Source organism: Salvia miltiorrhiza, chromosome 3, assembly GCF_028751815.1.
Source record: "Salvia miltiorrhiza cultivar Shanhuang (shh) chromosome 3, IMPLAD_Smil_shh, whole genome shotgun sequence".
NCBI classification, from domain to species: Eukaryota; Viridiplantae; Streptophyta; class Magnoliopsida; order Lamiales; family Lamiaceae; genus Salvia; species Salvia miltiorrhiza.
The window spans coordinates 10,736,937-10,879,360 of record NC_080389.1 but is presented as its reverse complement, the minus strand read 5'-3'; the positions used below and the strand labels follow the sequence as shown (position 1 = coordinate 10,879,360).

Genomic DNA, 142,424 nt, shown 5'->3' with positions numbered 1-142,424 from the left:
CAAAAACGTGATGTAAATTTTTTTTTATTGATCTCTTTCTGAGGTGATCTTACATCGGTACTCAAAGCAATCTTATAATCTCACGAACGTACAATTGTGCTAACTTATCTGGTCCATACGCGATTAGGATCAGTATGAAATGTGCAGATTTTGTTAGTCGATCTACAATCACCCAAATTGCTGTATTTCCTATTTGACTTTTCAGTAAAGCTATCACAAATTCCATCGCTATGTGATCTCATTTCCACTCGGGAATCTCCAACAGTTTTAACTTCCCATAGGGTCGTTGGTGTAATGCTTTCACTTGCTGACAAACTAAGCATCGCTCTACAAACGAAGCTATGTCTCGTTTCATTCCGTCCCACAAAAATCTCTTTTTCACAACCTAATAAATCTTTGTGCCTCCTGGGTGGGCGGTGTAAGGCGTATCATGAGTCTCACTCATGATCGTATTCTTAAGTTCATCATCGCGGGGAATGCATATTCTCCCCTCAAATAAGATAGCATTGTCTGATGCTTTTTGGTAACTCTTGAGATCTCCTGCTGTTATCCTTTCTCGTAACTTGTTCATTGTCTCATCTTTCCTTGTGCTTCAATCATCATTTTCCTCAAACTAGGCATCGTCGCAACAATACTCGCTATCGTCTCTGGTGGTTTTATCATCTCTATCATCATCTTGTCAAAGTCCTTTATAAGCTCATCCTCTCTCGTGAGAAGACATCCTAACTTTGACGAGACCTTTCGGCTCAATGCATCGACTACTACATTGGCCTTGCCAGGGTGATAATTAATGTCGCAGTTAACATCCTTTACTAATTCGAGCCATCTCCTTTGCCTCATGTTAATATCCTTATGCTCGAAAAAGTATTTCAAAGTTTTGTGGTTCGTGAAAATCTCACATCTAACTCCGTAGAGATGATGTCTCCAAATTTTCAGGGCATGCACAACGGCTGCAAGCTCTAAATCATGCGTTGGATAATTTATCTCGTGGGGTCTAAGTTATCGTGATGCATAGACTATAACTCTTTCTTCTTGCATCAAAACACATCCTAGCCCATTCTCTAACGCATCTGCGTAGATGGTATACTCTTTATCCATTTCTAGGACTATCAGCACTGGTGCTGTATTCAATTTCCTTTAAGCTCTTAAAAACTCTTTTCACACTCCTCTTTCCAATTGTATTTAGCTTATTTTCTAAGTAATTGTGTCATCGGTCTTGCTATCGTGGAAAATCCTTCAATAAACCTCTGATAGTATCCTGCTAAGCCTAAAAAGCTGCGAATCTCGTTAGGTGTAGTTGGTGATCTCCACTCATGTACAGCTTGTACCTTGGCGGGGTCAACTTTAATTCCTTCAGATGATATAACATGTCCTAGTAAAGTTACTTCGTTCAACTAAAACACGCACTTGGTGAATTTGGAAAAAAAGCTTCTCAACTCTTAGTGTTTCCAACATCGTTTTCAAATGTTTTGGAGCTCCTGCTCATTCTTCGAATAGATGAGAATATCATCTATGAAAACTAGGACAAATTTATCCAGTTATTGATGAAAACTCGATTCATGTGATCCATGAAAACTACTGGTGCCTTCGTCAAATCGAATGGCATAACTATGAACTCATAGTGCTCATACCTCATTTGAAAAGCTGTCTTAGGTATATCCTTCTGTCAAAATTTGAACTGGTGGTAATATGATCTCAAGTCAACTTTCAAGAAAAAGCTCGCTCCTCGTAATTGATCAAACAAGTCATCTATCATTGGTAAAGGATATTTGTTCTTGAGTGTCAATTTATTCAGCTCTCGATAATCTATGCACATTCTCAACGTGCCATCCTTCTTTTTGACAAAAAGGACTGGTGCTCCCTACAGGGATACACTAGGTCTAATAAAACCTAACTCAAGCAATTCTTGTAGCTGAATCTTCAGCTCTTGTAGCTCCTTAGGCGCCATTTTATAGGGTGCCTTCGACACTAGTGCTGATCCAGGTTCTAGGTCGATAGTGAACTCCAACTGTCTTGTTGGTGGCAATCCTGGTAAGACCTCGGGAAATACATCTCTATATTCTCTTACCACTGCTACATCCTCAAAGTTTTTTTTTTTACTTGATTCTCCTTCATCATTCAAGTAAACTAGGTAAGCTTGTGCTCCTTTCTTCTTTACCAATTTCGACGCCTGAAGTGCCGAAACGATTGGAACTCTATTCTTTCTATCAATGCCGTGAAAACATGTCTGTTCCTTCCCAGGTGGTTGGAAAGTTATCTGTCTTTTCTTACAATCAATCGGGGCAAAGTTCTCTGCTAACCAGTCCATCCTTAGAATAATGTCTACGTTCCACATAGGCATTAAGTGCAAGGTTCTTGTTTTCATCTTTAGTGATCCTAACTCAAGCTCTAAGTTAGAAATCATGTGAGAAACTGTAGTAGCTCTTCCTACAGGAGTGATTACTCTCAACTAGGGACTAGCTTGTTTTGGTTCGAGTTTGAAGGTAACATGCTTCAACCAATTAAAGAATGCGAAGCTCCTGTATTAAACAGGATTCTAACTGGTGCATCCAATAACTTGCCCATACTACCTTAAAGTCCTGCCTTAAACCAGCACTTAAAACTCAGACATCTCTTCATCAGTATCCATCTTCTGATGAGCGAACGTGATAGCTCACAGAATTCTCAATTATACTCTACAACCGATTTCTTTCCTTGCATCAAACTTCGATAATCAGCCTCTCTCTGCTTACTGTACTCCTTGGTACATACTTCTCAAGAGTAGTCTTCAATTGTTCTCAAGTATAGTTTACCAGTTGCTCAGGTGTTAAAGTCCTCTGACGTGCCTCTCACTAGTCTTATACATTAAAAGAATCTACTAGGATAACTCAAAAGTTGTAAGGGTTCAACCATAGAACGACATCAAAACAAATTGTTCAAGAGACTCAAATGAATGACCAGAGGGTAGAATGAAGTAACTACCAGGTCGAACAAAATGACCTAGAGTAAGAACCCATCTGGCTTTTCAACCGAAAGTTGAAACATATGGGTTTATAAACCCAAAACACGTCTACTGAGATTTGGATCATGCGGACTGGCCAGGTCCAACATAATCACTCCCCAGTCACACGGGATATATTATCCCGAACTTGGAAATTCTGTGTCTTCTAAACCCTCAACATACTATACATAACAAAACTTAAGTTCACACCAGCAAGCTAAAAGCTTAAACTCAGGGTCCTATGTTCTAGACTCTTGTTTCGAAAGTTCAATATTTTTCGACTCTCCTCTCATGTTGCGGTGGTGGTGGCGGAGTATTATCCCGCCTATCCTTGACATCACACTCTTGATGACATCTTTGAGGCATTTTTGAAATCACAAAAGGAAAACTCAACTCAACCAACGCTCTAAGCATCCTCGAAACTCAAGTTCAATTTACTAACTCAACTTTAAGGAAACCCTCACGGTCACCTTAACATTCATCTGTAAGGCAATAAGCACTCACGAAATGCTAACAAAAAGACCACTCTGGTCAACCTAATATATCCATCAGTAGAATGCCTCTTTTTAGAGGGCTTACATAAAGGGGTTATTTAAACCCTACAAAAACCATAGTATCTATCGTAATGTCCCTTCTAAACCAACACCATTAATAGTACTATGTCTCGGTCTGAACCTCCTACGGTAATTGCTACCAGTTAACTCATCTAGTTGCTACTTTAGCACACTAGGAACATCCATCTATTTAACATCAGTAGGGTACTATATTCGCATGCTTATCTATCATCATGTCAAAATCTCAAGTACCAGTATCTCCTAAGTAAGTTATATACATCGCAATGTAATTGCAACTAATCAAAAACGAGGGTGTACCGCGCATACTCTCAAGATCATCCTTAGCTCTAGCCTACATCGACTTCTCTTCTCATCCTCATCAACTCTAGCCCTCCTCGGCTACTTCTCGTCCTCATTATCGTTTATCATTTTATCATCTTTGGTAACTGATACTCAAGGATCGACTCGATATCTACTACACTCTTCTAGAGTCCCTGGTAGAAAACAGGCATCCGGTCAGTAGATCCGCATAGAAAATCTGGGTATCTGTAACAAATCCCATCTCCTGTGGGTCCAATGCTCAAGACGACATGTCCCATCATATTGAGTGGCTTTCTTCCTTGCTCAATCCTACCACTCGATTGGTAGCACGGGGACTAGGTGCACGATGCCATCCAGTCTAGTAACAACCATAAGGCTTTTATCCTTTCATAGTCTATGAACATGTGTTTGAAAATCTGCTAGGGTATCTCTGTACCACATACTGTACGCCTCGTCCTCGTATCCGATCTTTCCTGAGTTCGATCTCACAACAGTCCACTTTCGTGCAGTGCCAACAGTCCTGGCCAACCTATAAGGAGAACTTAAAGGTGACTCTAGAAACTAACTCTACTTGGCTCCAGCAACAGAAATAAACAAAACATAACTTAGCAAAACTCCTATTAAGTAGTACTGTTATCTTAAAACTCAAGCTCAAAACATCTAAATTCTCATCTCGTCCCATCTTTACTCAGTAGAGAATCTCTCTAAACAATGATATTAGATCCCTTAATCTAAATCATCGTGACTCAGTAAGTCAACTCAACAATTCTCTCTCAAAGCCATCTCCAAAGACTATGGCTCATGATACCTCCTCAAGTACCATTAAGGTTGCGTTAGCAAAACTCGCGTCACAAAACAACTCAACATATCGTACAATATCTCATTGCAGCATGCTAATAACTCATCATTAATCATGCTATTATACTCAAGCTCATAACTCAAACTCATAACTCAAACCAACAAGTACTTAAAGCAATTGCTAATTCTCTCAAGCTTTAGCTCTAAGTTCTCATTTCATCCTTCTACTTAGTAAAAAAAATCTCTCTTAACAATGACATTAGATTCCTTCATCTAAATCATCGTGACTTATCACAACTGCTCAAACAATTCTCATCACAAAACATCTCAAATACATCACATCATAACTCATAATTATGCATCCTCAATCATATAACATCATATGATATAAACGCTCTCATGATTCACCATGTAACATCAACATATGCTCTTACAACATAATAACTCATTATTAATCATGTTGTCATCCTCAAACTCAAACTATGCACCTTTAAAGTGTAACATCATAACTCATCATATAACCTCAACATCATGCTCTTCAAAATTTAACGTCAAATAAACTTTGAAATTTTACATACCTCGTTGAGCCTGGTGTGATGGTGCGCTGAGCTCACGGTTGTTAATAACTATTAGTCTAGTGACTCATTCTAGACTAAACTCAAGACTTCTAATTCAGAGCTTTCCTTCGCTCTGATACCACTCTGTCACAGCCCGCCTTAACTAAGGATAGTTAAGCCGAGTGATCTACGACTAGGGATGGGGTTAAAGAATAAGGGAAAGAAAGGGGCGTCATTTGAAACCGTAAATCTTACTCAACCTAAGAAAAATCGTCGTATTTACTCATTAATACTCTTTTGAACAGTCTATGAAAGACAACATAAAACTTAATTAATATCATTAATCAAGTTATACATCATATGAAACCATTCTCTTAAGACTCAAAGTATGACATAACATACTATAACATCAACAACATCTTGCAGCGGAAAGTAGCTAGACATATGTATGAAGACATATTCTAGACAGGTTAACTATTTATTAACAACCCTGGAGACTCCACTCATTGCAGCACCATCATCACATCAGCTCAACCTGCACATTTAGAAAACATATGCAGGGCTGAGTACAAAAGCACTCAGTGGGCACGTATGCCTAGGTATAAAAATACATGCTTCAAAACTGTAAATTGTCATGCCATCATAATCAGTACAGCAAGGGAGTTTTTCGCTAAAAAGGCCCAAGCTTACTAAGTTCATTTGTGATTCTTAAAGTTCGTCTGATCAGACTAAGTTCTTTTGTAATCTATCATATCTGAAACTGTGTGCCGGAGAGGTGGCCACCTCTCACGGTCACTTGACCGGCCAACCCGCTAGATGACTCACGGTCACTGGTGTACACTAGCCCTGGCAGGATAGCTATCAACTGCTCAGGACCCGAATTCGATTGCATCATTGGCAAAGCCAAAGCAGATAGATATCATACTAAAATTTAAACATTTTATGGCAAGACAATACTTGAAATAACTTTAACTCAAATATTTTGTAACGAAATAACTTGCTCAAATGTAACATTAAACTCATTTGATAGATATATATAAAACTGAAATTAACAGTTAAATCATCTCATGCATTCATTCGTATAAGAGGCCTACGACACGCAGGGGATCTCTATATACGTATAGTAAAAGTAATGCCCACCTCGTTGTGTCTCTGTATCAATGAGTAACGTCACTCTCTCCCTCAAGTCGTTACTTCCCAAAAGGACCTTCATCGTTATGAAGAATTGGTGAGAAGTTATAAAAGAAACCTCGATTAATAATCTAATCTCTTTTATGAAACATTAGTATCTCTAATGTTCATCTCTCTTGATTGTTAATCAATATAACAATTATTATCTCTCGTCATTACTCATTAATTATAACATCCTTATGTTATAATTAGCAGCGCTTCAATTAAAAGAAATATTTAACACATCGAAAAGTCCACTTTCTTAGCAGATCTATTCGCTCTCATCTCGTCTAATTAACCAATTAGAAAGTTAAACTTTCCATTAGGTATGTATTTGAGTCACAGGTCAACAAGAATTGACTATGCTCAAATTCTAATTTCACTAAAAATTTCGACATGACCTATTCATATATAATGTCAGCCACGAGATTCCAACGCGTGAATCTCACTACGTGAACTCGTCTCTCGACTCAAAACTTAACATCTTGACATCTTTTCAACGCAAACCAAACAATTCAAAATCATCAAAACTCTTTATCAGTAAACTATCATTTATACTCGACACCAATTGTTCGAGTGTCAGATACCAACATTTATGTGCGTTAATCATAACTCTCACAACTCACACCATTTAGTCATATCGTATCATCCATCAAAACAAATATAATCAAGTTGTTTTCTAGAAAGTTTTGCTGTTTTTGTGTCATCTTTAAAAATTCATAACAACCAACTCAATCATCATAAACTATCATACCAATTGATCTCAAAAACTTCATGAAGTGTAGTTCACTCTAAAAATGGTAGTTAACCAAAAAGGTTAAAGGTTTTTGGAGATATTGCTCTTTTAGTGCAGGCTGTCAAAGATTGACAGTTTCTGCCAATTTTGTTTAGGCCATTAGAAACCAAGGCAAACCTTAATAAAATTCCATCAAATTTAATCAGCCAAAACTAAAGGTATCCTTGAAGATTTGGTTAAAATTTCACAAGAGAAAACGTTCATATGATCTGCCAAATAAACAATGAAACTCATACACTTTTACTGTTGGAAAAATATGACAGCAGAACAGGGCATTTTTGAAATAATAAACTGCTCTGTTTCAGAGGTCATAAAAATCGAAATCTTATGTTTTTAGAAAAGTATTGAAGTCTAGTTTCGTTTAAAAAAAACGGTGATGCAAAATCCTTCATGGATTAATAGATATAAACGTTTTTGTGAAGTCTACCAACAGTTGACAGATTCTGTCAAGGATTTTTCAAAATATCTTTAAAATAGCAAACCTCATCCAAAAGACATGAAATTTTGCAGCGACGAAATACACATATCATAGATAAACATACTAAAATTTCAGAGCCATCAAGCAATGAAAACTCATCGAAACATAAGCTTGAAACTGCTGTAAAATTTTGACAGAATTCCAATTTTAATTTCGTTCAACAATTATCATCCATAAATTGTAAATCAATTAGCATGCTCATGTGATATCGTAGAACACATATACGCAATAATATTCATTATGCAACATCCCAAACTTCACGAATTTAAATAATCATACTCTAAAAACTTATACAATTTTCGTGCTTGAAAAAATACGAATTTAATATATATCGATTCTAGCATACCCCTAAGCACAAATATCAAGTCAAAACGATCAAACAAAAATCGAAAGACAAGCTAATGTGTGAAAAACGGGGCTGCCCTCATGAGTTTCATAGCTACGGTTCATTCCGTTCTTACTCTCTTCATTAAACATGCTCGACATCTACCCAAGAACAACATACTAAAATTTCACGACGATCCGACGTCGTTTCAAAATAAAGTCGAGAATCGACATTTTTCGACGTCGACGAAAATCGAAAAGAAAACCATGAAATCGTAGGTAGAGATGTTACCTACGTAAAAACGTGATCAAAAAGATGATCGGCGCTCGTCTCGGTGCTCAAATCGGAGCTCAAAAGCTTGAAGAAGCTTTAATGGAGGGAGTGTGTGTTCTTGGTGTTTGTGTGTGAGAGAGAAAAGATGATTGGAGTGTATTGGCTGAATTCAGCGTGAGTGAGGTAGATAAAGGGGTGTTGGGCGGTTTGGGGGGGTGGTTTTGGTGGGGTAGCCTTAGATATTTAAGATATTAACCCGTTAGTCGTTAAATATCCCGTTTCGTCTCGTTTTAACGACTAATTACCCACATTCTTCGTTACTCACACTCTTAACTCCTACTCACTTTCATTGCACTCGTAATTCTATATAAATATAGAAAACGCAAGCTCGTTCTCAAAATTCTGATAAACGAGCTCGGATTCGTTTATCGAGAAATCCCGATTTACTATTCACTCGTCGTCCAAAAATAAAAACTTTCATTATTGGACTTGTATCGAAAAACTAAGAATATTTCTCGACGACGTGCACGTAAGATTTTGAAAGTCGACAAAAAGACGAAATAGCAGTATTTTACTATTCATCGTCAAAAAGTCAAAATTTTCAAAAACGTCTTAACGGACTCAGATCTCACTTCCGAGTTCATCGTTCTCATTCAAATAATTATCTCGAATTATTCAAATACTCAAACTCAAATACGGATATAAAATCCCACATCATTCTCACATCATCGAAAGAACATCTCAACATCTTAAAAAAATAACAAGAAAACTTCATATAACTCCTCATCTATTTACAAAGTAAATCAAACAAGGGATCTAAACCCTAATTACTCAAACTCAAGCAATTAAACACGTCATCAAAAGCCCGGGTATTACATACCCTCCCCCTTAAAATAAATTTCGTCCCGAAATTTGTACCTCTTGTAAATGTTTCAGGTACTTCTCTCACATCTTATCCTCAAGCTCTCTTTCCACTTCTTTCTAACTATCATATCTCCATTGGACCTTATCCAATGCAATCGACTTATTACTCAATTGCCGAATTTTATGATCTAGCATCATCTGAGGTCTCTCTTCATAACTCAAGTCTGGTTCTAAGATCATTTCTTCTTAGTAAACCACATGGTTTGGGTCGAAAATATATATCCTCTCAATTGTGACACGTGAAACACGTTATGCACATTTCCAAAGCTAGGTGGCAAAGCCAACCTATACGCTATTGGACCTATCTTTTGCAATATCTCGTAAGGACTTATAACTCTGGGTCTAAGCTGTCCTTTAACTCCAAATCTATTCATCCCCTTTGAGGGTGAAACCTTCAAGAAAACTTTGTCTCCTATCTCGAAACTTTGTCTCACATCTTATAGGCAAACTCAATTAGTGGCAACACATTCTCCCGATGTACTCCTCTATCAAGGATAGTAGTTCTTATCATATCTTCTATCGTCTGCTATGCTAAAATTCATCCTTGTACCCAACTCTTTCTGTAACTCATCCAAAAACGTGATGTAAATTTTTTTTTATTGATCTCTTTCTGAGGTGATCTTACATCGGTACTCAAAGCAATCTTATAATCTCACGAACGTACAATTGTGCTAACTTATCTGGTCCATACGCGATTAGGATCAGTATGAAATGTGCAGATTTTGTTAGTCGATCTACAATCACCCAAATTGCTGTATTTCCTATTTGACTTTTCAGGTAAAGCTATCACAAATTCCATCGCTATGTGATCTCATTTCCACTCGGGAATCTCCAACAGTTTTAACTTCCCATAGGGTCGTTGGTGTAATGCTTTCACTTGCTGACAAACTAAGCATCGCTCTACAAACGAAGCTATGTCTCGTTTCATTCCGTCCCACAAAAATCTCTTTTTCACAACCTAATAAATCTTTGTGCCTCCTGGGTGGGCGGTGTAAGGCGTATCATGAGTCTCACTCATGATCGTATTCTTAAGTTCATCATCGCGGGGAATGCATATTCTCCCCTCAAATAAGATAGCATTGTCTGATGCTTTTTGGTAACTCTTGAGATCTCCTGCTGTTATCCTTTCTCGTAACTTGTTCATTGTCTCATCTTTCCTTGTGCTTCAATCATCATTTTCCTCAAACTAGGCATCGTCGCAACAATACTCGCTATCGTCTCTGGTGGTTTTATCATCTCTATCATCATCTTGTCAAAGTCCTTTATAAGCTCATCCTCTCTCGTGAGAAGACATCCTAACTTTGACGAGACCTTTCGGCTCAATGCATCGACTACTACATTGGCCTTGCCAGGGTGATAATTAATGTCGCAGTTAACATCCTTTACTAATTCGAGCCATCTCCTTTGCCTCATGTTAATATCCTTATGCTCGAAAAAGTATTTCAAAGTTTTGTGGTTCGTGAAAATCTCACATCTAACTCCGTAGAGATGATGTCTCCAAATTTTCAGGGCATGCACAACGGCTGCAAGCTCTAAATCATGCGTTGGATAATTTATCTCGTGGGGTCTAAGTTATCGTGATGCATAGACTATAACTCTTTCTTCTTGCATCAAAACACATCCTAGCCCATTCTCTAACGCATCTGCGTAGATGGTATACTCTTTATCCATTTCTAGGACTATCAGCACTGGTGCTGTAGTCAATTTCCTTTAAGCTCTTAAAAACTCTTTTCACACTCCTCTTTCCAATTGTATTTAGCTTATTTTCTAAGTAATTGTGTCATCGGTCTTGCTATCGTGGAAAATCCTTCAATAAACCTCTGATAGTATCCTGCTAAGCCTAAAAAGCTGCGAATCTCGTTAGGTGTAGTTGGTGATCTCCACTCATGTACAGCTTGTACCTTGGCGGGGTCAACTTTAATTCCTTCAGATGATATAACATGTCCTAGTAAAGTTACTTCGTTCAACTAAAACTCGCACTTGGTGAATTTGGAAAAAAAGCTTCTCAACTCTTAGTGTTTCCAACATCGTTTTCAAATGTTTTGGAGCTCCTGCTCATTCTTCGAATAGATGAGAATATCATCTATGAAAACTAGGACAAATTTATCCAGTTATTGATGAAAACTCGATTCATGTGATCCATGAAAACTACTGGTGCCTTCGTCAAATCGAATGGCATAACTATGAACTCATAGTGCTCATACCTCATTTGAAAAGCTGTCTTAGGTATATCCTTCTGTCAAAATTTGAACTGGTGGTAATATGATCTCAAGTCAACTTTCAAGAAAAAGCTCGCTCCTCGTAATTGATCAAACAAGTCATCTATCATTGGTAAAGGATATTTGTTCTTGAGTGTCAATTTATTCAGCTCTCGATAATCTATGCACATTCTCAACGTGCCATCCTTCTTTTTGACAAAAAGGACTGGTGCTCCCCACAGGGATACACTAGGTCTAATAAAACCTAACTCAAGCAATTCTTGTAGCTGAATCTTCAGCTCTTGTAGCTCCTTAGGCGCCATTTTATAGGGTGCCTTCGACACTAGTGCTGATCCAGGTTCTAGGTCGATAGTGAACTCCAACTGTCTTGTTGGTGGCAATCCTGGTAAGACCTCGGGAAATACATCTCTATATTCTCTTACCACTGCTACATCCTCAAAGTTTTTTTTTTTACTTGATTCTCCTTCATCATTCAAGTAAACTAGGTAAGCTTGTGCTCCTTTCTTCTTTACCAATTTCGACGCCTGAAGTGCCGAAACGATTGGAACTCTATTCTTTCTATCAATGCCGTGAAAACATGTCTGTTCCTTCCCAGGTGGTTGGAAAGTTATCTGTCTTTTCTTACAATCAATCGGGGCAAAGTTCTCTGCTAACCAGTCCATCCTTAGAATAATGTCTACGTTCCACATAGGCATTAAGTGCAAGGTTCTTGTTTTCATCTTTAGTGATCCTAACTCAAGCTCTAAGTTAGAAATCATGTGAGAAACTGTAGTAGCTCTTCCTACAGGAGTGATTACTCTCAACTAGGGACTAGCTTGTTTTGGTTCGAGTTTGAAGGTAACATGCTTCAACCAATTAAAGAATGCGAAGCTCCTGTATTAAACAGGATTCTAACTGGTGCATCCAATAACTTGCCCATACTACCTTAAAGTCCTGCCTTAAACCAACACTTAAAACTTAGACATCTCTTCATCAGTATCCATCTTCTGATGAGCGAACGTGATAGCTCACAGAATTCTCAATTATACTCTACAACCGATTTCTTTCCTTGCATCAAACTTCGATAATCAGCCTCTCTCTGCTTACTGTACTCCTTGGTACATACTTCTCAAGAGTAGTCTTCAATTGTTCTCAAGTATAGTTTACCAGTTGCTCAGGTGTTAAAGTCCTCTGACGTGCCTCTCACTAGTCTTATACATTAAAAGAATCTACTAGGATAACTCAAAAGTTGTAAGGGTTCAACCATAGAACGACATCAAAACAAATTGTTCAAGAGACTCAAATGAATGACCAGAGGGTAGAATGAAGTAACTACCAGGTCGAACAAAATGACCTAGAGTAAGAACCCATCTGGCTTTTCAACCGAAAGTTGAAACATATGGGTTTATAAACCCAAAACACGTCTACTGAGATTTGGATCATGCGGACTGGCCAGGTCCAACATAATCACTCCCCAGTCACACGGGATATATTATCCCGAACTTGGAAATTCTGTGTCTTCTAAACCCTCAACATACTATACATAACAAAACTTAAGTTCACACCAGCAAGCTAAAAGCTTAAACTCAGGGTCCTATGTTCTAGACTCTTGTTTCGAAAGTTCAATATTTTTCGACTCTCCTCTCATGTTGCGGTGGTGGTGGCGGAGTATTATCCCGCCTATCCTTGACATCACACTCTTGATGACATCTTTGAGGCATTTTTGAAATCACAAAAGGAAAACTCAACTCAACCAACGCTCTAAGCATCCTCGAAACTCAAGTTCAATTTACTAACTCAACTTTAAGGAAACCCTCACGGTCACCTTAACATTCATCTGTAAGGCAATAAGCACTCACGAAATGCTAACAAAAAGACCACTCTGGTCAACCTAATATATCCATCAGTAGAATGCCTCTTTTTAGAGGGCTTACATAAAGGGGTTATTTAAACCCTACAAAAACTATAGTATCTATCGTAATGTCCCTTCTAAACCAACACCATTAATAGTACTATGTCTCGGTCTGAACCTCCTACGGTAATTGCTACCAGTTAACTCATCTAGTTGCTACTTTAGCACACTAGGAACATCCATCTATTTAACATCAGTAGGGTACTATATTCGCATGCTTATCTATCATCATGTCAAAATCTCAAGTACCAGTATCTCCTAAGTAAGTTATATACATCGCAATGTAATTGCAACTAATCAAAAACGAGGGTGTACCGCGCATACTCTCAAGATCATCCTTAGCTCTAGCCTACATCGACTTCTCTTCTCATCCTCATCAACTCTAGCCCTCCTCGGCTACTTCTCGTCCTCATTATCGTTTATCATTTTATCATCTTTGGTAACTGATACTCAAGGATCGACTCGATATCTACTACACTCTTCTAGAGTCCCTGGTAGAAAACAGGCATCCGGTCAGTAGATCCGCATAGAAAATCTGGGTATCTGTAACAAATCCCATCTCCTGTGGGTCCAATGCTCAAGACGACATGTCCCATCATATTGAGTGGCTTTCTTCCTTGCTCAATCCTACCACTCGATTGGTAGCACGGGGACTAGGTGCACGATGCCATCCAGTCTAGTAACAACCATAAGGCTTTTATCCTTTCATAGTCTATGAACATGTGTTTGAAAATCTGCTAGGGTATCTCTGTACCACATACTGTACGCCTCGTCCTCGTATCCGATCTTTCCTGAGTTCGATCTCACAACAGTCCACTTTCGTGCAGTGCCAACAGTCCTGGCCAACCTATAAGGAGAACTTAAAGGTGACTCTAGAAACTAACTCTACTTGGCTCCAGCAACAGAAATAAACAAAACATAACTTAGCAAAACTCCTATTAAGTAGTACTGTTATCTTAAAACTCAAGCTCAAAACATCTAAATTCTCATCTCGTCCCATCTTTACTCAGTAGAGAATCTCTCTAAACAATGATATTAGATCCCTTAATCTAAATCATCGTGACTCAGTAAGTCAACTCAACAATTCTCTCTCAAAGCCATCTCCAAAGACTATGGCTCATGATACCTCCTCAAGTACCATTAAGGTTGCGTTAGCAAAACTCGCGTCACAAAACAACTCAACATATCGTACAATATCTCATTGCAGCATGCTAATAACTCATCATTAATCATGCTATTATACTCAAGCTCATAACTTAAACTCATAACTCAAACCAACAAGTACTTAAAGCAATTGCTAATTCTCTCAAGCTTTAGCTCTAAGTTCTCATTTCATCCTTCTACTTAGTAAAAAAAATCTCTCTTAACAATGACATTAGATTCCTTCATCTAAATCATCATGACTTATCACAACTGCTCAAACAATTCTCATCACAAAACATCTCAAATACATCACATCATAACTCATAATTATGCATCCTCAATCATATAACATCATATGATATAAACGCTCTCATGATTCACCATGTAACATCAACATATGCTCTTACAACATAATAACTCATTATTAATCATGTTGTCATCCTCAAACTCAAACTATGCACCTTTAAAGTGTAACATCATAACTCATCATATAACCTCAACATCATGCTCTTCAAAATTTAACGTCAAATAAACTTTGAAATTTTACATACCTCGTTGAGCCTGGTGTGATGGTGCGCTGAGCTCACGGTTGTTAATAACTATTAGTCTAGTGACTCATTCTAGACTAAACTCAAGACTTCTAATTCAGAGCTTTCCTTCGCTCTGATACCACTCTGTCACAGCCCGCCTTAACTAAGGATAGTTAAGCCGAGTGATCTACGACTAGGGATGGGGTTAAAGAATAAGGGAAAGAAAGGGGCGTCATTTGAAACCGTAAATCTTACTCAACCTAAGAAAAATCGTCGTATTTACTCATTAATACTCTTTTGAACAGTCTATGAAAGACAACATAAAACTTAATTAATATCATTAATCAAGTTATACATCATATGAAACCATTCTCTTAAGACTCAAAGTATGACATAACATACTATAACATCAACAACATCTTGCAACGGAAAGTAGCTAGACATATGTATGAAGACATATTCTAGACAGGTTAACTATTTATTAACAACCCTGGAGACTCCACTCATTGCAGCACCATCATCACATCAGCTCAACCTGCACATTTAGAAAACATATGCAGGGCTGAGTACAAAAGCACTCAGTGGGCACGTATGCCTAGGTATAAAAATACATGCTTCAAAACTGTAAATTGTCATGCCATCATAATCAGTACAACAAGGGAGTTTTTCGCTAAAAAGGCCCAAGCTTACTAAGTTCATTTGTGATTCTTAAAGTTCGTCTGATCAGACTAAGTTCTTTTGTAATCTATCATATCTGAAACTGTGTGCCGGAGAGGTGGCCACCTCTCACGGTCACTTGACCGGCCAACCCGCTAGATGACTCACGGTCACTGGTGTACACTAGCCCTGGCAGGATAGCTATCAACTGCTCAGGACCCAAATTCGATTGCATCATTGGCAAAGCCAAAGCAGATAGATATCATACTAAAATTTAAACATTTTATGGCAAGACAATACTTGAAATAACTTTAACTCAAATATTTTGTAACGAAATAACTTGCTCAAATGTAACATTAAACTCATTTGATAGATATATATAAAACTGAAATTAACAGTTAAATCATCTCATGCATTCATTCGTATAAGAGGCCTACGACACGCAGGGGATCTCTATATACGTATAGTAAAAGTAATGCCCACCTCGTTGTGTCTCTGTATCAATGAGTAACGTCACTCTCTCCCTCAAGTCGTTACTTCCCAAAAGGACCTTCATCGTTATGAAGAATTGGTGAGAAGTTATAAAAGAAACCTCGATTAATAATCTAATCTCTTTTATGAAACATTAGTATCTCTAATGTTCATCTCTCTTGATTGTTAATCAATATAACAATTATTATCTCTCGTCATTACTCATTAATTATAACATCCTTATGTTATAATTAGCAGCGCTTCAATTAAAAGAAATATTTAACACATCGAAAAGTCCACTTTCTTAGCAGATCTATTCGCTCTCATCTCGTCTAATTAACCAATTAGAAAGTTAAACTTTCCATTAGGTATGTATTTGAGTCACAGGTCAACAAGAATTGACTATGCTCAAATTCTAATTTCACTAAAAATTTCGACATGACCTATTCATATATAATGTCAGCCACGAGATTCCAACGCGTGAATCTCACTACGTGAACTCGTCTCTCGACTCAAAACTTAACATCTTGACATCTTTTCAACGCAAACCAAACAATTCAAAATCATCAAAACTCTTTATCAGTAAACTATCATTTATACTCGACACCAATTGTTCGAGTGTCAGATACCAACATTTATGTGCGTTAATCATAACTCTCACAACTCACACCATTTAGTCATATCGTATCATCCATCAAAACAAATATAATCAAGTTGTTTTCTAGAAAGTTTTGCTGTTTTTGTGTCATCTTTAAAAATTCATAACAACCAACTCAATCATCATAAACTATCATACCAATTGATCTCAAAAACTTCATGAAGTGTAGTTCACTCTAAAAATGGTAGTTAACCAAAAAGGTTAAAGGTTTTTGGAGATATTGCTCTTTTAGTGCAGGCTGTCAAAGATTGACAGTTTCTGCCAATTTTGTTTAGGCCATTAGAAACCAAGGCAAACCTTAATAAAATTCCATCAAATTTAATCAGCCAAAACTAAAGGTATCCTTGAAGATTTGGTTAAAATTTCACAAGAGAAAACGTTCATATGATCTGCCAAATAAACAATGAAACTCATACACTTTTACTGTTGGAAAAATATGACAGCAGAACAGGGCATTTTTGAAATAATAAACTGCTCTGTTTCAGAGGTCATAAAAATCGAAATCTTATGTTTTTAGAAAAGTATTGAAGTCTAGTTTCGTTTAAAAAAAACGGTGATGCAAAATCCTTCATGGATTAATAGATATAAACGTTTTTGTGAAGTCTACCAACAGTTGACAGATTCTGTCAAGGATTTTTCAAAATATCTTTAAAATAGCAAACCTCATCCAAAAGACATGAAATTTTGCAGCGACGAAATACACATATCATAGATAAACATACTAAAATTTCAGAGCCATCAAGCAATGAAAACTCATCGAAACATAAGCTTGAAACTGCTGTAAAATTTTGACAGAATTCCAATTTTAATTTCGTTCAACAATTATCATCCATAAATTGTAAATCAATTAGCATGCTCATGTGATATCGTAGAACACATATACGCAATAATATTCATTATGCAACATCCCAAACTTCACGAATTTAAATAATCATACTCTAAAAACTTATACAATTTTCGTGCTTGAAAAAATACGAATTTAATATATATCGATTCTAGCATACCCCTAAGCACAAATATCAAGTCAAAACGATCAAACAAAAATCGAAAGACAAGCTAATGTGTGAAAAACGGGGCTGCCCTCATGAGTTTCATAGCTACGGTTCATTCCGTTCTTACTCTCTTCATTAAACATGCTCGACATCTACCCAAGAACAACATACTAAAATTTCACGACGATCCGACGTCGTTTCAAAATAAAGTCGAGAATCGACATTTTTCGACGTCGACGAAAATCGAAAAGAAAACCATGAAATCGTAGGTAGAGATGTTACCTACGTAAAAACGTGATCAAAAAGATGATCGGCGCTCGTCTCGGTGCTCAAATCGGAGCTCAAAAGCTTGAAGAAGCTTTAATGGAGGGAGTGTGTGTTCTTGGTGTTTGTGTGTGAGAGAGAAAAGATGATTGGAGTGTATTGGCTGAATTCAGCGTGAGTGAGGTAGATAAAGGGGTGTTGGGCGGTTTGGGGGGGTGGTTTTGGTGGGGTAGCCTTAGATATTTAAGATATTAACCCGTTAGTCGTTAAATATCCCGTTTCGTCTCGTTTTAACGACTAATTACCCACATTCTTCGTTACTCACACTCTTAACTCCTACTCACTTTCATTGCACTCGTAATTCTATATAAATATAGAAAACGCAAGCTCGTTCTCAAAATTCTGATAAACGAGCTCGGTTCGTTTATCGAGAAATCCCGATTTACTATTCACTCGTCGTCCAAAAATAAAAACTTTCATTATTGGACTTGTATCGAAAAACTAAGAATATTTCTCGACGACGTGCACGTAAGATTTTGAAAGTCGACAAAAAGACGAAATAGCAGTATTTTACTATTCATCATCAAAAAGTCAAAATTTTCAAAAACGTCTTAACGGACTCAGATCTCACTTCCGAGTTCATCGTTCTCATTCAAATAATTATCTCGAATTATTCAAATACTCAAACTCAAATACGGATATAAAATCCCACATCATTCTCACATCATCGAAAGAACATCTCAACATCTTAAAAAAAATAACAAGAAAACTTCATATAACTCCTCATCTATTTACAAAGTAAATCAAACAAGGGATCTAAACCCTAATTACTCAAACTCAAGCAATTAAACACGTCATCAAAAGCCCGGGTATTACATAATGTTTGGGTTTATCATTTTTTTTTGTAAGAATTTGGGTTTATTATTTAGCTGTTAGATTATACATATAAACCCTTTAGAGTATGTTTACTTTGATGAAAAAAGGAGAAAAAATATATTTTCACAATTTTTTTATCATTTTCACATGTTTACTATGTTAAAAAAAATTATCTGGGCACGATGGAATAGTTTCTCGGACACAGGTCACTTTTTTTCTATCCAATGTTGGATAATATTATTTTCTAGGATAGGTGTGTGAAAATATTTTCCAACATTTTCTCATCTTTTAATCTCTAGTAAACATATGATTGAAAAAAAGAGAAAAAAATATTTTTTTTTATTAAATATGAGTCAATTCAAAAGAAAGCAATTGATTATATTAAATATGAAATCCAATCTTTTCTTCATTTTTCTCATTTTCGCCCAAACAATAGATGCAGTTTCAGAGGATGGAGTGAAGGATAAGATGGTGGTGGCGAAGAGGGTGCTGCAAGGGTCGGTGCCACCGAGCTGCGTGGGGCGGTGCGGCGGATGTACGCCGTGCGAGAGGGTTGCTGAGGAAGCGGCGCCGGGGGATTTCATCTGGAAGTGCGTATGCAAGAGGCTTAAGTGAGTTTCATCAACCATGCATCAATAAATGTCTTATATGTTTTGTTTTGGGGTATTGGCCTATAAATACCCGAACTTTGTGTATTTTCTGGTTTTGCATCTCAACTTTAAAATTTGCCTATAAATACCAGAACTTTGTATTCTTTCTTATTCTGCACCCAACGAATTTTTACCCCCAAATCGTTAATGAGATGTCAGCCAAATTAAGAGGGTAGTTTGAAGTTCATAATGAAGAATATAAGTTTGTTGTCAATGTGATATTTAAAACATATAATTGTAGATTTTGGATGCCAATCCGGCTGCCATGTTAGCAACGATTTAGGGATAAAAATTCGCTGGGTGCAAAATCAGAAAGAATACAAAGTTAGGGTATTTATAGGCAGATTTTAAAGTTGAGGTGCAAAATCAGAAAATGCACAAAGTTCGGATATTTATAAGCCAATACCCCTTTTGTTTTTATACTGCCAAGTCATATTTGTTCTTTTGACCTTTGCTTGTCCCAATTTATTATGGATTAATGAATCGTGTTAAGGAGTTTTTATGAGTTGCTGTGATTTATTTTAGATTTTTTCAGTTTGATTGAGAAGACCCCTTGGTTATGCTTTCATTGATTTTGATTCGTTGCTTGTATCAGAATTGAATCTTGCAGTGCTTGAAAGAGGTAAATGTGAGCAAATTGTATAGTTGATTTTTTTTTTTTTAGTTTACAGAATTATGATATGGAAATTGATGTTCTTGTCTTTTTTGACTTGAATCTCTGGCCACTAATTAAGGAAGCCTTGGAGAAAGTAGACATCACTCAAGTCACCAAGCAAGAATTTGGTTTTCTCTAGGGCGAATAGCATTACGGAGAAAAAGAAAAACACGCCTCAATAGAATTAAGATAAAGTGTTGGATTTGTATATCATTTGTGTTTGTTCAAAAAATTTGTATTATTATTCGACATCTTATAGTGACATATTCATTTAATACTAGTGGATTGCTTTAAATTATTGTTGATTTGTATAACATTTGTTTTTATTTAGAAGATTTGTATTGTCATTCGACATCTTATAATGACATATTCATTAAATATGACTGTGTATTAGCTTACAGATTGGAAACTAATAATTCATATCTTATTCATTGAATTATTGACTCTGTTCGTTAATGTTGTATATTTTATCCGGATATCAAATCATATTTTAAAATTATATACATAATAATCCAGTGATCAAATGAGCCTATTCATTGAATTATTGACTTTGTTCATTATTATTGTATATTTTGTTCGGGGATCAAAATCATGTTTCAAAAATATACATAACAATTTAGTAATTAAAATGAACTAAATAATCAATTTACAATGGAGCATTGAGTAAAATACAATCATTAATATACTAAAAAACTAAACAATAACAATTTGATTTTAATTATTTCGATTTTTTGTTTTTTTTATATGTAATATCAGTTTTTTTTAAATTGTATTATTTATGTTTTGATTTGTTTCCTCTAATTTAGGGATTCTCCTAAAAATAATTCTAGATTTGTTTTCACACATATTATTTTTTCCGAAAATTCTACTATTATTTATATTTTTCGGTTATATTTTTTTTCTTTTGTTTACACATATTTAAGGATTCTCCTAAAAATAATCGTAGATTTGTTTCCACATGTATTATTTTTTCTTGAAAATTATATTTTTATTTTTTTCAAAAATTATGTTTATTTTTCTATTTTTTTCCACTAATAATTAAGTAAGATTAATACTTGTAAATAATTAAATAATATTTTTATTTTTTACTTAAATTTAAAATTATTAAGTAAGTTTATTAAATTAAATAGCTTGAATGCACGCCAATTGTTTTTCATTCAAGTATTTGTTAAATAGTTTTGCGAGCGAAATCCAATCGTATGAATTATTCTACTTTATTTTTTTCCCCTCAAATTCACTAATTTACTTCAATTAATTAATAAATCCTTATTTTATAACTAATAATTATATCGACTTCGTCATATACACTATAGCAGTTCATTGTCTTATCGGCATATCGCGTTTAATACTTTACTATAATACATTATTTTTCATTCAAGTATTTGTTAAATAGTTTTGCGAGCGAAATCCAATCGCATGAATCATACTTTATTTTTTTTTCTCAAATTCACTAATTTACTTCAATTAATTAATACTTTATTATAAGAGTTGAAATAAAGTATATGTTATTTAGATTTTTCGAACGATGTCCAATCACATGAATCATTTTATTTTGAATTCTAACAAAAAATTAATGCGGTTGTCACTATCGGACAAGGTGACAAAGTATCAATCACATATTATTGATGTCTCAGGTTCAAATTCCCCAAGCACCTTTTTCCTGTATTTCGATTTTTTTTTAAAACCATCTTCTAAATGTTTTTTTTACATAAAATTCGAAAAAAAAATAATTATCAAAAAATAAAATATATGTTGAAACAAATCTAGGATTATTTTTAGGAGAATTAAAATCTCTAATTTAGTGAAAACAAATCTATGATTATTTTTATGAGAATTAGAATCTCTAAATTAGTGGAACGAATTTAGGATTACTTTAAGAAGAATTAAAATCTCTAAATTAGTGGAAACAAATCTAGAATTATTTTTAGGAGAATTAGAATCTCAAAATTAGTGGAAACAAATCTAGGATTATTTTAGAAGAATATCCAAATTAGGGGAAACAAATAAAAATAACAAAATTTTCGAAACAAATAAAAAAATAAATCACAAATAACATAAATTTCAAAAAAAAAGTTAATTTAAAAAAAATATTTTCGAAACAAGAAAAAAAATAATATCTGCAAACAAATCTAGAATTATTTTTACAACAATATTCATAAATTAGTGGAAAAAAATAAAAATAATAAAATTTCGGAAACAAATAAATCGAAAACAATTTAAAAAAAACATAGTATAATTTTCGGAAAACAAATATTTTCGAAAAAATCGGAAAATTAGGAAGAAAAAAACGGAAATAAAACAGAAATAGGATTAGATTTAAATTGGTTGAGTATTTTAAGGAAATGATATTTTAGTCAATACACTAGTTATAAAAAAATCGACTCATTGATTTTTAAGCTAAAAACTACTATCTCCGTCCGCCAAGATTATGTCACAATTACTATATCGGGCGTCCGTCAAGATTATGTCACTTTCATTTTAAGGCAATGGTCCCACCATTCTCTTTAATATTTTATCCTTACTAAGAGCATCTGCAACGCTCCTACTCGAGCGCCTACTCGAGTAGAGTGTTGCACTCGAGTAGGGCGTTGCAGGGGAGGCTTACTCGAGTGTTACTCGAGCCTTCGAGTATGCACGAGAGTTTCTCTTTTTTTTTTCTTTAAAATTAGATATTTTAATGTTAGTTTTAAATATATTTTTTAGGATTTAAATAATTTTTAATGTATGTCTTTAGGTGTTTTTTAATGTAATTTTTAGGATCTTTATTTTAATGTAATTTTAATTATTAGTAAATTATTTTATTTAAATTTGAGCAATTAAATTTAAATGAAAAACATAAAAATCAAAACTAATAATATCAAGTAGGCTATCAAGTAACCCCAATGCAGCACTACTTACTCAATAACACAACCACTATCAAGTAGGCTATCAAGTAAGCCCATTGCGGATGCTCTAACACTCTTTATTTACAAAAAACCCACCCAAAATTCAATCTCAATCACACATCTCATAAAGTGTTGGGACCATTTCTCCACTACATCAAAATCATCACCAATTTTTTTAAATCCCGTGCCTAAACAATTTGACATAATCTTGGCGGATGGAGGGAGTAGTTTTTTAGGTGGCCAAAAATCTTTTCCCATATATTTAATCGTTTAATATAGAAGATTTATATTAACAGTAGGATATGCATAATCTGGTGGATGTGATTCATTCTCTATTCTTAAAATATATGTGATTTTTCATGGATCTATTCTATAGGGTTAGGATCAATGGAGAATTCTCTATTGCTCATTCTGAATAAAGCCAATAACTCTACCGAATAAATTAAGAGACCGCCTGAATAGACATATATTCATAAAAAAATGTCACCTTGAGGATTTGAACCCTAGGCGGAATGTCTGTTCAGTAAGATTGTTGGCGTATTCAGTAAAATTATTGACTTATTCAGACCGCCTTTCTCTTTCCCTCTACATTTAGCATTCTCTATATATAGGCTAAAGTTCAATTGAGAAGCTCAAATGTGTTGAGAAGTGAGAAGGAATTTACAAGTTAGTACATTTTGATGAACTTTACTGTAAATTCTTATGAACTTGCGGTTGATCTGGGGTTCAATTCTTGGCTGTAGCATCTTTTTTAACAAATTAAATAGATTTGTGGGTTCGTCAGTTATATTGAAAAGTTCAAAGAATTTATTAAAAAGTTTATTAATCTCATTTACAGCTTCTCACTAGAATTGAACCCTATATATATATATATATATATATATATATATATATATATATATAGTTCGAGGGTTTTTTAGGACAGTAACTTAGGTTGATTTGGAAAATAGGACAAAAATTTTTGGACTTGTAAAAATAGGACACTAATTTTTTTTAGAGTAAAATAGGACACTAATTAATAAGCATCCTAAAAATAGGACATTTTCTCGGACGAGAAATGTCCTGCTGGTGCAACACTTATTAATTAGTGCCATATTTTACTCAAAAAAAAAAAAATAGTGTCCTATTTTTACAAGTTCGAAAGTTTTTGTCCTAATTTCCAAATCAACATAACTATCCTAAAAAATCCTCTGACTCTATGTATAAAGGGTGCGGTTATAATGAGAACCGCAATTATCGTGAGAATATAAGAACCATTAAAATTACTGCATCTGCTATACAAATTAATGTATTCGTTATTAAATCTAATGCATCCGAAAAAAAATAAAATTTTTGCTCCATTAAGGATTCGAACCCAGGTTCTGTATTCATCCATCAAGATGATGTATCCACCGTAGATTTTGATGATCGAATGACTTAAAATGATTTTCCGTTTTTATTTATTTAGTGATTCTTATTTGAACATCTTCCTATATTTAACAATCTTAATAAGAGAGAACTTTGCTACTATTGGGAGGAATAGTACTATTCAAAAAATAGTGCCCAGGGTATTTTGGTAATTTTGGCTTCATTTGTGGGTTTTAAAAAAAAAACAGAATTGTGCTTTATCTTTATCTCCATAGATTTTTCTTTTTCACTTTCTACTACCTGCGTTTACAGCTCCACAGCAAAAAAACAAGAGATTTCCTGTCAGTATTTTCCGGTGAAAGTGCGAAATCTGATCATAATCCAACAAAAAATCATATTAGACAAATCCATTACACCAACAAAACAAGGAGGTGAGCTTTGATTTCTGCACCCTGCTTTTATCATTTTCTTTTTTATAACCCTAGAATTTTTACATGAAACTGAGCTCAGAATAACGCAATCGAATTAGTCTTGGGGCTGGGTTTCTTGCTTTGTTGTTTGCTTTGAGGGTGCCAATCGGGAACATCGAGTCTTGGTTGAGTTTGAGCTAAGTTGTGGCTCAGCTTCTTGTGTCTTTGTCTGCGTTGAGCTAAGTAGTTTCTTGCTTTCTTAGCTGCTGATAGTCCGGCTGAGGTGAGGAGAGTGGGTCGACGATCGGGAACAACAGTGAGGTCTACGTGAACAAACTATTTTCTGGTTATTCATTGGAAATTAAGAAAAAAGGGGAATTAAGAAGAAGAAGAAGAAGGATTTGGGGTTGAGTTTTACTCTTTATTGCAAATATGAAACGTATAAAGAGATATGAAGGTGTGAGAGGGGGTGGGTAGAGAGAGAAAGAGAGTTCCAAGGTAGAGAGAGGAAATTGTGGGTGCAAGTGTGCAGAAAAGAAACGCATATGGAGTATATTGTGTGGATTTTGAATATGACTCTATATTTAATTGATAATAATAATGTATGGTTGAGCTTGATCATGGGTTTTGCTTTCTTATGATCTCCTACATTTTTTTTTCTTTCTAATTTTGTGCTTTTTTTTCCTTTAGTATTTCTACTACAAGAAAGCTATTACGCCTATCCAAATTTAACGGTGCGCTTGGTTTTTGTTCTATTTTTATTTGTGTTGTGATCTATGTCTTAATGTGTTTTTGCACTCTTTTATTATATTTTAAAGTCATGTCGCAATATTGTTTCTTCATTATAGTTATTGTTTTGAAGTTTAGAGAATGGGGTTCTATTCTAGGACTAGGAGCAGATTGGGTTATTGCCGTTAGCCTGTAGGTTTTTTAAGGATTCGTTACTTTGTGTTATACGAGATTATTATTTTCGATTTCTGGTTTTCGACGGGCGCCCTGAGGGTCCACTTGTCTTTGCTCCGATCAAATTTGTTTGCTGGAAAACTTTCATCCATTTATTGCAACTTCGGTAAGTCGCTGCCCTGCTTTGATCTCATAATAGTATTTTTTGAGTTTCATTTTCTTTTCATATTTCATTATATCACCAGTTAAATTACTGACTTCTCATGTGTCAGGACTTTGATGCATTTTTTAGATGTATTATTATGGCAAAAAGAAGATGTGTACTTTCAACGGAAGGTTACTTACTGTTGAGCTTTCTGTGTGTTTTTATTTTATTTTATTGTAACTCATTTGTATCACTTGCACACTTACCTTTATTTATTTTGTGTTTTTGTATGGGAATTTAAATTATTATATAATGCATGTTGCCAGCTGTGTAGTCACACCTACTATTTACTTTCCAATTCTTTGTTGCTATTTAATTTCCAATTCTTTGTTGCTTTTATCTGTTTTGATGCAAATTTAATATTATTTTTGTGTTCAAATGGCTCAGACGGCCCTGTAACAACTTGAAGACGTTTATGTTTTAGTTTACCTCCCCCGTCTGCAAATGATATGGCTATGCCAATTATCTTTGGCCATGAGTGTTCACATGCTCTAACTACTCAGTCGAGAAGTTTGCAAGGTGCATAATATTTGTTGAATTGTGTCTAGATTTGCACAATCTAATTTAATATTATGTGGGATTGCTTAGCAAGTGATGTTGCTATTACTTTTTTATTGACATGATTTATAATTTCAGATAAGACTTCGAAAAAAAGAAAGAGGCATGTTCTCGTTGTTGACACTGGTGGGAGTGTTCCAATCTCACAAGTAATAGGTTATGATTTCTCTTGTATTTGTTTTAAATTTCTTTAGAGCGTTTAATAATTTAGCATATATTTGAAAAACTGTAATACCCCGTTTCCCTGAGTTAAATTTAGAATTTATTTTTGAACTTAGATATTAAGTTGATTCACGCCGGATAAAAGAAAATGAATTTATTTTAATTCCAACAAAAATGATTTACAAAAATATTTGTAAATTAGTTATTGAATTTATATGCATTGCATATTTATTTAATTTAGCATTCAAGTATTTTTCACGAAATATTTATTTAGCAAACCTTGAAGTATTTATTACAGTCCCGATATATTATCTATGTTCCTAATAGCCACCCTATATCATGATTATTTTTAGCATACATGTAATTATGCAGACTATTAAATCATCTCATATCTAATCAATTTCTTTTGCTTTAGCCATCCACTTTCATTTGCTTCCACTTTCTTTTGCTTTAGTTGTCCACTCTCTTTTGTTTCCATTTATTTTTGTTTTTATGCAGTCAAATCCCACTTAGCAAATCAGCCAAGTTTTCCACTACACCTAACAAATCAGCCAAATCTTTCACACAAGCCGTGGAGCTTTTCCCTTCTTCAATTCTTTAGAACAACAAGCTCATCATTTTTCTTCTTTCACAAGCAGACACAACCCACACATAACAACTCTAAAATTTTCAGCAGCTCTCAACTCTTTCCTAAGCGTTATGATAACTACACATGTAAGTTTGAGGTTTTGAACTTGGCAATTCTCCATTTCTTTCATGTTTCATCATCTGTTCTTTTAAACATGATATATATTTCAGTGAATCTCTTCCACTAAAGACAAGAGAAGCAAGACTTGAATATTAAACCAAGAGAAAAACCAGCAAGCACAGATCATTTCACAAGGTTTCATCTCTCAACCGAGCTAAGACAGAGAAACATTCTCATAAATTCACCCCATCATTTACAGAAATACATACATGATACATATATATATATATATATATATATATAATGGCAGATCATAAAGTTCATATTTTTTTTTTTTAAACGAACTATTGCGATTTCAACCAAAAACAAACTTGGTGTGATGTGTGTGTGCGTGAGTCTTGGGGTGGACGGCGGCGACCAGCTGCTGGTCGTGGCAGCCGGAGTTCAGTGAGGGAGAACGGCGAGGCGGCTTACCGCTGCTGCAGTCGCCGGAAGGTCGAGAGAGAGAGACCGAGGGAGGCAGCGGCGTTCCGTCGTTGCCAAGGAGGAGAGAGAACAGGGGGTACAGAGGGAGATGAGGTGGGTGGTCCTTCGTTGGTGGCCGAGCCGCGGCGGCGGAGAGAGGCTGGGATGGCAGCCGGCGATGGAGAAGATGTACAGCAACAGCAGCGCCGGCTCTGGGATGGTGGCAGGCGGTCCGACCAACCGCTGCTCTCTGTCTCGGGGCAGCGAGGGCGGCCACGCTGTCGGCTGAAGAAGGAGAAGGTGATGGTGGTGTCGGGTAGGAACAGGCGGCGTAGCTGCGGCGGCGGGAGTGACAGGAGACGAGGGAGAAGTTCCGGGCGGCGCTCGTCGCCGGGCAAGATGGAGCAGTCGAGGGCAAGATGGAGCAGTTGAGGGAGAGGAAGATCAAGGGTGGCGGCGTATTCGGCGGTGGCTGCCGTTGTCCGCCGGAGGAGATTCGGGGGAGAGAAGGGGCGGGTTTGGCGTGAAGAGGGAGAGAAGAGAGTGGCAAGAGAGGCGTGTGTGTGTGAGCGGCTGAAGGGGGGGGAAGAAAAGGGGGATAAGTGTGGATTAGGGCTTGGTTAGAGTTTGGGCCGATTTTTAATGGGCTGGGTTTTTGATTTAATTTTCAGTGGGCTTGTGAATTGGGTTGATTTTAATTGAGAGTTGGGCCGATTTTCTTTGCTTGAAATTTCGAATTGGGCTGAGTATTTGGGCCGAGAATTTTATTTATTTTTGTTTCAGCTGGGCTTTTAATTATTAAATCTGTTGGGCCTTTACTAATTTATTTAATTGGGCTGTGCAGTTTCTTTATTTTAAAATGGACTACACTATTTAATTAATTAGACTTATTAAGTTTGATTAATTATTTTAAATTTTTATAATAATATTAAATTATTATTATGTGCATATTTTAAGTAATTACTTATTATATGCTAAGCATGACATGATTTGCATTATATTTTGCAATAAGAATATTTATGATTTAATTGGTTTTATTATAATTCCAATTATTAAAGAAAGATGAGTAAGAATATTGTTGGTGTTCTTAACTCAAGAGAAATGTTTTCAATTATTTATTCATTAAATTTTGAAAACCCGGCTAAGTGAATCATAGAATATTAAGCACTACACCATGACTTAAGATTAGAATTCAAGGAGACCTATTGAGAATAGATTTCTTGTAGGCTTTGAGCATCAGGAGGATTAGCACTGCTATTCCGATTCAGAAATAAAGTTAAACGACAGGCTTTGCCTAGACAGGTGGGCTTATTTTTCAAATGTATGATTTAGCTATTGAGCTTAAATATTCGTGTAATATAAACTGTTTATCCAATAAAATATTTTTGTGCACTCTATCATGTTTAATGCTCGTACAGTTAATCAATTGAGGTTCTCTTATGACCTAACACGTTGTTTGAGAATTGTGTACACTTGTTAGCTGACTCGGTGGGTTGATCTCCATCGGGCACTAACCAGAGGCGTTATAAGGGTGCTCGACGGGATGTGTTCCGGAGCATAGTAATGATAGGCCTGTCTGGATTAATTTCCGAGGTTTATTATACTTGGCTGGGTTACGACCTCAGTTCAAGTCAGCGGGAGACAGAGATCCGTCGGTGGCTAGAGGTCCGGGATCATAGCGAGTAACAGAATGGAGTGTGCAAACGCGCGCAAAAATAATTAAGTATATATATATGAAAATGTTTTAACATGCATAGAAGTTATTTCTCTTTAAAACCTTCTATGTCATGTCAGTAAGATTGGATAAACTGTTCTTCAGATTATGAAATGCTTTAAAAGTTGCAGCCCACTAAGTACATTAGTACTTAGCCCAAAATTACTTTCAAATGTTTTCAGGTTAATGGCTGGTGATGACGGGGCAGAGCTGAGGCTAGGGTTCAACTCCGTATTTTGTCTTCCGCTATTGCACTAGCTTTTATTTGTCTGTTATTTCTCCAACTTAAGACTTTTATGTTAAATTCTGAATTATGTTTTTATCGAGCTTAAACTCTCAACTTCTAGCTCTATGTTATTTAACGTTGGTTATCGGAAGCATGACACTAAACTTGTGATCCAGAAATTGTTATATTTGTTGATTGATTTGTATCACTTAAATACCTATCTTTCTTCATCCAAATGGGCTAAGCCCGTTCGTTATTCCTTTTATTCGGATTTCACAAGGATTTTCCCTTGTTCATTTATATGATTTTAGTCGTACCCCAGTTATAGTTTATTCCTTCAAGAATTGGGGTGTGACAAAAACTGATTTCTTTTATATTAACAATTGTTTTGTTTTCATTTTCTAGGCTCTTCTTCTAAAAATGGCCAAGTTTTCCTTGGCCCAACAAATGCAATTTTGTTCCATATTGTCAAAAGGTATTATTATAATTAATTTTGTTTAGTGTTATTGTTTATTTACTTATCTTGACTTTGTAACTATTCTTGCATTTTGATGGTTTCGCAGGCTGCTTTTCCGGTTGGGTTTCGATGTGACTCAACTGCCTTTGTCTAATAATGTTAATGTTTCACGGTCTAAATGTTTATCTAAAACTTCTTGTGGACAGAGGCACTCAAAAGGTATATGTTTATGTCTGTTGATTACCTTATTAATTTATTAACAGATGTTTATAAAGAATAACAGTTGTCTAATAAGGACTTATCCATTACTCTATGCAGATTTGTTGAGGAATTTCAAAACTCCTTCATGTGTTGCTATGAGAGAATATTATTGCTATCTGTTCCAAATACGCACCGACGATATAACAAATATCCTTAGAACTGGTCGAGTAATTCAGCAGTTTCAGATTGATACTTATGTTAAGATCGAGACACAAAGACTAGAGTTTTTTTTGCCATAATTAATCAAAGTTTGAAATGAGGGCGAATCGTATCAAGGGATAGTTGAGAGTATAACATCTAATGGTGTCATTAGCGCAAAATCTATTGGTAAGCGTTTTCTTCTTCCTAAGACCTTTACAGGTGGCCAACGTGATCTATGTTTTCGTTACATGAATGCGATGACACTTGTTATGGCAACCAATTAATATTTGTTGTAATTAAATATGAACATTTTAGTTAAATTAAGTTAAAATTTATTTTGATTTTTTGTAATGATGATTACTACAATTAATATAGATATTGATAAAGACATACTAGCAAAGATTGCTGCCAAAGCTAAAGGCAATGGGAAAATGTACAAGGAAAGCCATGTTGAGCATATCAAAGGTGAATGATTATGATGTGCTACTCTTGCTTGAAAGGATAATATTATAATTTTGCAACTACAGATACAATTGGAAGCTCATTTGAAGATAGTCTTTCTTCCGATGATGATAAACCAATATCAGGTATAACATCCACTATTATAAATAGATACTTGATATTGCAAATTCATTTAATAAAACTAAATTGCTTCTCCATCACAGAAATCTTCAGGGGTAAAAAGAAAAATTGCTCTATTGATCTATCTGAAGATTCAATAAATGATAGTCTGAATTGTGTAGTTGTCACGACCGGCCTTAATTAAGGATAATTAATCCGGGAAAACCATGACTGGGGAAGGGAAATTAAGAAGCGGGTTTAGAAAGGGGTGCATAAAAGAATACTCAAAGAGCTTGAATACACGTGAAATATTCCTTAAAAAGGAAAAAGACATTTTTAGGGGCTTGGCTAAAACATTATCAGAGTTTGCAACGGAAGGCGTAACTGAAATAATCAGTGTTTACAGCGGAAAGCATAACTGTGATACATGTATGAAGACATGTATCCTTTCTGAGCCTACTTTAAGTTCGACAAAAGCTCCACTCAACAACAACACTTCATCGCCCATCACAGCTCAACCTGCACAATCATAAACATACGAAGGGCTGAGTACAAGAGTACTCAGTGGGCAGTGCCAAACTAAAGCATAACTTAACATCAATAACAACATACAACATCGCATAAGAGACATGAGTTTTCTTTCAAATCCTTTGCTCACTAACATTTCCAAAATCATAAACAGCATAAGCGTATTCTTCATCATTAACAATCATAAACACGCATCGTGTCGTGGAGAAGGCCTTCCCCAACGAACACGGGCATCGCACCGTGAAGGGGGCCTCCCTCAGCGGTCACGGCATCGTACTATTGAGGGAGGCCTCCCCCAATAGACGCTGTAACACTGGCATACTGGCATACTGGCATACTGGCATCCTGGCATCGCGCCGCTAGGGAGGCCTCCCTTAGCGGACACGGGCATCGCGCCGTGAGGAAGGCCCTCCTCAACGGACACGGCATCGTACTGTTGAGGGAGGCCTCCCCCAACAGACGCAAGCATCAAACATAAGCATAAACTTATCAGTGTAAAGCATTCAAGCGTAAATAAGCGTAATAAAGCATACCACACTTGAAGATCCAATTTACATTTTAAAGCATAACACTTGCATAGCATTTTATTTACGCGTAAGAAATTGCCCACCTGATAGCAAAGTTTTGCTAAGGTATTGTGACTCCTTGAATAGTTTTTACTCTCGCGCTTGACCTTAATCACGAGAATATAAAATAAGACATTGCCTCGAGGAAAATTCTTAATTAATGAGAAAGCGTAATTAACTATGCATGAATCTTGTATGCATGAACTAATCTTCTGAGCGATAATCGGGAATTCTACTATTAATCCTCGTTAATAGATTTAGCTAATTCTCGTCTAGCACGGTCGAATAAAACTGTGATTCTTCTTTCCTCATCGGAATATTCTAGTCGTGAAATAAACCTCGCATTTGTAATTGATTGAAAAAGGACTAACTCGGCTTTAAACGAGGTGTGACCTTGTAAAAATTATCGGGCTTTTCGATAGAAACATCATTACTAGTGTAACCTCAAATAATTAATAGGCTCAAAAGAGAGTAGCCAATTAATTAAATAAACCAGTGGCTTTAATGAAATAAACCATGATAGCTTGCTTTAAAATCTGAAGTCCAAAACAATAATTAATAAACTGGGCGGCTCATTTACTGAATACGAATCGGCTCACCCACTGATAAATAATTGGGCTCCATCAAAATTTGATACTGCTAGGCTTAGCCAAAGGAGTAACTTCAGCTCAAGCTTTAAAAGAATTAAAGCCCAACTTAAAAAGTCTTCGACCCAAAATAATTAAAATAGGGGTCCAAATAATAATTAATGTGGATTGAAAAGAATTAATCTTAGCCCAAAAAGGCAATTTAATCGGCCAAAATGATGAATTAAATTGGCCCAACGAAATATAAATGGGACTAGAATAATAGCCCATCATAAAATATGCATCAGCCCAACTCCTTAATTAAATCGAGCCCAATAGGATTAATAAGAAGGACCAATTAAATAAAAGACTGGCCCAGTTCGAATTTAAATGAAAGCCCAATCTTTTATTAAAAATCGGCCCAAGACTCGGCCCAACATAAAGAAATAACACGGCCCAGATGATTTAATTCGGCCCAGTTCGAAATTATTATATGGAAGCCCAAAACCATTAAAACAATTCTCAGCCCAAAAATTTTAAAAAGGAATAAGCCCAAATTCTTTAAACAATTAGAGCCCATCAGCAAAATAAAGAATAAGGCCCAAGCTTAAAAGAATTCGGCCCAAAAGAAAAGAATTGCAGCCCAAACTCTCTCTCTTTAGACTCTCGGTCCTTCTCTCTCTCCCATCTCTCCTTTACCTCAATCACAGCCGACACTCCCCTCTCTCAAACCAGCCGCACGCCTCTTCTCCCTCTCACTCTCGACTCGCCTTCACACGAGGCGTCCGCCGCCGAGACTCCAGCCGTCATCTGCTTCGGTTGGCTTCGACCGGCGACGTCATCTCTCTTCCTCAATCTGCACGCAGAGTTCAAAATCAAGCCCTAACTTCTCCTGGTAAATCGCAGCTGCCGCACCTCCGTATGGAATCCGGCGAGCGGTCGGCGCCGGTCGTGGCCGTCTCTCTCTCCCCTTCTGAAATCCGACGGCTGCTGTCTTCTGGAGCCATCGCCGACTAGAGTTGCTGCTGCTCGGGCTCGGTACCGGTCGAACAGAGCGGTTGCGTCTCGTTCGTGGCTGCGTCGGCTGTTCTTCTCAACCCAATGAAGGGGCAGCAGAAGCCCTAATTTCCTCTCCGATTTTGAACCGCCTCTCCCTCTCTCCCCGCTCAGCGCCGCGGCGTTTTGTAAATCCGGCGATAGCAGCCCCAGCCACCACCGCTCCTTCCGTCGTTGGGCCCTAGTTCTCAGAAAAAGGGAAAAACGCAACTGTCGAGCGACCGCTGCTGCTGCGCACGAGTCTCAGCTCGTCGCCGGGCAGCTGCTGTTCGGGGCTCTGATGAGGTTGGACGAGTTCGCCCTGTCCCGACCGTCGTCGTCGTCCCCGTCCCCGTCGGGCAGTCAGCCCTTCTACAGCTAAGTTCAATACTTAAGTCTATGTGGAGTCTTGGTTTTTGCTACTGATTTATGAGAGTTTTCTCATTGCCTTTATCTTAAGTGAAGAAAATATATACTGATTTCTGTATTATGCAAGAGATAAAACTAAGTTCGTGGTTTACTAATGTATCAAGAATTTTCCTTGCTTGCCTCGTGTGATAAGAAAATATAGCATAAACTGATTTCGATTGCTAAGTCCCTGTGTGCATATATATACACACCTGTATACTATGTATTTCCTTTTTAAACATATGCTTGATGATATGATGTATGAACTGGAGCTGAGCTAAGTATATACCTGCTATGCTTGGTGTTGGTGGCTGTTTGTTGCTATTGAATTCAATGGGGAAGGAACTGAAATTGCAAATATTGTTTTCTCAACAAATGCAGAAAGAACCAAGTATGGAATGAAGAAAACTTAGGCCAAGACTCACCTCTCGATACTTGGCAGTTGGCAGCAGCTTAATGAATTTTCCTCGCTTTGGTGGTTGAAGGAACTAGTAGCCTTAAAGAACTTAAAGAATTGAAGATGGTGGGGAGCAAAGTGGAAAAATGTAGTGGAGGAAAGCAAAAGGTGGTGGCGTGGAGTGGAGTTATTGGGAAGTTTGGTGGTCGGCTCTTTCATATACATTCCCTACTTTTGAATTTTCTCTCTTATTGACTAATGTGCCTACACTTGAGTGAAGGCATTAAGTAAGCCTCGTAGAGTCCAATCCTTTGTAATATACTAAACGATTTTTCCCAAGCTGGGAACTAGCCTGTAATCTATAAACTGTAAATAAATACTGGCTTCGATTTTAAATCATCGCATTTTTGTATCTGCTTGATATTTTTTTCCTTGCCTGCTAACTTGATAAACTGTAATATAACTTTAATTAAATCCGTAGATTTAATCTGCGTTGCAATCGGAATAATTCCTCGACTTCTAGTAAATAATAGAAATAATATTTCTATCGCATATAAATTAATAACTTGACTTTGCTAAGTCAGTTATTAAACTGGATAATAAATTATTGAATGACTGAATAATCCTCATCGCGTTTTTCTCATACGTAAAAAAAAATATAAAGCTAAAATAATAACTCCGTTTCTGATATAAAAAAAAAATCAGGACCATAAACTGGATTCATTTATAAAAATTTGCATTTACTAGTTTTAATCATAATTAAAAGAGCGGGCTACTACATACTACTCCTCTTAACAAAAATTTCGTCCCGAAATTTGCATATCTCTGCTAAAACAATTCGGGTACTTCTTTTTCATTTTGTCTTCAAACTTTCATGTAACTTTTTCTTGTCTGCGGTATCTCCATAAGATTTTCACTGGTGTGATTGAGGCTGATTTCGCAAGTGTCCACGTATTGCTGGCAAGGAGGTGCGAGTGTTCCCAATTGCTGAACCTCTTTGTCTGTTGGGCATTGCGTGGAGTAGTGACCTTTTTGGCCACAATTGTAACAACCGTTAGTCCCAACTCGACAAACACCCCTATGCATCTTACCACAATTTGGGCAAGGTAAAACTCCTTTCTGACCTCGGTTACCCCCAGTTGGCTTGAGGTTAGTCTGTGCCTCGTACCTTGGTTGAATAAACTGTTCGGCCCGTTCCTTTTCTTGCCACACTTTCTTACTAGTCTGATTGATATTGTCTTCATTGTTGTCCCACTTGCGCTTCCCTTTGAGAGTATGTGAGGCTACTGGTGGATCATTTGGCATTGAGATCAACAATGGGGCTGACTTGTCCGACGGCATTGCAGCTTCAACGTCAAGTGCCCTGTTCAGAGACTCCGTGTATGAGAGTTCTCTGTGGCTTGCTAGAGCCATTCTAATTTCGTGTCGCAGACCAGCACAAAATTTCTCTGCCATCTTCTCATCTGTGTCCACTTGTTGTGGAGCAAACCTAGACAGGTTGCAGAATTCCTTGTCGTATTCAACCACAGATTTCTTTCCTTGCTTTAACTCGTAGAACTCAGCTTCTTTCTTCTTCCTATAGCTTTTCGGAATATATTTATCATATAATCATGTCTTAAAATCTTCCCAAGTATAACTTGCCCATTGTTCAGGTGTCAGAATTTTTCGACGTGCTTCCCACCAGAAGTCAGCTGATCCTGTTAGCTGGAATGAGACGCAAGATAGGCGCTCCTCATCAGTACAACGTAGAAAGTTGAAAATGCGTTCCATTGCACGCACCCAAATCTCAGCTTCAGCCGGTTCACTCGTTCCGTCAAACGTATGTGGGTTCTGCCTTAAAAAGAGTTCTTCGACTCTCCTAGTCGGGGGCGGAGGGAATGGGTTATGTCCTTGAGCATCTTGTGGTTTTTCGGGTACAGCGTTATGGTTTCTGCGATTGTTATTGTTTCTCACATGGCGTCCTCTCTTAGGCGGCATTCTAGTAGCAAAGATGTGCCAATTAGTACACTCTAGCATAATCTAATACAAGCCTCAAAAGAATTCTTGTACATGTTAACTTATTCTAACTTGTAAACAAGTCATAACTCCAATGTCAACATTGATGTAGTAAGCTTTAAGGGTCCTTAGCATCTCAAATCCATAAGTCATATCAATTCTTAAGCATGTAATATCTCATCATCTAAATTGGATACTTAAGCATAAGTCATGGAGATTCATAGCGGCTATAAAATCATGAGCTTAAAAATTATTCTATACGCATCGCTTATCTTGTTGCCTTCACTATAGCCACCAAAAGATACAATCTAATTTCTTCTATGTTATGTCGTAGTGGTGATCTCATATCTTAATAGCTGTATGTTCATAGGGATTCATTCCATAGGCATATTTAATCGTGCTTGAGTAAATCATTTCATTCAATAACAACATAACATAGCTATTAACAGTTACTCACTTTGCTAGTACGATAATTTGCACTTTTCGTAAACATTCACTCAAAACTTGGAAGAGTTTACCATTCTGCTTCGTTGAGTGTGATGCGATGAAGTGCTGAGCTTTGTCGATTGAACTCTAGACACTTTAGTAATTCATTCTAAGTTTGGCTTAAATAAACTCTTAGGCTCAGAGCAAACGAACTGCTCTGATACCACTCTGTCACGACCGGCCTTAATTAAGGATAATTAATCCGGGAAAACCATGACTGGGGAAGGGAAATTAAGAAGCGGGTTTAGAAAGGGGTGCATAAAAGAATACTCAAAGAGCTTGAATACACGTGAAATATTCCTTAAAAAGGAAAAAGACATTTTTAGGGGCTTGGCTAAAACATTATCAGAGTTTGCAACGGAAGGCGTAACTGAAATAATCAGTGTTTACAGCGGAAAGCATAACTGTGATACATGTATGAAGACATGTATCCTTTCTGAGCCTACTTTAAGTTCGACAAAAGCTCCACTCAACAACAACACTTCATCGCCCATCACAGCTCAACCTGCACAATCATAAACATACGAAGGGCTGAGTACAAGAGTACTCAGTGGGCAGTGCCAAACTAAAGCATAACTTAACATCAATAACAACATACAACATCGCATAAGAGACATGAGTTTTCTTTCAAATCCTTTGCTCACTAACATTTCCAAAATCATAAACAGCATAAGCGTATTCTTCATCATTAACAATCATAAACACGCATCGTGTCGTGGAGAAGGCCTTCCCCAACGAACACGGGCATCGCACCGTGAAGGGGGCCTCCCTCAGCGGTCACGGCATCGTACTATTGAGGGAGGCCTCCCCCAATAGACGCTGTAACACTGGCATACTGGCATACTGGCATACTGGCATCCTGGCATCGCGCCGCTAGGGAGGCCTCCCTTAGCGGACACGGGCATCGCGCCGTGAGGAAGGCCCTCCTCAACGGACACGGCATCGTACTGTTGAGGGAGGCCTCCCCCAACAGACGCAAGCATCAAACATAAGCATAAACTTATCAGTGTAAAGCATTCAAGCGTAAATAAGCGTAATAAAGCATACCACACTTGAAGATCCAATTTACATTTTAAAGCATAACACTTGCATAGCATTTTATTTACGCGTAAGAAATTGCCCACCTGATAGCAAAGTTTTGCTAAGGTATTGTGACTCCTTGAATAGTTTTTACTCTCGCGCTTGACCTTAATCACGAGAATATAAAATAAGACATTGCCTCGAGGAAAATTCTTAATTAATGAGAAAGCGTAATTAACTATGCATGAATCTTGTATGCATGAACTAATCTTCTGAGCGATAATCGGGAATTCTACTATTAATCCTCGTTAATAGATTTAGCTAATTCTCGTCTAGCACGGTCGAATAAAACTGTGATTCTTCTTTCCTCATCGGAATATTCTAGTCGTGAAATAAACCTCGCATTTGTAATTGATTGAAAAAGGACTAACTCGGCTTTAAACGAGGTGTGACCTTGTAAAAATTATCGGGCTTTTCGATAGAAACATCATTACTAGTGTAACCTCAAATAATTAATAGGCTCAAAAGAGAGTAGCCAATTAATTAAATAAACCAGTGGCTTTAATGAAATAAACCATGATAGCTTGCTTTAAAATCTGAAGTCCAAAACAATAATTAATAAACTGGGCGGCTCATTTACTGAATACGAATCGGCTCACCCACTGATAAATAATTGGGCTCCATCAAAATTTGATACTGCTAGGCTTAGCCAAAGGAGTAACTTCAGCTCAAGCTTTAAAAGAATTAAAGCCCAACTTAAAAAGTCTTCGACCCAAAATAATTAAAATAGGGGTCCAAATAATAATTAATGTGGATTGAAAAGAATTAATCTTAGCCCAAAAAGGCAATTTAATCGGCCAAAATGATGAATTAAATTGGCCCAACGAAATATAAATGGGACTAGAATAATAGCCCATCATAAAATATGCATCAGCCCAACTCCTTAATTAAATCGAGCCCAATAGGATTAATAAGAAGGACCAATTAAATAAAAGACTGGCCCAGTTCGAATTTAAATGAAAGCCCAATCTTTTATTAAAAATCGGCCCAAGACTCGGCCCAACATAAAGAAATAACACGGCCCAGATGATTTAATTCGGCCCAGTTCGAAATTATTATATGGAAGCCCAAAACCATTAAAACAATTCTCAGCCCAAAAATTTTAAAAAGGAATAAGCCCAAATTCTTTAAACAATTAGAGCCCATCAGCAAAATAAAGAATAAGGCCCAAGCTTAAAAGAATTCGGCCCAAAAGAAAAGAATTGCAGCCCAAACTCTCTCTCTTTAGACTCTCGGTCCTTCTCTCTCTCCCATCTCTCCTTTACCTCAATCACAGCCGACACTCCCCTCTCTCAAACCAGCCGCACGCCTCTTCTCCCTCTCACTCTCGACTCGCCTTCACACGAGGCGTCCGCCGCCGAGACTCCAGCCGTCATCTGCTTCGGTTGGCTTCGACCGGCGACGTCATCTCTCTTCCTCAATCTGCACGCAGAGTTCAAAATCAAGCCCTAACTTCTCCTGGTAAATCGCAGCTGCCGCACCTCCGTATGGAATCCGGCGAGCGGTCGGCGCCGGTCGTGGCCGTCTCTCTCTCCCCTTCTGAAATCCGACGGCTGCTGTCTTCTGGAGCCATCGCCGACTAGAGTTGCTGCTGCTCGGGCTCGGTACCGGTCGAACAGAGCGGTTGCGTCTCGTTCGTGGCTGCGTCGGCTGTTCTTCTCAACCCAATGAAGGGGCAGCAGAAGCCCTAATTTCCTCTCCGATTTTGAACCGCCTCTCCCTCTCTCCCCGCTCAGCGCCGCGGCGTTTTGTAAATCCGGCGATAGCAGCCCCAGCCACCACCGCTCCTTCCGTCGTTGGGCCCTAGTTCTCAGAAAAAGGGAAAAACGCAACTGTCGATCGACCGCTGCTGCTGCGCACGAGTCTCAGCTCGTCGCCGGGCAGCTGCTGTTCGGGGCTCTGATGAGGTTGGACGAGTTCGCCCTGTCCCGACCGTCGTCGTCGTCCCCGTCCCCGTCGGGCAGTCAGCCCTTCTACAGCTAAGTTCAATACTTAAGTCTATGTGGAGTCTTGGTTTTTGCTACTGATTTATGAGAGTTTTCTCATTGCCTTTATCTTAAGTGAAGAAAATATATACTGATTTCTGTATTATGCAAGAGATAAAACTAAGTTCGTGGTTTACTAATGTATCAAGAATTTTCCTTGCTTGCCTCGTGTGATAAGAAAATATAGCATAAACTGATTTCGATTGCTAAGTCCCTGTGTGCATATATATACACACCTGTATACTATGTATTTCCTTTTTAAACATATGCTTGATGATATGATGTATGAACTGGAGCTGAGCTAAGTATATACCTGCTATGCTTGGTGTTGGTGGCTGTTTGTTGCTATTGAATTCAATGGGGAAGGAACTGAAATTGCAAATATTGTTTTCTCAACAAATGCAGAAAGAACCAAGTATGGAATGAAGAAAACTTAGGCCAAGACTCACCTCTCGATACTTGGCAGTTGGCAGCAGCTTAATGAATTTTCCTCGCTTTGGTGGTTGAAGGAACTAGTAGCCTTAAAGAACTTAAAGAATTGAAGATGGTGGGGAGCAAAGTGGAAAAATGTAGTGGAGGAAAGCAAAAGGTGGTGGCGTGGAGTGGAGTTATTGGGAAGTTTGGTGGTCGGCTCTTTCATATACATTCCCTACTTTTGAATTTTCTCTCTTATTGACTAATGTGCCTACACTTGAGTGAAGGCATTAAGTAAGCCTCGTAGAGTCCAATCCTTTGTAATATACTAAACGATTTTTCCCAAGCTGGGAACTAGCCTGTAATCTATAAACTGTAAATAAATACTGGCTTCGATTTTAAATCATCGCATTTTTGTATCTGCTTGATATTTTTTTCCTTGCCTGCTAACTTGATAAACTGTAATATAACTTTAATTAAATCCGTAGATTTAATCTGCGTTGCAATCGGAATAATTCCTCGACTTCTAGTAAATAATAGAAATAATATTTCTATCGCATATAAATTAATAACTTGACTTTGCTAAGTCAGTTATTAAACTGGATAATAAATTATTGAATGACTGAATAATCCTCATCGCGTTTTTCTCATACGTAAAAAAAAATATAAAGCTAAAATAATAACTCCGTTTCTGATATAAAAAAAAAAATCAGGACCATAAACTGGATTCATTTATAAAAATTTGCATTTACTAGTTTTAATCATAATTAAAAGAGCGGGCTACTACAGTAGTGGAATCGGCTGAAAGAGGTGTGTCACCAAAATTTAGAAATTTATTTTCAAATAATCTAGGTTAGACATGTGTATTTTAGTTTTTACATATATAATAACAAACGTTTATGTGATGAAAAAATGCACGTACCCAATAAGAAATTTCCTAGATTTAATTTTCATATTTTATTCATCTAAGAAATCGAGTTCAATTCTTATACTGTATCAGGTAACATTGGGAAAATCAAAAGAAGATTTGTTATCAAAAGAAAAAAAGTTGTGCATGTAGATCTTTGTGAAGATTCGGGTATTCAATTATTATTACAAGATTTAGTGCATTTCGCTAAAGATTTTCATGATATGTTTTCCACCAGAAAATGATAATCATGGTTTAGTGAAAATGAGGATTCTTTTGATCACTTTGAACATATGTTGGTGAAACTTTTAATATTCTTTTCCATGAGTAGTGAGTTTGTGACTTTTTTATTGCAATGGAGAAATTGTATAACTAATATAAGAATAATGATTGATCTAACAGTATTTATATTGGTTTTGTAATGTTAGATGATGTTGATACACCTGAGAATTTTTTTTTTTTGATGAAATTACATTATAAATAATACAAACCACACACACCCCACCTAGTGGTTATTGTGGCCGAGAGTACTCGAACCTGTGACCTCTTGGACAACAGGCAACCACCCTAACCACTAGGCCATCCCAAGGGGACACACCTGAGAATTTTGATGATGCACATTTTGGATATGCCTCTATCAGGTAATAGTTAGACATGATAGATAGTATTTTAAATCTTCTAGAATTTATTAATCGAGCAAATGATGAAATATTGTTATGTCATTAATTGTTAGAAATTTCAAAAATAAAAAAGAAAGCTAAAAACATTAGCATGAGGTCATAAAGTCAGGTGAACATGAAGATCAAAGATCCTCAAGCATCTGTATCTAATCATTCTAATTTTAAATTGATATCGCCTATGTTAATCTGTATATTCATGTTTTGAACTACCACTTGTTACTATTGTGTAATTACCATGAAATCTAAACCAGTACACATGTGTACCAGTTACTTGCTTAGCTCCAACAACTTATAAAACGTATACAAATATAATTAAGCTACTTTATTTGTAGATGAATTTGTGGAGAGAGCAAGTGATTGCAAACTTCTTGAAGATTCTCATATAGAGTCATGTCTACCTTTGGCATGTAAAATTATTCAACCAATTAGATAAATTTTCTCAATCATTTAGGCACACTATACCAGGAGGAGAAACAGGACCTTGTGGTAAAATCATCAAAGAAGACTAAAATAACTCAAGCTAAGGACAAACAAGTAGCTAAGGGTACAAAACTAAAAAACTAGAGACAAACTAACTATTGTCATTATATGGACACTTAATCTTTGAAGTGTGTTCTTGTATGATTGATGGGAGTTTCTATGCAACATTATCAACAACGAAGGCGAAGAAAATTGTAATACCCCGTTCCTTTTTGCTAAGTTTAGAATAATTTTTGAACTTAGATATTAAGTTGATTCACGCCGGATAAAAGAAAATGAATTTATTTTAATTCCAACAAAGACGATTTACAAAAATATATTTGTAAATTTAGTTATTAAATTTATATGCATTGCATATTTATTTAATTTAGCATTCAAGTATTTTTCACGTGATATTTATTTAGCGAACCCTGAAGTATTTATTACAGTCCCGATATGTTATCCTGAGGGATTTTTAGTCCAATCAACACCCACACTTTACACTCTATCCACCTTTCCACTCACACTTTACACTAAAGCTTGTCTTCCACCCACGACACTTTCCCTGCAACTTTAATTCATTCACACCAACCCTACACTCCACTTTACACCCATGGCCACCTCATTCCTCCAATCAAGCCCAAAATTCAGGCTTTATGTCACGCTTGGCAGAGGCAATCAAATGCCCCAAATTTCTCTGCCAATTCAACTTCTCCCAATTCAATCAAGACTTTTCCTTCACCACTCATTTCGTGAAGGAAAACTGAAACAGAGAGCAACCATTCCCCTCACCAATCCAGCAACAACACACCTTAAATTTCAGCAAACTCAAATCAAAAACTCTTGAAGATCACACAAAGCTTTCAGCTTGAGGACTTTCCCCACTAAACATTCAAAGGTTTCATCTTTTAATTCTTGCTTATTTTCATTTCACAGTTTGATTAAGAAACCCACTTCATTTTGTATAAAGATCTTCACTGCAAGCAAGAATCACACACATACTTTCATCTCATCATTTCGGTGCATATTCATACACTGTCATATATATTTACATTCAAAACATGTATAGAAAAGAAGAAAAGAGAAAAGTCGGAGTCTTGAACTTGTTTGTGCTTGAGTCGTTGTCGTGTGTCGGGTCTGAAAGGGATCGAGGGAGGCGGCGGCGACTTCGCCGCTGCCAAGGGAGGAGACGGCACAAAGGGGGGGCGTCTGTGTGTGGGCGTGTGCTGTGAGGGTCTGAGCGGAGAACAGTGGAGCGGCAGCTTATCGCTGCTACTCGCCGGAGTCGGGGAAGAGAGCGGCTTCCGCTGCTCGTTGGCGGAAGTCAGAGAGGATGGAGGCACGGCACGGCAGCGGCGCTGCTGTCGCCCGGCCACGGTGAGAGAGAGGGCAGACCGACGGTGGTTGAATTCAGCTGCTATGGCCGCTAGGGTCTGTAGATAGGGGGAAGGGTGAGGGAGATGACCGACCTCGGCACTTCGGCGGAGGGAGGCAGAGCTCGGCGGCCATGGCTGCTGTTGCTCGGCCACGGACGGAGGAAGAGAGAGGGAGTCGACGGCACTCGTCGTCGCTTCCCTGAGTCGCCGGAGATCGAGACTAGGGTGGAGGTTGAAGGAGATATAGGTTGAAGGAGATATAGGTTGAGGGAGATGGAGGCCGGTCGCCGGTTGTCTCGCCGGAAGGAGCCGCGGCCGTGGGATATGGCTGAGAGAGAGAGGTCGAGAGAGAGATGACAGATTTAGTTGTATGCGTGTGTGTGTTATGCGGCTGGGAAGAAGAAGAAGGGGGGAGGGAGTGTGGGCTTTAGGTTTGGGTTTTGGGAATTGGGTTTGATTTTTGGGCTTTGAATGTTGGGCCTTTGTTTTAAATTTTCAATGGGCCGATTTTTATGAGTTTTTGGGCCGAGTCAGTTGGGCCGATATTCTTTTATTTAGCTGGGCTCGATTTATTTTATTCAGTTTGGGCCATGTGTTTTAAATGAGTAGAGTTATTTTTGTCAGTGGGCCTCTAATTATTTTAAATCATGGGCTGCCCAATTATTTAATTTAATTGGATTTATGCAGATTTTTATTTAAAGGAGATACACTATTTTAATTAATTAGACTTATTAAGTTTGATTAATTATTTTTAATTTGCATAATAATATTATATTATTATTATGTGCATATTTTAAGTAAATTACTTAATAAATGCTAAGCATGACAAGAAATTGCATTTATTTTGCAATAAAAGTATTTAATTGGTTTTAATTATAATTCCAATTATTAAAGAAAAATGAGTAAGAATATTGTTGGTGTTCTTAACTCAAGAGAAATGTTTTCAATTTTTTATTCATTAAATTTTGAAAACCCGGCTAAGTGAATCATAGAATATTAAGCACTACACCATGACTTAAGATTAGAATTCAAGAAGACCTATTGAGAATAGATTTCTTGTAGGCTTTGTGATGACCAGGAGGATTAGCGCTACTTTTCCAAGACAGGTTTATATGTGTATGATCTTCAGGCTTTGCCGATCCAGGTGAGCATTACTTTCCAAATGTACAAAGTATGATTGAGTTATTAAGCTCTAAATGTTTCAATGAAATGCAAATTGTTTATTTAATGTAATGAAAACTGTTTATCCAATAAAATGTTTATGTGCACTCTGCTCTGTTTAAGGCTCGCAATTCATGGATCGATCGAGGTTCTCTTATGGCCTAACACGTTATTTGAGAATTGTGTACACTTGTTAGTTGTTTCGGTGGGTTGATCTCCATCGGGCACTAATTCATGTAAGAGGCGTTATAAGGGTGCTTGGCTGGATGTGTTCCGGAGCATGTATCATGTAAGGCCTGCCTGGGTAGCGTCCCGAGGTCAATTCAACTTGTCTGAGTTACGTCCTCAGGGCAAGTGCAATGGGAGAAATGGATCTGTCGGTGGCTAGAGGTCCGGGATCACAGCGAGTAACGGAAAGAGAGTGTGACATGTGCGCACAAATGAAAGAAAATGTTTTAACATGCATAGAAGTACTTCTTTAAATTTAAAACCTTCTAAGTCATGTCAAGTATGATTGGATAAACTGTCTTTATTAAAATATAAAATGTTTCAGAAAATGCATGCCCACTAAGTACATTAGTACTTAGCCCAAAAATACTTTCAAATGTTTTCAGGTTGGCTGGCCGGTGCTGACGGGACGGAGCTGAGGCTAGCGATAAATTCCTATGTTAGACTTCCGCTGTAGCAATTACTCATATCAGTCTTTTGTTTTCTCAACTTAAGATCTTCATGTTAAATTTCAAATGATATACCTGACCGAGCTTAGACTCTTCACTACTAAATTTATGCTAATGAATGTCGGTTATCAGAAGCATGAAACAAAACTTGTGATCCAAAGGGGCATAGCCCGACTCTCTATCTTATTATTCGGGTTTTAACAAGGTTGTTCCTTGTTTATTTCTATGAATTAGTTGCACCTCGATTATATTTATTCATTCAAGAATTAGGGTGTGACAAAAATGAAGTCTAATATCTTAAAAGACAAGATGCAAAGCATATCTGATTCATCCCACCAACTTACTGCACTGGTTGTCGAGCATAATAAAGGTTAGTATTCTACATGAGACAACGATGTTAATAGTTCTAAATCAAATTATCAACAATATAGGATATTATGCAAATACATTATGTTTGTCATTAACTAATTTTATTAATATTATCATCAACTTTTAGGCAAAAGAGTCCCACAAACACCAACACTCAAGTCAAGGAGTGGCAGAACAATCAAGCAAATAATATTGGACTAGTGAAGTGAAAGATTCTATGAGACTTTGAAGCAACTTTTGTATGTACTTTGTACAATATTCTAGCTATGACTTTTGGCTCTATTACACCGTGTCAGTGACATTCTACTAGCATTTTGAGGTTACCTTTTGTATGTACATTGTATATGCCTCGATGCAGTTTTTAGTTTAATTAATGCTATATGTATATATAACGCGTAACGTGTGAAAGGATACTTAAATAGTTTATATATAAATTGTATTGTGTAGATTGTTGCTTCTAGCTGTACAAATTAAATACTCCTAAATGTATTACAATTGTGACCTACAAGTCATAGTATAATATGTCGACACTTAAAAATGATTCGACCACGTTGTTATTGGTCCCATAATTCACAGAGCAATTATGGAAACACCGCGTCCTACGCGGTGCAAAATTTCTAGTATATATATATATATGAAATAGGTATGTGTGTAAATTATTGAATTCGTGGATTCTCTAATAATGGAACGTCTCATATATTGGTGATGTGTACGTATTTGTAGATTATGTTTGATTCTCAAATAATTGAACGTCTCATATAATTGAACGCCTTCGACAAGAGAAACTTCAACATGCCGAAAGAGACAAATCATATATGCAAATTCGTATGTGGATATCGCGGAAGCAAAATTGAATTTGAAAAGGTACACAAAAAAAAATATTATTTTATTAAAAAATAAAGCTTGATACCGTCATCGGTAATTATTTGGACAACATTTCAACTTCAAGAGACTATTTTCAAATAAGTAGAGATTTCGACCCAGAGCTTCAATGGAGACTCCAATGGTCATTTTGGAATCTTGGTGTTACAAGTTTTAATCTCCACTTTGAATAAACTAAATTGGAGTTCAAACGAAGAAGTATGGCTTTCAAAGATGGGCTCTTGTTAAGAAAAATTCATGAAAATCCAAGTTTTTCAGAATTGGGCCCGTTTGATGGGCTGCATTCAAAAATTCATATCTCCTGATCCTAAGGTCCTTTGGGGATCAAAAGGGTCAACCCAAAAAATATGAGAGTGTAGAACACATATCTCCCCCGATCCTAAGAGCGCGCGTGAATTATTAAAAAAAATTGAAAAAAGTTTGAATCTTAGATTTGAATATTTGGTCTCGTTTTAGTCCAATTGAGCCGTAAAAAATTAGTGTATTTTTATTTTAAATTATTGTATTTTATTTTAAGTATTTGATTTTATTTTAATTAGGGATATTTACTGTAAAATACACGAACTTTCAGCAAATTCTGATTTTAGGGCTATTGACTTAGATTTTTTGATACTTAAGTGTGAAGGATTTTCAATTCACAGATACATCGACTTTATTATGCCACCTTTATTATCCGTTGCATGTAGGTATAAAAAATATAAGTCAAAAGACCTAAAATCAGCTTCTATTTGGGGTATTTCATACCCGTGGGAAAAATCAGAAAAAATGGAAAGGTAGTGTATTTTTTTTAAAATTTTAAAGGACATGGGAAAAACCAGAATTTATTAAAAGTTCATGTATTTTACGGCAAATATCCCTTTTAATTAATGTACTGTTGAATTTTTAAATAGAAGAATAAAAATTGGATTAAATGGAAATGAAAATTATATATAGCTCGACTTATAGTGCCAATGCACTAGAGAGGGGTGACGCTAAGGTGGGGACCACCAATTAGCGCCACTTCCGAGTGTCATGCATTGGAGATGCTCTAACTGAAGCCAAAAAACATTAATTTTGGGCATGAATCTTTGCCTCCAAATCCTTTACAAAGCGGTCGAAGTTTCTTTCGGAAAAGCCATCAATTTCCACCGCATTCTGCATCACCTGCCTCACTCTACCTGCATTCTTGCCCGAAACACCTTCATTCATAAAGCTCTTAATCTTGTGGGCCACTTGTTCCCTATCAAGAGATCCATAATCCTCACTAAGATTGACCCCAATCTCCCAATCATCAACCACTAGTTTCCTATTACATGGTTGATCATATTCAAAGGGATAGCAAATCATGGGAACGCCACTCCACATGCTCTCCAGAGTCGAGTTCCATCCACAGTGCGTCAAGAAGCCCCCAACGGCGGGATTGGACAGAACCTTAATCTGATCGCACCATGCAAGGATCAGCCCTCTCTCTCGAACGGCATCCTGGAAGCCGGTGGGCAATAGACTGGTTTCCCCATCGCCGAGAATACCTCGTCGAATCACCCATACAAAATCCACTTCACTAAGAATGAGCCCGTACGCCAATTCCTCGAGCACTTGCTTATTGGTGTGCACGAAGCTCCCGAATGAGACGTACAGCACCGAAGCAGGAGGTTTGGATTCGAGCCAATCGGTGCAGTCTGACTCCGACCAAAGACTCGTGGTGACGGTGTTTGTTGGAAGGTTTTTGGAGAAGTTAAGGGGGCCGATGGCGTAGTTTGGTAGGTATTTGTGGAGAGCTGATAGCGTTTGAGGTTCAAGCTCTTCCACAGTGTTTTGCAGCACAAAATCAGCCATCTTCGCTTGCTCAAAGACCGAGCGCATCATTCTGGTAGCTACACTTCCAAATTGGGATTCTTTTAGGTAGTGCATTAAATCCTTGGTATTTATCGACTCAACTCCTGGAATGTACTTGATTTCCTCCTCCACATCATCTGTTGCTCCAAAATTAAATTAATTAGTTTTATAATAATTTGTCGTTCACCAAATCACACAGTTTTAACTACAATCCTATTGTAATTAAATTGTTTTGAAAAAGAAATACTCCCTCCGTCCCCCAAGCATCTCCCTAAGGGACGTCCAAAATAGAAAGAGTATCAGGTACAGTGGGACGGAGGGAGTAATTACTTAGAATAATTCATAATTTTTGACCAGTCCTGACTGCCAGAACAACGGAGAGACGGAGCGAAGGGCACGTACAATAGTGTACTTATTTTGGTCAACTAATTATTATTGTAACAAAAAGTAATTATATATATATATATAAAGGTAATGTTTAAAAATATTACTCCCTCTGTCCGCCAAGATTATGACAATTTGCTTGGGCACGAGATTTAATAAAATTGGTGATGATTTTGATGTAGTGGAGAAAGGGTCCCACCACTTTATGAGATGAGTGGTTGAGATTGAATTTTGAGTGGTTTTTTTGTAAATAAAGAGTGTTAGTAAGGATAAAATATTAAAGAGGATGGTGGGACCATTGCCATAAAAGGAAAGTGACATAATCTTGGCGGACGCCCAATATAGTAATTGTGACATAATCTTGGCAGACGGAGGGAGTACTTTTCTTCATGTTGATTGTTACTTTTCATCGCAACAATAATTACATTAAATTATTCGGTTCAAACTTGTGCCCAGACCTGACCCGACCCGTCTCACTTATACATGCGGTCTGACCGGAGAATTCATGAAATTTAAAAGATTGCTGCCCAATTTATGTCAAGGCTGGTCAATTAAAATAATTCAAATCATGAATATCCTCGAATTCTAAAGATCATGTCTACTTGAAATCTAGAAAATGGCATGATTTTGTGTGTAAGTAAGATACCTTTGCATGGAAAATGGCCGTTTTGTTCGAGGAGATCCCAGTGATATGCCAAACAGTAGACCAAAGCCGGTTGCGTCCACAGAGAAACGTTGACAAGGTTGTATTTGCGCGCGACGGCGGCTGGCCAGTTGTAGATGGTGTCAGCCACCAAGAAATGGATCATGTCCGGCTCAGAACTCACAACGTTGCCCACAAATTCATCGGCAAGAGCTGGGAAATCCCGCGCCATCGTTTCCCAATACTCGGGGAAGTTGGCATCTCTGTCGAATTCCAGAGGAAAACAATCGGCCATGGTGGTGAAACGGATGTCGAGGCCTAGCTCTCGAGCTCCAGAAAAGAAATCGACGTCAGTTTCGTTGGCGTGGTGGGCGTCGCGTAGCTTGCGGTAAAGGAATTCGAGATGCACGAAGGTGATGGCGAAGCCCTTAGAGGCAAGCTTGAGAGCTACACTCACAAATGGGTTGAGATGCCCTTGGAAGGGAAGGCATATCATGATGCCATGGACCTTTCTCTGCCTTTCTCCCATGCTTATATATATCTCTCAAATATTCTGATTTTTGGGAAGGATGTTTATCTTATACAAGAGAGCACACACATATATATAGAGCGCAAAGTTTTTTTAGGACAGTAAATTTGACTGTTTCGCAAATGTAGGACAGATTTTCAAAAATTCGGAATAAGTAGAATCAATTAAGCCTAAAAATTTGTCCTGCATTTGCAAGACGGCCAAAGTTATGGGTCTAAAAAAACTTTTCGCTCTCAAATTTGATTTAATTCACAATATATTATTTTCTTATCCAATATATTATGTTCACGTTTTAAAGTTCTTTATCTCCCTTAAATATATTTCCTACTATTTTATATAAATATGACAGAAAAAAGGAAAAAATCAATTCGAAGTAGTTTGTCTAAAATGTAAATTTAAAAAAGAAACTATACTTTTTGGCATGTGGTGCATGGTAGCATCTGAACTAGCAATTTGTCTAAAATATACATTACTTTTATTATTAAGAGTCAATTACTTATATATGTATATGCAATTACTCATAGTGCAGAATTAACAAATTTTTAAATAACCCTTAAATCTCAAATGGTGACAAAGTTAAATAGATAAAATACTTTGTTCAAGTTCTTGGCTCCACATGCACAAAAAAAAATAGGGGAACAAAAAATATTAATATATATATAGATAAATGCATGTTACATATACATTGAGTCGAGGTCAAAGTACCCACTTAGATAAAATTTTATACTATATTAAAAGGCAAGATTTCAATTGGAAAATTAACTCAAATTGATTTCAAAATTGAGTGACGATTTTGTAGTTATAATAATATTAAAGCATTATTTATAAACTATATTTTTTCATTTATTTCCTTTTTCATCTTTTTAGTTTTTATTTTTTTTTTCTTTTTAAAATTGTGAAATTTGACTAATTATAAAATATTTAATATGCATATCAAATTTAAGATCACAAAAAATGTGATCTTTGATACTATATTTTATGTAAATATTTGATTTGAAATGTAAAAGTTATATTTATTTAAAGATAAAATTTTAAAAAAATTCTCTCTCATCTCTCATCTTTTTTAGGCCCATAACTTTGACCGTTTTGCAAATGTAGAACAAATTTATTCGGACTTGCAATTGTAGGACAAATTATTTTTTCGGGCTTAATTTGTCCTACTTATATCGAATTTTTAAAAATTTATCCTACATTTACACAATAGCCAAAGTTATTGTCCTAAAAAAAACTTGAGGGTATATATATATATATATATATACTAGAAATTTTGCACCGCGTAGGACGCGGTGTTTCCATAATTGCTCCGTGAATTATGGGACCAATAACGGCGCTGGTCGAATCATTTTTAAGTGTAGACATATTATACTTGACTTATAGGTCACGATTGTAATACATTTAGGAGTATTTAATTTGTACAGCTAGGAGCAACAATCTACATAATACAATTTATATATAAACTATTTAAGTATCCTTTCAGACATTATGCGTTATATATACATAGCACATTAAACCAAAAACTGCATCGAGGCATATACAATGTACATACAAAAGGTAACCTCAAAATGCTAGTAGAATGTCACCAACACGGTGTAATAGAGCCAAAAGTCATAGCTAGAGAATCGTACAAAGTACATACAAAAGTTGCTTCAAAGTCTCATAAAATCTTTCACTTCATCAGTCCAATATTCTTCGCTTGATTGTTCTGCCACTCCTTGACTTGAGTGTTGGTGTTTGTGGAACTCTTTTGCCTAAAAGTTGATGATAATATTAACAAAATCAGTTAATGACAAACATAATGTATTTGCATATATAATATCCTATATCATTGATGATTTGATTTAGAACTATTCACACTGTTGTCTCATGTAGAATTCTAACCTTTATTATGCTCAATAACCACTTCGCTAAGTTGGTGGGATGAATCAGATATGCTTTGTATCTTGTCTTTTAAGATATTAGACTTCATTTTCTTCGCCTTCTTTGCTGATAATGTTGCACAGAAACTCTCATCAATCATACGAGAACACACATTAAAGATTAAGTGTTTATATAATGACAATAGTTTTGTACCCTTAGCTACTTGTTTGTCCTTAGCTTGAGTTATTTTAGTCTTCTTTGATGTTTTTGCCACAAGGTCCTGTTTCTCCTCATGGTATAGTGTGCCTAAATGATTGAGTTAATATTGTTAACAACGAAGAATATTGGAAACGAAAATTTATCTAATTGGTTGAATAATTACCTGCCAAAGGTAGACATGACTCCATATGAGAATCTTCAACAAGTTTGCAATCAGTTGCTCTCCCCACTAATTCATCTACAAATAAAGTTGCTTAATTATATTTGTATATGTTTTATAAATTGTTGGAGCTAAGCAAGTAGTTGGTACACATGTGTACTGGTTCAGATTTCATAGTAATTACACACAATGGTACCAAGTGGTAGTTCAAAACATGATAGATTAACATAGGCGATATCAATTTAAAATTAGAATGTTTAGATGTGCATGCTTGAGGATCTTTGATCTTCATGTTCACGTGACTTTATGACCTCATGCTAATGTTTTTAGCTTTCTTTTTATTTTTGAAATTTCTAACAATGGCACAATAATATTTCAACATTTGCTCGATTAATAAATTCTAGAAGATTTAAAATACTATCTATCATGTCTAACTATTACCTGATAGAGACATATCCAAATGTGCATCATCAAAATTCTCAGGTGTATCAACATCATCTAACATTACAAAACCAATATAAATATTGTTAGATCAATCATTATTCTTATATTGGTTATACAATTTCTCCATTGCAATAAAAAAGTCAAAAACTCACTACTCATGGAAAAGAAAATAAAAAGTTTCACCAACATTTGTTCAAAGTGATCAAAAGAATCCTCATTTTCACTAAGCCATGATTATCATTTTCTGATGGAAAACATATCATCAAAATCTTTAGCAAAATGCACTAAATCTTGTAATAATAATTGAATACCTGAATCTTCAGAAAGATCTAAGTGCACAACTTTTTTCCTTTTGCTAACAAATCTTCTTTTGATTTTCCCAATGTTACCTGATATAGTATATGAATTGAACCCGATTTCTTAGATGAATAAAATATTAAAATTAAATTTAGAAAATTTCTTATTGGGTGTGTGCATTTTTTCATCACATATACTTTTGTTATTATATATGTAAAAAATCAAATACACGTGTAACCTAGTGTCACGACCGGCCCTAATTAAGGATAATTAAGCCGGGGAAACAGTGACTAATGGAGGGAGATTAGAAGCGGGGTAGAAAGGGGATAATCAAACAAGGAAGGATCGCATTTCATCATTTAACAAAAGGAATATTTATAATATAACAGAGGTTTAGTCGTATAGACTCAAATAACTAGTAAGTTCAGATATCTCTGACTTAGCCAAAATAACATAAATCTTCTGAGTACGCAGCGGAATAAGGTTCTGATTACATGTATGAAGACATGTAACCCTAGAGTTTTTCATAGCATATAATATTGCGACAAAAGAGGATTCCACTCGTCACTTCATCACCATCGGCAGCTACTCAACCTGCACATTTAGAAATATATGCAGGGCTGAGTACAAAAGTACTCAGTGGGCACGTATGCCTAAGTATAAAAATACATGCTTCAAAACTGTAAATTGTCATGCCATCATAAACAGTACAGCAAGGGAGTTTTTCGCTAAAAAGGCCCAAGCTTACTAAGTTCATTTGTGATTCTTAAAGTTCGACTGCAGTCTAAGTTCTCTTGTAATCTATCATATCTGGAACTGTGTGCCGGAGAGGTGGCCACCTCTCACGGTCACTTGACCGGCCAACCCGCTAGATGACTCACGGTCACTGGTGTACACTAGCCCTGGCAGGATAGCTATCAACTGCTCAGGACCCGAATTCGATTGCATAATAACTGGCAAAGCCACATCAGATAGATATCATACTGAAATTTAACATTTTATGGCAAGACAATATTTGAAATAACTTCAATTAATTTAGTCATGAAATAATTTGCTTGAACGTAACATTTAAACTCATTTGATATATATATAAAACCGAAATTAACAGTTAAATCATCTCATGCATTCATTCGTATAAGAGGCCTACGACACGCAGGGGATCTCTATATACGTATAGTAAAAGTAATGCCCACCTGATAAGCAAAGCTTTGCTACAGTTCAGTAACTCCTTGACTAACTCTTACTCTTGCGTTTTACCTTTAATGCAAGAACATAAGGTCAAACCTTAGCTCGATGGAAATTCTTAAATTAATGAGAATACGTAAAATAAATATGCATGACTCATTTTCCTTTAATTATTATTCTAATTCGAGAATTTCAAATAACAATCCAAACTATAGGATTAAGCTCGTCTTATGAAATCGGATAAATTAATCTTAATTAATCCGCTCGTCTTAGGGTATACTACACCCCCTTACTAATTAATAACCTCGTTCTAAATTAATACAATTAATCGATTTATCCAAACTAATCCTTTAATCGGACTTAAAAATAATAAGGCAATCCAATTATTAAATGGGAATAAAAATAGGGCAGCCCAAACAAATAAATAAATGAGTCTAGAAACCACTTAATCAAATGGTTAACTCTACTTTAATAAAACTTGGGCTCAATTGATACAAAAGAAATCGGCCCACTCAAAAATTGAAGCAGATCGGCCCATCTCCATTTAATAACACTTTACGCTGAATTCATCTCTCCCTCTCTCGTATTTCCTTTCATCAACTCGGACCGACTCCTCCTCTCAGCAGAGTTCGCCGCCGCCGTCGAAGGACAGGCGAGTGGTCGCGCCCCTGAATCTGGGTGATTCGAGAATCGGCGATGCCGACGCCCTCGTCTCTGATGTTGTCCCCCATCCTCCAATTTCGATGGAGCACAAAATCGAGCCCTAGTTTCATCTCTGGATTCGCCGCCCCTGGAATCTCCGGCGAGGCTGGCGTCGCCGCCTTTGAAATTGATGAGGTTGACGCCGTTCTTCCCCTATCTCGATCTTCTCAAGTACAGCTTCGCGGTCGGCCCTGTCTTCCTCTCGATTGAGCGAAACCGCCGCCGCTGCTGTTGAAGAAATCCCCAAACTCAGCGAGGGTCGCCGTTCAACCTCGCCTCCTCTTCCTGAAGACTCGCCGTCATCCTGTGTCGTCGTCAGAGCTCCTTTATCTCGACGAACAGGGCAGCCGCTCTGAGTCTTCAGAAGCACCGATGGTCTGTCGCCCCTGGTTCGACGCCATCGCGCTTGCCTTGGCCGGTATCATTGCCTGCCGTCGGAGGAAGGCTCTTCCGCCTCAACAAACAAGCAGTCAGCCTCCGGCTGATTCCGAATTCTCATCGACGAAGGTTCGGTTCCATCTCTTGGTATAAAAGCAAAAGTAGCAAGCTATGTTTTTTTTTTCTTTCTAGTTCGGTTAACTGTGATTCTCTTGATTCCTATTTATCGATTATGCAATAGATTGAAGCTAGGCATCCTGGTTTTGCTACGAACTGATTTCTATGCTTGTGACTTTGCTAAATCCATAACATATATACTCATTATATACTTAGTATCCTTTAATCGATCATGCTTGTTGGATGAAAAATGAATGGATTGAATGAGCTGAGCCTAGTGTTTACCTTATCTATTTGTGCTTGGTTGGCTGATGTGTTTTCTTTTCGAGTTATGTGGGGATAACTGAAAGTCTCTTCGAAGCTCGGTAGCCACCAGACCAACTTCCTCCCTTTTGATTGTTGATGCGTGAATGAAGAACTAGGGGAATTTTGTTGGCTGACCAAATATAAGGGAGAAGGAGTTGTTGAGTTCTATATCTCCTATGACATGCGTGAAAGAGGGCAGCAGGTGTAGGGTGGCTGACTTGACAGCTTGCTTGTCCCTACTCGCATGCTTTTCCTTTTTCTTTTCTGATTGACAACTTGCTGCCGTAATAATAGAAATGTAGGGAGTAGACTAGGAATTGAGTGATGTTTGTAATAGATAGTGTAGAGTTGCGGCTGATTGTAAAGTTTGAAAAGTTGTGGTGTGACTAATAAAATCCTTCAGTATCTTGATAAAGCGGTATCTCATATTAATCCCGTGTCTTACTAATATAGCGTATCTGTAATACTAATCCCGGGTTTTGTTAATAATACTAAATATTCTAATAATTTTCGTATTTCAATAGCTGACTTTTCGTCTATTAATATCGTGACTCGTAAAATCAATCTAAATTAAATCCGTAGATTTAATTCACTTCACAATTCGGAGTAAACTCACGACTCAAGTAATAAAGTTAAATAAATAGAAATAATATTTCCATTGCAAATAAAATAATAACTTGACTTCGCTAAGTCAATTATCATTCTGAAATAAATCATTAACTACTCAATAATTCAATCGTGGTCATCTCAGGTAATGGCATCTAATTCAGAACTCTGAGCTGAATTAACTGAATATTAATCACTGGATTAAATCAACTGAAAGATGTAAAAATAAATATTGCATTTATTGCTCTTAATCATAAAATAAAATAGCGGGCTACTACATACTACCCCTCTTAACAAAAATTTCGTCCCGAAATTTGCATATCATTGCAAAAAAATTCTGGGTACTCTCTCATCTTGATTTCTGTCAGACTATTTCAATAATCTCATTCACCGTGTCTGGTCCTAAAATTCTCCTTTCACCTACTTTATCTCAGTAAAGTGGTGATCTGTATTTTCTTCCATGCATTACCTCATAAGGCGCCATATTGATTGTTGCCTGATAACTATTATTGTAGGCAAACTCAATCGATGACATCACTGTTCATCACTTTCACCTTTGCCTTGTACTACTTTTAACGTGTCTTCGAGAGTCTGAATTATACTCTCAACCATCTATTTGTTTGTAGCAAAAGGTGGTACTGAAATTTAATCTTGTGCCTAATTTCTTCTACAAGTTCATACATAATCTGGGTGTAAAATTCGAATCTCAGTCCAAAGTGATTGACACGAGCATACCGTGGAACGCACAATTTCTCAAACATATAATTGAGCTAGCTTGTCTGACCCGTGTGTGATCGGTATTGGTATAAAATGAGCGCACTTCGTGAGTCGATCCACTATTACCTAAATGGCAGTGTTTCCTTTCCTTGTCTTGGGCAAACTGGTCACAAAATCCATTGCTATGTGCTCCCACTTCCACTCTGGAATTTCTAAAGGTTGCAACTTTCCATATGGCCTTTGGTGTAAAGCCTTCACTTGCTGGCATGCTAGGCATCTCTCTACAAATGATGATATGTCTCGTTTCATGCCCTCCCACCAAAAATACTTCTTCAGATCTTGGTACATCTTAGTGCTGCCTGGGTGGGCAGTATAAGGGGTATCGTGAGCTTCACTCATGATTTTATCTTTAAGCTCCTCGTCGTGGGGAATACATATTCTTTCCTCGAAGAAAATAGCGTTATCCGATGTTTCTTGATAATTCTTGACGCCTCATTTCCTTACCGCTTCTCGTAGTTTTTCCATCTTCTCGTCTTTTCTTTGTGCTTCTACGATCATCTTCCTCAAGTTAGGTACCGTTGCAACAACGCTTGATATCGTTCCTGGTGGTTTGACCACTTCTATGCTCATTTTTCCAAACTCCTTGATGAGCTCATTCTTTTGGGTGACGAGATATCCCAACCTAGATTGAGTCTTACGGCTCAATGCATCAGCTACTACATTGGCCTTACCCGGGTGGTATTAATACCGCAGTCATAATCCTTCACTAGTTCGAGCCACCTCCTTTGTCTCATGTTAAGGTCCTTTTGCTCGAAAAAGTATTTTAGGCTTTTGTGGTCCGTGAATATCTCGCACCTAACTCCATATAGATGATGTCTCCAAATCTTTAGTGCGTGCACCACCGCAGCCAACTCTAGATCATGGGTCGGGTAGTTTAGTTCATGTGGCTTAAGCTATCGCGATGCGTATGCTATCACTCTTCGTTCCTACATTAATGCGCAACCAAGTCCACTTTTGGACACGTCTGTGTAGATCACGTATTCCTTGTCAGCTATTGGGACTGCTAACACTGGTGCAGTAGTCAACTTCTCCTTAAGTTCTTGGAAATTCTTCTCGCACTCTTATGTCCAAGAGAATTTTATTCCCTTCCTGAGTAGTTGCATTATTGGCCTTGCAATTTTGGAAAATCCTTCTATAAACCTCCGATAGTAACCTGTCAATCCTAAGAAACTTCTTATCTCATTAGGGTTAGTAGGCGATCTCCATTCGCGCACCGCTTGCACTTTCTCAGGGTCCACTTTAATCCCTTCTGATGACACAATATGTCCTAAAAACGTGACTTCGCTGAGCCAAAACTCGCACTTGCTGAATTTGGCATAAAGGCGCTCCGTCCTCAACGTTTCTAGGAAGATTTTCAAATGTTCCTCATGGTCTTTCTCGTTCTTCGAGTAGATCAAGATGTCATCTATAAACACCAAGACAAATTTGTCTAAGTACGGATGGAACACTCGATTCATGAGGTCCATGAACACGGCTGGCGCATTGGTTAGCCCGAATGGCACAACTTCAAATTCGTAGTGGCCATACTTAGTTCGAAACGCCGTCTTAGGTACGTCTTCTGATCGAATCTTCAGCTGGTGATAACCAGACTACAAATCAATCTTCGAGAACACGCTGGCTCCCTTGAGTTGGTCGAAGAGGTCATCTATCCTTGGTAAAGGATATTTGTTCTTGAGTGTCACTTTGTTCAGTTCTTTATAGTCTATGCACATTCGCAATGTGCCCCTTTTTTTTTTTTTTTTTACGAAAAGTACGGGTGCACCCCAAGGTGATACACTTGGCCTAATGAATCCAAGATCCAAAAGTTCTTGCAGTTGTATCTTGAGTTCTTCTCTTTAGGAGTCATTCGGTACGGTGCCTTTGAAATGGGAGCTGCCCCGGGCTCCAAATCAATGGTAAACTCAATTGGTCTGTCTGGTGGTGGCCCTGGTAGAATCTCTGGAAATACATCTGAAAAGTCCCGTACAATTGCTACATCTTCTATGTTCCTTTCGGTTCCAAGTTCTCCGTGTAAATACACGAGGTAGGCTGGGTGTCCTTTCTTCATCATTCTCGTTGCTTGCAGAGCGGAGATGATCATCTTTCTTCTCCCCATGCTAATTCCGTGGAAATGTGAAGGCTCTCTTCCTGGGGATCAGAATGATATCCGTCTTTCATTACATAGGATGGTGGCGTAATTCTCAGCCAGCCAGTCCATTCCTAGAATTATGTCCACGTCTCCCATCGGTATAACATATGAGTTGTGCACCACCATCTTGAGTGATCCTATGTTCAATTCTAAGTTCAAGCACACATGTTTGACTATCGTCATCCCTCCTATAGGTGATGATATACTCAACTCCTGGTCAGCTCTTTCCATTTTAAGTTTTAAGGTGTCGACACATGTACTTGAAATGAAAGTATGCGATGCGCCCGTATCAAATAGAAGTACAACAGGAGTATTGAGTAGCATGCCCATACCTGCCAGGTTTCCCTGGTTGTTCTCGGGCTGTTTCTGTCTCATAGCATAGGCTCTAGCATGACGAGGCTTTTCATGTTGTTTCTGTTGTCGCTGCTGTTGTTGGCGGGCCTGTTGCTAATACGGTTGTTGAGGTTGTGGTTGGTACGGTAGCTGTTGGTGCTGCTGTGGCTGCTGATACTGTGGTTGCTGCCTTGGGTATGGTTGGGGCAGAGCTTGGATTGCTCGTAGATGTGGAGCCTGGATAGGTGGGTTCGGCCTTGAACCCGTCCCGTTTTGCTTATTCGGGCACCGGTTTGCATAGTGCCCCTTCTGGTTGCATATATAGCAACTATCACTGCCGGCCTTACAGATTCCCACATGACTTTTGTTACATTTGGGGCAATGTGGGGCCCTCTGTTGGTTATTTCCCATCTGTTTCGGTGCGCCCTGGCTTCCTTAGCCCTGTGACTGGAAGACCTGTCCCTGCCATGGGCTCTTCTTGCCTTGGTTCGGGTTACTGTTGTCCCATCTCCTCTTTCCTTTGAAATTCTGATTATGATTTTGATCATGTGGAGGTGCTGGCGTAGGTACAGTTGCAGGTCTTTCTCCTAGCATGGCTGCCTCAATGTCCAACGCTCGGCTGAGCGACTCAATGTAGGACAATCCTCTGTGGCTTGCCAAAGCCATCCTAATCTCGTGCCTCAGACCGGCACAAAACTTTTCAGCCATCTTCTCATCTGTGTCAACTTGTTCCGGCGCATATCTAGACATATCGCAGAACATCCTGTCGTATTGAGTTACCGACATCTTCCCTTGCTTCAGATTGTAAAATTCAGCTTCCTTCTTCTTGCGGTAGCTCTTGGGTATATACTTGTCATATATACCGGCTTTAAATTGTTCCCAAGTCAGGTTTTCTAACTGCTCTGCTGTCATCGTTTTCATCCTTGCTTCCCACCAGAAATCAGCTGACCCAGTCAACTGAAAAGGGCACGCAAGTTAGGCGCTCTTGGTCAGTGCAGCGAAAAAGTTGAAAATGCGCTCCATCTTTCGTACATATGTCTCAGCTTGGCCGGATCTCTTATCCCACTGAAGACAAGTGGATTTTGTCATAGGAATAGTTCTTCTATTCTATGTTCTAGTTATATGGGTGGTGAGGCCATGTTTTGTTCTAGCCCTGGTACTGGGCCTCTTCCATCATCTCAGGGAATTCTTTCCCCTTCTCTCGGACGCCTTTGCTTTGTTGGCATTCCGATGAGTCGACATATGTTCACCAATGTAATACACATATGCATATCGTCGATTCTGTAAATCATTTTCTTGATTCTCAAATCTCGCTCATACTCTATCTCATGAAAGTATATAAATAACATATCAGAAGTGACTTGCCGCAAAAGACTGATAGGGTCGCTACATAGACATGGGAAATTAGTATTAATGAGGACTATTTCATCAACATTTGAATATAGATATGGTAATCTATCCAAGCATTATACATGATGAACTGGCTATCTTGCAAGGTCATCATGAGAGGCTCAGTTCTGAAATGCCCTATGAACCAGCGTTTCCGTACTAATACTAGTCAAAATAACTAAGCCAACATAGGGGCATACAAAAGTATCGAAATGATCGTCGTTTTCGAAATACACAAATAACGTCCTACTAAATGCACAAGAGATTGTCTGTATGCATTACGTGCTTGACCCTTGGGTTGAAGCATACGTGTTTGACTGATTTAATCTGATGAGTATCTGTTTATCCTTGGGTCACAGAAAATCTACCAACAGCTAGTAGATCGCAATGATTCAAATCACAAATGGCAATTAGGCAAAGTGTTTCAATAATTTGCCAAACAATTGAAAATGAATAACCATAGGGTAGAAATGAATTGACTGAAAGGTCGAAACGAAATGACCTAATAGTCTGAACCCGTTTGGCTTTTCAGATGAAGGTTTAAAATATATAGGTTTAAAGACCCATATATGACGACTACTGAGATTTTGGCCATGTGGACTGGCCAGGTCCGACATAACTACTTCTCAGTCACTCGGAAATACTTTTCCGAACTTGGCAACTCTTATTCCTTGGCTGCAAAAGGTATATTTGGTCTAAAATCACCACTTTCTTCTTAACATCTTGAACATGTCCTTGACAATATTCTAGAGCTTCTCAAACTTAGAGTCTGCCTCCTAGTTTAATGCAATCCTTAAACATCTTCCATAGGCGAAATAAGGTAGGCTCGACCTTACTCAACAATGTTCCTCTACATGATCTTAATGTAGTACTTCTAGTACTTAGAGTTCCTTCACATAGCGCTTGAAATGCAACCATATAATTTGAAGCACTCTTCCGTGTTATTGCAAAAGACCTTCTGAATCATCACGCATTCAATAAGGAAATAGCTTTTGCTCATCTGAGCACCTTTATAGGGTATGTGTATCCATGTGTAATGCTAAGTCATGGAATGACCTTAGTCAATGCTCTCATTGCGGCTACCAGACTAAATGCATAATCCAAGACGTTTTAACTGAGGCGTTGTCCTCGATAGGTTAAGGTATATATACTTATCTTGAGTATATCCTTAGGGTCTCATTAGAATCTTAATTCATTTGTTTCAGCATTGATCCCCTGTCGGCGCTTCTAGCTATTATTAAACTCTAAACCATCTTCGAGAACTTCTCTCGTCTTACACACTTGCGTAAACTTTTATGATCAATCATAATGGTTGGTAACTGCTAGTACCCATATCACATCTCGTCTTTCCAATTCGTAGTAGGTGATCGTAATCAATAGGGATTCTCAGTCATGTCCTCATCTAATACGATAGGTACTGTAAGCAGAATGATTCCGAATATCTGAAACTATAAGCTGATAGCTTTAATCGTAATATTATAACATCATATACAAAGCATTTTGACCCCTCGTAAGTCTAACTCTGAAGTTCATTGATGAATCATGAAAGTTATCCTCAAGCCATAGCTAGTGATAATCGAGGCTAGAAGTGAGTCTCAACTTATTAGGGATTAGCTAACTGATTACATCAGTCGCACTCATCACTTATAAGCAATATTGTACTTAAACTATCATCGAAGGCAATAGTCGATTAGGTGCTCCGTCTCGCGTGAACAACCTGAATGAAGAACTATGCCTGCTTCAGTGATTCGTGCGTGGCACTCTGCTTGCACTGCTTTCATTGGATTCTCTTCCTCTTTCTTAGCTCTTCACCATGGCTATAGTGAAATATAACTGAGTTTCTAGCTTCTATTGTTCTTCTCGTAACAGTGATCATGCATTCTTAACGCATCTAAGTTCATTGAAATATCTAATCAATCAATAATGCATAAACTTGAATGTAAGCATCAGTACATTCATATAAAACGTGAACTTCTCAATGTTTTAAAATCATTACCACCTTCTTTCTTGCTGAGCATGACGATGTGATGAAGTGCTGAGCCTTTGTCGACTGACTCTTTCATACTAGTGATCATACTAGAAAAATTGGTTAACTCTAGGGTTCAGAGCAAATGAACTGCTCTGATACCACTCTGTCACGACCGGCCCTAATTAAGGATAATTAAGCCGGGGAAACCGTGACTAATGGAGGGAGATTAGAAGCGGGGTAGAAAGGGGATAATCAAACAAGGAAGGATCGCATTTCATCATTTAACAAAAGGAATATTTATAATATAACAGAGGTTTAGTCGTATAGACTCAAATAACTAGTAAGTTCAGATATCTCTGACTTAGCCTAAATAACATAAATCTTCTGAGTACGCAGCGGAATAAGGTTCTGATTACATGTATGAAGACATGTAACCCTAGAGTTTTTCATAGCATATAATATTGCGACAAAAGAGGATTCCACTCGTCACTTCATCACCATCGGCAGCTACTCAACCTGCACATTTAGAAATATATGCAGGGCTGAGTACAAAAGTACTCAGTGGGCACGTATGCCTAAGTATAAAAATACATGCTTCAAAACTGTAAATTGTCATGCCATCATAAACAGTACAGCAAGGGAGTTTTTCGCTAAAAAGGCCCAAGCTTACTAAGTTCATTTGTGATTCTTAAAGTTCGACTGCAGTCTAAGTTCTCTTGTAATCTATCATATCTGGAACTGTGTGCCGGAGAGGTGGCCACCTCTCACGGTCACTTGACCGGCCAACCCGCTAGATGACTCACGGTCACTGGTGTACACTAGCCCTGGCAGGATAGCTATCAACTGCTCAGGACCCGAATTCGATTGCATAATAACTGGCAAAGCCACATCAGATAGATATCATACTGAAATTTAACATTTTATGGCAAGACAATATTTGAAATAACTTCAATTAATTTAGTCATGAAATAATTTGCTTGAACGTAACATTTAAACTCATTTGATATATATATAAAACCGAAATTAACAGTTAAATCATCTCATGCATTCATTCGTATAAGAGGCCTACGACACGCAGGGGATCTCTATATACGTATAGTAAAAGTAATGCCCACCTGATAAGCAAAGCTTTGCTACAGTTCAGTAACTCCTTGACTAACTCTTACTCTTGCGTTTTACCTTTAATGCAAGAACATAAGGTCAAACCTTAGCTCGATGGAAATTCTTAAATTAATGAGAATACGTAAAATAAATATGCATGACTCATTTTCCTTTAATTATTATTCTAATTCGAGAATTTCAAATAACAATCCAAACTATAGGATTAAGCTCGTCTTATGAAATCGGATAAATTAATCTTAATTAATCCGCTCGTCTTAGGGTATACTACACCCCCTTACTAATTAATAACCTCGTTCTAAATTAATACAATTAATCGATTTATCCAAACTAATCCTTTAATCGGACTTAAAAATAATAAGGCAATCCAATTATTAAATGGGAATAAAAATAGGGCAGCCCAAACAAATAAATAAATGAGTCTAGAAACCACTTAATCAAATGGTTAACTCTACTTTAATAAAACTTGGGCTCAATTGATACAAAAGAAATCGGCCCACTCAAAAATTGAAGCAGATCGGCCCATCTCCATTTAATAACACTTTACGCTGAATTCATCTCTCCCTCTCTCGTATTTCCTTTCATCAACTCGGACCGACTCCTCCTCTCAGCAGAGTTCGCCGCCGCCGTCGAAGGACAGGCGAGTGGTCGCGCCCCTGAATCTGGGTGATTCGAGAATCGGCGATGCCGACGCCCTCGTCTCTGATGTTGTCCCCCATCCTCCAATTTCGATGGAGCACAAAATCGAGCCCTAGTTTCATCTCTGGATTCGCCGCCCCTGGAATCTCCGGCGAGGCTGGCGTCGCCGCCTTTGAAATTGATGAGGTTGACGCCGTTCTTCCCCTATCTCGATCTTCTCAAGTACAGCTTCGCGGTCGGCCCTGTCTTCCTCTCGATTGAGCGAAACCGCCGCCGCTGCTGTTGAAGAAATCCCCAAACTCAGCGAGGGTCGCCGTTCAACCTCGCCTCCTCTTCCTGAAGACTCGCCGTCATCCTGTGTCGTCGTCAGAGCTCCTTTATCTCGACGAACAGGGCAGCCGCTCTGAGTCTTCAGAAGCACCGATGGTCTGTCGCCCCTGGTTCGACGCCATCGCGCTTGCCTTGGCCGGTATCATTGCCTGCCGTCGGAGGAAGGCTCTTCCGCCTCAACAAACAAGCAGTCAGCCTCCGGCTGATTCCGAATTCTCATCGACGAAGGTTCGGTTCCATCTCTTGGTATAAAAGCAAAAGTAGCAAGCTATGTTTTTTTTTTCTTTCTAGTTCGGTTAACTGTGATTCTCTTGATTCCTATTTATCGATTATGCAATAGATTGAAGCTAGGCATCCTGGTTTTGCTACGAACTGATTTCTATGCTTGTGACTTTGCTAAATCCATAACATATATACTCATTATATACTTAGTATCCTTTAATCGATCATGCTTGTTGGATGAAAAATGAATGGATTGAATGAGCTGAGCCTAGTGTTTACCTTATCTATTTGTGCTTGGTTGGCTGATGTGTTTTCTTTTCGAGTTATGTGGGGATTTACTGAAAGTCTCTTCGAAGCTCGGTAGCCACCAGACCAACTTCCTCCCTTTTGATTGTTGATGCGTGAATGAAGAACTAGGGGAATTTTGTTGGCTGACCAAATATAAGGGAGAAGGAGTTGTTGAGTTCTATATCTCCTATGACATGCGTGAAAGAGGGCAGCAGGTGTAGGGTGGCTGACTTGACAGCTTGCTTGTCCCTACTCGCATGCTTTTCCTTTTTCTTTTCTGATTGACAACTTGCTGCCGTAATAATAGAAATGTAGGGAGTAGACTAGGAATTGAGTGATGTTTGTAATAGATAGTGTAGAGTTGCGGCTGATTGTAAAGTTTGAAAAGTTGTGGTGTGACTAATAAAATCCTTCAGTATCTTGATAAAGCGGTATCTCATATTAATCCCGTGTCTTACTAATATAGCGTATCTGTAATACTAATCCCGGGTTTTGTTAATAATACTAAATATTCTAATAATTTTCGTATTTCAATAGCTGACTTTTCGTCTATTAATATCGTGACTCGTAAAATCAATCTAAATTAAATCCGTAGATTTAATTCACTTCACAATTCGGAGTAAACTCACGACTCAAGTAATAAAGTTAAATAAATAGAAATAATATTTCCATTGCAAATAAAATAATAACTTGACTTCGCTAAGTCAATTATCATTCTGAAATAAATCATTAACTACTCAATAATTCAATCGTGGTCATCTCAGGTAATGGCATCTAATTCAGAACTCTGAGCTGAATTAACTGAATATTAATCACTGGATTAAATCAACTGAAAGATGTAAAAATAAATATTGCATTTATTGCTCTTAATCATAAAATAAAATAGCGGGCTACTACACCTAGATTCTTTGAAAATAAATTTCTAAATTTTGGTGATATACCTCTTTCAACCGATTCCACTACACAATTCAGACTATCATTGCTTGAATCTTCAGACAAAACAATAGAGCAAATTTTCTTTTTACCCCTGAAGATTTCTGTGATGGAGAAGAAATATAGTTATATTAAATGAATTTGCAATATCAAGTATCTATTTATAATAGTGGATGTTATACCTGATATTGGTTTATCATCATCAGAAGAAAGACTATCTTTAAATGAGCTTCCAATTGTATCTGTTGTTGCAAAATTATAATTATTATCCTTTCAAGCAAGAGTAGCATATCATAATCATTTTCACCTTTGATATGCTCAATATGGCTTTCTTGGGACACTTTCCCCTTGCCTTTAGCTTTGGCAGCAATCTTTGCTCGAATGACTTTATCATTATCTATAATAATTGCAGTAATCATCATTACAAAAAACAAAAATAATTTAACTTAATTTAACTAAAATGTTCATATTAAATTACAGCAAATATTAATCGGTTGCCATCACAAAATTATTCACCTAATGAATCATGAAAAACCAATTGTCTCGTCGCACTTTTTAGCAGCCCTGAAGAAATAAAATACTTAAATTATTATCATCTTAATTTAATAATACATGGAGTAGAAGAAAAAATTATACAAACCTTGCTCCAGATGAACTTCAGGTTCAATGCTAATTTTCTCAGATGGTATTGCACCATCATCTTGTAAAATCTCAATAGCATCCGCAGTGAAAGTACAAACATCTTTAAATATTCGACTTTTTATCTTTAAGAGTAAGACAATATTGCATAGGCGTTGCCTAAGAAAATCCATCTGCGTTATGGGTCCCTATAATTTTTAAAAGGGTATTATTTATTTTTGTAAACGTGATAATAATCGACCATTGTTTAGTTAGAATACTCACTTGATTTTGTTTTTCATAAAACTCAGAAGGATCTAGGCCAAGAAGTTTCTGAGCTTCTTTCCCCAAAAAAGTGACTTCCACTTGTCCAGACGCATCAAAGACCATGAGACTAAATCTGAAGCTGTAGTAAAATCAAGTGTTCTAATATACACACTTGTACAAATCAATACAAACTAAGAAAAGAGGTATTGATCGATTAGCACCTCCGATTGGCTATTCTCATATTCTTGCATGGAGTTGAGTAACACATGAACTCTGTACCATATGAGGCAACTGTCTTTGTGGAACATATTGGACAACCAATGTAAAAGTAGTCTTGGTATTCATTTTCCAATCTTGCTTTAACTTTTACATTAAAGTATGTATTCTGGAAAAGAAATTTAAAAAAAATGTTAAAATCACGTTACTTGTGCAAGTACAATATAAAGTAAGTCACCTCTTGATTCTGCAACATTTGTTCCACTTTAGTAATCTGCAGGGGTTGCTTAGGTGAGCGCAACACTTTCTTTTCAAAAAAACCACCAGTTTGTACTAACATGTTGATGGCCTCTTCATTCTCTTGCTTCCTATTTATGATAATTATAAGCAAGTTAGGAACAAAAATATTTACACGATAAGGTTCTTAATTGTTATACAGATTATACAATACCATCTCTCTAGTTCAATTAGCATTTCATTCTCAGAGCTATCCAAGACAATTGACTGAGCATTGGTGGTCAAACTCAATCCTGAACATTAAAGAGAAACCATCATCGATTGTGCCTAACAATTTATGTATGTATAATTTATCACACCATGTAAAATCATGCATACCGTAATATGGCACGACTGAAAAATTCAACAACAGCAACGGTGTCCTATTCGAAATAGGTTCCAATTTAGCATAGATCTCATCGGATACAGAAGTTTCCCAAAATGTCACCACAAACGTTTCCAGCCTACATTTCCATGAATTATGTTATTATAAAATAAACTAAACATATGTAAAGAAATAAAAAAACATAAACTCATCGTGTATCTAACATACTCTGTATCAATGGCAGCATACTCACGAATGACTTTACCCTGTCCTTTGACTGTGACAACCCGAGGTTCATGGGTACCAATAATGACACAAGCAGTATCTAAGTAAGAGAATAAAATGATTAATTAACATTTAAGTCACAGTAAAATAATCCCATTCTAAAATATAATAAGTACAATAATTCTTTTCCTAAACTTACACAAAATATTGCTAAAATAAATATAAAAATATCATTTTCAATTCTTCAATAATTAAGTTGCTTAGCTTAACTGATCAATGTCTTTGTTGAGAGGAATTTGTGGAACTCGCAACTTGGAGTTGTTCTAAAACTTAGTCCACCAGCAGGTATCGAATCATTTGGTTCTTTATTCACCGAAGTATCTTTTCTGAACGTCCATTGGTAATTACATGTCACAATTGGATTCCTGTATTGCTTTGGATCAGAAACATAGGCTCCTTTCACCATGTAAACATTACCCTTTTGAAGCACATGTTTGAACCTATCTATATTATCATGGAATATCACGGCATCAAGAGTGTGGCCCTAAAAAGAACAAAAAAATTAATATATGTAACCTTTTAAAGGTAAGAAAAACTCACAACAACAGCTTAAATGTAAGGGATACTCATAAACTTACCAAGCCATCACCCAAGATTAATTTCTGAAATTTATTAGGATTATTGTTAGCTTGCTTAGGTTCTTGCTTCTTGATCACTCTCACCTTGCATTTCCATTCCTTCGTTCCTGGGAGAATCTCATTCATTGGAATCAAACGCTCTTCCATTTCTTGACAACCTAATTGGATCATGGCAGTAAGTAACAAAAGCATTTGAATTACAAAACAAGCAATAACAGTTAGATCATAATCTTAACTAATTGGAATTCAATATTATATGATCCTAAATGTTTAACTAATTCTATCCTAATCACTATTTCAAACTAAGACTACCCCAAAAAAGAGTACACCCCTATAAATACCTGCCTTCTACAAAGTACCCAGATTTATCATCATGTCGCCGCATGCAAAATTTCAGTGTACACAACATTTCTTGTTTCACATGTTGAATCCATATCAGCAACTGGCGGTCGAATTAAGAATTTTATTGAACTTGATGTTCTGACCCTTGATAAAGCAACATATAGCTGTCCATGTGAAAAAACAGGATGAGGCAAATAAACACCGACACGATCCAATGTTTGTCCTTGAGATTTGTTGATGCTGATTGCAAAACACAATCTTAGCGGAAATTGTAGCCTCTTAAAAGTAATTGGACATATGTGTGTATCATCCAACTCCAATGGAATTCTTGGGATTAAAACATATTCACCAGAATGAGTCCCTACAGCAATGACGGCTCTGATCACGTGCCTACCAAGATCACGCACAATTAAACGTGTTCCATTACACAACCCCTCCAATGGATTTAAGTTGCGAAGTAACATAACTGAACAGTTAACCTTTAATTTAAGAACATGTGGTGGCAATGAACCAACACTAATTGCATTCATATAATCTTGATAGTATTGTTGCTGGCTTGGATCGTTTGCATAATCCGTGCTAACATATTCAACCATATTGCCTGGGAATTTTCCAATCAATGATTCATTAATTTCTCCCATACATTCATTTTTAGGAGTTAAAATAGCGGTATTTATAAGGCTCGAAGAACCGCTAGAATATGCATCAAACGACGGAAATATTTCATTGACCAGTGTGTCAAGAGGCGAATCTGAACCATGGTAAGAAAGGCACATATCTTCAGGAAGATTAATATAATCAACACGAACATTTGGCTCTATGCCTTCACCAACCCTCAATAACAAATCTGTAAAAACAGGATCCTCCATTGCCCGCATATTCTGTGTCAAATGAATTTTTCGAATAAGAAGCCATATGGATGAATATACCAAACAAGCATCCACTATCTCTTCACGAGAACCCCTTCGAACAATTGGTATAGTTTGCCGAAAATCTCCACCAAGAACAACTGTTTTGCCACCAAACAATAACTGGTTTTCCATCAAATCTTGCAACAATAAATTTAATGCTTCAACTGCCTTTCGATTTGCCATCGATGCCTCATCCCACAATATTAGCTTGGCTGCAATTATTAACTTTGCCGTCGCAGTATTCTTGCTTATCGAGCATGACATAGATTCATCTAAATTTAACGGAATTTTAAATCTAGAATGAGCTGTTCGACCATTTGGTAACAAAGAAGCCGCAACACCAGATGAAGCAACTGCAAGAGCAATGTCACCAGTTGAACGAACAGTGGCCAAGATTGCCTTATATAAAAATGTCTTTCCAGTGCCACCAGGACCATCAATGAAAAAGCCTGACCCAATTGGTGTAGCAAGACTGGACATTATCTCAAGATAAGCAAAGCGTTGTCTTTCATTAAAACGACCCACCGAAGCTAAATCAGATTCTGCAATCGGCATATTAATTTCTGCTGCAAACTCACGACTATTTATCTCTTCACGAGTCAACCCAACTATATAATCAACCACAGAGTACTCATCTATCCCACGACCCATCATTTGCAACAAAGAATCAATGGACCTTAAAGATAACCGATAACCCTCTGCATGGTCTAACAGATAATCCCGTATTATATCAGCAGATAAAGCTTCTCTAAATTCAATCCACAGATTTTTGGGATCAGAAGGGGAATTAAAAACAAGTATAATCGCAAATAATTTTCGCAGAGCAGACGGCATTTGATAAGTTGCAGCTTCCTGAATCGCATGCCTAACATCATTGTCAGAATCCAACAAGCCTCTATCAAGAGCTGCCTCGCGAAAGGACAAAAACAATACGCCATTTGATGTTCTCAAATCTTCAAAAGATGTTGGAGCCCTAACATGATTCAGCAACAACCTTAAATAAAAACGCTCCACTTCTGTAATATTGACCGAGACAAGTCTACCGATTGTCCCTAACCTAGAGCGCGGTGTCCACCTCCTAGTTTGTAAGCTCCATACAAAATGTTCAACAAATTCCCGATACAATAAATTTAGTGCTGCAACTTCAACAAATTTATTCATCTCAAAAAACTCTGTAAGTTGTGTCCTGTTAGCACGATCAGAATCTACAATTTTCGGAAGAGATTGGTTGGCCGCGAAGAAAACCTGCTGATACCCCGACAAATGAACGTGTAATTGCAAAACTGATGGATACATATCAAAAATATCAAATCCATAAATTCGCCACATAGCTTCCGGAGCACAAAGCCACCGTGACTTTTGAAAATCAGAAATCTCATCTATTGGCTCAGTAGATTCAACATCAATAATATTGTATGCTATTTGATCATTACCCTTACAAACATATTTGTAAAGATACTTCACTGATCTAACATCTGTACAAACCTGGACGTTAATATGGCAATCAAACTTTGCCAACAAATAAGCATTATAAGGGACCACCCATCTGTTATCCAACCACTTGCCACGCACCAAAACCTTTTTTCCATCATCTCTACGCTTGTAGTCGGGGTATGAGTCCATCCGATGTTCAGTGTTTGACTTAAACTCTTTTGGATAATAACTTTTGCATTTTTCCCCTATCATGCATGCATTCTTTGGGTTGAGTTCACCACATGGCCCATGCATCATATGATTGATAACACAAGAATGTAGATGCGGAGTCAGGTCAAGATCTGGAATCTCAGCTGATACAAATCGATCATAGGCCTCAGTTGAAGTTACCTTATATCGTGGTTGCAATATTATCAACCAATGAACATGTGGAAGGCCTCTTTTTTGAAATTCAATCACATAAAAATAAGCAGCAACTACCCCGAACAAAGAGTCTTTTACAATTTCCTTTTTTAGTTCCTCATTTTTGGCCCTAAAAACTCTTGCATACAAATCAGCTCTATTATGACTTTTCTCAATAGGAAATAATTCACTTTGAATTTCCACCCACTTTGGATTACAAGTCATTGTGAGAAAAATATCCGGGCGTCCAAATTTTGCGACAAGTGCCAACGCATTCATGTAACGACAACGTAGATCACGCGGGCCACCTGTAAAGGTCTTAGGAAGAAGAACACGCTTACCAACAGATTTTGCGCTAATAACACCATTAGATGTTATACTCTCAACTATCCCTTGATACGATTCAGCCCTCATTTCAAACTTAGACTGATTATGGCGAAAAAAATCTAGTCTTTGTGTCTCGATCTTAACATAAGTATCAATCTGAAACTGTTGAATTACTCGACCAGTTCTAAGGATATTTGTTATATCGTCGGTGCGTATTTGGAACAGATAGCAATAATATTCTCTCATAGCAACACATGAAAGAGCTTTGAAATTCCTCAACAAATCTGCATGGAGTAATGGATAAGTCCTTATCAAAAGTAGAACAAACAATATAAAACAAAAAATTATCAATAAATATTCCTACTAATTGATTCAAGCACCAACCCTTTTTCATGAACAACAAAAAAAATACTATTGCTCTACAAAAAGAAGTCAACCTAAATAACTCGCATATAAGCAACAAAAATTTCTAGTATATTAATATAAGCACAAAGACATAATACTAAGTTAATAATGAAATCAATGCAACACATCATAGAATGCAAAAAGTAATATGAAAAATATAGTAGTGGAGAAACATAAACCACATTGCAGAAGACCTAACAAATGAACATATAGCAAAACAATTAAAACGTACTATTTTGCTCAGCAACAAGTAGGGTGTCAGCTTCTTCGTGCATATGTGGATCAACAGTATTATTTTCATGATCTTCAGTATCTTGTTCAGTTGGGTCCAAATTCAAATCAATGTTGTCTATAGTTTTGGGTATTCCAGCATACCAACCCGGCTCGCCATACGGAAATATTAGACAATACTGAAGCGGATCATAGCATCCATAGTAATAGTGCACATAGCGAACACCACCTGATCTTAGGTTGACCCTAATATCACGAGGTTGTTCCATAGATGTTCCCACACCCTCATTCCAAACTGCTGCAACATGGTCAACTACTGGAAAATTATAAACACGTTGGTCAAGTTTAGGATTGGCACGCAACACTATAGCATAACTATCTAGGTCATCTTTGTTTTGCAAATTGGTGAAGAAATTATGGTATGGATTATTAGTCAAGATGTTCACCAACAATGAAACTATAACACGGTCTAATCCTTCAGATTGAGATACACGATTATCCAACTCTCTCTCAGTGCCATAGAAATATAACTGCAGATGCCTTGGAACACCATCCTTAGGTGTTAGTTCATGGATATAATGCCGAACAATACCCTGCACTTTGAAGGTGTAAACCCCTTTGTTAGCTTTAGCCAAAGCTTCATCATAAGTCATCTTAATAGATGTGAATGCCAAAGAATTATTATATGTCCTGCAACGCCGACGGAACTCGACCCCCAAAGTTGTCATATCATTTACATAGAGGTTCCATAACTCATCTGGCATTTTGGGCAACTGCATCTTTATTTTACCTGACGCGCAACAGAAGCCAGGAGGTTCATTAGGGAATCGAATAGCTTTACAATGCTGACAAGGGTCTTTATGTGGTAGTTCATAAGCCTCATTGGGTATTTCAATTAATCTTCTGAACATCTCAATATCTTTTTGCATAGCCGAGCGTGAAGTTGATGTGCGGCCTAATTGTGCAATAAAGAAAAAAAAAACAAAAGTGAGCAATGTGCATATCAAAATTATAATAAACAAATTAAATAAACAAGAAACATAAAAAAGAGTGAAAGCCTTTGATTGAGAATATGTTTAGCATTCTCCTTAAAAAATCAGACTATCCATATTGAGCAAAAGTCACATTAATTTACAGACAAGCAATATGCCAAAATTTTACATCATCCAATCCACACTAACCACTAATATTCTTTTTTTTTTGGAGAGAAAAACCACTAATATTCTTTATAAACAAAGGTGCAACTGTTAATAAATTAATAAAGTAATCAACAGACATAAACACATACCTTTTGAGCGCCTCTGTCCACAAGAACCTTTAGATAAACGTTTAGACCGTGAAACATTAACATCATTAGACAAAGGCAATTGCGTCACATCGGAACCCAACCGGCGCAAGCAGCCTGCAAAACCATCAAAATGCAAGAGTAGTTACAAAGTTAAGATAAGTAAATAAACAATAACACTAAATAAAATTAATTATAACAATACCTTTTGACAATATGGAACGAGGGATCACATTTGTTGGCCCAAGGAAAAGTTGACCATTTTTAGAAGAAGAGCCTGGCAAATGAAAACAAAACGATTGTTAATATAAAAGAAATTAGTTTTTCAAATATATGCTAAATTCTCAAAAGCTCTAAAGAAATTTAAAACAAATACAAGAGAAATCATAACCTGTCACTTGTGAGATTGGAACACTCCCACCAGTGTCAACAATAAGAACACGCCTCTTTCTTTTTTTCGAAGTCTTATCTGAAAATTACAAACCATAGTCACAAAAAAATAATAATAATAGCAACATCACTTGCTAAGCAATCCCATATAATATTAAATTTAATTGTGCAAATCTAGACACAATTCATCAAATATTATGCACCTCGCAAACTTCTCGACTGAGTACTTAGAGCATGTGAACACTCAGGGCCAAAGATAATTGGCGTAGCCATATCAGTTGCTGATGGAGTAGGTAAACTAAACAATAAACGTCTTGAAGTTGTCACAGAGCCGTCTGAGCCATCTGAACACAAAAATAATATTAAATTTGCATAAAAGCAACAAAGAATTGGAAAGTAAATAGTAGGTGTGACTACACAGCTAGCAACATGCCTTATACAATAATTAAAATTCCCATACACCATAGTTTAAAATAAAAACACGAAATAAATAAAGGTAAGTGTGCAAGTGATACAAATGAGTTATAAAATAAAATAAAAACACAGAAAGCTCAACAGTACGTAACCTTCCGTTGAAAGCACACATCTTCTTTTTGCCATAATAAAATATATGAATAATGCGGTAAAAGTCCTGACACATGAGAAGTAAGTAATTTAGCTGGTGATATAATAAAATATGAAAAGAAAATGAAACTCGAAAATACTATTATGAGATCAAAGTAGGGCAGCGACTCACCGAAGCTGCAAGAAACGGATGAAAGTGTTCCAGCAAAGAAATTTGATGGGAGCAAAGACAAGTGGACGCTGAGGCCGCCCGTTGAAAACCAGAAACCAAAAATAATAATCCCGTATAAAACAGTAACGAATCCTTAAAAAACCTACAGGCTAAAGGCAATAACCCAATTTGCTCCTAGTCCTAGAATAATGAACCTCATTCTCTAAACTTCAAAACAATAACTATAACGAAGAAACAGTGCGACATGACATTTAAATACAATGAAAGAGCCAAAACACATGAAGACAAAGATCATAACACAAATAAAAAATAGAACAAAACCAAGCGCACAGTTGAATTTGGAGAGGCGGAATAGCTTTCTTGGAGTAGAAACACGCTGGGGAGAAAAAACACAAAATTAGAAAGTAAAAAAATGATGGAGATCATAAGATGTCAAAAAACCAAACAAAACATATGAGCAAGTAACCTAATAGGAATCAACTGTCGTACTCCTTATTTAATGATGAAGGTCTTGAGAGTATACATTTAATTCTCAAGAATTACAGTTCTATATTTATGATGGTGCATTAGTACATAATATGTGGGTGTGTTGGAAAAAATGATGTTTCATAGGCAAGCTCAAGTTGTTTATACTTTTTAACATTGAACCTGAAAACTAATACATTTTAATTTACAGAGATTTGAAGACGTAAGAGAGAAAATCCATGTTGTGGAGACTTACTCAAGTGTCAGACAATACTCACTACTCTTGAAGAAGTGAATGTCAATGAACGAGCATGTGTCTGAGAATAATTTAGAAAAAAAAAATTAGAATGAATATATCAATATATGTAGAGGACCTAGAGGTCTCAAAATAATGTACTACAAGATTAGTGAAATATCAATATATGTAGAGGTCTAAAAAAAACTAACCTAACTTACATATTGAATAGAACAATTAATACTGACTATACATAATTATATTAAATCAGTTATATTCAATTAATCAATTAAAATAAATTTAAATTAAAAATGTAGGCCCATTCCTCCAATCATATATAATTCATTACCATCACCTGCACTCATGAGCAACAACCATACATTATTATCATCAATTAAAAATAGAGTCCTAGTCAAAATCCACACAATATACTCCATCTGCGTTTTTTTCTTCTGCACACTTGCACCCACAATTTCCTCTCTCTACCCTGTAACTCTCTTTCTCTCTCTACCCTCTCTCACACCTTCATATCTCTCTGTACGTTTCACATTTGCAATAAAGAGTAAATCTCAATCCCAAATCCTTCTTCTTCTTCTCCTTTTTTCTTAATTTCAAATGAATAACCAGAAAGCCGCTGCTGATGCCGATACCGAAGCCGCTAGCTAGCTCTCAATATATTCAACAATTTTTTTCTTAAAACTCGCGTCACTCCCTCCTAAGAAATTATTTTGTAGACGGAGGGAGTATAAAATAACAACAACAATAATTAGTGGATAAACAAGTTGCCGAAATAGAAATTTTATTAAAAAAAAAAAGATAGAAAAGGAACTTGAAAACCCCTAAAAACACATACGCTATGGATAAACAAGTACTATTAGTTAAATCTTAAAAAGAAACTAATTATATAAGCCCCAAACTTAAAAATAAGTCATCGCTTTACTTGTCTTAAATTTATTATGTACTTCTATATACTTTAGTCTTCTTGCTACTTTCTATTTCTTGATTCTCTATTTGAAATTTCCACGATACAATAATTTGAATATCGTTTGAGGACATGTCACCTCGAGTTTTTGGGGATTAGCTGACTGCATAAATGTTCTGTTTATATCTTCCTAGCCTTCTTCTTTGTGTTTATCTTTTCTATATATATTGAATTTTTCTATATGAGTGTATTCTATTTGATTGATAAATTTATCATTAGAAAAAGTGGAAAAACAAAAAGTTCCTCTTTTAAATGCCTTATTTTTTTTACCCACCATTTTCTACAAAAGAGAATTTCATCATTTATCATTTATTCTTTCAATTCCAAAGAGGGATAATATTATCCCTTCATTTTTTGTGTGACAAAGTAAAAAGGATAAATGATAAAGGTAAAAGGTCAAATTCTAAATGAAGAAAAAGAAAGAATACATTTAAAGTGTGAATTTTTTGTTATCCCTCATTTTCATATGATAAATTAATTTAATTATCAATCAAAGAGAAGACACCCTACAATCCTCAATTGGCTTTAACTATAAAGGAGCTAGAGTCTTTTCTTTGGTTACTAATTTATCATAAGAAAAGGACAAAGTTTATCACATTTAATGGTCTCCATCTTTATTATGTTTTCTTGGATAAATAAATATGAAAAATATTATCACATCAATACCTCTTGATAATATTATCATGAATTAATTTGAATAAAAATGAAGCAAAAGGAATGTTCAAGAAAAAAAAAATTCCATCCTGCTAATGGAAAAATATTCACACTACAACATGTGAAAAGGAAGTGAAAAATGATGAAAATATATGTTTTCCACCCTTTTAATAAAGAGAACACTCCACAAATGTAAAATCACAACATATATGGAAACATCTTCATAGTAATAACTTGAATTTAAATTATTTAAAGGGAAAATACCTGTTTTTCTCTTCTTTGTTTTTCCTTTTTCTTTTTGCAGTACGTTTTGCTTGTTATCTGGGCTCGTCTCGATTTTCTTATATGGATCTACCGATTCAATCCTCCCTTCGACCAACACGAAAACCACAATGAGATATGAAATTGAGAGGGAGCTCAAACTTCAGCATACAAAGAAGATGCCAAAAAATGATAATAAAATTCGGACTTAATTTTCCTTTCTTTAGCCACATGTGTTTGACAGTATTCTAGATCTGTTTTCTTCTCTAGATACGAACCTAATTAATAATTATTATAAACAATATTGCAAATAATTAAATATTACAACTATGTTATCTATATTAAAGTTGCGATCGATCAGTTATATTGAATATCCAGTTGAACAAGCCAGCAAAGAATCGAGTTGAATTTTAACCCGGCCCTCAATATGGACAAGAAACACAAGAAACTGAAGCACAACTTAGCTAAAACTCAACCAAGACTCGATGTTCCCGATCGGCACCCTCAAAGCAAACAACAAAGCAAGAAACCCAGCCCCAAGACTGATTCGATTGTGTTATTCTGAGCTCAAGCAAACAACAAAGCAAGAAACCCAGCCCCAAAACTAATTCGATTGTGTTATTCTCAGCTCAATTTCTCATAAAAATTCTAGGGTTATAAAAACGAAAAATGATAAAAGCAAGGTGCAGAAATCAAAGCTTACCTCCTTGTTTTGTTGGTGTTATGGATTTGTCTAGTGTGATTTTTTGTTGAACTAAGATCGGATTTCACATTTTCACAGGCAAATATTCTGACAAGAAATCTCTTTGTTTTTGCTAGGAAGCTAAACGCAGGTCGGCAGGTGGTATAAAGTAAATGTGAAGAAGAAAAATGTGTGGAGACAAAGATAAAGCATTTTTTTGTTTTTTGCAAAAAACCCACAAATGAAAAAAAATGACCAAAATACCCTGGGCACTATTTTTTGAATAGTACTATTCCTCCCAATAGTAAGAAAGTTCTCTCTTATTAAGATTGTTAAATTAAATATATGTATAGTTAGGTTTATATAACCAAATTTATGTAGCTTAAGGCGACAAGAGATAAATGATTAATGCCCAATCCTCATCATCAAACCCAACTATATATCATGATCCAATTCAACTATATATTCCATTATTATCAATTAAAAATAGAGAGTCAAAATCCCTCACAATATACTGCCCCTGTTCCATCGCTCTCTCCATTTTCTCATCTCCTCCACTCACACTTTCGATCATCTCTCTCTGCACTTCATGTTCGCAATAGTAAGTACATCATAACCGCTATTCGACTACACCTCACCGTCGTTCCAAATCGTCGACCCACAATTCTCAATGAGCAGTCAAGCAGCAATAACCCAATTAACTCAGCCCCAACTCGCTCTAACTCAGCCAAGACTCGCCGTTCCCCATTGTCTACCATCCTTCTCCGATAACCAGAAGCCAAGAAAGCCGCCTCCGATCAGCACCATCAACACCAAAAACCTAGACATGATTGTCTGTAAAACAGGGAGCACCCTTTTCTCTTTGATTTCTTAAACTCGTCTCGATTTTCTTATATGGATCTACCGATTCAATCCTCCCTTCGACCAACACGAAAACCACAATGAGATATGAAATTGAGAGGGAGCTCAAACTTCAGCATACAAAGAAGATGCCAAAAAATGATAATAAAATTCGGACTTAATTTTCCTTTCTTTAGCCACATGTGTTTGACAGTATTCTAGATCTGTTTTCTTCTCTAGATACGAACCTAATTAATAATTATTATAAACAATATTGCAAATAATTAAATATTACAACTATGTTATCTATATTAAAGTTGCGATCGATCAGTTATATTGAATATCCAGTTGAACAAGCCAGCAAAGAATCGAGTTGAATTTTAACCCGGCCCTCAATATGGACAAGAAACACAAGAAACTGAAGCACAACTTAGCTAAAACTCAACCAAGACTCGATGTTCCCGATCGGCACCCTCAAAGCAAACAACAAAGCAAGAAACCCAGCCCCAAGACTGATTCGATTGTGTTATTCTGAGCTCAAGCAAACAACAAAGCAAGAAACCCAGCCCCAAAACTAATTCGATTGTGTTATTCTCAGCTCAATTTCTCATAAAAATTCTAGGGTTATAAAAACGAAAAATGATAAAAGCAAGGTGCAGAAATCAAAGCTTACCTCCTTGTTTTGTTGGTGTTATGGATTTGTCTAGTGTGATTTTTTGTTGAACTAAGATCGGATTTCACATTTTCACAGGCAAATATTCTGACAAGAAATCTCTTTGTTTTTGCTAGGAAGCTAAACGCAGGTCGGCAGGTGGTATAAAGTAAATGTGAAGAAGAAAAATGTGTGGAGACAAAGATAAAGCATTTTTTTTGTTTTTTGCAAAAAACCCACAAATGAAAAAAAATGACCAAAATACCCTGGGCACTATTTTTTGAATAGTACTATTCCTCCCAATAGTAAGAAAGTTCTCTCTTATTAAGATTGTTAAATTAAATATATGTATAGTTAGGTTTATATAACCAAATTTATGTAGCTTAAGGCGACAAGAGATAAATGATTAATGCCCAATCCTCATCATCAAACCCAACTATATATCATGATCCAATTCAACTATATATTCCATTATTATCAATTAAAAATAGAGAGTCAAAATCCCTCACAATATACTGCCCCTGTTCCATCGCTCTCTCCATTTTCTCATCTCCTCCACTCACACTTTCGATCATCTCTCTCTGCACTTCATGTTCGCAATAGTAAGTACATCATAACCGCTATTCGACTACACCTCACCGTCGTTCCAAATCGTCGACCCACAATTCTCAATGAGCAGTCAAGCAGCAATAACCCAATTAACTCAGCCCCAACTCGCTCTAACTCAGCCAAGACTCGCCGTTCCCCATTGTCTACCATCCTTCTCCGATAACCAGAAGCCAAGAAAGCCGCCTCTGATCAGCACCATCAACACCAAAAACCTAGACATGATTGTCTGTAAAACAGGGAGCACCCTTTTCTCTTTGATTTCTTAAACTCGTCTCGATTTTCTTATATGGATCTACCGATTCAATCCTCCCTTCGACCAACACGAAAACCACAATGAGATATGAAATTGAGAGGGAGCTCAAACTTCAGCATACAAAGAAGATGCCAAAAAATGATAATAAAATTCGGACTTAATTTTCCTTTCTTTAGCCACATGTGTTTGACAGTATTCTAGATCTGTTTTCTTCTCTAGATACGAACCTAATTAATAATTATTATAAACAATATTGCAAATAATTAAATATTACAACTATGTTATCTATATTAAAGTTGCGATCGATCAGTTATATTGAATATCCAGTTGAACAAGCCAGCAAAGAATCGAGTTGAATTTTAACCCGGCCCTCAATATGGACAAGAAACACAAGAAACTGAAGCACAACCTAGCTAAAACTCAACCAAGACTCGATGTTCCCGATCGGCACCCTCAAAGCAAACAACAAAGCAAGAAACCCAGCCCCAAGACTGATTCGATTGTGTTATTCTGAGCTCAAGCAAACAACAAAGCAAGAAACCCAGCCCCAAAACTAATTCGATTGTGTTATTCTCAGCTCAATTTCTCATAAAAATTCTAGGGTTATAAAAACGAAAAATGATAAAAGCAAGGTGCAGAAATCAAAGCTTACCTCCTTGTTTTGTTGGTGTTATGGATTTGTCTAGTGTGATTTTTTGTTGAACTAAGATCGGATTTCACATTTTCACAGGCAAATATTCTGACAAGAAATCTCTTTGTTTTTGCTAGGAAGCTAAACGCAGGTCGGCAGGTGGTATAAAGTAAATGTGAAGAAGAAAAATGTGTGGAGACAAAGATAAAGCATTTTTTTGTTTTTTGCAAAAAACCCACAAATGAAAAAAAATGACCAAAATACCCTGGGCACTATTTTTTGAATAGTACTATTCCTCCCAATAGTAAGAAAGTTCTCTCTTATTAAGATTGTTAAATATATATATATATATATATATATATATATATATATATATATATAGGGTTGAGTTCAATAGAGAATTATTTTGTTAATCATTATGAACAAATCTATTCATTTTACGAACATATCAACATAACTGACGAACAGACGTATTTGGTGAAAATAAAGAAAAACTCGCCACCAGCAGGATTCGAACCTGGGGCAAATTGCTGTTCATGTGGTATATTGATCTGTTCATTAAAATTATAGATCTGTTCGTTTTTATTTTACGAATTCTCTGTTCTACAATATTTAGCTTCTCTGTTGAACCCTTCTCTCTCTCTCTCTCTCTATATATATATATATATATATATATAGGGTAGGTATCTATAGAGAATTACACTATAGTATAGGGTAGGGCCGATCAGTGTTTTTAGTTGCATTTTGAAGGAGGTTTTATGAGTTTTTTTTTTTACCTCATCCAAAACACAAAAGAAAGCAATTGATTATATTAAATATGAAATCCAATCTTTTCTTCATTTTTCTCATTTTCGCCCAAACAATAGATGCAGTTTCAGAGGATGGAGTGAAGGATAAGATGGTGGTGGCGAAGACGGTGCTGCAAGGGTCGGTGCCACCGAGCTGCGTGGGGCGGTGCGGCGGATGCACGCCGTGCGAGAGGGTTGCTGAGGAAGCGGCGCCGGGGGATTTCATCTGGAAGTGCGTATGCAAGAGGCTTAAGTGAGTTTCATCAACCATGCATCAATACATGCCTTATACTATGTTTTGTTTTGATATTGCTAAGTCATATTTTTTCTTTTTACCTTTGCTTGTCCCAATTTATTATGAATTAATGAATTGTGTTAAGGAGTTTTTATGAGTTGCTGTGATTTATTTTAGATTTTTTCAGTTTGATTGAGAAGACCCCTTGGTTATGCTTTCATTGATTTTGATTCGTTTCTTGTATCAAAATTGAATCTTGCTGTGCTTGAAAGAGGTAAATGAGAGCAATTATATAGTTCATTTTTTTTTTTTTAGTTTACAGAATTATGATATGGAAATTGATGTTCTTGTCTTTTTTGACTTGAATCTCTCGCCACTGATTAAGGAAGCCTGGGAGAAAGTAGACATCACTGAGGTCACCATGCAAGAATTTGATTTTCTCTTGGGCGAATAGCATTACGAGAGAAAAAGAAAAACACGCCTCAATAGAATTAAGATAAAGTGTTGGATTTGTATATCATTTGTGTTTGTTCAAAAAATTTGTATTATTATACGACATCTTATAGTGACATATTCATTTAATATAAATAGTGGATTGTTTTAAATTATTGTAGATTTGTATAACATTTGTTTTTATTTAGAAGATTTGTATTGTTATTCGACATCTTATAATGACATATTCATTAAATATGATCGTGTATTAGCTTACATATTGGAAACTAATAATTCATATCTTATTCATTGAATTATTGACTTCGTTCGTTAATATTGTATATTTTATCCGGATATCAAATCATATTTTAAAATTATATACATAATAATCCAGTGATCAAAATGAGCCTATTCATTGAATTATTGACTTTGTTCATTATTATTGTATATTTTGATCGGGGATCAAAATCATGTTTCAAAAATATACATAACAATTTAGCAATTAAAATGAACTAAATAATCAATTTACAATGGAGCATTGAGTAAAATACAATCATTAATATACTAAAAAACTAAACAATAACGATGAATAAAGTTTCATAATCGAATTGCACAATATTAATCGATTTTTAGTATTATTTGATTTTAATTATTTCGATTTTCTGTTTTTTATATGTAATATCAGTTTTTTTTTAATTGTATTATTTATGTTTTGATTTGTTTCCTCTAATTTAGGGATTGTCCTAAAAATAATTCTAGATTTGTTTCCACACATATTATTTTTTCCGAAAATTCTATTATTTATATTTTTCGATAATATTTTTTTCTTTTGTTTACACATATTTAAGGATTCTCCTAAAAATAATCGTAGATTTATTTCCACACGTATTATTTTTTCTTGAAAATTATATTTTTATTTTTTTCAAAAAATATGTTTTTTTTTGTTTTTTTCAACTAATAATTAAGTAAGATTAATACTTGTAAATAATTAAATAATATTTTATATTTTACTTAAATTTAAAATTATTAAGTAAGTTTATTAAATTAAATAGCTTGAATGCACGCCAATTGTTTTTCATTCAAGTATTTGTTAAATAGTTTTGCGAGCGAAATCCAATCGTATGAATTATTCTACTTTATTTTTTTTTCCCTCAAATTCACTAATTTACTTCAATTAATTAATAAATCTTTATTTTATAACTAATAATTATATCGACTTCGTCATATACACTATAGCAGTTCATTGTCTTATCGGCATATCGCGTTTAATACTTTACTATAATACATTATTTTTCATTCAAGTATTTGTTAAATAGTTTTGAGAGCGAAATCCAATCGCATGAATCATACTTTATTTTTTTTCTCAAATTCACTAATTTACTTCAATTAATTAGTACTTTATTATAAGAGTTGAAATAAAGTATATGTTATTTAGATTTTTCGAACGATGTCCAATCACATGAATCATTTTAATTAATGCGGTTGCCACTACCGGACAAGGTGACAAAGTATCAATCACATATTATTGATGTCTCAGGTTCAAATTCCCCAAGCACCTTTTTTCTGTGTTTCGGTTTTTTTTAAAACCATCTTCTAAATGTTTTTTTACATAAAATTCGGAAAAAAAATAATTATCAAAATATAAAATATATGTTGAAACAAATCTAGGATTATTTTTAGGAGAATTAAAATCTCTAATTTAGTGAAAACAAATCTATGATTATTTTTATGAGAATTAGAATCTCTAAATTAGTGAAACAAATATAGTACTCCCTCCGTCCACGAAATGAGTACTCATATTTCCTTTTTCGTCCGTCCACGAAATGAGTACCCATTTCCCTTTTTGGCAAGTGTACCACACACATATCTTTAATTAATACACTCAAAAAGTGGGACCCTTAAAGCTATTCACACTATACTCCATACATTTCTTAAAACCCGTGCCGTCCACAAATGGGTACTCATTTCGTGGACGGAGGGAGTATTACTTTTAGAAGAATTAAAATCTCTAAATTAGTGGAAATAAATCTAGGATTATTTTTAGGAGAATTAGAATCTCTAAATTAGTGGAAACAAATATAGGATTGTTTTTAGAAGAATATCCAAATTAGTGGAAACAAATACAAATAACAAAATTTTCGAAACAAATAAAAAAATAAATCTTTGAAAAACAAATAACATAAATTTCGAATAAAAAAATTAATTTCCAAAAAAAATATTATTTTCGAAACAAGAAAAAAAAAATCTGCAAACAAATCTAGGATTATTTTTTCAACAATATTCATAAATTAGTGGAAAAAAATAAAAATAATAAAATTTCGGAAACAAATAAATCAGAAACAATTTGAAAAAAAAAAAAACATGTATAATTTCGGAAAACAAATATTTTCGAAAAAACCGGAAAATTAGGATGAAAAAAACGGAAATAAAACATAAATAGGATTTGATTCAAATTGGTTGAGTATTTTAAGGAAATGATATTTTAGTCAATACACTAGTTATAAAAAAATTGGCCCATTGATTTTTAAGCTAAAAGCCAGTTTTTTATCTAGGTATCTAGACATCTAGGTGGCCAAAAATCTTTTCCCATATATTTAATCGTTTAATATAGAAGATTTATATTAAACGTAGGATATGCATAATCTGGTGGATGTGATTCGTTCTCTATTCTTAAAATATATGTGATTTTCCATGGATCTATTCTATAGGGTTCGGATCAATGGAGAATTCTCTATTGATCGTTCTGAATAATGCCAATAACTCTACCGAATAAATTAAGAGACCGCCTGAATAGACATATATTCATAAAAAAATGTCACCTTCAGGATTTGAACCCTAGGCGGAATGTCTATTCGGTAAAATTGTTGGCGTATTCAGTAAAATTATTGACTTATTCATACCGCCTTTCTCTTTCTCTCTACATTTAGCATTCTCTATGTATATATATAGAGTTCGAGGATTTTTTAGGACAGTAACTTAGGTTGATTCATTTGAAAATTAGGACAAAAATTTTCGGACTTATAAAAATAGGACACTAATTTTTTTTAGAGTAAAATAGGACACTAATTAATAAGCATCCTAAAAATAGGACATTTTCTCGGCCGAGAAATGTCCTACTGGTGCAACACTTATTAATTAGTGTCCTATTTTACTCAAAATAAAATAAAATTAGTGTTCTATTTTTACAAGTCCGAAAGTTTTTGTCCTAATTTCCAAATCAACATAAGTTACTGTCCTAAAAAATCATCTGACTATATATATATATATATATATATATATATATATATATATATATATATGGGAGAGTTCAATGGAGACCACTCCCTTAGATAAAGAATAAAGACCAAATCTTGTGCGTTGATCTTGCTTAATCTAAGGGTGATAATTTAACACTTAATTATGATTTTATTTCATTTATTTTATATAATAAATGTTAGGTTTGTCATTTGTATTTTCTTTCTCTCTCTCTCTTCCAACTCACGGTATATCTCTCTCTTTCCTATTACTCACGCTCTCTCTCTCTCTCCCAAACTCACGCTCTCTTTCTCTCCCACACAGCCGCTTCTGCTCCGCCGCCATCCCCTCCATTCTCCCTTCCACCGCCTCCCTCCCCTATCGCCTCCATCTCCTCTTCCTCCTCCTGCTGCTCCGTCGGCGTCGCAGGCGGAGGGATTCTCGAGGCTGTGCTGCCCTGGTGTCGTCAGGGTGAAGTCGATGAAGACGATGATGGTAGAACGCTCGTGGTGGCGACCGCCGCGCCGCGCCGGATTTGTATATCTGCATATCGTCAATGAAGTGTTCGTAGAAAATATCAATGAACATACTGATGTTCGTAGAAAATCAATGAACATACTGATGTTCGTCGATATGTTCGTAGAAAAACCAATGAACATACTGATATTCGTCGATATGTTCGTAGAAAAATCAATGAACATACTGATGTTCGTTGAAATGTTCGTAGGAAAACAATGAACATACTTCAGTGAGATTATGTTCATTGACGGATCAGGTCCCAGAATGGGAAAAGAGGAATTTCCGGGATTTGTTCAATGAGATTGTTGGAATACAAGCTCGCGGGCGTAGTACAATGAAACAGAAATGTAGGAGTTTAGATTACAAGGGAAAACTGAATTGAAATTACAGTAAGTAGAAACCAGGAAAAAGCCGAGTCGAGGAGGGTCCTCTGTCCGCAAGACGAGATACGCCCCGGTAGTGCTCTCGGTTTGGCATGTCGTCCCCAAAGATGAAACGGCTTCGTCTCGTAGGTAGCAGCACCGCACACCAACGAGTTCCGGCGAACTGGAACGAGGCGAGAACAGAACTCAACAGATGCAGTATGCAGAGTATCAGAGTGATGTTGCTTGCGATGATTTTCAGGTGAAAAATGATGCATGGAGGCTGTCCTATATATAGGCACAGTCCACATCAATAGGGGGAGCCTGCGGAGTTAATACCATTGATGGTATTCAAATGGTGTCGGGAGTTACAGGCAGCAACAGAAGTAACAGCCCTGCTGTTTGAATCTGCCATAACTCCTCCGACAGCAGTTACAATGTAACAGTACGTGGGAAGCTTCCTGGGAGACCAAGGGTCCTCCCGGGCGATGGGGCCGGGGCCGGGGCCGGGCGCCGGGCGTCGGGCGACGGGGCCGGGGCCGGGGCCGGGCCGGGCGGGCGGCGGCGGCGGCGCGCGCGTGTGGGCTGTGCAACCCGTCACGTGTGCACACAGTTTTATTACATCCTGTGATGTAATAGCTTTTATACTGTAATAAATGTGATCCACATTCCGATGTGGGATAAGCATTAAATCTTATTTAATGCTTATCTTTTCCCACAGCTCAATGTTTCAAGTACCCAACTTTAAACAATTATTTATCACTCACCGGAAATCGGTTTTGAGTAAATAAATATACTACGATCATCTACTCGGAACGTAGATCGATCCTGTCCCATTTAATTATGCTAAATTAAATGTTTTCGGTACTCGAAAAATTATCAAACATTGGTTACTCACAACCAATTTCCAACAATCCCCCACATGAGTGGAAATAGCCAAATGCAAATGCAGACACAAGCTCTGTTCTCAAGAGACCTTAGTGCATTAGAATAGGTGGTTTGCGGCCTTGAACCATCCTTAGTTAATACTATCGGATATACTGGTGAATTGGTAGAACTTGATGTCTTTGAACCATTTCTCCTTCGTGTATACCGAGACAACAGTATTAACACACTAACGCCTCAACCTCATTTCGTTCTCACGTTTTTGTCCTTTGCGGGCCTTGGACAGTTCTTTGGATTCATAAGTGTTAGGTCGATGCGGCCCCCACATCTCACTTATATAGGTGATTCTTTCCCGAGTATCCTGCTATACTCAACCTCCCCGAGGTGTTTAGGAATCATTAAAAGTCAATGACTTAACCTTACCACTAAGCAGGCTTCAACACTCAGTTGCTCTCTAGGGAATGTAAGTAGAAGAGTGTTCTACTTGGAATCTTATAGCTTAGTTTTCCCATTGAACCACGTTCTTGGGATCTCCAGTCATCATGGTTGGGTTACCACTATAATCATCCTTATTTTGTGGATTTTACACCCATTCCCTCTAGCAATTTATACATTTGATCTCGATTCAAAGCTTTAGTGAGCGGATCGGCCAGATTATCTATTGACTTTATATAGTCAATTGAGATAACTCCACTTTCGATCAAATGTCTTACGGTATTATGTCGTCGATGTATGTGTCGAGACTTACCATTGTACAACCCACTTTTCGCCCTCCCAATAGCTGCTTGGTTGTCGCAGTTTATCATGACGGGCGGCACGGGTTTTGACCAACATGGAATATCTTCCAAAAAGTTTCGTAGCCATTCGGTTTCTTCACCTGCTTTGTCTAAAGCGATGAATTCTGATTCCATGGTGGATCTAGCAATACATGTCTGTTTTGTAGACCTCCACGAGATTGCTCCTCCCCCTATAGTGAACACGTAACCACTCGTTGATAACGAGTCTTTCGCGTCGGATATCCAGTTAGCATCACAGTACCCTTCAAGTACCGGGGGGTATCTCGTGTATGTATTCCAAAATTTAGAGTATACTTTAAGTATCTCAAAACTCTCTCAAGTGCTTTCCAATGTTCTTTACTTGGATTGCTTGTATAGCGACTCAATTTGTTCACTGGGCATGCAAGATCAGGTCGAGTGCAATTTGTAATATACATAAGGCACCCAATGATTCTTGCATATTCTTCCTGTGCAACAGGTTCACCCATGTTCTTCTTCATGTGAACGTTGAGTTCTAATGGGGTTTTTACAGGCGATTTGTCAAACGCATTAAACCTTTTGAGCACTTTCTCAATGTAATGATATTGTGTCAAAGTTATTCCATCGGTGGTCCTGAGAATTTTCATTCCAAGGATCACGTCAGCTAACCCCATGTCTTTCATGTCAAAATTCCTTTTTAACATGTTCTTTGTATCAACAATGATACGATTGCTGCTTCCCATAATCAACATGTCGTCTACATAGAGACATACCATAACGTACCCGTTATTGGTGTTCTTGATGTAGACACATTTGTCACATTCGTTGATTTTGAAACCATTTGACAACATGACATTGTCAAATTTCAAGTGCCATTGCAGCGGCGCTTGTTTTAGTCCATAGAGAGACTTTACTAGTTTGCATACCTTTTTCTCTTGTCCAGGTACTACAAACCCTTCAGGTTGCTCCATATAGACTTCTTCTTCCAGATCACCGTTTAAGAACGCAGTTTTGACATCCATTTGATGAATCTCAAGATTGTGCAGAGCAGCAATCGCGAGAAGCACTCGAATGGATGTAATCCTCGTTACTGGTGAATAGGTATCGAAAAAATCGTACCCCTCACGCTGCTTAAATCCTTTAACGACTAAGCGCGCCTTATACTTGTCTATTGATCCATCAGCTTTATATTTCCTTTTTAGGATCCATTTACATCCTAAGGGTTTACAACCTTCAGGTAAATCAACCAACACCCAAGTGTGGTTTTGCATGATTGAATCAATTTCACTCTGGACTGCTTCCCTCCAGAGTAGTCCGTCTGGTCTAGAGAACGCTACTTTGATAGATGAAGGTTCTTCATCTAGCATGAAGGCGATATATTCTGGACCAAAGTCCTTGGCAATCCTGCCTCGTTTACTACGTCTTGGTTCTGACACTTCAAGGTCAGGGCCTGGTCGCTTTCGCGATTCGGGCACTGTCTCAACAGGTACAGAACTAGTAGCTTCTTCTCTAGTATCGTTGCTTGTACTAGCTTATTCTTTTCCCTTGTATTTACAAGGAAAGATATTCTCAAAGTAGACAGCGTTATTTGATTCCATCGTCATTCCTACAGTCATTGTTGGAATGTCTGACTTGTGAACCAAAAATCGATGTGCATTGCTGTTTAGTGCATACCCAATAAAGATACAATCAATTGTTTTAGGTCCGATTGTGACTTGTTTGGGTGGAGGCACTTGTACCTTGGCTAAACACTCCCACACTTTAAGGTATTTGTATGAGGGCTTTCTGCCTTTCCACAACTCATAGGGAGTGACGTCTCTTCCCTTGAGCGGTATTTTATTGAGGATATAGTTGGCTGATAGAACAGCCTCCCCCCACATGTTCTGGGGTAATCCAGAACTAATCAACATGGCATTCATCATCTCCTTAAGAGTTCGATTTTTGCGTTCAGCAACACCGTTAGATTGAGGTGAATATGGAGCAGTTGTTTGATGTATTATACCACTAGCGTTGCATAATTCCTCAAACGGAGCAACATATTCTCCCCCTCTATCACTTCGAACCATCTTAATTCGACTACCAAGTTGATTCTCGGCTTCTGTTTTGAAGTTCTTGAAAGCTTCAATAGCCTCATCTTTACTTCTTAGAAGATAAAGATAGCAATACCTTGTGCAGTCATCAATAAAAGTGATAAAGTACTTTTTACCACCTCGAGTTTGCACAAACTTTAGATCACACACGTCGGTGTGGATTAGTTCTAAAGGTTTAGTGCTCCTTTCCACAGAGTGAAACGGAGACTTCGTCATTTTTGCTTCAACACAAATTTGACATTTGTTTTGAGTGTTAAACTCGTTTATTTTTAGTAAATCCATATTTACTAATCTTTTTATCGCATTTAGATTAACATGTCCTAATCTACAATGCCATAAATCACAACACTCAACCAAGTAAGAGGAAGTAGTAGCGTTTTCATTGATAGGCTTGCCAGTTACACGCTTGACCGACTGAACATTAAGCTTGAAAAGCCCATTGGTGAGAAAACCCCTACCAAGGTACTTTCCAAACTTGGTTACAACAACTTTCTCGGACTCAAAAACTAGTCTAAAGCCCTTATTAACTAGTATGGACCCCGAGATGAGATTCTTGCGGATGTCCGGGACATGCAGCACATCCTTCAAGGTTATCTCCGTGCCGGATGAAAGCTTGAGCACCACATCACCCATTCCGGCAACTTCTGACGACGCTTGGTTACCCATGCTTAGCTTCCTCCCTTCAACAGCCTTGTAGGTAGAGAAGCGCCTCTTGTCGGAGCACACGTGCACGGTTACGCCCGTGTCAATGAACCAAGCACCTTGGTTCTCAACAAGGTTGACCTCCTCGGTGATCACCGCCGCTAAGTCATCCTCGTTCCAATCGTCGAAGTCCTTCTCGACAACGTTGGCATCTTGCTTCGCCTTCTTCTTCTTGGGCTTGCGACAGTCTTTCGCCAAGTGGCCCGGTTTGCCACAGTTGTAGCAATCACCTTCGAACTTGCGGGCAGGAGCTTTAGCTTTGCCTTTGCCTTTGTCCTTGGGATTAGGACGCCCACGTTTGTTGGAGTTGGATGGGCCACCACGCTCCAACAAGTTAGCTTTGGCCTCAACTTGGCCCTTCCCCTTGCCATCGATCCTTCTTTCCTCGCATTCGATGCGAAGCCTCACGATCAAGTCCTCAAACGTCATCCCCTTTCGTTTGTGTTTGAGGTAGGTCTTGAAGTCCTTCCAACTTGGGGGCAATTTGTCAATCACCGCCACCACGGTGAATGAGTCGGAGACCACATGTCCCTCGGCGAGTACGTCGTGCAAGATAAGTTGGAATTCTTGCACTTGGTCGATGACGGGCCTCGAGTCCACCATCTTGTACTCCATGTACCTGGTTACACAAGTATTCTTAGTGCTAGCATCATTTAGCTTATACTTTTTGTCTAGTGCCTCCCACAACACTTTGGAGGTCTTTACATCAACATAAACTTTGTACAAACTATCTCCTAGACCACCTAGAAGGAAATTTTTACAAAGAAAATCGCCATTATGCCACGCATCATAGGCTGCACGAACGGTAAAGCTCGTCTCGTTCTCCACCGGTGTGGGCGGCTCGTTGTCCGTCAAGTATCCCGCATACCCCAACGTCGTGAGGTAGAAGAACATCTTTTGACGCCAACTTTTGTAGTCGGAACCACAAAACTTAGGCGGCTTGTCGGCGGTTGCATTCGCCCTTGGGGGTTGAGTTGGCACCGACCCCGCCATGTGGCCATAGCCCATCATGTTGGTCCCGAAGGCCCCAACGTTCTGTCCAAACATGGACCCCATGGAACCACTTGAAGTGGAACCAAATGTTGACCCAAACGAGGTTTGGCCAACCGTTCCTAGCGTGGAACTATCTCCTCCAAAGGTTGTTTGATTAGCACCAAACATGAACGGGAGTGGTGTTGAACCACCAAAAGGACCACCACTAAAAGTGGAGGCAGCAGCGGCAGATGTAGTAGCCCGCTCTTTTAATTATGATTAAAACTAGTAAATGCAAATTTTTATAAATGAATCCAGTTTATAGTTCTGATTTTTTTATCAGAGATGGAGTAATATTTTAGCTTTATACTTTTATAACGTATGAGAAAAACGCGACGGATTATTGAGCCATTCAATAATTATTATTGAAAAACGCGACGGATTATTGAGCCATTCAATAATTATTATTTCCAAGTTGTAACTGACTTAGCAAAGTCATGTTATTTATTAATCGAAAAACAGAAGCATTTATATTTTATTAGTGCTACTAGAAGTCGAGGAATTATTCCGACTGCAACGCAGATTAAATCTACGGATTTAATTTAAGTTATATTACAGTTTATCAAGTTAGCAGGCAAGGAAAAAGATATCAAGCAAGATACAGAAATGCGATGATTGAAAATCGAAGCCAGTATTTATTTACAGTTCACAGATTACAGGCTAGTTCCCAGCTTGGGGAAAATCGTCTAGTATATCACAAAAGCTGTAGACTCTACATGGCCTACTTATTGCCACTAACTCTTGTGCATAAAAATCATTAAAGCTAGTGGAATGGAATCCACTACCCTTTTGCTCCCCACCAACTCCACTACCCTTTGCTCCACCAACTCCACTCCACCAAACTTCCCACTTACTCCCTTCCCCACCACACGCAAGAATGCATCCAACATCCCCTTATACCTGCAGCAATCTCTTCATCATCTTCATTCTTCACTAAGGAACCGAAGAGTAGGAAGAAATTCTACATTCACTGTTCTGCCATCAAACCTCAAGAGGTAAGCTTCGGTCCATATCCTCCAATATCTTCCATATTCATTCTTGCAATCACTAAAGAGGCAAAATACGTTATTTTGTTCCAGTTATCGATTCCTTAATTCAACCACAAACAGCTAACGAACACCAAGCATAGCAGGTATATACTAAGCTCAACTCATTCAATCCATTCGTATTTCATCCAACAAGCATGATCGATTAAAGGATACTAAGCATACAATGAGTATATTCATAAAGAGACTTAGCAAACTCATATGATCTTTAGGCAGAAATCAGTATGTATATGTATTCTTTTCATAAGATATATGCATGAGAACTTTTATGATGCAGTAGCAAAGCCACACGCCATTAATCCCTTGCATAATCGACAATATAGAAACTAAGAGAGTTGAGTTATGTACTGCCAGAGTAGAAATTCCTCTTCACAACAGAGTATTACTAACTTAGCAGAGTATTACTAACTTAGATTTATAAGGGGAAAAAGGAGTATTTTACTGTACCTGTTTCAATGTACCGAGAAGGGGTCGACTTGACTGTTCCGTCGAACGAGAGGGTGAACGGCGGCGACTCCAGGCGAAGCAGCAACAGTCGGCGCTGACCACCGGACGAGCAGCAGCAACTCCAGTCGGCGGCGACTCCAGGCGAAGCAGCAGCCGCTCCAGACGGCGGCAATGGCTCCCAGACGACAGCAGCCCGTCGGATTTCAGACGGGGAGAGAGAGACGGCCACGACCGGCTCCGACGTTCGCCGGATTCCAGACGGAGGTGCGACAGCAGCGACTTACCAGATGAGACTAAGGCTCGATTTTGGGTCTGCGATGAAGAGAGAGAACAACGCCGGTGGTTGACGCATCGGCATCCGAAACAGACCGGAGCCGACGGCCGCTGAACAGCCAAGGAAGAAGGCGGCGCTGCTGTCTTGGAGAAAAAGAGAGACGAGATCGAGAGAGAGGATAGCGCCGGGACTTAGACGACGCCGGGGTAAGACTCGTCGCCTGTAGAAGCCAACCAAAGCAGACGGCAGCTGAGTGGCCGGAGAAGAAGGGCCGATCGAGCGCCGATTGTGAGGAAGGGAGCAAGCGGCTCCTTGAGAGAGAAAAGAGAGAGGACCGATAGTTTGAGAGAGAGAGAGAGTTGGGCTTGATGCTATTTTAATTAAGTTTGGGCTTTTCTATTTGGGCCTCACCTTTTAATTGTTGTGGGCCAAAGACTTTTAAGTTCGGGCTTGATTTTAATTGCTTGGGCTTTCACAGTTAAATTCGAATTGGGCCAGTCTTTTATTTAATTGGCCCTTCTCATTAATTCTATTGGGCTCGATTTAATTAAGGAGTTGGGCTGATGCATATTTTATGATGGGCTATTATTCTAGTCCCATTTATATTTCGTTGGGCCAGTTTAATTCATCATTTTGGCCGATTAAATTGCCTTTTTGGGCTAAGATTAATTCTTTTCAGTCCACATTAATTATTATTTGGACCCCTATTTTAATTGTTTTGGGTCGAAGACTTTTTAAGTTGGGCTTTAATTCTTTTAAAGCTTGAGCTGAAGTTACTCCTTTGAGCTAAGCCTAGCAGTATCAATTTTTGATGGAGCCCAATTATTTATCAGTAATGAGCCGCCCAGTTTATTAATTAATGTTTTTGGACTTCCGACTTTAAAGCAAGCCATTATTGTTTATTTCATTTAAGCCACTGGTTTATTTAATTAATTGGCTACTCTCTTTTGAGCCTATTAATTATTTGAGGTTACGCTAGTAATGATGCTTCTATCGAAAAGCCCGATAATTTCTACAAGGTCACACCTCGTTTAAAGCCGAGTTAGTCCTTTTTCAATCAAGAACAAATGCGAGGTTTATTTCACGACTAGAATATTCCGATGAGGAAGGAAGAATCACAGTTTTATTCGACCGCGCTAGACAAGAATTAGCTAAATCTATTAACGAGGATTAATAGCAGAATTCCCAATTATCGCTCAGAGTATTAGTTCATGCATACCAGATTCATGCATAGTTAAATTACGCTTTCTCATTAATTAAGAATTTTCCTCGAGGCAATGTCTTATTTTATATTCTCGTGATTAAGGTCAAGCGCGAGAGTAAGAACTACACAAGGAGTTAGAGTACCTTAGCAAAACTTTGCTATCAGGTGGGCAATTTCTTACGCGTAAATAAAATGCTATGCATGTGTTATGCTTTAAAATGCAAATTGGATCTTCAAGTGTGGTATGCTTTATTATGCTTTACGCTAAATGATTTACGCTTGATTACGCTTATTTACGCTTGAATGCTTTACGCTGATAAGTTTATGCTTGTGATTGATGCTTGCGTCTGTTGGGGGAGGCCTCCCTCAACAGTACGATGCCGTGTCCGCTGAGGAGGGCCTTCCTCACGGCGCGATGCCCGTGTCCGCTGAGAGAGGCCTCTCTCGCGGCGCGATGCCAGTATGCCAGTATGCCAGTATGCCTGTGTTACAGCGTCTATTGGGGGAGGCCTCCCTCAATAGTACGATGCCGTGACCGCTGAGGGAGGCTCCCCTTCACGGCGCGATGCCCGTGTTCGTTGGGGAAGGCCTTCTCCACGACACGATGCTTGTTTATGATTGTTGATGATGAAGAATGCGCTCATGTTATTTATGAATTTGGAAATGAAAAATGAGCAAAGGATTTGAAAGAAACTTATGCCTCTTATGCGATGTTGTGTTTAGTTAATGATGTTATGTTATATGCTTGGCAACTGCCCACTAAGTACTCTTGTACTTAGCCCTTCGATGTTTATGTTTGTGCAGGTTGAGCTGTGATGGGCGATGAAGTGCTGTTGCTGAGTGGAGTTTTTGTCGAACTTAAAGTAGGCTCAAAAAGGATACATGTCTTCATACATGTATCTCAGTTATGCATTCCGCTGTAAACACTGATTATTTCAGTTACGTCTTCCGTTGCAAACTCTGATAATGTTTTAGCCAAGCCCTAATGATGCCTTTTTTTTCTTTTAAGGAATATAACGCGTATACAAGTTCTTTGAGTACCCTTTTTATGCGAACTATGCCTTTTTCCTTTTTAAGGAATATTTCACGCGTATTCAAGCTCTTTGAGTATTCTTTTATGCACCCCTTTCTAAACCCGCTTCTTAATTTCCCTTCCCCAGTCATGGTTTTCCCGGATTAATTATCCTTAATTAAGGCCGGTCGTGACAGCAGAGGTGGCGGGTGCCACGGTTGATGCGGCCGCGGCGGAGGCGGCGGCAGCAGCGGCGGCAGTAGCAGCGGCAGCAGCGTTGGCAGCGGCAACGGCGTTGGCAGCCTCGGTGGAGTTCGCAGGACCGGTCGACATCTCCAGCAAAGGTGTTTAAGTTACGAAAGTTTTAAGTTCAGTTTACAAGTTCAAACTTCCACGTTGCAAGCTTATCTCGTCTTGCGATTGTTGGAATACAAGCTCGCGGGCGTAGTACAATGAAACAGAAATGTAGGAGTTTAGATTACAAGGGAAAACTGAATTGAAATTACAGTAAGTAGAAACCAGGAAAAAGCCGAGTCGAGGACGGTCCTCTGTCCGCAAGACGAGATACGCCCCGGTAGTGCTCTCGGTTTGGCGTGTCGTCCCCAAAGATGAAACGGCTTCGTCTCGTAGGTAGCAGCACCGCACACCAACGAGTTCCGGCGAACTGGAACGAGGCGAGAACAGAACTCAACAGATGCAGTATGCAGAGTATCAGAGTGATGTTGCTTGCGATGATTTTCAGGTGAAAAATGATGCATGGAGGCTGTCCTATATATAGGCACAGTCCACATCAATAGGGGGAGCCTGCGGAGTTAATACCATTGATGGTATTCAAATGGTGTCGGGAATTACAGGCAGCAACAGAAGTAACAGCCCTGTTGTTTGAATCTGCCATAACTCCTCCGACAGCAGTTACAATGTAACAGTACGTGGGAAGCTTCCTGGGAGACCAAGGGTCCTCCCGGGCCAAGCCCTAGTGGGCTTCGTGTGCATGCGCGTAGGCCCAACCGAGTTGGGCCTCGTCCCCTTCGAACCAAGTTTTCGTTGGTCCAAAAAGATAAGGGTCGATGTGGGCCTAGGGTAGGCCCAAAGGCCAGCCCAAAGACCACCCAAAGACCAATTGCCAAGATCCAAGTCCACGGCCGCGCGTCGGGTGACGGGACGTGCCGGGACCGGGACCGGGGCCGGGGGCCGGGGGCCGGGGCCGGGCGTCGGGCGACGGGGCCGGCGGCGCGCGCGTGTGGGCTGTGCAACCCGTCACGTGTGCACACAGTTTTATTACATCCTGTGATGTAATAGCTTTTATACTGTAATAAATGTGATCCACATTCCGATGTGGGATAAGCATTAAATCTTATTTAATGCTTATCTTTTCCCACAGCTCAATGTTTCAAGTACCCAACTTTAAACAATTATTTATCACTCACCGGAAATCGGTTTTGAGTAAATAAATATACTACGATCATCTACTCGGAACGTAGATCGATCTTGTCCCATTTAATTATGCTAAATTAAATGTTTTCGGTACTCGAAAAATTATCAAACATTGGTTACTCACAACCAATTTCCAACAGAGATCTCATATTTCAGTAGATTTGAGTGGACTTATTTGCCCTTTTTGGATTAAATAAATGTAATTAACCAATATTTAATTACATGTAAAATCAAATCAGGAAATTATATGAACCGTTGATTGGAGTGAGATGAATGACCTTGATTTGGTCTTTATTCTTTATCTAAGGGAGTGGTCTCCATTGAATGCGATTATATATATATACATATATATATATATATATATATATAGGTAGAGGTTCAAGAAAGAACCATAAATAAAAAAAGACCGGAGAACCATTTTCAGCCATTCGATCATCAAGATCTACGGTGGATGCATCATCTTGTTGGATGAATGCAGATCCTGGGTTCGAATCCTGAAGGGAGCATTTTTTTTTTAGTGCAGTAATTTTAACAGCGAATGCATTAATTTTTACAGTGGATGCATTAGATTTGATGGTTCTCCCGTTCTCACAAATAATGTAGTTCTCTCTAGAACCACACCCTATATATATATATATATATATATATATATATATATAGGGGAGGGCTAAAATAAAAACACTTCTTAAAATATAAAATATGAACAATTTTCAGCCCTTAGATCATCAAGATCTACGGTTGATTCGTAACCTTGTTAGATGAATTTGTGGTCGTGAGTTCGAATCCCAAAGGTAACAAAAATTTATTTTTCACAATTCGTAACCATGTTGGATGAATTCGTAACCATGTTGGACAAAATTCGTACATTAAAAAACGTTTATATTTATATTTTAAGAAGTGTTTTCACTATAGCCCTCCCCTATATATATATATATATATATATATATATATATATATATATATATATATATAGTTGGGCTATAATAAAAACACATCTTTTTGTAAAAACTAAAAACGGCTGAATTCTATGTAGAACACGTATGAATTGGCCGTGTAACTGTATGAATTGCGAAATGTATGAATTCTATGTAGAACACGTATGAATTTCGCAATTCATACAGTTACACAGCTAATTCATACGTGTTCTACATAGAATTCATACATTTTAGCCGTTTTTAGTTTTTACAAAAAGATGTGTTTTTATTATAGCCCACCCCTATGTATATATATATATAGGGGGCGGTTATTCAATAAACCACCCTTATTTTAATAATTACGAACCAGCAAAAATGCATGAATTTTATGTATAACACGCATGAATAAACTGTATAAAGACATGAATTGCGAAAAATAATTTTTTGCTACCTTTAGGATTCGAACTCAGGACCATGAATTTATCAAATAAGGTGATGAATCAACCGTAGATCTTGATGATCTAACGGCTGAAAATGGTTCCTAATTTATATTTTAAGAAGCGTTCTTATTTTAGCCTTCCCCTATATATATATATATATATATATATATATATATATATAGTGTGTGGTTATAATGAGAACCGCAATTATCGTGAGAATATAAGAACCATTAAAATTACTGCATCTGCTATACAAATTAATGCATTCGTTATTAAATCTAATGCATCAGAAAAAAAATATTTTTTTTGCTCTTTTCAGGATTCGAACCTAGGTTCTGTATTCATCCATTAAGATGATGCATTCACCGTAGATCTTAATGATTGAATGACTTAAAATGGTTCTCCATTTTTATTTATTTTGTGAATCTTATTTGAACCTCTTCCTATATATATATATATGAAATAGGTTTGTGTGTAAATTATTGAATTCGTGGATTCTCTAATAATGGAACGTCTCATATATTGGTGATGTGTACGTATTTGTAGATTATGTTTGATTCTCAAATGATTGAACGTCTCATATAATTGAACGCCTTCGACAAGAGAGAAAACTTCAACATGCCGAAAGAGACAAATCATATATGCAGATTCGTATGTGGATATCGCGGAAGCAAAATTGAATTTGAAACACAAAAAAAATATTATTTTGTTGAAAAATTAAGCTTGATACCGTCATCGGTAATTATTTGGACAGGACCGATAGGTACTTCTTGTTACAATCTCATTGTCATTTCCCCCCTAATTAATTAGTTATATGTTTACATATCCGACACTGATTAATTAGGATTGATTTAAGAATACTAGAGTAAAGAAAATATTGTTTGTTAATGGATTATAATTATCTACAAGGTAAATATCTCTTTTCGTCCCATCGTTTGAGCGTTTTCTTAAAAATATCCCATATTAAATGTAATTATAAAATAATACCCATCGTCCCATCATCATTATATAATACGGTTTGAGATTCTTAGCTTCTCCTTAATCCTAGGTCCTATGTGGCTTCATGAGAGATTTTTATTTCAAATCTCTGCTAGCTCTTTTCATAAATTTAAACATGGAAATCTCTCACAGTATGGAAATCTCAAGCTAAATATAGAAATTTTTCATAAATTATTTTTTTTCTTTTTATTCTAATTTTTGTATTTCTTTATTTCTAAAAAACATACTTTTGAGTTAATAATAAAATATTCAATATACATATCAAATTAAAGATGATGACGAGAGCTTTAATTTGATATATAATATGTAAATAATAGATTTAAAATAAAAAAAAAGCTATACAAGTTAGAGGTTTCAAAATAAAATATTTTTCTCCCCTCTCTATTATTATTATTATTTGCATAATTCTTTCCCTTTTACGTTTTTCATTTATTGATATTTTTCGTTCTTTTTATTTTATTGAATGGTATAGTATCACAAAACTCCTTAAGATTTTTTTAATTGTAAATTAATACTCCATCCGTCCCCCAAAATTATGCGTGGTTGACTCCGGCACGGGTTTTAATACAAAACTGTTTGTAGTAGTGATAGTGGAGAAAGGGTCCCACATTGAGGGTATTGTTAAGTAGATTATGAGTAAATAGTGTAAGTTAAAAGGGTTAATTTTAAGAATTATATGTGGGGTAGTGTCCAAAAATAGGGTATGCATAATTTTGGAGGACGTATTAAAAAGGAAAGGTATGCATAATTTTGGGGGACAGAGGAAGTAGTATCTTTTCATTCATTTCAACACTACAAACGATTAGTGATTTCTGGCTTTCATTGATTCATGGTCCTATGTGGATTAACTTGGGACTTTTATTTTATTTTCCTACAATCCTACATCTCTTTACAGAAATTTTAACATGGAAATCTCTCTCAGTATGGAAATCTCAAACTAAACATAGATTAATACTCGCTCCATCCCGTGGTCCCATGTAACTTGATTTCTTTCCTTATATGACAAAAGTTTTTCCTTTTATTCATATTTTCACTTTTTCACCTATCATACTTAACACATTAAATACTAACTCCTTAAAACCCGTGCAAAAAAGAAAGTGATCAAGCTTTGCAGGACGGAGGGAGTATTTTCTTTATTTCTTTTTATTCTCATTTTTGTCATTCTTTTTTCTTAAAAAACATACTTTTTAGTTAATAATAAAATATTCAATATACATATCAAATTAAAGATCATGACGGGAGCTTTAATTTTATTTATAATATGTAAATAATAGATTTAAAATAAAAAAAACTATAGAAGTTAGAGGTTTCAAAATAAAATATTTTATCTCCTCTCTATTATTATTATTATTATTATTATTTGCTCTTTACGCTTTTCATTGATTGATAATTTTGGTTCTTTTTATTTTATTGAATGGTATTGATTGATAATTTTGGTTCTTTTTATTTTATTGAATGGTATAGCATACAATATTATAATGAAAAATACAAAACCATCAATCCATTTCATTTTGAATATCATATTGATTTTTCATAAGACTTCATCAATTAAAAAATCTATATAAAATGATAAATTTTGTGCAATCACAATAGTTTTTCAATAGAATTCGTCAATTAAAAAATCTAAATAAAACGATACAAATTAATGATTTTGCATTATATTTCACTAATTTAGAGGCTCAACAAAATGATATATATAGATTTTGTACAATTTTTAAAATGATAGTCGGATTTAAGTTAGCCGGTATAGTTATTATATTGAATTGAGATGAAAAAAAACTGAATAGCGAATATTATAACCATTCTCAGCTGTAAACTGAGACGAGAATAAATTAAATAATATTGTCTGCATGTTGCCAAAAATCTGAAGTAACTTGAGCAGCAAACAATATATCCCAGCATTGAGGGAGAAACAGAGTAGAAACAAGATATGAAGAAACCACAATTGTCAAAGCAACTAAATGTCATTTACAGACATGCAACCACCAAGGGGGGAAAAGGGAAGAAAATCTAGCTACAAACTATCTAAATTAATGCCAACAAGCAAAATGTACGTAATGATAATGCAAACAACTGCGTTAGCTCATGGATTGATGTTCACGATCCCTATATTGGAGACTAAGTATGAATTCTTGATCTTTGTTGCAATGCTTTTGGTTGTCACCATCTTTATCTCCTTCAAATATAAAATCGACCCAATCACTTTCGAGAGGGTATCCAAATATGGACAACCATGGATTTCTAATTTCTTGAGCCAATACATTGCATTTCTTCCACACTGCACATTTCTCAGATTCCATAACTCTTCCATGCAAAGGACTCGAAGCTCGGGAAAGCCGTGTTCCAAGATAGCCATTTGTTGACCGGTGTATGCTTTCCGCAACTTGAGGTGGGTTAACCTGGGTAGCTTCTCTAGTAGTGGCATCGGGTCTTCGTCAAGACAGCTATTAACCAACGTCAACGATTCAACATATGGAGGGAAACTTGTCGGAAGCGTGGCAAGGAATCCATCCAATTTGAGTGTTTTGAGCCTGTGTAAAATATAAAGATCATCCAAACAAGGCATGCTTCTGAAACGATACCCTCTTAAGATTAGATGATTAAGATTCTTCAAATCAACTAATGATGTAAAGAGCTTGCTTACATCTAAGTTTCCATTCAATTCTTCAATGCCCAATTTCTTAAGACTAAACAAATTTCCATAGACAGAGCGCTCATGTGTCCAATTATCAGCCGAGACATAGGTTAAGGTCTCCAGATTCTGAAGCACATCTATCTTCAATGGCTTCCGGAAAATCACATCAAACAAGTAGAGGTGGCGAAGGCTACTCAATTCCCGTATAATATCTGGCACCTTCACCATAAAGTTTTGAGCTATGTCAAGAACCTCAAGCTTTTTCAACCACCCCAACGACTCTAGGAGCTCTTGCAAGTAATTGTTTCTCAATCCCAAGTATCGTAATTCAATCAATGTGCCAATACTTTCCGGTAAAATCTTCAACCCAAAATCTTCCAAGTCCAGTATCTTAAGTTGTTCAAAGCCCTTCCAATAAGACGAACTAGTGTTGAAATAGCCACCTCCATGGAAGAAGAGAGAAACAAGAAGCTTATCTTGATCCGTGGAGTAGTTGAACTTGTCTCTGCTACAAATGATAACACGATGACGAGGACTTTGACATGGTCGATTATTTTCATTATTCCTTAGGATCTCAAAACCAAATTTCTCCTCTGCTTTTCGGACGGATAGCATGTGTAGCACAACATTCATGCGATACTACGTGCTCCTATCCTGGACTTCAATAAAGGAGTCATTAGTTAAACCATGTAAATATGATTCATAGTTATAATAACTAGTACTTGAAAGCACTCCCCCTGCAAACCAAATATGTTTCAACTTTTCTTTCCTCAAAGTAGTATTTTCCTTAAAGAAGGCCATAGACAAGAAACACGAGTCCAGTTTGGGATCCAATTTATGATAAAATGGTTCCAGTAACTTCAATGTTGAATCAAAATCAACTGATTCAAGAAGCTGTTCCCATTCACTCCCACCAGAGACTTTCTTTTCTGCTAACTGCTTTCCCACCTCTTTTATAGCTAATGGCAGACCGCCACACTTTCTCAACATTTGTTTTCCCATATGCTCCAAGTTCATAGGGAATTTGTGGTCACCCGTCAATTTATTGCCATGGTTTATTGTTTTCAAAAACAATTGCCAGCTCTTCTTAGAATCCAAAGGTTTCATCTTATGAACATTTTCATCGTCCACATCTAAGTCCACATGCGTCGTGTGACTTGTGAACAGCAACCTACTTTCATGGACTGCTTACATAAGAATAATACAAAAAGGAATAGTCAGAACCATTGGACACTAGTAAACTTTTGGAATTTATATTTGACTTCAAACAAACTGTTAAAATTTTGAACCAGCACTTAAGTTGAAATCTAAGATGATTATACATACATTCTTGCGGGAGAGCTTCCAAGAAAGACTTCAAGCGCATTTGTTTGGGCACGTCGTCAAGAACTATCAAATATCGCGTTCCTTGCAGGTGTTGGGAAAGCATATCTCGGAGACTTCGGTTGTCCATATCCTCCAATAAGGAAGATGTACGGAGATTCTCTGCATCTTCTACCTGTTGTATTAGTTTGATAAGTAGCTCTTTAATAGTGAGGTCAGTAGAGTTAGATACCCAAAGACGGCACTCGAATCGCTCAACGACGGTTGGATGGTTGTATATCTCTCTAGCAAGAGTTGTCTTTCCAATACCACACATCCCTTTGATAACAACAATCGGATTCGAACGGTATCCTTTCCCACCAAAAATCTTTGAGCGAAGCAGCATTTGCACATCTTCGTCCAAGCCCACCACATATTTGTCATCTTCAACATTTTCTGATGATCTCTTCTCCGCCCCATCATCGCCCAGTTTAAACAAGCGCGTTTTGATCTCTCCAATCCAAGTATGGATGGATCCATAGTATGTATGATAGGTTTTGCCTCGTTTGAAAAGGTCGACTGCATCTTCAATCACGTTGACAAGGTCAGATACTAAAAAATTTAGGGTTTTGCCCTCTTCCAATTTCTTGTCCCTCACAATATCCACAATCTCTCTCATCTCTTTAATTACCCTTTCCTTTTCCTCATTTATTTCCCAATACGGTTTATACATTAGATAATTAATGTCGAGCTTGTGTATCAGCGATAAGAGGAGGGCCTCCGACATGTTTCTGCTTCCACCAAATTGCCCTAATACACAATATAACAGCATTAGAAGCTAGGAATTAAATAACACATTTCAACAAATTGATAAATTATTGGTATATATTAAAATGATTTGGAGATTTCATAAACCTGACTCTATATAAGAACATCATAAAAAATACCCTAAAAAATATAGTAATAGTACTTTAATATAGTTAAAAGTATAGTTCAAGTATACTTTATTTTACACATAATTGTGTTTGAACTGTGATAGCATTTTAATATAGTTCAAGTATTATACACATAATTAATGACAATACAAAATACCCTAAAAAATATAGTAATAGTACTTTATTTTTAATATTATTTTAGATTTAAATACAATGTAATTTATTTTATTTTATGTTTAAATGATTTTAAATAAAAATAATAAGTTTTATTATAAATAACCCAGAGGATCAAAAAGATAAATTATCTCTTTGTGAAGATCCAACGCAGTAAGAATCCCATGTTCCCCATATATAATTAAAAGTATAAATTAGACAAATTCAAAAAAGAATAATAATAATGAGTCAAGAACAAAGGAATAATACTTGTTTTATATTGCACCGACATATAATTAATTGATTGGGGGATATATTCTCAAGCCTATTTAAATAATAAATCATGTTTTACAATTTAAAATAAAAATATTAATCATTTTAATTTTTTTTTAAATAATAAGTTTAATGGCATTAAATTTTCACTACATTTTTTAACAGTTAATAGACTACAAATTTAGTTACTGTAGTCAAAACTCGCATATACACTACGGTTTTAAGAACAAATGTAGACAAAAGTGAAGATACACAACATAGATACACTACGCTATAAAAAATTACTTTAGTCAAAACTTTATACACAACAAAGACATACACTATGATAATTCATAAATTGTAGAGAAAAACATCAAAAAGAAGCTCATACACTACGATTTTATGGGAAACGTAGTAATAGACTACTATAGACTACGATTGTGACTACGATTTGTTCGTCATCGTAGTCTAAAATTAGAAAAGGGCGCTCATACACTACAGTTCACCAAAAGTAGTCTATACGAATACACTACGACTTTTTTATAAAATCGTAGTTATAAGGGTGTAGAGATAGTCCAAATTTGTAGTCGTACTATAAAGGTAGTGTCAATAATTACTCCCTTGGTCTATTTCCATTTTGGTCAATCCTCAAAACATCTTCATAACCTACTTTTGCAAATAATTGCACTCATTATTACTCTTACAAATGTCACTTTTTGTGGGACTCATTCTCCACTCATCAAGTACACAATTAACTTTTATTAAAACTCTTGTAAGCCTCTCTTAGGAAGATGTTTCGGGGACGAAGAGAGTATAATTAATTGAATTATGAGTGAAGAGAGGATCTCACCATGTGGTAGAATAGGAAAATAAAATAATATATAAATGATAATCTATTGTGGAGCAGTGTCTATAATAAAATAGAACTATAGTATTATTTTACTAGGCTCTTTAAAACTAGTCTTTGCATATATAAATTAAAAATTATGTAATAATCAGTCCTAATAATCAATTGATATATTCTAAAAATTAAAATTAACTATTAAAAAATTACATGTCCTAGTTGGGTATAATCAATTCTAGTTAAAAATCGTAAAATCTTTATATATATAAAAAGCAAAGTAAATGTAATTTACTTCAATTGCAAGGATATAATTGGAATTGAAGTGAAAAATTATACTCCCTCCGTCCCCAAAATAAGTTCCTCTTTGGGGACGGCACGAGTTTTAAGGAAAAGTAGTAAAATGTATTGATAGTGGAGAAAAATATGTTATAATTAGTATTGGGAGTGGTGAAAATGTGAAAAAAGTGTTATAATTAGTATTGGGAATGGTGAAAAAGTGAAAAGTAAGAATAAATAAAGTATTATTAGTGGTGGGGTAATTGTCCAAAAATGGAAAGAAAGAAAGGGGAACTTATTTGGGGGACGTCCCAAAAAGGAAAAAGAGGAACTTATTTCAGGGACGGAGGGAGTAAATACAAAAACAAAGAAACCGCCAGCTTATGAGCTATATATACGCTACAAACTAAAACCGCATCAATTGGATTTAATTCACTTTTTTTCTTATTTCTTTTTCAATAAAATCACTAATTAAAAAACTATTAAATTTATAAGTGGTCAAGAATAATTATATTTTTTTGAAACGAAGTGGTCAAGAATAATTGTGTTTGAAATATTTTTTTTTCCTTTTCTTTTCTTTCTCAAATCTAATATTTTATTTTTTTCAAAATATTTATTTGTATTTACTATATATATTAAAAAAATATTAATAGAACATCATGTAATTATGCTAAAACATTAATTGGTCGAGGACAATTCGCATAGTAAAATATGTGTTTTGTGTAAAGAATAAAAAAAACATTGTACACAAACAAGAATTTATAATAATAATAATAATAATAATAATAATAATAATAATAATAATAATAATAATAATAATAATAATAATAATAATAATAATAATAATAATAATAATAATAATTTCGATTATAAGGGTAAAATTATCATTTGAAAATATTAATAATTATGGAGTAGTTAAGTGGTGATTATTGTTTTGGTTTTTGAACGGTCAAATCACAATTTCTTTTTTTTATTCTCATTCATTACACAAAACCCATTTTATTTCCTATTTATTTTACAATTCTATTACAAATACAATATACAAAATGCATCGTGAATAAAATATCATAGAAAAGTTTTAAATTTGATATATAATATGTAAAATTTAATGTATATAAATAAATTATGATCATTTAAAATTTTATTATATTAAAAGAAATGGAGCATTGTACAAATAATAAACTTAGTATTAAAGTTTATTAATTAATACTCCCTCCGTCCTAACGAAGTTGAATCGTATTCATTTTCGAACCGTGCCAACGAAGTTGAGCCGTTTCTCTTTTTAAAATAAATTAAAGCTACTTAATTTTTCATTCACTCTATTTTTCATTTTACTTTTTCATTCATTTTTTCACTAAATATTAGCTCCTTAAATCTCGGGCCAAAAGAAACGCCTCACCTTCAATAGGACGGAGGAAGTATTATTAATAATCATAAAGTATATGGATAATTTAAATGAATGTAAAATTACAATCGCCGCGCATTGCGCGGGAGGTACACTAGTTATACTAAAACACAAAAAACTAAAATTGAATTAAAAAATATGCTAGAGAAATTAAAAAGAAAAGTAAAAATAGGACACATACAAAAAAGCTAGATAGAAGATACAATTGCAAATATCAAACTATATGAATAAAAATATAAACTAATTTTCACATGCATACAATAAATTGGTACATAAAAGAGAATTCTCTAATCAAGAAATTAATTTGTGATACAATTGAACTATGTATATTATTTATAATATGTGAGAGATATCAAAGTAAGAATAACAAAATCCAATAAAATCATAAACCTAAATACTAAGCGGGCATTTACTTTGTATGATTGACAAGATGCACATGATTGAGTATTTGTATCCTCATGAGTAGATATATATCTCTAATCTCGCTCATTCTTTCAATTGATCATGAATCAAGCAAAACTATAGCTTAAATAATAGAAATAATTAATTTCAATCTATCTAAGTAGATAAGATTAGCCTCATTATTTTTATCAATCAAAGCTAATTCGTGAACATCCAATTCGTGAGCAGTTTAACTAGTTTTGTGAAGTCTCACCAGATTGTACACGATTAAATCGAACATGATATTATTCATTTATATTTTCAAGGTTCTGCTACACCACACATTCATTGAAAAAAAAAATCCCTTTAGTTTTCCTTAGCTTTTGCTTTCGATTTTTGATATATGATTCCAAGAATCTTCTGTTACAAGGGAATATACAAAAAGATTTGGGGGCTTAAACAATTGAATTCCTTCTATTATTGTAAATTCATGCATCCTGGTGTTGACTTATTGTTTCTGACATATATAAGATCGTAAAAATTAAGTTTAAGAGAAATGCAAATAGATGATCCAATATCGATCCTACCACCAAAACATATTACTAATTAATATTTCTTTTACTTCTTAAAATATTGAAGGTTCGCAAGCAATGACTGTCCAACTTGGCAACTGGATTAGGAAATGCTACATGTGAAAAGAGTACTTAATATTAATTTAAAATTAGCATTCATTATTAAAATTGGAGTTTAAAGAAATTATATACCCTATTTATTGATTTATATATCTACTCCAATAAAATTGAAATTAAATGCATGCTAAAAATATGAACTGACCGTAGTCGATGCACAACTCTGTGTTTAATCAAGCTTCGAAATGTTTTTGGGCTTAATAAAATTTAATGAAGCGAAAACATTTCGATTTAAAACCATTGTATGGTCATGCAAGTTTTCATACTATTCAAATCTAAGGAGAAAGAAAAATACCTTTTTTGTGAATTTTCTTCTTATCTCTGCTGGTCTCTCTTTTAAATAAAAATTGGTGAAGCAGAAGATTTCCAAAAACCTTTTAAATTTTCGATATAAAAACATCATGAACATGTGAATTTGAAAATTATTCTAATCTACGGAGAAGGAAAAAATTAATTACCTTTTTTGTGATTTATCTTCTTATCTTTGCTCGTCTCGATGGACTTTCTGATTGAATCCTCCCAGCTTCTTCCCAATAAAACCTTTGATTTGAATGGTAGAATGTGATATCTTTCAATCCAAAACAAAACCTGAAATGAATATTTTTTACTAAACTTTAAACTAAACAAGGAAAGAGACTGATGAAATTAATTGATACTTGATAGATGGATTTTGCTATATATTATTTATTGTTTCATTGTTTCCAATGAGAAGCATCGTGCATGTTTCCACCTTCATACCCACGTGCACCCTGCTTTTCTCAAGAAGCACAAACTACTGCTGACTTATCGTTTCACACGCATTAACAAAAAAAAAAAAAAAAGAAAAAGTTTGAAAGATATTTAAATAGTTGAGATTGTTAAGGCTGTTGAATGATTAATTAATGGGGATGGCCAAGTGGGCTTGGTCAGGTCAACTTTCACCATCACACCACATGCATTGCTTTAATTTCATAAGAAATTTTGAAATAAAAATATTGACAGCATAATTATATTTAATTGAAAGTCGCTTCTAATTAGGGGTGTTCTTCCTCGTTCTCGGATGGGATCCTCTGTCCCCAAATATAATGTGTACCACTCTTAATTTCTTTATTTTATAATTGTTTTTTATAAAAATAAAAATTATTATTATATTATGAACTCTAATAAATATTTATCATTAAAAAATTGAAATTTAAAAAATTATATACCCTAACTTTGAATTAATGAACCCAAATAACGGGTTAATATCCTAAATATCTAACCTACCCTACCCCTAACCACCCCCCCAACTGCCCACTATCCCTCTATCTCACCTAACTCACGCTGCACACACAACACACACACTAATTTGTGCTGCACACACACTAAAACACATTAGAAACACACACACACTTCACGTTAACACCATTTCTTTGGTGTTCAAGCTTTTGACTTCCGATTTGAGCACCGAGACGAGCGCCGATCATCTTTTCGATCACGTATCTAAGTAGGTAAGATCTCTACCTACGTTTTGATGGTTTTCTTTTCGATTTTCGTCGACGTCGAAAAACGTCGATTCTCGACTTTATTTTGAAACGACGTCGGATCGTCGTGAAATTTTAGTATGTTGTTCTTGGGTAGATGTTAAGCATGTTTAATGAAGGGAGTAAGAACGGAACGAACCGTAGCTATGAAACCCATGAGGGCAGCCCCGTTTTTCACATATTAGCTTGTCTTTCGATTTTTGTTTGATCGTTTTGACTTGATATTTGTGCTTAGGGGTATGCTAGGATCGATATATATTAAATTCGTATTTTTCCAAGCACGAAAATTTTATAAGTTTTTAGAGTATGATTATTTAAATTCGTGAAGTTTGGGACGTTGCATAATGAATATTATTGCGTATATGTGTTCTACGATATCACATGAGCATGCTAGATTAATTTGGGAATTTTTGAGAAATGTTAGAAACGAGAAGCATGAGGACCAAATGGTTTGATGCCCGGATGTGAATATTTGATTTTTATTTGAATGATTTGAGTTTATATATGTGTTTATATTTATTAAATATTGCACGTATAATTTACTTAGATTAATTTGAACACCAAGGTTCAAATTTGATGAAGGCCGTGAGTCATAAGGCCAAAGACGAGCGATGCTCGATTTTAATTGAGTTATTTTGAGCATGCCAATGTGTTTAGAATAATTAAAAATATTTGTATTTAAATTTTTTGGAATTTATTTCCATTAAATACAAATTTTCTAATTATTCGATGATTTATTAAGTTGAGATATGTGGAGTATGTGAAGTCATGTAAGTGAACTAGCAGTGCATATGAGTTAATGCTATGTTAGTAAGACTATATGAATTATTTGAGTATTTATGAGATGAGCATGATTAGTAAGTTTTTGAGCTTTTTGAATTGCATGATAAATGCATATAAAATGGCTAAGTATGAGAAATTAGCATGGATTAGATTTATTAGTTTAAATGAGATAAATAAATTAGAGAAGCATGTTAATTAATTAAAGTTGGAATTTAGTATTTAATTACAAAGTCCGAGATTTAATCGAGAACTATGAGCATGATAAATTGTTAAGATATAATTTATTATTTGAGTTTGATATCGATTATGTGTCTAAATGGAGTGAGTGTGAGAGTTATGATTAACGCACATAAATGTTGGTATCTGACACTCGAACAATTGGTGTCGAGTATAAATGTCACGACCGGACCTAATTAAGGATAATTAAGCCGGGGAAACCGTAACTAATGGAGGGAGATTAGAAGCGGGGTAGAAAGGGGATAATCAAACAAGGAAGGATCACATTTCATCATTTAACAAAAGGGATATTTATCATATAACAGAAGTTTAGTCATATAGACTCAAATAACTAGTAAGTTCAGATATCTCTGACTTATTCAAAATAGCATAAAACTTTTGAGTACGCAACGGAATATGATTCTGATTACATGTATGAAGACATGTAACCCTAGAGTTCATTAATACATAATAAGACAAAAGAATCCCGCTCGTCACTTCATCACCATCGGCAGCTGCTCAACCTGCACATTTAGAAATATATGCAGGGCTTGAGTACAAAAGTACTCAGTGGGCACGTATGCCTAAGTATAAAATACATGCTTCAAAACTGTAAATTGTCATGCCATAATAAACAGTACAGCAAGGGAGTTTTTCGCTAAAAGGCCCAAGCTTACTAAATTCATTTGTGATTCTTTAAGTTCGACTGCAGTCTAAGTTCTCTTGTAATCTATCATATCTGGAACTTTGTGCCGGAGAGGTGGCCACCTCTCACGGTCACTTGACCGGCCAACCCGCTAGATGACTCACGGTCACTGGTGTACACTAGCCCTGGCAGGATAGCTATCAACTGCTCAAGACCCGAATTCGATTACATGATAAAAGTCACATCAGATAGATATCATACTGAAATTTAAATATTTTATGGCAAGACAATATTTGAAATAACTTCAATTAATTTAATCATGAAATAACTTGCTTGAACGTAATATTTAAACTCATTTGATATATATGAAAGTAATGCCCACCTGATATAAACTTTCTGTGGTACAGTAGTTCCTTGACTGATTATTAATCTCGTGCTTGACCTTTATTACGAGAATATAAATAAGATACTGCTCAAGTAAAATCCTCAAATAATGAGAATACAGAATTAACTATGCATGATCTATATGCATGAATTATTATTCTGAAATAGTAATCAAGGAGTTTTCTATTGTTAATCCAAGCTATCGGATTTAAACAAAAGCTAAGTCTCGTTTCATGAAGCCGGATAATTAATAAAAATTAATCCGTTCTCTTAGGGTGTTCTAACTTAAATGGGATTAAAAAGATCTCGCTCTATTTAATCGATTAAAAGAAAATAACTAAGTCGGCTCATTCGCTTAGTAATCTCGTAAGAATTAATCGTAATTGGGCAGCTGCGTCTAATTAACCGGCCAAACAAATATGACTTGAAGTAATAATATAAGTCAGATAATTAAAAGGCTCACATAATACAGCCTAATAATTAATTAAGAAAAGTGGGCTTGAATTAAATAAATCGTGGCATTCCAATAATTAAATTGAAAAGTTTAGTTGGAGTAATTCATGGACTCAAGTAATTAAAAAAAAATTTTAGGGCCCAGTTGAATAAATACCAAGGCCTAAAGAAAATAATTAGGAGGCCCAATCGGAATAAAATAACAAAGCCCAATGAATTAATTAAATTAGGCCCAATGAAATAATTAAATTAGGCCCAATGAATTAAACTAAAGCCCAAGCAAAATAATTGAATTAGGCCCAATTATAATAAATACAACAAGGCCCAAAAATAAATAATTATGAAGCCCAAAGAAAATAAAATAAAGGCCCAAATTTTTGGCCCAACTCAAGCCCACTGTAATTTAAAATAAAATCGGCCCACTGAAACGAAGCCCAAATAAGGAGTCCAACATAATTAAATAAACTCCGGCCCAATGAAATGGCCCAATGTAATGGCCCAATTATTAAAATAAATAAAGTCCAACTCAATTAAATGAAGCCCATACAAATCAAAACAACAATTAAATCAAAGCCCATATAAATAAAATCGGAGGCCCAATCAGTAATTAAAATCGGCCATTTAAATAAAATCAGAAGCCCAATATTAATAAATAAGCCAGCCCAACTCAAGCCCACTAAAAATAAATCAACAAGGCCCAAAGAATTAAACTAAATAAGCCCAATTAAAATAAATAAGCCCAATTTTAATTACAATAGGAAAAGCCCAAAATTTCTTCCCCCAACATCTCGGTTCTCTCTCCCTATTTCCTCAAAATCAATTCTCGCCTTTCTCTCTCTGATCTCTCTCAAGGGCCGCTCGCTCCCTTTCTCAAAATCGGCGCTCGATCGGCCCTCCCTCTCCGGCCACTCAGCTGCCGCCTGCTCCGGTCGGCGTCATCTGCCGACACGCCTGGAAGCTATGTCGCTGGACGTCGCCGCTGCTGAGGTAACGTCGCCGCCCCCCCCCAAGCCGATCTCTCTCTCTCGTTCAAGCTCTGGTCGGTTGGGCCGGCCGTTCAGTCGTCATCTGCTCCGGTCAGATTTGACCGGTGACGCGTTAAACCCCAGCATCCCACCGCGAAGAGCGGCGCCCGAGCCCTAGCTCCCTCTCATCCAGCGGCTGCGCCGCCGCCTCCGGCGTCCTCGCAGCAGATCCGCCTCCTCCCTCGGATCTCCTCTGGCCGTGGCCGAGTAGCAGTTGATCGGTCCCACCATCTCTCCCTCCGCCGACCAGCTTCTCGTCCAGCCGCCATCCACCCACTGCTATCTCTGGATCGACAGCAGTAGGAGCACCAGGCCACCGTCGTCGTTGATTCCCCGAGCCCCGACGCCGCTGCTGCTGGAACCTTCGGCTTCGCCGTCGTCTTCCTTGAGCTCGACTAAACAGGGCAGTCGACCCTATTCCTTAAGCTAAGTTTTTGTTCTATCCCCTGCTATTGTATTTCGATTCATGTTGCTACATGATGGGAGCTCTTATGGCTTTGGTTGTACAGTGGTAATATCTCAATGTATGAATCATACTACTTTCGTGAAATGCCATAAATCATGAGTTCGCATATGTGGATTGTTATGAGCTCTATAGATATGAATACAACAGGAAAGTAACTAATGCTATTTCATATAGAGTATGTAACTTTGCTAAGTTTATCAAGCTTATTGCCATCTATCATTTGAATCTGATCATGTTTGATGGTATGAATGCAAACTGGATTGAATAACTGAGGTCGCATAAATACCTTGAGTATCTAGCTTGTTGGTTGGCTGTTGTGGTATTGATGATTGAGATGAGGAATAACTGAAATATGATCAAGGTGTTATTGCTTTAAAAATGCAGGTGGAGGTTATGGCAGGAGGTGGAAACGTTCAAGCCGAAGCTTACCTTGAGGATTTGGCGGAAGTTGGGCAGCTCTTTCTCTCCTGTTAATGAAGTCTCAAATGAACTGAAGCTTGTTCAAGTATGGCAGCAGGGAAGTCGACGCTGCTGTGAGTGAAAGGGGAGTCTGTTGGCTGGAGTTGAAGTTAATAGAGGAGGATTGTTGGCTGCATACTTGAGTGATGAGTGGTGGGAAAAATGATGAGTGATGGGGGAAAATGGTAGGGAAAGAGTGAATGGTTGGGGTGAAAAATGAGTGGTGGGGAAAAGTGGTGGTCAAAGATTGATGGAAAGAAAAAAAAAAAAAAAAAAAATAATATAGAAGAATTAATGATGTATTTTCTATGTCTCGGTGATTCCGTAACTGAAATAAAATACTGGCTTCGATTCTGCTTGATACTGTATTTACATAAATCTCGATTTCGACATGTGATATCTCGCTAAAATCGATAAGTTATATAATGAATCAAAATTAAATTCGTAGATTTAATTCGTTCGTTGTTCCTAATATATAAATTAAATCCGCAGATTTAATTAATTCACGAGTCGGAAATAATCCACAACTTGAGTAAAATAAAATCTAATTCCATCTCGCTTAAATAAATAACGTGACTTTGCTAAGTCAGTTATAACTCTGAAAAAATATCATTAACTGCTTTAACAATATAAATTCAGGATCATAAGCTGAATTCATATCAGAATAATATCCGTTTTCATTCACTGATGAACAAAAATACACACTCATTACTGGATTTAAATATATAAAAGAGCGGGTCACTACATACTACCCCTCTTAACAAAAATTTCGTCCCGAAATTTGCATATTTCTTCTAAAATAGTTCGGGGTATTTATCCTTCATTTTGTCTTCAAGCTCCCACGTGGCTTCCTCTTGTCCGTGGTGTCTCCATAAGACTTTCACTGATATGATTGCCTTATTCCTGAGTTGTTGTACTTTTCGATCTAGAATGGCCTCTGGTCTCTCTTCATAACTCAAGTCTGGGCAAAGGATCATCTCTTCTTTGTGGATTATGTGCTTTGGATCGAAAACGTATTTTCTGAGTTGTGATACGTGGAAAACATTGTGAACGTTTCCAAAACTTGGCGGTAATGCCAACCTATAGGCTACTGGGCCTATTCTTTCCAAAATCTCATAAGGTCCTACGAATCGGGGCCTAAGTTTTCCCTTGACACCAAACCTAGTTATCCCCTTGGTAGGAGATACCTTTAGGAAGACCTTGTCTCCTATTTCAAACATAACTCAGTTCGACGTGCATCAGCGTAAGATTTCTGTCTATCTTGTGCCTCCTTTATTCGCCCTCTGATCTGGCGGACTATCTCAACCATCTCATTTACCATGTCTGGTCCTAAAACTTTTCTCTCACCCACTTCATCCCAATAAAGTGGTGATCTACATTTTCTTCCATACAATGCCTCATATGGTGCCATATCGATAGTCGCCTGGTAACTGTTATTATAGGCAAATTCAATCAACGGCAGTACTACTTCCCAACTTCCACCTCTATCTAACACCACTGTTCTCAACATATCTTCGAGGGTCTGAATTGTCCTTTCAGACTGCCCATCTGTCTGCGGGTGGAAGGCGGTGCTGAAATTTAACCTCGTGCCTAACTCCTTCTGTAAGCTCATCCAAAATCTAGAAGTAAATTTTGAGTCTCGGTCTGAAGTGATCGACACTGGTACACCGTGTAAGCGTACAATCTCTCGAACATACAACTGAGCTAGCTTGTCTGACCTATGTGTGATCGGTATTGGTATAAAATGAGCACATTTTGTGAGTCGATCCACTATTACCCAAATGGCAGTGTTTCCTCTCTTTGTTTTGGGCAAACTGGTCACAAAATCCATTGCGATGTGCTCCCACTTCCATTCTGGAATTTCCAACGGTTGTAGTTTTCCATATGGCCTTTGATGTAAGGCCTTCACCTGTTGGCATGCTAGGCATTTCTCCACAAATGACGCTATGTCTCTCTTCATTCCTTCCCACCAAAAGTGTTTCTTTAGGTCCTGATACATCTTAGTACTGCCTGGGTGGGCAGTATAAGGGGTATCGTGAGTCTCACTCATGATTTTATCCTTAAGCTCATCATCGTGGGGAATGCATATTCTTCCTTCAAAGAGGATAACATTATCTGATGCTTCTTGATAATTCTTGACGCCTCCTTTTCTTACTGCTTCCCGTAGTTTTTCCATCTTCCCGTCTTTTCTTTGTGCTTCTACGATCATCTTCCTCAAGTTAGGTACTGTTGCCACAACGCTTGCTATCGTCCCTGGTGGTTTAACCACTTCTATGCTCATTTTGCTAAATTCCCTTATGAGCACCGTCTCTCGAGTGATGAGAGCTCCCAATTTAGATTGGGTCTTACGACTCAATGCATCAGCCACTACGTTGGCCTTGCCTGGGTGGTAGTTAATACCGCAGTCATAGTCTTTCACTAGTTCGAGCCATCTCCTTTGTCTCATGTTGAGGTCCTTTTGCTCGAAAAAGTATTTCAGGCTTTTATGATCTGTGAATATTTCACACCTAACTCCATATAGGTGGTGCCTCCAAATCTTCAGCGCATGCACCACTGCAGCTAATTCCAGATCATGAGTCGGGTAATTCAGTTCATGTGGCCTAAGCTGTCGTGACGCATATGCTATCACTCTTCCTTCTTGCATCAGCACGCAACCAAGTCCATTTTTGGACGCGTCTGTGTAGATCATGTATTCCTTATCAGCTGTTGGGACGGCTAACACTGGTGCCGTAGTTAACTTCTCCTTAAGTTCTTGGAAGCTCTTCTCGCACTCCTCTGTCCAAGAAAATTTTATTCCCTTCCTGAGTAGTTGCGTCATTGGCCTTGCAATTTTGGAAAATCCTTCCATAAACCTCCGATAGTAACCTGCCAATCCTAAGAAACTTCTTATCTCATTAGGGTTAGTAGGCGATTTCCATTCGCGCACCGCTTGCACTTTTTCAGGGTCCACTTTAATCCCTTCTGATGACACAATATGTCCTAAAAATGTGACTTCGCTGAGCCAAAACTCGCACTTGCTGAATTTGGCGTAAAGGCGCTCCGTCCTCAACGTTTCTAGGACAATTCTCAGATGTTCCTCATGGTCTTTCTCGTTCTTCGAGTAGATCAGGATGTCATCTATGAATACCAAGACAAATTTGTCTAAATACGGATGGAACACTCGATTCATGAGGTCCATGAACACGGCTGGCGCATTAGTTAGCCCGAATGGCACAACTACAAATTCGTAGTGGCCATACCTAGTTCGAAATGCCGTCTTAGGTACGTCTTCTGGTCGAATCTTCAGCTGGTGATAACCAGACCGCAAATCAATCTTCGAGAACACGCTTGCTCCCTTGAGCTGGTCGAAGAGGTCATCTATCCTTGGTAAAGGATATTTTTTCTTCAGTGTCACTTTGTTCAGTTCCCTATAGTCTATGCACATTCTCAATGTGCCATCCTTTTTCTTCACAAAAAGTACAGGTGCACCCCAAGGTGATACACTTGGCCTAATGAATCCAAGTTCCAAAAGTTCTTGCAGTTGTATTTTGAGTTCTTCCAACTCTTTAGGAGCCATCCGGTATGGTGCCTTCGAAATGGGAGCTGCCCCGGGCTCCAAATCAATGGTAAACTCAATTGGTCTGTCCGGTGGTGGCCCTGGTAGAATCTCTGGAAATACATCTGAAAAGTCCCGTACAATTGCTACATCTTCTATACTCTTTTCAGTACCCAGTTCTCCGTGTAAATATACGAGGTAAGCTGGGTATCCCTTCTTCATCATTTTCGTTGCTTGTAGGGCGGAGATGATCATCTTTCTTCTTCCCATACTAATTCCGTGGAAATGTGACGGCTCCCTTCCTGGGGGTCGAAACGATATCCGTCTTTCGTTACAAAGGATGGTGGCATAGTTCTCGGCTAGCCAGTCCATTCCTAGGATTATGTCCACATCTCCCATTGGAATAACATACGAGTTGTTCACTACAATCTTGTGTGACCCTATGTTCAGTTCTAGGTTCAAGCACACATGATCTACTGTCGTCATCCCTCCTATAGGTGATGATATACTCAACTCTTGGTCAGCTCTTTCCATTTTAAGTTTTAATGTGTCAACACATGTACTTGAAATGAAAGTATGCGATGCGCCCGTATCAAATAGAAGTACAACAGGAGTATTGAGTAGCATGCCCATACCTGCCAGGTTTCCCTGGTTGTTCTCGGGCTGCTTCTGCCTCATAGCATAGGCTCTAGCATGACGAGGTTTTTCATGTTGTTTCTGTTGTCGCTGCTGTTGTTGGCGGGCCTGTTGCTGATATGGTTGTTGAGGTTGGGGTTGGTACTGTAGCTGTTGGTGCTGTTGTGGCTGCTGATACTGTGGTTGCTGCCTTGGGTATGATTGGGGCAAAGCTTGAATTGCTCGCAGAGGTGGAGCCTGGATAGGTGGGTTTGGCCTTGAACCCGTTCCATGTTGCTTATTCGGGCACCGGTTTGCATAGTGCCCCTTCTGGTTACAGATATAGCAACTATCACTGCCGGCCTTACAGATTCCCACATGATTTTTGTTACATTTGGGACAATGTGGGGCCCTCTGTTGGTTATTTCCCATCTGTTTCGGTGCACTCTGGCCTCCATAGCCCTGTGACTGGAAAACCCGTCCCTGCCATGGCCTCTTCTCACCTTGGTTCGGGTTACTGTTGTCCCATCTCCTCTTTCCTCTAAAATTTTGATTATGATTCTGATCATGTGAAGGTGCTGGCGTAGGTACAGTTGCAGGTCTTTCTCCTGGCATAGCTGCTTCAATGTCTAATGCTCGGCTGAGCGACTCAGTGTAAGACAATCCTCCGTGGCTTGCCAAAGCCATCCTAATTTCGTGCCTCAGACCGGCACAAAACTTTTCAGCCATCTTCTCATCTGTGTCAACTTGTTCCGGTGCATATCTAGACATATCGCAGAACATCCTGTCGTATTGAGTTACCGACATCTTCCCTTGTTTCAGATTGTAAAATTCAGCTTCCTTTTTCTTGCGGTAGCTCTTGGGTATATACTTGTCATATATACCGGCTTTGAATTGTTCCCAGGTCAGATTTTCTAACTGCTCTGCTGTCATCGTTTTCATCCTTGCTTCCCACCAGAAATCAGCTGACCCAGTCAACTGAAAGGACATACAAGTCAGGCGTTCTTGGTCGGTGCAACGCAGGAAGTTGAAAATGCGTTCAATAGCGCGAACCCAAGTTTCAGCTTCTGCCGGGTCTCCTGTCCCGTTGAAAGTAGGTGGGTTCTGTCGCAAAAATAATTCTTCAATCCGTCGTTCTGGCTGAACAGGTGGTTGAACTATTTCGGGTTCTGGTTCTGGCACTGTTTCTGGGTCTCTTCTTTCATTTCGGGGAATCCTGCCCCCTCCTCTTGGTCGTCCTCGTTTTGGCGGCATTCTATTAGGTCAAAACATAAGTTGTCAGCGCATTAAAATGCAATAAGGACATACTATCATTTCTATAGTTACTCTTTAACTCATCGAGTTCTGCTCCTGTTAAAACTTAAGCGAACATATAAATAAAACATAGCGGAATGACTTGCCACGAAAGACCAATAAGGTCACCATATATAACATAGGGAAAATTGCCTCAATGAGGACTTTACATCATCATAAAAATCTAGGTTCAAAGATCTATGTAAGTACCACACATGATGAACTGGCTATCCAGCGAAGCCATTACAAAAAGTACTCAATCACAGAACGCCCCAAGGTTTCGCGTATCCGTACTAATACTAGTCAAAAGACTATGCCGGCATATGGCATACAAAAGCATTAAAATTATCTATGTTTCTGGAATATTTAAATAACCTCATACTAGACATATATATAAACCAGTCTAAGAAGATCGGGTACAAGATCCCTGGGTCGGGGCATGGCTGTCTTCCTCTGGATCCTCTTCCGGATCTTCCTCTGGATCCTCTTCCGGATCTTCCTCTGGATCCTCATCTGTTTCTCCGCCAGATGGGTGCGACTCACCCCCTCCTTCAACTGCTGCCTGGCCAATGATGGCTGAGCGAATCATCTTCAAGGTGACTCGAAGAGTTGGGCGGTCGTCCATGGCCGGGGCTTTTCCCTTATTGAGGAAATCAATGGTATCGGCTAAGACTCTGTCAACGTCGGCCATAGCGGCTGCTATCTCTGCCTTGCTCAACTGCCTCGATGACAATGGTGGCTCACAGACTAATGGCACTGAACCCGTGCCAGGTGGAAAATCTCTGTAGGCTTGAGGCCTAGAGGGGCCTGCCTCAGCGTCGTGCCTCCTGGGTTGCCTTAAGATAGGGGCTGCTGGTGGAGTCGGCTCCGGAAGTGGGTCCAGTAGTTCGTCGGGCGAAGGTACTCCGACTCGAGCAAGGTCTCCCGGACGTATATACGGCCCTCGAGGAGCATTTCCCCAACGAGTGAATTGTGCCTGGATCTCAGCAGTAAATCCAGAGAAGTCATAATGCAAGTCATAGGACCTGCCAGAACGAGTGATGTAGTGAGCGGAAATCATCCTCGCCCATCCCTGCCATTCTGATGGCAGCAAATCCATTAGCCGCTCCATTCCGTCATAGTCCGATATCCCATGGTCTCTTGCAGCGACCCAGTGTCGATGGAAGCCGGCCAAGAATTGGCCTAAGTCATCACCGTGGCATCGGCGATAAGTAAAATATGAGTTCCTGATAGCATCCGGACTAGCATCTCGACGCAACGGCCGTCGTCTGGTAAAGCGCATCCTTGCCATCTATACATGAAGGTCGCATAATCAAACTCACGAATATCAAAATAGGTGGTAAAAACAGTAGGGTTCAAACATATCTACAACAGTAAGGTAATAATTCTACTTGAGGTCTCGAAATTCAAACCACGGTATTATAATCATAATAGCCTAACACTAGACTCGAATATAATTCGTGAAGTCTTAAATATGCTGCAACTAGTACTAACTAGGTTTTTGAAAAGAGATAACTCCGCTATGTTGCAGTTTCCAAACTATGTAGGGTATTTTTATTACTATGAAAAGTGTTCCCACTATACTCTGATTAAGGCAATAGTTGATTCGGTATCCGCCTCGCGTGAATAACCCGAACGAAGATCTATGCCCGTGTCACTATCTCGTGTGTGACACTTTTCTTTACTCCCCATTGTATTTTGTTTGTTGATTTCTCGTCTGGTTCACTAACTTTGTAACTTACTCATCGCCTCAATTTACAGAGAAAAGCAAAATGTTCTTGCTAAATTCCTTCTATTGTTGTGTTCATAACAGTGATCATGCATCCTTAGCGCATCTAAGTTCATTGAGTAACATCTCCATAAAAAGGCATAAGTAAAATCAACATTTGCATCAAGGCGAAATATAAACTTCAACATTCAAAACTTTCTGTTGCATTCCTTTCTGTTGAGCATAGCGATGTGATGAAGTGCTGAGCTTTTGCCGACTGACTCTTTCATACTAGTGATCATACTAGAAAAATTTATTAACTCTAGGGTTCAGAGCAAATAAACTGCTCTGATACCACTCTGTCACGACCGGACCTAATTAAGGATAATTAAGCCGGGGAAACCGTAACTAATGGAGGGAGATTAGAAGCGGGGTAGAAAGGGGATAATCAAACAAGGAAGGATCACATTTCATCATTTAACAAAAGGGATATTTATCATATAACAGAAGTTTAGTCATATAGACTCAAATAACTAGTAAGTTCAGATATCTCTGACTTATTCAAAATAGCATAAAACTTTTGAGTACGCAACGGAATATGATTCTGATTACATGTATGAAGACATGTAACCCTAGAGTTCATTAATACATAATAAGACAAAAGAATCCCGCTCGTCACTTCATCACCATCGGCAGCTGCTCAACCTGCACATTTAGAAATATATGCAGGGCTTGAGTACAAAAGTACTCAGTGGGCACGTATGCCTAAGTATAAAATACATGCTTCAAAACTGTAAATTGTCATGCCATAATAAACAGTACAGCAAGGGAGTTTTTCGCTAAAAGGCCCAAGCTTACTAAATTCATTTGTGATTCTTTAAGTTCGACTGCAGTCTAAGTTCTCTTGTAATCTATCATATCTGGAACTTTGTGCCGGAGAGGTGGCCACCTCTCACGGTCACTTGACCGGCCAACCCGCTAGATGACTCACGGTCACTGGTGTACACTAGCCCTGGCAGGATAGCTATCAACTGCTCAAGACCCGAATTCGATTACATGATAAAAGTCACATCAGATAGATATCATACTGAAATTTAAATATTTTATGGCAAGACAATATTTGAAATAACTTCAATTAATTTAATCATGAAATAACTTGCTTGAACGTAATATTTAAACTCATTTGATATATATGAAAGTAATGCCCACCTGATATAAACTTTCTGTGGTACAGTAGTTCCTTGACTGATTATTAATCTCGTGCTTGACCTTTATTACGAGAATATAAATAAGATACTGCTCAAGTAAAATCCTCAAATAATGAGAATACAGAATTAACTATGCATGATCTATATGCATGAATTATTATTCTGAAATAGTAATCAAGGAGTTTCTATTGTTAATCCAAGCTATCGGATTTAAACAAAAGCTAAGTCTCGTTTCATGAAGCCGGATAATTAATAAAAATTAATCCGTTCTCTTAGGGTGTTCTAACTTAAATGGGATTAAAAGATCTCGCTCTATTTAATCGATTAAAAGAAAATAACTAAGTCGGCTCATTCGCTTAGTAATCTCGTAAGAATTAATCGTAATTGGGCAGCTGCGTCTAATTAACCGGGCCAAACAAATATGACTTGAAGTAATAATATAAGTCAGATAATTAAAAGGCTCAACATAATACAGCCTAATAATTAATTAAGAAAAGTGGGCTTGAATTAAATAAATCGTGGCATTCCAATAATTAAATTGAAAAGTTTAGTTGGAGTAATTCATGGACTCAAGTAATTAAAAAAAAATTTTAGGGCCCAGTTGAATAAATAACCAAGGCCTAAAGAAAATAATTAGGAGGCCCAATCGGAATAAAATAACAAAGCCCAATGAATTAATTAAATTAGGCCCAATGAAATAATTAAATTAGGCCCAATGAATTAAACTAAAGCCCAAGCAAAATAATTGAATTAGGCCCAATTATAATAAATACAACAAGGCCCAAAAATAAATAATTATGAAGCCCAAAGAAAATAAAATAAAGGCCCAAATTTTCGGCCCAACTCAAGCCCACTGTAATTTAAAATAAAATCGGCCCACTGAAACGAAGCCCAAATAAGGAGTCCAACATAATTAAATAAACTCCGGCCCAATGAAATGGCCCAATGTAATGGCCCAATTATTAAAATAAATAAAGTCCAACTCAATTAAATGAAGCCCATACAAATCAAAACAACAATTAAATCAAAGCCCATATAAATAAAATCGGAGGCCCAATCAGTAATTAAAATCGGCCATTTAAATAAAATCAGAAGCCCAATATTAATAAATAAGCCAGCCCAACTCAAGCCCACTAAAAATAAATCAACAAGGCCCAAAGAATTAAACTAAATAAGCCCAATTAAAATAAATAAGCCCAATTTTAATTACAATAGGAAAAGCCCAAAATTTCTTCCCCCAACATCTCGGTTCTCTCTCCCTATTTCCTCAAAATCAATTCTCGCCTTTCTCTCTCTGATCTCTCTCAAGGGCCGCTCGCTCCCTTTCTCAAAATCGGCGCTCGATCGGCCCTCCCTCTCCGGCCACTCAGCTGCCGCCTGCTCCGGTCGGCGTCATCTGCCGACACGCCTGGAAGCTATGTCGCTGGACGTCGCCGCTGCTGAGGTAACGCCGCCGCCCCCCCCAAGCCGATCTCTCTCTCTCGTTCAAGCTCTGGTCGGTTGGGCCGGCCGTTCAGTCGTCATCTGCTCCGGTCAGATTTGACCGGTGACGCGTTAAACCCCAGCATCCCACCGCGAAGAGCGGCGCCCGAGCCCTAGCTCCCTCTCATCCAGCGGCTGCGCCGCCGCCTCCGGCGTCCTCGCAGCAGATCCGCCTCCTCCCTCGGATCTCCTCTGGCCGTGGCCGAGTAGCAGTTGATCGGCCCACCATCTCTCCCTCCGCCGACCAGCTTCTCGTCCAGCCGCCATCCACCCACTGCTATCTCTGGATCGACAGCAGTAGGAGCACCAGGCCACCGTCGTCGTTGATTCCCCGAGCCCCGACGCCGCTGCTGCTGGAACCTTCGGCTTCGCCGTCGTCTTCCTTGAGCTCGACTAAACAGGGCAGTCGACCCTATTCCTTAAGCTAAGTTTTTGTTCTATCCCCTGCTATTGTATTTCGATTCATGTTGCTACATGATGGGAGCTCTTATGGCTTTGGTTGTACAGTGGTAATATCTCAATGTATGAATCATACTACTTTCGTGAAATGCCATAAATCATGAGTTCGCATATGTGGATTGTTATGAGCTCTATAGATATGAATACAACAGGAAAGTAACAAATGCTATTTCATATAGAGTATGTAACTTTGCTAAGTTTATCAAGCTTATTGCCATCTATCATTTGAATCTGATCATGTTTGATGGTATGAATGCAAACTGGATTGAATAACTGAGGTCGCATAAATACCTTGAGTATCTAGCTTGTTGGTTGGCTGTTGTGGTATTGATGATTGAGATGAGGAATAACTGAAATATGATCAAGGTGTTATTGCTTTAAAAATGCAGGTGGAGGTTATGGCAGGAGGTGGAAACGTTCAAGCCGAAGCTTACCTTGAGGATTTGGCGGAAGTTGGGCAGCTCTTTCTCTCCTGTTAATGAAGTCTCAAATGAACTGAAGCTTGTTCAAGTATGGCAGCAGGGAAGTCGACGCTGCTGTGAGTGAAAGGGGAGTCTGTTGGCTGGAGTTGAAGTTAATAGAGGAGGATTGTTGGCTGCATACTTGAGTGATGAGTGGTGGGAAAAATGATGAGTGATGGGGGAAAATGGTAGGGAAAGAGTGAATGGTTGGGGTGAAAAATGAGTGGTGGGGAAAAGTGGTGGTCAAAGATTGATGGAAAGAAAAAGAAAAAAAGAAAAAAAAAATAATAATAATATAGAAGAATTAATGATGTATTTTCTATGTCTCGGTGATTCCGTAACTGAAATAAAATACTGGCTTCGATTCTGCTTGATACTGTATTTACATAAATCTCGATTTCGACATGTGATATCTCGCTAAAATCGATAAGTTATATAATGAATCAAAATTAAATTCGTAGATTTAATTCGTTCGTTGTTCTAATATATAAATTAAATCCGCAGATTTAATTAATTCACGAGTCGGAAATAATCCACAACTTGAGTAAAAATAAAATCTAATTCCATCTCGCTTAAATAAATAACGTGACTTTGCTAAGTCAGTTATAACTCTGAAATAATATCATTAACTGCTTTAACAATATAAATTCAGGATCATAAGCTGAATTCATATCAGAATAATATCCGTTTTCATTCACTGATGAACAAAAATACACACTCATTACTGGATTTAAAATATATAAAAGAGCGGGTCACTACAATAAATGATAGTTTACTGATAAAGAGTTTTGATGATTTTGAATTATTTGGTTTGCGTTGAAAAGATGTCAAGATGTTAAGTTTTGAGTCGAGAGACGAGTTCACGTAGTGAGATTCACGCGTTGAAATCTCATGGTTGACATTATATATGAATAGGTCATGCCGAAATTTTTAGTGAAATTAGGATTTGAGCATAGTCAATTCTTGTTGACCCGTGACTCAAATACATGCCTAATGGATAGTTTAACTTCTAATTGGTTAATTAGACGAGATGAGAGCGAATAGATCTGCTAAGAAAGTGGACTTTTCGATGTGTTAAATATTTTTTTTAATTGAAGAGCTGCTAATTATAACATAAGGATGTTATAATTAATGAGTAATGACGAGAGATAATAATTGTTATATTGATTAACAATCAAGAGAGATGAACATTAGAGATACTAATGTTTCATAAAAGAGATTAGATTATTGATCGAGGTTTCTTTTATAACTTCTCATCAATTCTTCATAACAATGAAGGTCCTTTTGGGAAGTAACGACTTGAGGGAGAGAGTGACGTTACTCATTGATACAGAGACACAACGAGGTGGGCATTACTTTCATATATATCAAATGAGTTTAAATGTTACGTTCAAGCAAGTTATTTCATGATAAAATCTTTGAGTTAAAGTTATTTCAAGTATTGTCTTGCCATAAAATGTTTAAATTTTAGTGTAACGACCGCACTTGCTAAGGATAGCAAATTCGGGGAAACCGCGACTAAGGGAGGGGATTTAGGAGCGGGAGTAAGAAAGGGGCATATTCGGTTTCTTGATGACTCGACTTGTATAAGGAAATCAATCGAAATATCTAGATATCAACGAAGGCCACAAGGGGACCGTACATAATATTATCCCAAAACGGGGTACTCAATAGTTTTAGTACATTATTAAATAATACATATTGTTTGACAAATGACATAATATCTTAACATAATCAGTGTTCGCAGCGGAATAACAATAACTTGAGTATATGTATGAAGACATATACTCCACTCTGAGGTTCTCGTCCTAAATTGACAAAAGCTTCGCTTGCACACTACATCCTCGATCACAGCTCAACCTGCACATTTAAAAATACATGCAGGGCTAAGTACAAAAGTACTTAGTGGACACTTGCCGAAATTTACATATATGCATAATATTTTATTGTCAAGCCTTTCAACAGTAGTAAGATACGAGGGTTTTCCTTTAAAGACTCGTATTTACCAAACATAATATCATTTCTTTCATCAATAACCCGCGCAGGTATTTTATATCATTAATCACCATATCAGTAACTCGTGCCGAGAGGGAGGCCTCCCTCTACGGACACTATGATCGGCCAACCCGCTAGATGACTCACGATCACAAGGTGTACACTAATTCCGAAGGGATTTGCGGTCCCACCCAGAATCCGAATTCGATTAACATCAGATAGGCAATTAATAATAAAACATAAAGCATTTAGGCATTGACAATATCATTTAAATTCATAAGCATAAAGTCTTAACAATTCTAATATATAATTTTAGTTTATACGTAGAAAGCCTACCTGAATAGCAGACTCACGATTTAGCTCTAACTCTGGTGCTTGACCTTTAATCCGAGAAAATAAAATAAGATTCTAATTCTCGAAAAATCTCAATAAATGAGGATGCGTGAAATGATTATGCATGTCTCATATTCCTTTAATTAAATTATGAGATGCTAATCCTATTTAAGGAATTAAAGCTCGTCTTATGAGGTCGGATTATTAATCTTTAATAATCTACTCATTTTAAAATAATCTAATTCACTTACTAATTAATAATTAGTAAGCCTTAAAATTTTCTCTAATTAAACTTAATAGAATAATTATGAAGGCCTAAATAAAATAATCAAGGCCCAATAGGAATTTAATTTGAGCCCAAATGAATAAATTCAAAGCCCAATGCATAAATAACATTAAACCCAACATCAATTAAATGAACTAGGCCCAATTGAGAAAGCCCAAAAATTCGGTCCAAACCCGGCCCAAAATTTCGGCCCAAACCCGGCCCAAAATCCTCACTCTCGGTTCTCTCTCTATCATCTCTCACGCCTCTCCATCTCTCTCTTTACCGACAATTCTTCTCTTTTTCTCCCTTTTATCTCCACTATCATGTTTCCTTTAACCTTTTTATAAAGTAAATCACATGCACACACATTTTTAAATATCTCTCTCTCTCACCGATTCATCCAAACACACACACATACACTTTTTTAATCTTTCTCTCTCTCTCTTCTCAAAACAAAACACATGCACACACTTTTTAACAAAAGACACGCACACACACATTTAAGTATATCCCTCTATCTATATCTTTATTAAAGCTATATTCCTTCTCTTTTTTTTTTTTTTAATCATCAAACCCATTCTCTCTCCCTTTATTATAAACGCACTCGGCTCTCTCTCAATCAAAAAGAAAAATTTGCAGCATCATCTCTCTCTTTCTCACAATATCATCTCTCTCTTTCTCACAATATCAAGACCGAACGTTGCTCATCTCTCTCTCTCGCTCAACAGCCGCTCGGCTCTCTTTCTCAAATCAAGACATCGCCGTCCGCGTCTTGGCCCTTCCAGTCGCCGGCGAGGTTCGCCGCGTGGAGCTGCTGCTGCTGTTCTGCTCTGGGCCGCGACCAGCGGCGCTTGGCCTTTGGCCGCGCCGTCCCGCTCAGCCGCCTGGAACTGCTGCTGCTCGCCCGGAGTCCGCCGACTGCTGCTGTTCGTCGAGTCGGCGAGAGATGGCAGAACAGCTGCTGCCGCCGACAGAGGCCATCTCGCCGTTTGGTGCCGCCGCCATCGGCTGCCGCTGCCTCGCCCAAAGCCGACTCCCGGAGTTGCCGTTCGTCGTAGCGAAGGTCTCGGCAGTTCGTCATTGCCTCCTTCTCGTTTTATCTCTCTTCGATAGGTTTGTAGATTTGAAAAAGTTTTACATAAAACTCAAGTTTGTGTAAAGATTTGATTATGGAATCAAAACTTGATTTTTCTGTACTCTAGTTTAGTTATATAGAGGTTCTATTTCTGATTTCTTGCAAAGGTTTGATGCGTATGCAAATACTGTAAACTGTAAAATGATATATTGCTTGCTAATGAATTCTATTGAACATAAACACTTGTATAAGGAATGAAGTTGAAGAACTTTGAGATTAATATATACCTTGTTCTGCTGAAGTTTGGAACTCAAAACGAACACTCTGTATTTTAGAATTAGCAATTGAAGGTTGTGGTTTTAAAACTGATTCGTTTGAGTTAATTTATAGGCGAATTGCTGCGACAATGGAATTTATGAATGTGGAATTTTTGTGAGTGAAAATCGGCTGCGCCTGAACAAATAAGATTTGCTGCGGCTGTATCTGTATCTTTGAAAAAAATGAGATTTGCTGTTGAAAACTGAGATTTGCTTTGTTGAAATCTTTCTGACTGTGTAGGATGGAAAAAGAAAAAAAACTAAGCACGGGTGAGAATAGAGTGGCTGAGGGAGCATAGCGTGCTAAATTTAATACACGAAAAAAAAAATCTAAATTAATAACGTAGATTTAATACTTCACAAGTCGGAATAAAATCACGACTCAAGAAATAATAATAGAAAAATAATTCTATTGTGATTAATAAATAACATGACTTAACTAAGTCAGTTATGAATCTGAAATAAATAATTATTGGCTTACTCAATAATTTTCATCGCGGTTTTATTTACGCGAAACTACTGACTTGGTAATAAAATAATAATCCTGCTTAATTGAATATAATCCAGTGTCATAAGCTGAATTTAAATCCTAAGTAATTACTGGGCTTGATTTACTGAAAGATGAAATAATAATTATCATATTACTGGATTTAAATATAATAAAAGAGCGGGTTGTTACATTTAGTATGATATCTATCTGCTTTGGCTTTGCCAATGATGCAATCGAATTCGGGTCCTGAGCAGTTGATAGCTATCCTGCCAGGGCTAGTGTACACCAGTGACCGTGAGTCATCTAGCGGGTTGGCCGGTCAAGTGACCGTGAGAGGTGGCCACCTCTCCGGCACAAAGTTCCAGATATGATAGATTACAAGAGAACTTAGTCTGCAGACGAACTTTAAGAATCACAAATGAATTTAGTAAGCTTGGGCCTTTTTAGCGAAAAACTCCCTTGCTGTACTGTTTATGATGGCATGACAATTTACAGTTTTGAAGCATGTATTTTTATACCTAGGCATACGTGCCCACTGAGTGCTTTTGTACTCAGCCCTGCATATGTTTTCTAAATGTGCAGGTTGAGCTGATGTGATGATGGTGCTGCAATGAGCGGAGTCTCCAGGGTTGTTAATAAATAGTTAACCTGTCTAGAATATGTCTTCATACATATGTCTAGCTACTTTCCGCTGCAAGATGTTGTTGATGTTATAGTATGTTATGTCATACTTTGAGTCTTAAGAGAATGGTTTCATATGATGTATAACTTGATTAATGATATTAATTAAGTTTTATGTTGTCTTTCATAGACTGTTCAAAAGAGTATTAATGAGTAAATACGATGATTTTTCTTAAGTTAAGTAAGATTTACGGTTTCAAATGATGCCCCTTTCTTTCCCTTATTCTTTAACCCCATCCCTAGTCGTAGATCACTCGGCTTAACTATCCTTAGTTAAGGCGGGCTGTGACATCACAGGACCACCGAAAATTCAGCGTGCACAGCGAAGGTCCTGACAATCGTCGGACAGAGGAGAAAACTTTCATAGGGGGCGGCGCCCTGACCGCCGCGTGTCCGATTGGGGTTATTCTATGTGTTTTTTTCTGTATTTTTTAGGCTTTTAGACTGTGTTTTAACCAGAGACTTTAAATTGGTCTCATTATTGCACTTATTAAGGGTTCGAGACTTTAACTACAAAAAAATTTATCGGACTCCGACGAAATTAGCGACGGAAAACAATCAGACGTTAAATATTTTATTTTTTATTTTTTTTATTTTCAGTTAGCGACGGAAAATAATCTGTCTGTAAATATTATTAATTTTTTTTGTTATTTTTATTTTATTTTTAAAAAAATATTTTATTATTATTTAATTAATATTCCATTTTTTCTTATTTTTAAATGATAATATTTTAAAATTTATTGTTATTTTCAACAATAATATATATATTTTTTTTTATTATTTTAAATTCGATCTTCTTTCGTCGGCACCACAAATAATAAATTATTGATAATATTTTAAAATTTATTGTTATTTTCAACAATAATATATTTTTTTTATTATTTTAATTTCAATATATAATATCAATTATTTTCAAAAAAAATAAAATTTTCTAATATAATTAAAGAAAAAGAAGAAAAAACCTTTTCGCGATTCTTCTTCTTACTCGACTTGATCTACTTTCCGAATCAATCCTCCATTTTCCTTAGCTTCTCTGCTTTCGTTTTTCTGAAATAGGATTCCAAAAGTCTTCTGTTACAATGGAAAATATAAAAGCAGTAGTTGGTGGCTTAGACAGTTGAAATCTTTCTATATATTATTATAATAAATTTATTACTCCAGGATGCACGTTTGCACGTTCACCCCACATGCATCCTGCATGCTTTTCTCAAGAAACAAGATGTTGACTAATTGTTTCTGATTGTAAGAAACAAGTAAATATCGATCTTAGGACCAAAACATATTATTTTTTATTTTACTTCTTAAATATTGAATCTTCGCAAGCAATGGCTGTCCAACTTGGCAACTTGATTAGGAAATGCTACATGTGAAAAGATTACTTAGGATGCATTTACTTTAGTTGTAAAACTCAGGTAAAAATTACAACGAAAATATAAGTTTGTGTATTTTTTACCTTAATTGAAAGTTCAGGTGAAAATTGTAATTTTTACCAAAAATAAACTGGGTCTAGATCCCCAAAAATTTGGGACCCTATGCAGCAACGCATTTGAGCATATGGTCAGCTATGGGCATGCTTATGGTGTGTAAAGAGGCTGCCTTTTCAAATAATATCATTATAATCAACATTCTACTGCTGAAATGAAAATTTTATTGAAAAGAAAGAAAGAAAAGTTGTTACAAAACCGGTGTAACGAAAAGCAGTACAGCAAGGGACCAATGTAAGGCGCAACACTACCTAACGAAAAACCAAAAAACAAAACCACAGTTCAGGGGGACGGGAAATTCGCCGCCACAGATTACGGCCAAACCAAAACCCATCGGCGAGTCGTCCCCGTAAGCCGGAAGAAACACAGCTCAAGCACAAAAGAGCCAACAACAAAACCCGAGGGGGCAGCATAATCAACATTCTACACATTCATTAATATTTGATAGAATGAAAATGAAACTAATTAGGGTGCGTTCTCTTTGGTTGTAAATTTATCATGAGAAAATGAAGGATAAACAAAATTTCATACTTTAAATCCTTCTTTTATTTTCTTACATTTCCTACTTGACCCTTGCTCATTCCTCATTTACACTACAAAGGAGGAATAATATTATCCCTCCAAAAATTGTGTGATAATATTATCTCTCATTTGTAGTGTAAATGAGAAATGAGTAAGGGTCAAGTAGAAAAATGAAAAAAGAAAGGAAGAATTAAAATGGTGAAATTTTGTTTATCCTTCATTTTCTCATGATAAATTTACAACCAAAGAGAACGCACCCTTAATGTACGTATATTTCCAATAGCACAAGCGTCACAAAACTGATGTACTTTTTTGCAGTGAGAATAAGACAATGGCTATGGGGTGAGAATGAAACAATGATTCAAACGCTGACCATAATTGTCGCAGCTAAATGTCATTTACAAACACAAGAACAGAGGGGAAAAAATAGGAAGAAAAACTAGAGAATATTCAAATTAATGCCAACAAGCAAAATGTATCAATAATGCAGATAACTGTATTTAAGAATTGATATTCACAATACTTATATCGGAGATCAAGTCTGAATTCCTCATCTTTGTTGCAATGCTTTTGGTTGTCACCATCTTTAACTCCTTCAGATGGTTCATCAACCCAATCGCTTTCGGGAGGGTATCCAGATATGGACAATCCTGGATTTCTAATTTCTTGAGCCAATACATTGCATCTTTTCCACATTGTACATTTCTTAGATTCCACAACTCTTCGATACACAAGACTTCGAGACCAGGGAATTCATTATCCAAAATCACCATTTCTAAACCAACGTATGCATTCCGCAATTTGAGGTACTCTAGTGTCTTTAACTTCGCTAGTAGTGGCATGGGGTCTTCATCAAGATAGCTATTAACTAACGTCAAGTATCTAATATTTGGAGGGAGATTAGTTGGTAACCTGGCAAGGAGTCCATCCAATTTGAGTGTACGAACACTTTGTAGAATACGAAGCTCGTCCAAACAAGGCATGCTTCTGAAACGATACCCTCTTAAGATTAGGTGTTTAAGCTTCTTCAAGTCAGCCAATGATGTCATCATCTTGCTCACATCTGAGTTTCCATCCAATCCTTCTATGCCCAATTTCTTAAGACGAAATAACAGTCTTAAGCGCGAGAGACCATATGTCCAATTATCAACTGAGATGTAAGTTAAGGTCTCCAGATGCTGTAGGTCGTCTATCTTCAAAGGCTTTTGGCAAATCACATCTGACATGTAGAGGTGGCGAAGCTTATATATTTTCCATATAATATCTGGAACCTCCACCATAAAGTTCTGAGCTATGTCAAGAACCTCAAGCTTTTTCAAGCACCCCAGGGACTGTGGCAGCTCTTTCATGTAATTATTTCTCAACCCCAAGTATCTTAATTCCATAAATGTGACGATAGTTTCCGGTATAATCTTCAACCCAAAATCTTCCAAGTCAAGTATCTTAAGTAGTTCAAAGCTCTTCCAGTAGGACAGACTAGTGTCAAAGTAGCCACCTCCATGGAAGATGAGAGAAACAAGATGTTTATCTTGATCCGTCGAGTAGTTGAACTTCTCTCTGCTACAAATGATAACACGATGTTGACAAGGACTCTCAGAGGGCCTATTATTTCCATTATTCCTGAGGATCTCAAAACCTAGTTTTTCCTCTGCTTTTTGGATGGATAGCATGTGTAGCAGAGCATTCATTCGATACTCCGTGCTCTTTTCCTTGACATCAATAACAGATTCATTGATTAAACCATCTAAATATGATTTACATTTATATGCTGAATCCACTACTCCTCCTGCAACCCATATCTGTTTCAACTTTTCTTTCCTCAAAGTTGTGCTTTCCTTAAAGAAGGCCATACACAAGAAACACGACTCCAGCTTGGGATCCAATTGAAGATAAAATGGTTCCAATAACTTGAGCATTGAACCAAAATCAACTGATTGAAGAAGTTGTTCCCATTCAATCCCCTCTGAGACTTTCTTTTCTGCTAACTGCTTTCCCACCTCTTTTATAGCTAATGGCAGACCGTCACATTTTCTCAACATTTGTTTTCCCATATGCTCCAAGGACTTCGGGAATTTGTGCTCACCTGTCAACCTATTCCCATGGTTTATTGTTTTCAAAAACAATTGCCAGCTCTTCTCAGCATCCAAAGGTTTCATCTGATGAACATTTTCATCGCGTACATATATGTCGACATGCATCATGTGACTTGTGAGCAGCAATCTACTTCCATTCCCTGCTTAGATAAGAACAATACAAAAAGGAAGAGTCAGAAGGCTACTGAGTCTGGAAATTTATATTGTTAGATATGTATTTTTTTTTTAATAAAAAAAGCCATTGGACTCTAATAATATTTGGAATTTATTTATGAGACTTCAAAATTTAATTATAAAAACTTAATATTTTGAACCAGGACTTATGTTAAAGTATATGTTAAAAACTTAATAAAAACTTAACACGACTAGATCATAAGCAGAATTATGATTATATATACATACATCCTTCTGGAAGAATTTGCAAGAAAGACTTCAAGTGCATCTGTTTGGGTACGTCGTCGAGAACTACAAAATATCGTGTTCCTTTCAAGTGTTGATAAAGCATATCTCGGAGACTCTCGTTGTCCATATTCTCCAATAAGGAAGATGAATGGAGATTCTGAGGATCTTCTACCTGTTGTATTAGTTTGATAAGTAGCTCTTTAATAGTGAAGTGAGCAGAATTAGATACCCAAGCACGAGGCTCGAAGTGCTGAATGATGGTTGGATGGTTGTATATCTTTCTCGCAAGAGCTGTCTTTCCAATACCACTCATCCCTTTGATAAGAACAATCCAACTGTTGTATCCTTTCCCACCAATAATCTTTGTGCGAAGCAGCATTTCCACATCTTCCCCCAAGCCCACCACATCTACATCATCATCAACATTTTCTAATGATCTCATCTCCGCCCCATCATCTCCCAGTTTAAGCATCTGCTTTTTGATCTCTCCAATCCAACTATGGATGGACTCATAGTACATATAAACGGTATTGCGTTTCTTGGAAAGGTGGAGGGCATAGTCAGCTACGTCGACAAGGTCAGATACCAAAAAATTTAGGGTTCTCCCCTCTTCCAATTTCTTATCCCTCACAATATCCAGAATCTCTCTCACCTCTTTGATTACCCTTCTCATTTCCTCATTTGTTTCGTGCTCTCGATAATTAATGTCCAGCTTCTGTATCACCGATAAGAGGAGCGCCTCCGACATACTTCTGCTTGGAACAAATTAACTATCATAATAGGCAATTTAACAGCATTAGTAGCTAGGAAATAACAAATTCCAACAAATCGATAAATTATTAGCATAGAAAAAAATGATTTTGGATTTAATAGAATTTACTCAAGGGAAAGATTTCAAAAATTTGACTCTAAGAGTGAAAAAAAGTATATATTCACCAATTTTTCATCATTTTCATATGTTTACTATGATGGAAAATTTTCTCCTAGCAGGGTGGAATATTTTCTCGGGCAGCTCCTTATTAGTATAGAAGAAAAATGATTTTGGATTGAAAGAATTCACTTCAGAAATCTGACTCTATATAAGAACATCATAATCATGTGAATTTTAAAACGATCAACTCTAAGTAGAATAAAATTAACTACTTGTGTTTCTTCTCATCTTTCCTACTCAGTTCTCCTTTTTCCTCAACTTCACCAGCGTGTGTTTTGATTAGTAGATTGAAATTGAAAAGTCATCAACTAAAATTGAAATTAAACTCTATAAAACAAGAATGTTGCATATTATATATTTTTCATACGGGAAAAAGAACAACGTAGGTATACAATTAATTGAAAAATCGAAAAAAAAATTGAGTTTCAAATGCCCAAACACAAACTGAACAGTTTGAAAATAACCCAATTGATAACACGTTTCCCCTCCATTCATTAGATAATGGGAAAGGATTATTCATCCTTCAAAACAAACACAATTAAACAGTTCAACACAAACACAAACATTAAACAGTTAAACATTTTCAATTGATACAACTAATTTTGATTCCAATTTGACAATAGCAAATAAGCAAGAATTGTAAATTTGTATTGGATTGAGTAAACCTGAGTTAAGATAACATACCTGGGCTGCCGGTGACGGATCAACTAATGTGCGGCGCTGCAGAATCCGGCGGTGTTTAATGTGAATTTTGAATTTCGTTTGAGTAGAATTAGGGATTTTGAATTTTCCAGTTGAAGAAGCCAAATAATGTGCATATTTAACAACCACTAATAAAATAATAACATCACGAGCTTAAATCGAGCCAGCTGAAGTGTTGACTTATTGTTTCACGCATAAAATTTTGTAGGGATAAAAAACAAGTTTGAAAGATATTTAAATAGGGTGATTTTAAACACAGCCTCCAATTTTATCATTATAGCCTCTTATTTTTAAAAAATAATAAAAATAATTATTAATATACTATTTTACCCCTATAGCCCCATTTAAAATTTATAATAAATTTATGAAAAACTTAATAAGTACATTTCAACGAATCTCAACTAATCAACTCAAACTCCAAAATCAAAAATGAAGAATCCATTAATGAAAAGTTGCTGTACAGATTAATGCAAAAAAAAAAAAAGAGTAGAACATATGCTATAGACTGAATACAAATGCCAATACGTTGTTGCTAAACAGCTGAGGCTGTTGATGATACAAGCTCAAGTAATCAATCCATCTACTCACTCTTCAAAAATTTCGACTGACGTCCCCTCTCTGAAATTTCTGGGCTAAACGCACCTGCTTCTCTCTCTCACTCTCACTCTCACTCTCACTCTATTCGTTTGATGAATTTTGAATTTTGAAATGCACTGGCTTCATTTGATGATTATTTGGAGGATAATCCCAAGGTTTTTAAGGCCATATTTCCAGATAAGCGTAGAAGCCACCAAATAAATCAATGAGGTTTCCTTTCTCAATTTGTTTGTTACTTTGCCTTTTATTGAAGTATGCAACTCAAAGCTAAGGATCCAGCCTCTGCCACGTCACTATATCTTTAGATAGTTGTTATACAGCTGTTATGCAATAGTTATAACTGCCACTGTTGTAAGTTGTATAAATAGGCTATTCTCTTCACAATGTAATCAGTCTTTAGTTTTTCAAGATAGAAATGAATTCAAGCTCTTACTCTTATACTTGTCTACGTGGATGATATCCTCATTACTGGTCATGATTCTGCTCTAGTAAATTCAGTTATCAATCATCTTCATCAAAAGTTTTCAGTGAAAAACCTTGGTGGTGTCAATTATTTTTTGGGTATTGAGGTTCTTCGTGATGCTGATGCTTATCTCCTGTGCCAACACAAATATATCCAAGAACTTCTTACTAAAACAAAGATGGTGGACTGCAAACCATGTGCAACACCTATGACACCTGCTACCAAGTTATCTAAAGAAGGTGGTGTTTTGTTTGATGATCCAACTATGTATCGCAGCACTGTTGGAGCTTTACAATATCTTACCATTACAAGACCTGATATAGCTTACTCGGTAAATAAGCTTAGTCAGTTCTTGGCTGCTCCCACCACTCTCCATTGGACTGCCTGCAAGAGGCTACTCAGGTACTTAAAGGGTACAGCCTCACTTCGTCTATCATTTAAGCCATCTGCTACCTCTCAGATTATAGGTTACTCTGATGCGGACTGGGCGGGCTCAGTGGATGATCGTCGCTCAACAGGTGGTCACTGCATCTATTTGGGGTCTAATCTTATCACTTGGTCAGCTAAAAAGCAGGATGTAGTCAGTCGAAGTAGTGCGGAGTCGGAATACCGAAGCCTGGCCAATGCCACGACTGATATTGTATGGTTGCATGCTTTGTGCAGCGAACTTGGGCTTACTTTGCAGTCTCCATCCAAGTTGTGGTGTGACAACATCAGTGCCCTTGCCTTGGCTGGCAACCCGGTTTTTCACACGAGAACTAAGCACATCGAAGTTGACATTCATTATATCCGTGATAAGATAAAGGATGGAACAATTGAAGTAGGTTATGTGCCTTCCAATGATCAGATTGCTGACCTCCTCACCAAGCCATTGGCTGACACTAGGTTCTGTGCACTTCGTGATAAACTGAATCTGTTGCCGTAACTCCTGGCCAGGTCTCAATGGGGGTGTATTGAAGTATGCAACTCAAAGCTAAGGATCCAGCCTCTGCCACGTCACTATATCTTTAGATAGTTGTTATACAGCTGTTATGCAATAGTTATAACTGCCACTGTTGTAAGTTGTATAAATAGGCTATTCTCTTCACAATGTAATCAGTCTTTAGTTTTTCAAGATAGAAATGAATTCAAGCTCTTTAGCTTCTCTCTCTAAAGTTCAGTGCCTTTAACACCTTTTGGTGACTTCTTCGTTTAATTTTGTGTTCCTTCATCACAGCTTTATGCAGAAAGAACCTGGGGTTTTAATTAGGGAAATGAGATAAAATTTAACTTTGTTCTTACTTTCTTCTTCATGTGTGGAGTTTCTTTTGCAACAATCACGTTTTTTTTTAGTTGGAGGCTATGTTAATGGAGTTATTAAAGTTATTTATTAATATCATTAATATTAGATAAGGATGGGGTTATATGATTATTTGTGAAAATATTGTACATATTATTCTTTCAGATTAATTTATTATAAATTTTAAATGGAGGTTATAAGGGTATAATAGTATAATTATAATTATTTTTATTATTTCTTTAAATAAGTGGCTATAGTGATAAAATTGGAGGCTATGTTTAAAATTACCCATTTAAATATTGTTAAGGCGAGCCCAAAGTTTTTTTAGGCCCATAACTTTGACTGTTTTACAAATGTAGGACAAATTTTTTCGGGCTTGCAATTGTAGGATAAATTTTCAAAAATTGAGCATAAGTAATCAATTGCAGGACAATTGTAAGCCCAAATATTTTTGTCCTACATTTGCAAAATGACCAAAATTACTGTCCTTAAAAAAGAGAGAGAAGAAAGATTTTTTTAAAATTTTAATCTTTAAATAAATATAACTTTTACATTTCAAATCAAATATTTACACAAAATATATCAAATTAAATCTCTTATTGTGATCTTTATTTTGATATGCATATTAAATATTTTGAGTGGCAATTTTGGAGTGACAAGATATTAAATTTTGCCACGCAAGAAAAGAAAATATAGGGGAAGAAAAAAGAAATAAAATAACCCTTAAAAAGACAAGATTTCAATTTGAGTGGGGAATTTGGAGTTATAATAAAATTCAAGGTTTATTTATAAACTGTATATTTTTTTTTATTTTTTTTATCTTTTAATTATTTTATTTTATTTCTTTCTAAAATTGTAAAATTCGACTAATTATAAAATATGTAATATGCATATCAAATTAAAGATCACAATAAGAGCTTTAATTTGACATATTTTATGTAAATATTTGATTTGAATTGTAAAAGTTATATTCATTTAAAGGTTAAAAATTTTAAAAAATCTATCTTCTCTCCCGTTTTTTTAGGTCCGTAATTTTGGTCATTTTGCAAATACAGGACAAAATTTTTCGGGCTTGCAATTGAAGGACAATTTGATTTTTCGGGCTCAATTTGTCCTATTTATGCCGAATTTTTGAAAATTTGTCCTATAATTACAAGTCCAAAAAAAAATTGTCCTATATTTGCAAAACATCCAAAGTTACGGGCCTAAAAAAACTTTGGACTCCTGTTAAGGCTGTTGAATGATTAATGAATGTCAACTTCCACTTTCACCCCACATGCATTCTTTCGTTTAATAATTATTCTTTAATAGTAGTTGACATCTATTGTTGAAGCTGACTTGGGAGCCAGAATGCTGGCAAAATACTTGTATTTTGAACCAACTAGTAGAAAAAACGTACTCCCTCCGTCCCAATAAAAGTGGCCACTTTTTTTTGGGCACGGAGATTAAGAAGGGGATTGTTATGTTTTAATTGAGTGTGACCCACCAAATTAGTGAGTAATTTTTAGAAAATGGCCTACAATTGTTGACCAAATTAGTGAGTAATTTTGACATTTTTAGAAAGTGGCCTACAATTGTTGACCAAATTAGTGAGTAATTGTTGACTTAATTAAAGTAAACTTTTGCTATTTTTAGAAAGTAGCCACTTTTAATGGGACACCCAAAAAGGAAATGTGGTCACTTTTATTGGGACGGAGGGAGTATGATGTATGTGTAATTAATGTTATTTTAATTGATAATTTATTATTTTAAAAAATCTATTAATTTATTATTTTTATTAGATAATTTATTGGATGGATATATTTATTTATAAGCCTTATCAATAGCTATAGTTATAAAGTATTCTTTATAGATTTGAGTGACAAATAAATATTTATCAAAATAGATTTATATTTTATAAATATAATAATAAATATATAATAGCTATAGTTATAAAGTATTCTTTATAGATTTGAGTGACAAATAAATATTTATCAAAATAGATTTATATTTTATAAATATAATAATAAATATATAACAGAGGTAAAATATGCAATCCACAAATTGTGTCACAGACTGCCTTAGTCTCTTTTTCTATTAGTATATAGATTCTTTAATAGTAGTTGACATCTATTGTTGAAGCTGACTTGGCAGCCCGAATGCCGGCAAAATACTTGTATTTTGAACCAATTATCGCTTTACTTTTTGACAAATTTTCCTGTGCACTCTCCCCAAGTATGCGCTC

General features: G+C 36.8%; 11 protein-coding genes and 8 long non-coding RNA genes across 32 annotated transcripts; 7 read left to right on the top strand and 12 right to left on the bottom strand.

Annotated features, from left to right (window-relative positions):
* Positions 1–5,519: 5,519 nt before the first annotated feature.
* Positions 5,520–8,402, bottom strand: LOC131017680 (uncharacterized). The gene is made up of 3 exons (XR_009099777.1): positions 8,271–8,402; positions 6,351–6,417; positions 5,520–5,745 (listed from the first exon to the last, which is right to left on the bottom strand). It is a non-coding gene; the product is annotated as an uncharacterized LOC131017680 (long non-coding RNA).
* Positions 8,403–15,385: 6,983 nt separating this feature from the next.
* Positions 15,386–18,149, bottom strand: LOC131017684 (uncharacterized). The gene is made up of 3 exons (XR_009099781.1): positions 18,020–18,149; positions 16,100–16,166; positions 15,386–15,494 (listed from the first exon to the last, which is right to left on the bottom strand). It is a non-coding gene; the product is annotated as an uncharacterized LOC131017684 (long non-coding RNA).
* A 1,095-nt stretch (positions 18,150–19,244) lies between these two features.
* Positions 19,245–20,530, top strand: LOC131017705 (uncharacterized). Of its 3 annotated transcripts, none has more exons than XR_009099803.1 (3): positions 19,245–19,488; positions 20,123–20,149; positions 20,262–20,530. It is a non-coding gene; the product is annotated as an uncharacterized LOC131017705 (long non-coding RNA). The 3 variants fall into 3 exon arrangements; XR_009099804.1 differs by having other exon boundaries at positions 20,063–20,149; XR_009099805.1 differs by having other exon boundaries at positions 20,053–20,149.
* A 4,019-nt stretch (positions 20,531–24,549) lies between these two features.
* On the top strand, positions 24,550–41,747 carry LOC131017606 (uncharacterized). 4 transcript variants are annotated; one of them, XR_009099661.1, is made up of 8 exons: positions 24,550–25,893; positions 26,000–26,063; positions 26,320–26,451; positions 26,569–26,646; positions 30,151–30,220; positions 30,309–30,421; positions 30,521–31,191; positions 41,626–41,747. XR_009099661.1 is itself a non-coding variant. In XM_057946417.1 (5 exons), the coding sequence occupies exons 1-5, from the start codon at positions 26,382–26,384 to the stop codon at positions 30,700–30,702; spliced, it is 513 nt and encodes a 170-aa protein (XP_057802400.1). In that variant the 5' UTR covers positions 24,550–26,381; the 3' UTR covers positions 30,703–31,330. The 4 variants fall into 4 exon arrangements, 1 of the variants encoding a protein (XP_057802400.1); XR_009099662.1 differs by having other exon boundaries at positions 24,550–26,063; XR_009099663.1 differs by having other exon boundaries at positions 24,550–26,451; positions 30,521–31,069; positions 31,132–31,191.
* Positions 28,801–29,902, top strand: LOC131017718 (uncharacterized). The gene is made up of 2 exons (XR_009099818.1): positions 28,801–29,107; positions 29,702–29,902. It is a non-coding gene; the product is annotated as an uncharacterized LOC131017718 (long non-coding RNA).
* A 3,202-nt stretch (positions 41,748–44,949) lies between the features above and the next one.
* LOC131017706 (uncharacterized) lies at positions 44,950–46,111 on the top strand. The gene is made up of 2 exons (XR_009099806.1): positions 44,950–45,191; positions 45,823–46,111. It is a non-coding gene; the product is annotated as an uncharacterized LOC131017706 (long non-coding RNA).
* A 1,935-nt stretch (positions 46,112–48,046) lies between these two features.
* Positions 48,047–50,566, bottom strand: LOC131017551 (UDP-glycosyltransferase 86A1-like). The gene is made up of 2 exons (XM_057946346.1): positions 49,982–50,566; positions 48,047–49,088 (listed from the first exon to the last, which is right to left on the bottom strand). The coding sequence occupies exons 1-2, from the start codon at positions 50,505–50,507 to the stop codon at positions 48,184–48,186; spliced, it is 1,431 nt and encodes a 476-aa protein (XP_057802329.1). The 5' UTR covers positions 50,508–50,566; the 3' UTR covers positions 48,047–48,183.
* A 16,374-nt stretch (positions 50,567–66,940) lies between these two features.
* Positions 66,941–69,254, bottom strand: LOC131018313 (uncharacterized). The gene is made up of 11 exons (XM_057947038.1): positions 69,103–69,254; positions 68,836–68,932; positions 68,622–68,746; positions 68,458–68,536; positions 68,245–68,374; positions 68,012–68,175; positions 67,809–67,929; positions 67,546–67,732; positions 67,422–67,469; positions 67,088–67,302; positions 66,941–67,009 (listed from the first exon to the last, which is right to left on the bottom strand). Exons 4-11 carry the CDS (start codon positions 68,478–68,480, stop codon positions 66,941–66,943), a joined length of 957 nt encoding a protein of 318 aa, XP_057803021.1. The 5' UTR covers positions 68,481–68,536; positions 68,622–68,746; positions 68,836–68,932; positions 69,103–69,254.
* LOC131017611 (uncharacterized) lies at positions 68,969–70,174 on the bottom strand. Its single transcript, XM_057946428.1, has 3 exons — positions 69,812–70,174; positions 69,471–69,628; positions 68,969–69,376 (listed from the first exon to the last, which is right to left on the bottom strand). Exons 2-3 carry the CDS (start codon positions 69,615–69,617, stop codon positions 69,098–69,100), a joined length of 426 nt encoding a protein of 141 aa, XP_057802411.1. The 5' UTR covers positions 69,618–69,628; positions 69,812–70,174; the 3' UTR covers positions 68,969–69,097.
* Positions 69,842–78,686, bottom strand: LOC131018312 (uncharacterized). The gene is made up of 11 exons (XM_057947037.1): positions 78,534–78,686; positions 76,655–76,715; positions 76,264–76,309; positions 75,934–76,001; positions 75,764–75,828; positions 75,401–75,541; positions 75,199–75,276; positions 75,013–75,084; positions 74,811–74,924; positions 73,524–74,477; positions 69,842–73,170 (listed from the first exon to the last, which is right to left on the bottom strand). Exons 5-11 carry the CDS (start codon positions 75,795–75,797, stop codon positions 69,842–69,844), a joined length of 4,722 nt encoding a protein of 1,573 aa, XP_057803020.1. The 5' UTR covers positions 75,798–75,828; positions 75,934–76,001; positions 76,264–76,309; positions 76,655–76,715; positions 78,534–78,686.
* Positions 78,687–82,916: 4,230 nt separating this feature from the next.
* LOC131017614 (uncharacterized) lies at positions 82,917–83,844 on the top strand. 2 transcript variants are annotated; one of them, XR_009099681.1, is made up of 3 exons: positions 82,917–83,238; positions 83,408–83,494; positions 83,606–83,844. XR_009099681.1 is itself a non-coding variant. In XM_057946430.1 (2 exons), exons 1-2 carry the CDS (start codon positions 83,015–83,017, stop codon positions 83,672–83,674), a joined length of 363 nt encoding a protein of 120 aa, XP_057802413.1. In that variant the 5' UTR covers positions 82,917–83,014; the 3' UTR covers positions 83,675–83,844. The 2 variants fall into 2 exon arrangements, 1 of the variants encoding a protein (XP_057802413.1); XM_057946430.1 differs by lacking the exon at positions 83,408–83,494 and having other exon boundaries at positions 83,536–83,844.
* Positions 83,845–93,859: 10,015 nt separating this feature from the next.
* Positions 93,860–97,179, top strand: LOC131017656 (uncharacterized). Its single transcript, XR_009099751.1, has 3 exons — positions 93,860–94,363; positions 96,305–96,367; positions 97,007–97,179. It is a non-coding gene; the product is annotated as an uncharacterized LOC131017656 (long non-coding RNA).
* A 5,629-nt stretch (positions 97,180–102,808) lies between these two features.
* On the bottom strand, positions 102,809–110,678 carry LOC131017546 (putative disease resistance RPP13-like protein 3). 5 transcript variants are annotated; one of them, XR_009099648.1, is made up of 5 exons: positions 110,604–110,678; positions 110,332–110,461; positions 104,963–105,748; positions 103,646–104,820; positions 102,809–103,532 (listed from the first exon to the last, which is right to left on the bottom strand). XR_009099648.1 is itself a non-coding variant. In XM_057946340.1 (5 exons), the coding sequence occupies exons 4-5, from the start codon at positions 105,723–105,725 to the stop codon at positions 104,276–104,278; spliced, it is 1,308 nt and encodes a 435-aa protein (XP_057802323.1). In that variant the 5' UTR covers positions 105,726–105,748; positions 110,169–110,247; positions 110,332–110,461; positions 110,604–110,678; the 3' UTR covers positions 102,809–104,275. The 5 variants fall into 5 exon arrangements, 4 of the variants coding, with proteins under 4 accessions (XP_057802323.1, XP_057802321.1, XP_057802322.1 ...); XM_057946340.1 differs by adding an exon at positions 110,169–110,247 and having other exon boundaries at positions 102,809–104,820; XM_057946338.1 differs by having other exon boundaries at positions 102,809–104,820.
* On the bottom strand, positions 103,085–104,269 carry LOC131018311 (probable disease resistance protein At1g58602). The gene has a single exon (XM_057947036.1). The coding sequence runs from the start codon at positions 104,267–104,269 to the stop codon at positions 103,085–103,087; it is 1,185 nt and encodes a 394-aa protein (XP_057803019.1).
* A 4,277-nt stretch (positions 110,679–114,955) lies between the features above and the next one.
* On the bottom strand, positions 114,956–121,320 carry LOC131018310 (uncharacterized). The gene is made up of 3 exons (XM_057947035.1): positions 117,930–121,320; positions 115,635–115,693; positions 114,956–115,277 (listed from the first exon to the last, which is right to left on the bottom strand). Exons 1-3 carry the CDS (start codon positions 121,209–121,211, stop codon positions 114,956–114,958), a joined length of 3,663 nt encoding a protein of 1,220 aa, XP_057803018.1. The 5' UTR covers positions 121,212–121,320.
* Positions 121,321–123,450: 2,130 nt separating this feature from the next.
* LOC131017726 (uncharacterized) lies at positions 123,451–124,661 on the bottom strand. Its single transcript, XR_009099826.1, has 2 exons — positions 124,168–124,661; positions 123,451–123,663 (listed from the first exon to the last, which is right to left on the bottom strand). It is a non-coding gene; the product is annotated as an uncharacterized LOC131017726 (long non-coding RNA).
* Positions 124,662–125,328: 667 nt separating this feature from the next.
* On the bottom strand, positions 125,329–126,825 carry LOC131017727 (uncharacterized). The gene is made up of 2 exons (XR_009099827.1): positions 126,542–126,825; positions 125,329–126,457 (listed from the first exon to the last, which is right to left on the bottom strand). It is a non-coding gene; the product is annotated as an uncharacterized LOC131017727 (long non-coding RNA).
* A 7,251-nt stretch (positions 126,826–134,076) lies between these two features.
* On the bottom strand, positions 134,077–138,058 carry LOC131017526 (disease resistance RPP8-like protein 3). Of its 4 annotated transcripts, none has more exons than XM_057946308.1 (3): positions 137,844–138,058; positions 136,229–136,980; positions 134,077–135,969 (listed from the first exon to the last, which is right to left on the bottom strand). In XM_057946308.1, exons 2-3 carry the CDS (start codon positions 136,974–136,976, stop codon positions 134,234–134,236), a joined length of 2,484 nt encoding a protein of 827 aa, XP_057802291.1. In that variant the 5' UTR covers positions 136,977–136,980; positions 137,844–138,058; the 3' UTR covers positions 134,077–134,233. The 4 variants fall into 4 exon arrangements, with proteins under 4 accessions (XP_057802291.1, XP_057802290.1, XP_057802293.1 ...); XM_057946307.1 differs by having other exon boundaries at positions 136,229–136,998; positions 137,844–138,057; XM_057946310.1 differs by having other exon boundaries at positions 134,077–135,966; positions 137,844–138,057.
* Positions 138,059–139,099: 1,041 nt separating this feature from the next.
* Positions 139,100–139,846, top strand: LOC131018309 (secreted RxLR effector protein 161-like). Its single transcript, XM_057947034.1, has one exon. It carries the CDS (start codon positions 139,100–139,102, stop codon positions 139,844–139,846), a length of 747 nt encoding a protein of 248 aa, XP_057803017.1.
* The last annotated feature ends 2,578 nt before the right edge of the window (positions 139,847–142,424 follow it).

Excerpts from the sequence above, each read along its gene's own strand:
- LOC131017606 (XM_057946417.1), top strand. The coding sequence starts at position 26,382 with ATGGCTATGCCAATTATCTTTGGCCATGAGTGTTCACATGCTCTAACT. Across the intron at positions 26,452-26,568 it reads TCAGTCGAGAAGTTTGCAAG|ATAAGACTTCGAAAAAAAGA; the intron begins GTGCATAATATT and ends TTATAATTTCAG. Across the intron at positions 30,221-30,308 it reads TTGTTCCATATTGTCAAAAG|GCTGCTTTTCCGGTTGGGTT; the intron begins GTATTATTATAA and ends ATGGTTTCGCAG.
- LOC131017551 (XM_057946346.1), bottom strand. The coding sequence starts at position 50,507 with ATGGGAGAAAGGCAGAGAAAGGTCCATGGCATCATGATATGCCTTCCC. Across the intron at positions 49,089-49,981 it reads CGGCCATTTTCCATGCAAAG|ATGATGTGGAGGAGGAAATC; the intron begins GTATCTTACTTA and ends TTGGAGCAACAG.
- LOC131018313 (XM_057947038.1), bottom strand. The coding sequence starts at position 68,480 with ATGCTAATTGAACTAGAGAGATG. Across the intron at positions 68,176-68,244 it reads AAATGTTGCAGAATCAAGAG|AATACATACTTTAATGTAAA; the intron begins GTGACTTACTTT and ends TTTCTTTTCCAG. Across the intron at positions 67,930-68,011 it reads ATGAGAATAGCCAATCGGAG|CTTCAGATTTAGTCTCATGG; the intron begins GTGCTAATCGAT and ends ATTTTACTACAG.
- LOC131017611 (XM_057946428.1), bottom strand. The coding sequence starts at position 69,617 with ATGGAAGAGCGTTTGATTCCAATGAATGAGATTCTCCCAGGAACGAAG. Across the intron at positions 69,377-69,470 it reads TAATCTTGGGTGATGGCTTG|GGCCACACTCTTGATGCCGT; the intron begins GTAAGTTTATGA and ends TGTTCTTTTTAG.
- LOC131018312 (XM_057947037.1), bottom strand. The coding sequence starts at position 75,797 with ATGGCAAAAAGAAGATGTGTGCTTTCAACGGAAG. Across the intron at positions 75,542-75,763 it reads ATGTGTGCTTTCAACGGAAG|ATGGCTCAGACGGCTCTGTG; the intron begins GTTACGTACTGT and ends TTTTGTGTTCAG. Across the intron at positions 73,171-73,523 it reads ACTTGTTGCTGAGCAAAATA|ATTTGTTGAGGAATTTCAAA; the intron begins GTACGTTTTAAT and ends TACTCCATGCAG.
- LOC131017614 (XM_057946430.1), top strand. The coding sequence starts at position 83,015 with ATGAAATCCAATCTTTTCTTCATTTTTCTCATTTTCGCCCAAACAATA. Across the intron at positions 83,239-83,535 it reads TGCGTATGCAAGAGGCTTAA|TTTACAGAATTATGATATGG; the intron begins GTGAGTTTCATC and ends TTTTTTTTTTAG.
- LOC131018311 (XM_057947036.1), bottom strand. The coding sequence starts at position 104,269 with ATGAATGTTGTGCTACACATGCTATCCGTCCGAAAAGCAGAGGAGAAA.
- LOC131017546 (XM_057946338.1), bottom strand. Across the intron at positions 105,749-110,331 it reads GAAGATAAATCACAAAAAAG|GGCAATTTGGTGGAAGCAGA; the intron begins GTAATTAATTTT and ends ATTGTGTATTAG. Across the intron at positions 104,821-104,962 it reads GGAAGCTCTCCCGCAAGAAT|TCCATGAAAGTAGGTTGCTG; the intron begins GTATGTATAATC and ends TTATGTAAGCAG.
- LOC131018310 (XM_057947035.1), bottom strand. The coding sequence starts at position 121,211 with ATGCCGCCAAAACGAGGACGACCAAGAGGAGGGGGCAGGATTCCCCGA. Across the intron at positions 115,694-117,929 it reads GCGTCAAGAATTATCAAGAA|TTATTCCTCATCTCAATCAT; the intron begins GCATCAGATAAT and ends ATCATATTTCAG. Across the intron at positions 115,278-115,634 it reads CAACAAGCTAGATACTCAAG|TCGAGCTCAAGGAAGACGAC; the intron begins GTATTTATGCGA and ends TGCCCTGTTTAG.
- LOC131017526 (XM_057946308.1), bottom strand. The coding sequence starts at position 136,976 with ATGTCGGAGGCGCTCCTCTTATCGGTGATACAGAAGCTGGACATTAAT. Across the intron at positions 135,970-136,228 it reads GCAAATTCTTCCAGAAGGAT|CAGGGAATGGAAGTAGATTG; the intron begins GTATGTATATAT and ends TTCTTATCTAAG.
- LOC131018309 (XM_057947034.1), top strand. The coding sequence starts at position 139,100 with ATGGTGGACTGCAAACCATGTGCAACACCTATGACACCTGCTACCAAG.